This window comes from Chaetodon trifascialis, chromosome 4, assembly GCF_039877785.1.
Source record: "Chaetodon trifascialis isolate fChaTrf1 chromosome 4, fChaTrf1.hap1, whole genome shotgun sequence".
NCBI classification, from domain to species: Eukaryota; Metazoa; Chordata; class Actinopteri; order Chaetodontiformes; family Chaetodontidae; genus Chaetodon; species Chaetodon trifascialis.
Genome location: NC_092059.1, coordinates 11,045,666 through 11,163,958, shown reverse-complemented (window position 1 = coordinate 11,163,958; position 118,293 = coordinate 11,045,666). Strand labels below are relative to the sequence as shown.

The following is a 118,293-nucleotide window of genomic DNA, read 5'->3' as shown; positions in this document are numbered from 1 at the left end:
TGCGCCAGTTGTCCATTCTCTATGTGCACTGAAAAAAACAAATAGTTTTTGTCCACAACCCTGGCCCTGGAAATGGGACACAAAGTGGCTCGGACTGAGACACGCGACACTATTCCTGCCAATCAGCAACAGGTGGTGTCCATGCTCCTGCACAGGACAAGGACAAGAGGAAGGGAGACGGTAAATCTGGCACACTAACGCGCGATCCCACTGTGAGGACTGAGGGGTGCTAATATCAACCACCTCTCTCCAGAATGACTCACTCCACCTTAACAAATCTTCACATCTTGCTACAGTGCTACAACAGCAATGCACAGAGAGGACACAAGCCTTCTATGCATGTCACAATATCTCAAAATGCTGCACTCTCAATCCTTGAATGAATCTCGTGGCATAGGGCGGGCAAACATTTCAATGACTAGTCGAAAATAGCGCATGGTTAGTAAAGATGCATGACAAAACAAAGTTATTTAATACTCGCATACAGTACTTATCTGCTTTACCAGTTAAAGTCAAATTTAGTCAGCATCATAAAATACACATCTTGTATGTAGATGGATTTGAATTTGTGCATTTTTTTAACTCAGCTGAGGAATGCAACTGGTATTATATACATCGGGAAAAAAAATCTAATTGCATGGTCAGACTTGCTTCAGTTTTTTCCCCCCATTTACCCTTTAAAAATGTTATCATTCTGCACTAAAAAACAATAGTTCTCTTTTTCTTTTGCTTTAGCCACTCAGAATCTTTTCATTCAGACTGACATATTTAAAGCTCAATTCACACGGAGACACTGGAGGCAGAGCAGGAATGAGGATAGGAGCTAAAGATGAGAGGCACTTCAATTCAGAACAAAGTAAAGGAACTTTCACCTTGGGTCAAAGTTTAGCTAATCACATTTTCCACCACTGAAGCAGCCTCTACTGTGTAGATAAAGGCTGATCTGTCAATGCACGGGTCACAGTGAGAGCCACTATCTGTGAAACTTTCACTTTCACAGTCTATTCTCTCCAAACTGACACTGAAGTTGGTCTTGCATGTTCATCTCCTGTTTTTGATCTCACTGAGATGATGGTAATGGATACCTGCATCTGTTAAACTGAAGAAATCAAAGATGATCACGATGCAATTTTATCTGTGAGATAAAACAATGACTCCATTATTCAGAGCTGTTACTTTGCATGTAGTGTGTGTATTCGAGTGTGTGTGTGTGTGTGTGTGAGAGAGAGAGAGAGAGAGAGAGAAAGAAAGAGTGAAAAAGGAGGAAAATGGCTTCATCCATGTTTCTTCTGTAGTGTTCCATGCTAGGGGCTCGCCTTCCTTGCACTGACAAGGTAGCCCTTGGCCTTGATGATGCCCCTGCTCTTGACAATAATGGAGTAGCGCAGGACCCACTCCAGCCTCCAGTCAGCGGTGTTCAGGTCCTGCATTCCCTCCTGCATCGCCTCCTGGAAGGTGGCTGTTGACATCAGCTCTGTGGATGGAAACATGAGGCCAAGACAGGAAGTGTTTACAACTCAGGAATAAAAAAATCACCAGATACAAGTGGACTGAGCAGCTTACAATGCAAATACAATCCTTCAACTGACTGATGATGAACAGGCTGTTCTGGCATTTGTCCATAACTTTGTTAGTATCAATAAATTCCATGAAAAGACCAAAATCAACAGCAGGTCAGTCTGTCTCAATACTTTCCTCAGTCTCAAGCTCATCCATTTCTACTAAAGACAAATCTTAAAAACCATCACAAATACATGGTTTAATTAAAAGAAAAAGTCATTTCCAAAAACATCTGGACACTAGTTTTGAGCAAACATTACTCAAACAGGAGAAAACAGTGCATTTGCATGGAGTCGCCCAGTGTATGAGCAAACACATTGCTCACGATGAAGAAACATGTCACCCAGTGACCCGAGGTGGCTTACTGTGGAGGTCTATAACACAGAGGAAGCTGAGACAGTACTTAGTTGATCAATTTATTGTTTTGGTCTTTTTGTGGCGTTGTGTTTAATACTTGACTCAGCACTGGGAACACTTGATTTGGAACACCTGCACTCTTTAATTAATTATTTAATTCATTTCACCTTTGGGATCGTTGTGTGTGAGCAGCTGGATGTCAAACTCCTTAGCGAAGGCTGTCAGATCAGGAGGCATCACACAGCAGGAAGCCAGGTTGACCTGGTTGCTGCTGGGCTTCACCTGGTACGAGAGAGGACATGTGATCAATGACGGGCAGGAAACGGCACACAGAGAGCTGCCAGGTCTGTCAATGGTATACAGGCCAATGTCCATCCATCCATCCATTTTCTATGCCGCTTATACCTTTCGGGGTCACGGGGGGGGGGCTGGAGCCTATCCCAGCTGTCAATAAGCGAGAGGCGGGGTACACCCTGGACTGGTCGCCAGTTGATCACAGGGCAACATATATACACACAGACAGCCATTCACACTCACACTCACACCTAGGGGCAATTTAGAGTGACCAATTAACCTAATGAGCATGTTTTTGGTCTGTGGGAGGAAGCCACAGTGCCCGGAGAGATCCCACGCATGCACGGGAAGAACATTCAAACTTCACACAGAAAGGCCCAACCCAGGAATTGAACTGGCGACCTTCTTGCTGTGAGGCACACGCACTACATGATGCTCCACCGTGCAGCCAGGCCAAAGATCATGACAGAAAAACACTCCTGCTTGCAGTTATTATCAAAAGTCAACATCTCTGCTGCCTCCAAATCTGGGCAGACACTGAGAGGAGTAGAGCTGCAACGATTAGTCGTTTAATTATTAGTCGATCCAAAGAAAACTACTTTGACTAGTCGTTTCAGTTATTTTTCAAAAAGTAATGCTGCCATTCTCTCGTTTAGTCAACAATGTTAAGGATGCAGCTGTTTGTTTGAATAAACTGTAATTGAATTGTGAATGAATAAAACAGAACATGTGTAGTATGAGTCCACACAATGTACAGAAAAATGCACAGTGTCTGCCCAGTTTAAAGATGACACAAGCATACAAACATGCACAAGATTCCCCACTCACCTGAGCCCAGTTGTAGAGCTGTTCCAGGAGATCTTTGTCCAGGTCAGAAGTGCCAATGGCAGCAATCTGCTGGCTCCTGACCAGAGCCTCCAGCTCCTCCCAGGCTGGCTGGAGGTGAGCCAGTGTCTGACCATCACCCTCCAGGGGCCCAGGTGGTGCTATGATAACAGAATCAAGCTGGGACACTGCCAGCGTCTGGCAGGCTGGGCATGACAGACAAACAAGATTAGAAAAGATTCATATCTATTGTGTGTATTTCGTACTGTACATGAAAATGTTGCTGAGGAGATTTAAAGCTCACCCATCTCCACTGCATCTCTGATGGACGACTGACCCGACTCGCACAGGAACAGCTTGACTGTGAAAACAAGGCAACTATGAACACGTCGTCCCACTTACTGCACTTGTTTTGTAGCATCTGGTAGGTCTAAATCATTGCTACCACTAACTTATTTAGTAATTTACAATTCATTACTTGTCGAACTCTTTACTTTTTTTCAATTTTATGATTCAGCCAAGAATTAATTGGGGACGCAATGATCATGGGTCAGCCATCATGTCGGGGATTTTCTTTACAAATAACTTGATCATTGCCCTTAACATAGCTGACCTGACATGCTTGGACTGGAAAGTGTGTGCTGGCATGCTTGCAGAAAATGTACAAGCATGGCACCACATTGCACTGCACACAAGAGAACGGTTGCTAAGAAGCAGCTCCTGTGCTGACATGCAGCTGATCACCAGTCACATTCCACTGTGACACTAAGGTTGATAAATCTTTTTTTTTAAACGTGTATTGTGCATTAACATAAACAAACAGGGTTTTCCAACATTAAAAAAAAATGTCCCCCTCTGCGTTTATCAACTTTCTCTTCTGCTTCCGCCTGATTAAAGAAACTTTTTTGTGTGTGTTTTTACACAAACTTTAAGGAATGGGATTACTGCTTAAATCCACAAACCCAGATCAAAGTCCATGGAAAGTTAATGAACGTGCTAATCTACAAATTCAACGTTCTTCTTGCAGTACTCACCCGAGACCTTCAGCTCCTCCCTCTCTTCAGGTGTGATAGCATCTGTTTCCTGGGAAACAAAGCAGTCCAGTGTGTCTGGAAAGTCCTGCATGAGAAGAAAAATATCTTATTCGGAGACTATGGCAACTTGTATTGTAACAAAACCCCTTCTCAGAGTTCCATCCATCCATCCATTTTCTATGCCGCTTATCCTTTTTGGGGTCGCGGGGGGGCTGGAGCCTATCTCAGCTGTCAACGGGCGGGAGGCGGGGTACACCCTGAACCGGTCGCCAGCCGATCGCAGGGCAACATATATACACAAACAACCATTCACGCTCACACGCACACCTAGGGGCAATTTAGAGTCATCAATTAACCTAATGAGCATGTTTTTGGTCTGTGGGAGGAAGTCGGAGTGCCTGGAGAGAACCCACGCATGTGCGGGAAGAACATGCAAACTTCACACAGAAAGGCCCGACCCGGGAATCGAACTGGTGACCTTCTTGCTGTGAGGCACGCGCACTACCTGCTGCACCACCGTGCAGCCCCCTTCTCAGAGTTGAAATACTAAAAATTGCTGGCTTCATCTGTCTGGTAAAATGATGGCTTAGGGTCATTACAGTCATGACGGGACGGACAGCTTAGAGTTAAAGTTACAATACGAAGGGAGAAGAGAGTTTTTTGAAAATATAATGAGTAAGTGCTGGTCTGATTATTTTTGTGGTTGTATGAGGTTATTATTGTCTTTTCTTTTCCCTGCACAGAGAGGGGAAAAAATATTTATGGACTGGTCAGTCATGAGGGGAATCTCCTCAAAACTGACTCATTCACAGTGTTTGGTGGTTAATTAAACTGATTTTATTTTCTTTGTGCATAAGAATTGATAAGTGACAAATGTTCCACAGTGTGATTAATGAGGTGAAGAGCATGAACACGTTACACAGAATAAAAAAAAACTTGTTCCTCTACCAGCAAATACACACCAAGCACAACCTCAGAAGAGAACTAAAACCCATGACTCAAACATCACATTCTTGACATTTCCCTGCAGGGGATGTTTCTAACGTGCTTTGCGTTTTTCAAATATTTAAGAACCCTTAGTTCAACTCTGTCAAACCTCCCCCATCCCCATTTGAGTCCAGTGGGTGTGGTGATAAGAGCTGAAGCAGATTAGCTGAGCCCTGCAAAACAGCCAGAGCAAGGGTGTGTCAGCAGCAATGGCGGGCAACTACGTTGGATCCTGCAGCCTTTTAAAGCTCCACTTCAGTCAAACATGTTAGTTTGACCAAAACAGATTTTACAATGACTACTACTTTTTAGAAATACTGTCACAGTTAATGAATAAATCTTCCAGAGAAAACTTTCCAAGCCCGCTGCCCCCATCCTTCCCTCCATCCCAACAGACAGATGCACATTTGGAATGGCGCCTTTGGCAGCCAGCACTGCATGAACATTCATCATGACAGCTTCTTTTCAGTATGCCTGGACGCATCCTTTGATGTTTCCTTTGATTATTTCATTTTTCCAAACACTGAAATCCTACTGCCTGACACTATAGTAGCACGTTATTGTGCAACTCATTCACATACTGCAGGTCTGACCAGAACTGAGAATGAATCCATATGCTATACACTTGTTTCTCAGTGTTATCAAAACATGCAAAACTAGTATTTGAGAGCCTGAATTAGGTAAACTACTATACTCTCACATTGAGAGAACCCAAGAGCACATGAAAACAGAATACAGAAAACTGTAAATGTCTCCCCACCTTGGATGGCGGTTGTGTGGTGGAGAACCAGTCGCTCAGTGTGGCCTGAATGCACTCTCGAAGCTGAAAAATCAAATTCAAAAACATAAAGTTAAATTTACATCTGCGAAACATACATATTTTAGTAAAAAATGCTGAAGCTCAGCTGAAGCTGAACAGCTTATTTTTGTCAGCAGACTTCACATCAACATCTGGACAGCTGTGATATGCTGCTCCTCCAACTCATGGGTCACAGTGTGTTAGAAACAATGAAATCAGGACAAACTTCAAAACCGGCTCAAAGCGTGGGACACAGAGAGGAGACAAGGCAAATGTAACTTCTGATGAAAGTCTTATTTTAAAACATAACCAAAGGGATAAGCATGGGGCGTGGAGGCCAGCTTCATCAGTGGAAGACGTTAATGGATGAGTGAGAAATGTCAGTGTTGAAGGCAGCAGAAAACATCAAACAAGCCAAAACCTGGAGATGTGGAGCTGTACAGAGAGAGACAGACAAGTAGAAACCTAACAGGTTCCATCGCATGAGGCTCCACCCTGCTGCTGCCATATGGGATGGACGGTAGAGCGTAATGTTCATTACTACAGAGTCAATGTGAGGCATCCATACTTGTTTTCTTTTCAGTACTATTAAATGCAAAATCAGACAGAGAAAAACTGCATCACAGTCATAATTACAACTTAAATGTTGCTGTGAACCAATCTTATTATACTGCAGTTATGTAACTCCTATATGAAAAATATGCAGAGTGACTGCTGACTCCTGAAAGAGATTATTTTTTGTGATATGCCAGCTGTGTATATAGAATAGGATTCACTATGTGCCAACACAGACATGTGTGTGATAAGCCCAAAATCTCAGACAGTTCAGTCAAGCTGAAGTCATACATATCCTGTATCTAAATGTTATTCATAACTGTGGTGACATTTGGCTTTAATCACAACAATTACAAGATCAACAAAGGTAGGACAGGCACAACATACACCACTGCAAGTTCAAACCATGCGTAACGGGGAAACAATGATTGATGACAGTATGTAAAGCGCATAATAAAAAACAACTTTGAACAAACCTCCACACCTTTTAATAACTGTGGTGAACAAGTGGTGCATTATTAGTCAAATGACAAAGAATTAATTGTCCTCTACTCTGATCATTGATTTAGTGTCTAAGCCATTTATTAAGTAGATTGCAACATTCACTGGTTACATCTTCTTAAATGTGAGGACTTGTTGCTATCTCCTGTGTTATGTTATTTTAAACTGACTATCTTTGGGTTTAAGATTATTGATAGCGACTTGAGGGCATCAGTTTAGGCTTGTGTTTGACATTTGAACGAGCACTTCCTGATATCTCGTCAAAACAACAACTCGGTTACTCTGAGAAATATCAATCTCTTAATCTGCATATTGTCTACATTTTGAGTTCATGCTCGTTGGTGTTAAAATGAAAAACAAACAGTTTCAGTGGCGCACCTGCGGCAGATGTAGATCACCTGTTAATGTCTTGATCTGTTTGAGGATAACATTTATAGTGCATTATTTTGAGAGAGCAACGAACATTCATCAACTATTCACCTTAGGCTGGATCATAAAGTCAGTTATATTGCATGCCTCCATTGCCCAAACCAGACATAACGTTAATAGACTCAAAGTTTAAGATAGTCAACGTTAGTGCAGTTAAGCTCAAACACAGTTGTGTGGCATTTTTACATTTTTAAAAAACATATCCCTGTCTTATTTCTCTCTTTATTGACCGCCAATATAACGTTACACATGCCTTATTGTCCGTTAACTCACACTGGTATTGTTAGCTAGTTAAATATTTAGCCAGGTAACGTTAGCCGAACGTTAGGTTACAAGCTAAGCTAAGGAGCTACACTGTCACACACGCAGCACACAACCAACTATGGCGGTAAAGAAAACTGACGCCGTTTTAAATTAGGCAGGTTTTACGTTATCTCACCTCTTCACTGGGGCAGCACGGACACTTCTTCTTCATGCGACTTCGGTTGACTAAATTCCCGCTGTAGAGCCGGAGAGTTTTAGCGTGGTTCAGCAACGTCCTCGCCTCAGTGCTCATGTTGCTGTTTTGAGAATCCATGTGGTTTTCGCTAGGGGGCTAATAAGTTGCTAACCAGTGACCAATTGTGACAGCGAGCAAGTGTTCACTGCTGCTGCTGTGACTGCTGGCTAAGAGCTCGCTAGCAGACAATAGTAGCCCACGCAAATGTAAACTATGTTGTCAGGATGACTTGCACTCAGTGTTAACTGCTGGCTTGGTAGTTGCTTAGTGGCTGTTATGGAAGAAGCCGGTCGGTCACGCCCACACGGAGGTGTCTGTGATTGTCCGTAAAACGTGGTCAGGAAAATAGAGGAAACCGGATTGATCCGCAATACGCAACTGGATCCATGGAATGGATTTGGATTTGAATCGGGAACAGTTCCAGTTCTGACCGCTAGATGGTGGTGTGGTGTTTCTAATTATTTTCTCAAGCAACAATGACACTGTGGATAATTATAATCAAATACATTTTCTGAGGTACTATGCTTATGTGCAATTTTGGGGCACCTGTACTTAACTTGAATATTGACATTTTCTGCTACTTTATACTGGGAACAACATTCTACCTTTTACTGCACTACATTTATTTCAAGGCTATAGTTACAACTTTGCAGATTAAAATTGAATTGCTGCTAATGTGTTCATTCATCATTGGTTATAAATTAATTTTCTAATATACAATGATATAGCACTGAGAAGGGCCATTCTACATCATGAGTACTTTTACTTTTAAGTACATGCTGCTGCTCATTCTTTTTGTAGTTTTGTTTGTACTTGTGTTTTTGCACTGTGGTACTAATACATCCACTTAAGTAAAGGATGTGAATGCTTTGTTTTTGCCTATATGCACGTTTGTATGGGTATTGTGTAATAGTAGATTATGCAGACTGTCAGTTAACTAACTAACTTGATGATGTGCAATGTTTCTTTTCTTTTCTTTTCTTTTCTTTTCTTTTCTTTTCTTTTCTTTTCTTTTCTTTTCTTTTCTTTTCTTTTCTTTTCTTTTAGGACAGGCCCTTTCCTTTTTCAGCATGACTACTCCCCCTTGAACAAAGCCAGGTCAACACTTTTTGGATGAACTGGAACGGGGGCCTCACCGCTGGACCACACTAATGGCAGGAAATCCCCGCAGCCACGTTCCAAATTCTTGTAGAGAGTTATCCTGTAAGAGTGGAGGCTGGACATTAATGTCCACGGTCGAGGAATGAGATCTTTGATAATCATGTGTTTAATGCTGGAGCCTATAAAACATCCACATACCTTATTTACCTTACATGCTTTTTAACACTTGCTGGCTATAACAACTTAACTTCCCCTGTGTGGGAACAATAAAGTCTTATCTTATACCTTATGTGTGAAAGGCCAGTCTATATACTGTCATCATCTGAAATAACGTGTGCTACTATTTTGTTTTGTTTTTAGTCAAATTATTAGGAAAGTGAGGAGAATGCACTATTTTTGTGATTTTTTCACTTAAAAATGCTTTCACTTTCATTATATGCACCACATGCCAGTAACCCCCCCCCCCCCCCAAAACACATACACACGCACACACACGGTGGTGGACCAAGATTTCAGATCCTTTTCTGATATAATTAAGTTTCTATATTGTAACAAAATGTGTTTTAAGTATCAAAAGTAGAAGTAGTCATGTGGAGAAATGCTCCCTGTCAGCGTGTTACTTTTACATCTGATGTTTCTGCTACATTAATGTGTATGTTGCATTTCACTGCTGCAGATGTTTAAGATTGAGCTAATTTTAACTAATGAAACTCTAGTGAAAGTTCAGCCAGTGTTATCCTTTTTTGCATGCTGAGGCCTGTAGTTTATGTCTCACGCCATCCTGCATTCACTCTTCCCACGCATGCACTCTCACTATGTCATGACTTGCTGTCATTGTCTTGGGCTGTCAGTTGACATGGTGTCATGTCTCCAACGGCACCGTGACACACTTTCTTTGTGAGCTCTTGCTCTCTTTTTAAAAATGATTCTCTCTGCCTTAATATGTTCATGCTGCTGCTGTTATGCTCACTCTTCCACCTCTCCATCACTGCTCATTGATCACACATTAATCAGCTTCAGTCTCAGCAGAGTCATCCACCACCACCGCCACCACCAGTGTCTGGACTCCACGGCTGGGAATTGTCTGGCTGCTAATCAAGGCAGATGTCCTAAATTATAAAATCTCCTCGTAGAGTCAGACTTCCAAAGACTCCCTGATACGACTCTATCATCACATATCATCTGTTATATTGAACATTCATCTTTGCTTGATTCACTTGTTTCTCCTCGTGTCTGTAGCATCGCTGTCCTGTGAGAACCATGTATCTCTAATAAGTCAGCTTTTCATTAGCTCAGAAAAACAACCCGATTTTCATCTTTGTAAGAATGTATTTCAACCTAATCCAAGAGGATTTTTAAATAGTTTATGCATCTTAAGAAATAGGGGGATTTCCTCAATTCCCGTAAATGAACACTTAATCTGTCAGTTTATCAGAAACATTCAAGATCACCAAATTTGGACAGTCATGGTGTTCACTGGACACGAAGGGTATGGAAAATTGTAACTAGTCACTAAAGCCGTTAGACAAATGAAATGAAGTAAGAAGTGCAATATTTGCCACTGAGATGTATTGGAATAGAAGTAGAAAGTGTTGTTGCATAAAGTGGAAATACTCATATCCAGTACAAGTACTTCAAAAATGTACTTAGTTGCATTCCACCCCTGGAAACATGCTGTATTTGGAAGGCATGAGGAAGAGGTGTGCATCCACTAAACCTTTTAAAGAGAATATTGAGTTTCTCCTTTTCATATTACCACTCTGTCTCTACTTGGAGCTGGTCTGAAGTATCTTTTACATGAATTCCCATGACTGGGATTAAGTTTGCTCCCAGCATCCCCTTCTGCTGCCAGTTCAGCCACTATAACACAAATACACTTAGATGTTTGCACACACATTGCACAATGCACAATCAGTCGCATATGGTGTTGAATGACATTAACATTCCTCACACATATGCAGCATATGGGCCTACTGACAACCCTGCATACACTTTCTTTCTTATACCATCTCATTATCACATATTGAATGTTCATTATTCATGAAATCGATTCAGCTCCACAGTAATCAAATGCACAGGTTTGACTTTGATTGCAGTGGTGCAGGAAAATGAGTGAACTAGAATTTCCCATAGACACAGACTGTATATGGATAAGTGACAATAAAAGGCACAAGATGAACCATGAAGTTCACATCATGATAGATTCAGCGTTCTTTGGGAAAATAGTTTGAAGTAGTGCGGAGCTGTGAAATGGTTGCAGCTGCAGAGAGATAAACAATCCTGCACTGATCCTGTTCATTAGATGTAAATGATACTTAACAGACACACAGTGAACCAACCTTGAAGGGGTGTCATACATCTGGAAAGGTTTAGTGCCGCCAGATTAGATCAGGCGTTGTGTGAGGAATATGAAATGAGAAAATGTGATAGAACTGAAGAATGGAAGGTTCAAATGATGTCATTGCAGTGTTGTATTATCATTTCACTCCATGCTGTCTCAGCCAGACAAGACCATGTCCATTTCCTAACTACACTGTAAATCCTTCGCTAACAGAGATTAAGAGTTGAAGAATATTGAGTTGTTTGTAATTAGTGTCTAATGTTCTGAAAGACAACCAAAAATGTGAAATCAGCCTTCTACGGAGCAGATGAGGTGTTGATGTGTGTGTGTGTGTGTGTGTGTGTGTGTGTGTGTGTGTGTGTGTGTGTGTGTGTGTGTGTGTGTGTGTGCGTGTGCGTGCGCGTGTGTGACTTTGCTTGAGGAATTCAGTGATCAAATTTCACTTGTACGGTGCAGATGTAAAACTGAGTGTTGACATGTCGGAGGAGGAGTGGTAAAGGACAGGATTTATGTCAGGGGAGGGCAGATTTCATGTGTGTGAGAGTAGAAAGCCACCACGAGCTGCACAGGACGAAAGGCTTTTCTCCCAGGACGTCTTGTGAAATATTGAATGTGAGAAGGTACGTTTTCTCTGCATGCTTCTGGAACAATCCCCTCGTGTTGTTCTTAGTGCTTTTGTAATCCTGATTTTGCAAACATGTCATTGTGTCTTCCAAGTTGAGCTTAATGAGATATCAGAGAGGGAGTCCAGCCATTATTTACCACAAACTCAGTTGGTTTCTGGAAAGATCAACAAAAAAAACCCACTCAGAACTCAGAGATGAAACAGCTGCACTCAGCTGGAAGCCAGACAAGGATTTAAACATTTTTAATCAGGGGTCAAACATACAACCTTTTTCTTTCACAAGAGCTCAGATGGAGGCGCTTGTTATGGAAAATATTACATCAACATCCAAAATTTACAAGGCGGGGGGGGAGTCGGAGACTCTGCCTCCAGTTTTCTGTGTTGTTCTGCTCTTTGATTTAATCTGTTTGTTTCTGTGCAGCAGGCCACATAACAAGAACAACAGCCATGAAGTTCCAAGCTCTTTTCTTCCTCCTGCTCCTCACCTGCATGTACCTGAGTCTTGCACAGGGTAAGTGGAGCGGATTTGCTCGACACCAGAACTACGATATTGCAATCTGTAATCAAATTGCACACAGATTTAACTTTTTTTTTTTTTTTTTAAATAGTAGCTCAATATTGTGCAGGTATCCGTCTTTTACAGTTTTACTTCTTTGCAAGCTAAAGCCTACACACATGGACCTATAGGTGAAACAATGACTGTGGAGGATATATGGAGTCTCGTGTTGACCAAATTTGGTAGACTTGTGGCTGCAGCTGTATTTCATAATCCACATTCCTTTTATATTGTTACTAAATCTCTTTCAACGAGGGGAATTATTTTGCTGAAAAACATTCACCACAACACTTCATACCAAAGTCTAATCTGTCGAGGCTTGCTATTATAGTCCACTTTGATGTGGTAATCATATGACAGGTTCAATTAAGTTTCGCCAAATAGCTGATTGTCAGAAAAAATGTCCCTGTCAGCAAAAAACAGAACAACTGAGAAATTTCAGATTGATGACTTTGGAGTAAAACTGCCAGTTTCTGACATCAATATCCTGTTTCTGAGATGCTGATATATCAGTTGAATTTGTGAAAGAAGAAGAGTCTTAAACTGCCGTTTACAACATCCTCATATAGTAGCTGATTTCTACTTTTTGGGTCATCGCTGCCTCACCACGCCTCACTCACCTTATAGCTCACGAGCTTTTCAGTGCCAAATATTTTTGGTTCTTCAAAAAGCGGCATCATAATGTAGCAGAGGCAACTTAATGAGGTTCGACGGAGGGTCACATACAGATTTGCTGCAGGGAGTTTAGAGTTCAATGATGAGACGTTATGTTGAAGGAGAGGACACAGTACTGCACATTTGTTTGACAAAAAAAAACAGTTGGGGTATGTTTCAGAAACAGGTTCTGTTTTCCAGTATGATAAAAGGCAAATTACAAACCCTATAACCAGAAATATGTCAGGGAATAAGTAACTAATTACAGCAAGAGATTTTATGATGTATCTGTTTAGTTAATAATTAGTCTAAATGCTGTTTCAAAGGAACAAGTCTGGTGGAATAATACTGAATCCGTCGTCTATGAGCCTACAAATTATCAAATCTAAGTGAGATTTGCCTGTAAAATACCCACCATGTACTATTTTTTGAAAAAGTGTCAATAGGATGTAAACACCTCCCCATGTAGCGATAACTGCCCCCCAGATTCCCGGAAAAAAACCCACCGAGGACATGACCTGAGCTTCCTCAGTCACACAGTAGCTGGGGTCCTGATGGTAAGATAACCTTCTGACAATGGCAGGTTCTGGGCAACTTATACTGTGAAATCTGTGGCAGGATATGCTGCAATAAACACCTCTGCCAAGTTCATCTTTTACATTCAACTGCTGACAATGACAATAAATATAACCAAAGCATTCATTATGCATCAGTCAATATGAGCTCTTCATATTTATGTAAACTTATCTTGTCCACAATCATAGAAATCACCAAAATAATAACTTCTTGACAGGCAATTTAATTAATAGTGATTAATGAGACCACGGTTATTTATGCTTTCCCTGTTAATAGTCAGCACATTACAAATACTTGATGACATCAAGAGTAGATAGAGATCACTTTGGCCCATTTAGTTCATAACCTTTACAGTTAATTGACAATAAACAAAGACACACACATACAAAAAGCCCAATAAAGAGACAGCCTCTGCCAAATGTTAAAATTGAGTTATATTGTTTTCTCACGAACACAAGTGTACAAATTAAGTGATTGCTTAATTTCTCCCCAAGGGAGACGTTTTCAAGAGGAGCAGTTTCTCTCTCTGTCTCTAACCCGCAGTCAACGTTTCTCTCTCTCTCTCTCTCTCTCTCTCTCTCTCTCTCTCTCTCTTCAGGCTCGTATGGTAACTGCTGCCTTGGCTATGTGACGGAGATGAGAGAAAATATAAAGAAAAACGTTCAGAGCTACAGGATGCAGGAAACAGATGGTGATTGCAACATCAGAGCCGTTGTGTGAGTTTTGGCCCATTCTGTGGTCCTACATTGTTGAAACTTCCCGCTATAATAGATTAGCAATGACTAATGGAAAAACAAACTGCTTACTAAGGAAGTGATTGGTTCAAGCTGAGAAATGTGCACCCTGGTATCACTGATTACTACTCAAAATTGTACAGTAAGCTTGATAACGTTGATATGCATAGGTTTCTGATGAAGAAGAGGCCTTCAAGAGTAAAACAGCGGACTGTCTGCGCCAATCCAGAAGACCACTGGGTCCAGCGTCTGATTGAGACTGTGAACATGAGAATGGCAAGGAAGAATCAGGTAAAAAGTTACACAGCATACTCTCACAGCAGTGTACTTTAATGCCTTACAGAGATACTCAGTGTGCATAACTCTTCTCTTTGTAGATGACCTAAAGGAGAAAAACAAGAGAGGAATGGGAGAGAGGAAAGGTGTTTCATTGCCGTGTCATGCTTCATATATCACCTGTCACCAGATGGATTATGTTACAGAAGGGCTGGTATTTCCTGTTGCTGACAGAGAATGTAAATGTACACATTTCACTATAAAGAAACATAGCATACCCTCAATGTTATAGCCATTCTAGTACCATTCATTTATAAAAGCCATTGCTATTATAGTGTTCACTGTTCTGTGATATGTAGCACCTGCTAGGAATGAGCCACTATTTGGCAGCTTTGAAATGTACTTGCAGAGTGTGTGATGTGTATGTACAAGCCACTTTGGGGATAAGCTTTTCTATATGACAGATTTCCATATTTTTATATCAGCATTGTAATTGTGCTTTGTTTCTTCGTGTATCAAATAAAGAAGCAATGCAACCCAAACTCATGATCCCATGGTTGATTTTGAAGGAGGGAAGTTGCATCATTCCTCCCTTTCACTGAACATCCATGAAACAAACCAGGCATTCTTTAGTCCAATAATCTCCCACTCTTAAAGTCTTAAACTGGCATCTACTTGATCCAGTAATTGACAACATGAGCCATCCGTCAACACTTAAAAAATTTACTCTTGGGAAAGTTGGTCTGCAAGGGCGGTTTTCATTAGGTGGATGATAATGTTGATGGTAAACGATCTGTTGAGGATCTCAGCCATCCAGTTTAACAAGGCCAGATTAATGGATAAATTCACAACTTCACAAGTCCGTCTTACCTGTCAGGTGGCCTCATTGAGACAGGTTTTGTTTGCTGTAATCATTCATCCTGTTCAGACTGGCTGTGAAGTGTTCCCTTCACAATGCACTCATTATTTAAGCAAAAAAACCCCTCAGTGCTCATTCTGGGCAAAAATACATTCAAAACTTTCAGTGTCTGTTGTTTTCAAACATGCTTGTAAAAAATAACTAATTTGGGCAAAAATTTGCTGTTGGACCCCTGTTGGCTTCAATGTCCTATCAAGAACAGCACACACACGCTGTCAGTGGCAGCGCCAAGAAACCAGCCAGCATTCCTAAACTGGAAAACGTGCATATCAGTTAGTTTGCAGCAATACGATGACACAACTTTGTTGAGAAAAATGCATCACGTGGCAGACGTGTAAACCACAGTGATTCCAGTCCAGGTGGGGACCTTTGATGCTCATCATCCACTCATCTCTCTATTTCCTGTTTATCTCTCAAATATATATACAACCACATATTCTCAAAATATTGTTTTTGCAGTTAGTAGACAGCAAAATCAACATACTTACCATTCTGGGACATGATGCAAGACCACAACAGCTATATCACCCTGCAACTGCCATTTAAGCTTCATTAGCAGATCACAAAATGTGTTTCCAAAGACTTTTCGTATGTGTTCTGTATTTCTGGAGTTAATTCGCCATCATACGCAGTCCGTTTTAATTTCCTCCAGCTGCAAGCAGCTCCTCTGTTTCCTTTGTGCATAGCATTGTGGGACCACATCAACAACACATTTAAAAGTCAAGAGTCAATTTTTTGAGTGCACTTTATTTATTTACTTTTCCAGTGTGAACACACTCGAACGCTGCTCAGAATGAGTATGTAGGACGGATTTAGGACACAAACAACAAAACGTACTTACATCTGCCATGTAAGCTTATTACCCAAAATACACCTTCATCATTTGGACCTAAATTTAGGATTTAGAAATTGTGACCTCAGATCTGGTTACCAGTGATATAGTATTCACCTTGTAATAATGTGGGAACAATAATTGAGCACTCATGGGTTGGACATCAACATGCTGACCAGTGTCCCATTACATGATGGTTTCCATTCCAGTTTCATTTCATGCAAAGTCTCCAGACTATGCACATCTGGAGACTGAGCAGATGTGACTCATTTCCCTCCCAACATTTTAAAATTTGACGTGTACCCCACATTTTTCTAAGTTTAAGTGTTGCTGGCTGCAGGTAAGAAGTTATTTTGTCTGGCAGCATGAAATGAGTCAGTTCTGCTGCATTCCTCCCTTAAATCAGGGGGTTCGGTTACTACATGTTTTAGTGTTAAAGTAATCAACAGCAAAGCTGGGCCAAATCCAGGTCTCTCACACAGTAGACATAGTCCAGAAGAAGACGCCAGACCGTGACAGAAAACATAAAGTGCAGGTGTTGACAGAGCAGAGCTGTAGTTGCCCTTGTTTATCACACCATGAAGCATGAACAAAGCACTAATCAGTGGCCAGACTCTTGCAGCTGACCCTCTTTTTGATTCAGGTCAGTGGTGTGAAAATAACAACCGAGTTAATCTGGAAAAGATGCTAAACTACAACCGTTGACTGAGGCCCTGAAGCAGCTTCTCTCCCTCTCATCTCTGGCTCCGTTGGTGAAAGTTTCTGAGCCGACTTTGTTGAAACAAGGCATCACCTGCATTTGCTGTGCTGCATGCCTGAAAACTGATGCAGGTTTATAGTTTGCTACATGAGTCCTAATGACTGAGACGTGTTCGATCTCGCTCCAGCAACGCTCAGTTTGGAGACAATAATGCTTCGTTTCTTGCCCATCTCTGAAACATTACACAAACAGTTTTATCGTCTCTGGCTACTGACTGCAAATGATTTAGAGTAAAGCGACTGGTCATGCATCAACTGATGTACATAATAGACCAAAGTTAGAAGTTCAGTTCCTGCTGGTATCAAAATGAAGGTGAGACATTCATCTTACTCTACTAGATGGTTTTGGGTTGAAGTTAAACTATTTGCAGCATCTTTTATCTACTGGTGTTCTGATTCAAGGAGTGGGGAACATATGATACAAGCACATGTCCTTTATAACTTAAGATATTCTAAGAAACCTCTAATCCCTTTTTATATTTGCAGTTTTCTTTAAAATGGCCTCCCAGTCTTTCTGTGCTCTCATTCAGTTGAAAAGGAAATTGTCTATATAAGGGACTGGCTACTCTTTCGCAACCATCTCAACCGTGTTTTATGAGCTGAAGAGATCTGACATCCAGAGCTCAAGGCTGCTCTTTCGCTGCCAAATGCTTTTCTAAATGAATGCTGTCTTGCTTTTATGGTTGATGCCTGAGCTCCTCACGATAATCCCAGGGGATAACGAAAGGTTAAGGTAAAGAGAGAAGTTAGTTCATAGAGATATGAAAACAAAGCAGAGGAGAAACTGTTTTTCCTCTATCCTAATGTAATCTAACCTAAGAACCTAATTTTCTCATCACTTTTCAGTTTTAAACCAGAGTAAATAATTTGCTTTGAAGTGGTCAAAGGTGACTAAACATGACATGCCAATCAGATTTATCAGTCATCAACAGAAGCTTGCTGTTGGTCAAATACTTTAAGCCTGAAACCAAAACAGGATTTTAAAATCCTTAATTCAGATCAGACTTCATTGGTTTTAATGTCGCTCAGAGGTTTTTGTTTAATGGGGAAGGCTCACTTTTTAATCTGTTTCAAATTGGATGTTCGTTGTCTGTCAGCATAAATGCCACAACAGATATTGAAATCAATCTCATGAAAACAATCATTTGACATAATACTTGTCTTTTATCCAGTCAAATTAAAAGAACTTTTTTTTTCCCCCCTCGATGCATCAGCTCCCGTCTGAAAGCGGTTTTGAAACAGGAGCTGCAGCCAGACGCTGCTGGTCGTTTAATTTTCTTTTCACTGTCACAGTGAACATCGCTCACTGCATCTTTACTCAATTTAAAAGGATGATAACGTGGTTGAAATAGTCCTCAGGTGGAAATGATAACAGGGTTTTTCACACCAGTGGTATTGAGCAAGAACATGGTTCCTAAATAAACAGCAAGTCAAGTCTTGTCCTTGGCACTTTGGGACCTTAATAATCTCTCCCTGTGTCAGCTCTGCCTGCACAATGTGTACACAGGTCTGTATGAACAGGCTGCGGGCGAGGGGTTCAACACTTCATTGGAGGATATAATGCTTGTAGTGCCAATCACTGATCAGAAAAACAGTAGGGTGCCTGCAGATACTGGAAGAATTGGCGTTAAACTGCAAGCTGACGGTAATTTAGCGAAGAGTGACGTCTGGCTCCCAGAGACTGTTGTACCCTCGAGGGGAATTCACAGGGGAGAGGTGAAGTGGAACTGAGGGAACATTGAAAGGAGAAGTTTGATTTCACAGATTGATATGAAATGACGTGTCACCTCATCAAAATCATTCACAGCTTTCATATTTCTGCAGGGGTCACAAATGCTAAAACGCATCATATTTCATCATCAGGTCTTTTACTGAAAGTTCAAGTGAGGGCTCCAAAATCAGCTCCTTCAAACTGTCTCAATAGTCAAAGTTTCTGTGAACTTCAGGGCTTATAAGGAAGCATGGAATCGTTCAAAATCCCAGTGGAAATCTCTTCGTAAACAGTTAAAACCTCAGCTGGATCCTCCTGCTGGGAGGAAAAATTAGATTTGAGAGGAAATGGTTTGAAATCACTGCTTGAAAACACTTTTATTCTGATCAATCTGGCCTTACTTGTTGGTCAGTATCCATGAAGCGTTCATGAAAGCAATGCCTTAAAACATAAGCACACATTAACTTAACACTTAACAGAGATATTAACAAAATGAGATCAAACTGTGCAAAACTTAAAACACTCCTCCAGACTCTTTGTGACAATCATAAAATGTTCATAAAGTTTACAAACATTTTGAAGAAATGTCTAAATTAAATGAAGGCATTTGGGGCATCATCAGTTTTCGACTTTAAAAAGCACATTAAAAACATTTGAGACAGCCGCAGATTTGCTTTAGATTTTCTCTATTGTTCTGGCCTCATGTGGTCTTGATTATCTCCCAGGACGTTATTTTTCCCTCCATAGTCTCATGTTTCATTTCTGTTGGACTAAGCATGTTCCCAGTGTCTTCCTTATTAGGATTACCTGTGACCTGGGATTAGCTCAAAAGAATTATACCATGACTGAGAGGGATTGGACGATGCCACTGGTCATACAGTGACTGATGAATGCTATGCGTCAGTAAGCTTGTGGTTGGTGACGTAATTAGAACAGAAAGCCATAACTAATTACTTAAGATAAGTGCCCTCGTCTGGAAGAGGGAATGGACTTACACACAGTCCAACTTCCATGTGTCTTCCTTTTCAGTTCAGTATTGCACAACAAAACTTCTCAACATGTAATATAACACCTCACAGATTAAGGGAGCCTCAAGCGAGCAAAAGGGCACATATGTAAGGGATGACTAAAACCAGTCCAGGTAGTTCTTTTCACAGTACAGCACAGACAGCTGAAGGATTGTGTTTGCCCACAGATGCCACAGCCCACTTCTTTTGACTCCCATACTCATTAGGGTAAAGCGCTGAATAACCTACAGCCTCCACTGACCTCCTCTTCTGGACCCGATGGAGAAGGATCCGGTAGGTCCCCGTCAGTGGGCTTCTACAGTCTAAGCAGGGATTGTTCTGGAAATGCACCGTCTCAATGCCCAGATCTGACAGCAAGTCCTTCACCTCCTGCTGCTCCTCGCACAGAGCCAGGTCGGCCTGAGCAAAGTGGGCCGGGGACAGGGACAGCATGACGTACGGAGCGGGGTACTCAATCCCCGTCAGCCAAGCACTGTTAGTAATCTGCGTGAGAGAGGAGCGGTCAGCAGGCACAGGCCGCAGCATGCCCTTAATGACCAGCTGACACAGATCGGGCACATAAGCAGGGATGCTGTAGGCCCCCTGAAGGATGCAGCGCTTCAGCCTCCCCATGTTGTCCCCATAAAAGGGCATAGTGGCTGTCACCATGAAGTACAAGAGAATACCTAAAGCCCAGGTGTCTGAATAGCATCCAATGTAACCTTTTTCCTTAAAGAGTTCAGGAGCGGCGTACGGAGGCGAGCCACAGAAGTTAGTGAGGAGCTCACTGGGGCTGCTCTGCGTGCTGAAGCCGAAATCTCCAACCTTGATGCAGTAGCTGGTGGTGTAGAAGATGTTCTCCGCCTTTAGGTCTCTGTGGACGATGTTGTTGTCATGCTGAAATATCACAAAAAATAGGAAAGCCTCAGAAGGGGCTCAGCTTTGACATTTGATAGATTTTTGTAGGGAAAGAAACTGTTAACAGTAATGACTTTAACGCTTTCTCCATATTACATACATAGACAAATAGCATTCATTCAATCAATTACTGTTATTAGGAAATAATTAGTGGAGGAAAGTAACTCAATACTCATCTTAAGTATTTAAGTGCAAGTTTGAAATACTTCATACTTCCACTTCACTGCATTTCTTGGGAAATGTTTTACTTTTTAACTCCACTACATTTATCTGAATGTTATAAATAAGATTTTATATAAAAACATTGTGTAAGCTTATAAAATCAAATGCATTGTTAAAGGTTAAACCAGTGGTTTCCAGCCTTCTTGGCCTGTGACTCCTCACAAAAAAACAGCGTATAGTTGGGGCCCCTTGACATGTTTCAGATGGGTGGGTTGTTAGCAGTTCAACAAAAGAGTGATTTCCCCTCTAAACTTCTCACATGGTTTCACCTAAACAATTGCTTGAGGCTTAAAGAGGGAAAATCCTCCAATATTTTACAATTAATGCAAAAAGTAGAGAAAAGTCAAGAACAAAAGAACACTTTCTCCTTTCCTTCGCTACTAATCATCCCCTGCCCCCTCATATTTTCCTTGTGACTCCCTGGAGGGGTCCAGCGCTTAGCTCCAATAGTAAAATGTTGCCCATATATAATCCTAATATATCAGTCACAAGGGACATTTTCCTGCAGCAAGAGTACATTTACTTGAGATAATTCATTTACTGGCTTTTTCACTTAAGTAAAGAATCCCTGCATGTCTTATTCCTATTAATGTTATTATTAACCCAAAAGCAAATAAATCTGAGTTGGTTTTGTTTTTCGGTGTTGTAAAATGTTTGTTTGCAGCAGTAATCTTATAATCAGATGGAAAACAGGCAACATTCATTTTTTCCCCTCAGTTGTGGGTCATTCTGGGGTCTTGGGCTTTAGGACGCTGACCGTATAATCACAACATCCCCGGTTTAAGGCTGACTGAGAAACTGTTGACTGTATGTCATCTCCCCTCATTTCCTGCTGTCATATCTACTGACCGCTCTGAATAAAGGCAAAGAAATCCCCTTTAAATAAATATGGTTAAATCATTTACAGATCAAGCCTTCAAAACAATTAAACTATAGGTCAAATCCAGCTCTTATTTACTTTGAATAACTACATCCCATGAACCATGACTACCTCAAAAGGCATGGACAGGAGGCGCAGACTGATGGTGATGATTAAGACTGACACTGAAGCTCACCATGTGTTTCACAGCAGAGAGGACTTGTGCAAAGACCATCTTGGCTTCCAAGTCGTTCAGCTTCCCCCTGGTGGTGATTCGAGAGAACAGGTCTCCACCGCTGCCATACTCCATCACCAGATACAGCTTCCTGCTGGTCTCGAACACCTCGTAAAGTCGCACGATGTTGGGGTGACACAGCTTCTCCATGCAGCTGATCTCTGAGGAAGTCAACGGCTGGCTCTTCTTATCCAGGCGCAGTTTGTCCATGATTTTGACAGCTACTCTCTCTGAGACAGAAGAGGAGGGGGAGGCTTAGGTGTCAGTTTAGAGAGGGTCTAACCAGGTGAGAGGTCAGGATAAAGGCAGAGCCATACTTAAGAGATTTAAACACATTAGCGAACAGGGACACGGCTGCTGTGGCTGGAATGTATTTTTGGCATCTAACTTAATTGGAAGATTGTTGCAGCATTATTTTAAGGTATGACAAAAATGTGGCACAGAACCAAGAACCTCCAACCTGCACACTCATACACAAGTGTAATTTTCAACAGAAAATAAATGCACTGCAGGGGGTGGGGAAAATCCAGGCTGATCAGAAAGGCTTATTCAGGGGCTCAGTTTACATTATTCACAAACCTGTAATATCATTCAAGGACAATATGTCTGCTAAAGTCTAACTGTGTTCATAACAGAGACAGCTAAAGCGCAGCTGCCCAGACTGGACAGGAGGGAATGCGCTCGGATAAAATATTCATTATTCTAAGATTCAAGCATTAATTAACAAGCACCCCAAGCAAGTCCAGCAGACAAACCCAAAATAAAACGGTTCTGTTCTGATCCTGGTCTCTTCTGAAAGGTAACACTTTGGACTTTACTTCGAAAAGGACTAAGTGATATTGAGTCATATTCACAGAGGCACAGACAGGTAAAATGTCATTTTTTTCTTGCCCGTTTTTTTAATTTCTTAATTTTTTTGATTTAATTTTTTTTTTCTGTTGCATAGTTGCATAATGTATAGTTGCTGGATACTTAAGAAAACCATGAGAATTGAATGAATGAATGAATGAATGAATGAATGGGATAAAAACTATTCTATACTTTATATATGATTCCTGACCTTTCGTCAAGGCGTGGATGCCCAACTTGACCGTAGAGAAATTTCCCTGCCCGATCTCTCCACGCAGTTCATAGAAGCCAACTCTTCGACCGAGCATCAGGTCGTTGACGATCTTCTCGTTGTGGGCCATGTCGTAGACGACCCTCTCAAACGGTGATTGCCTCATTCTCTCTGCTTCGGTCAGCTGCGGGATGGCACAAATGGCAGCAGGGGCCAGGGGCTTGGCTGTCTTTTCAACCTTTGGAGGCTCGTCCTTGGATTTTTTGCTCACTTTCTGCTTTGGCCATAGGTGTGTTTTGATGGCTTAAAAAGAAATATAAGAAACTTTTAAGGGAAAGAATGAATTTGAGATGCTGGTTTCTTCGTGAGGCTTGTAAAAATAAGTCAGCACCATTGTTCGAATGGAGCATGTAGACCCTGTCATTGCATCTCTGAAGTCTAACAGAAGTCAGTGTGCAGCAGTAGTGTGACTGCTCTATGTATATAACACTGGTAATGAGATTGACCTGCATGCTAACTGACTTTGTCTTGCATGTTGTACAATGTCTGGCCTCTTTCACAACAACCCTAAGCTGCATCTTAGTTGTCTTTAGTTGAAAAGCTGTGGGGGTCTGTTATGAGATGGAGGCAAATAATAACTGATCGTGCAGGTTTAAGTTAAATATATCAAGTAACGTTGGATCCTTTTTTGCTTCAGACTTACAGTGTCAGGATGAAGTGACATTAAATATATTGTCAGGATGCACAGGGAGCTGTCCTTTTTTAATTTTATTGGACAAAACAGCTTCATGCCGTCGTTATGATTAGTATTTTATCAGCTTTAGAGGTCTAGGCAAATGCTGATTAATGTTTGGACTGTGTTGAATCATTTTCAACATGTTTTTCACTTTTAATGATGGACAAAAGCAGGATGTGTCGACCTTTCCTGTTTTCCTGTTTTCCCGTTCTCAATTCTCAGGACATTTATTTTAAAAACTGGCTATAGTGTTCATTTTTTGGCAAACAGGAAAGTGTTTTGACTTTCTTTTTATATAAAGCTTACACCCTCATTCTTTTGTTTTCACAGGAAACTGTTTATTAAGGTTTCAGCATTACACAAAGAGCAGTGAGCATTAGGTCAGATGTCAAATCATTCATCCATCAGGGTTTGAGCTCTGTGTGGGTGTTTACAGAGCACATATAAACTCTCCAAATGACAGGGCATGTGAAGAATGGGTTACTGAGTTAAATAAAGTAGCCAATGGTCAATAAAGATGACAAATAACGCTGAATCTCCTCACTGTCATTGTGGGTTAAATTTAGTCCACAGTAGGCTGAGCTCTCAAAGTGGCCAGGATTAGTCGCTCCTTTTAGACACGGTATTAGTGGGTCGAGACAGTTTCACCAGGATTATTTGCTTCTTTTATACTGTATTAGAAGGTCTAGTCAGTGTGAAATGGATAGTGTGAGACTTTTTTCTCTTTTCTCTTGGTACTGCTGCATTTTCTTGTACTGTATTGCATCCTGTATGTGTTACTTGTTTCTGTACACATTTGAATGTAAAGGACTTTGAATTTACCTACAAGGAAATATAAATGTGTAAATAAACTGCCTTGTAAATAAAACTAATTTAATAACATCATTACCTTTGGTAGAAGTGGGATTGCATTCAATTCTTACCGGATTTTAGGATTAATTAGTAGTCATTTATAACCTCTGCACGATTGTTTTTTCTACAACTTTGTTGCTGCCTTTTTTATTAGTACCTAACAGATTGTTTTCAAGCAATTAATGGGAGAAATTTGGGGTTGCCAGGTCATGAGAAAAAAATTCTGATGTTTTTCATCCTTTTCAATTGGTTGTAATGGAGTAAATATTGGTAAACCATAAATGAATTCTAATGCATGTTTTTCACTTTCTAATAAGGCATGAAGTCTGCAATTATAGATGCTAGAAAGCAGATTTACAATAATCCATCTTATAGATGAGTTAAAGAGCTGAAGAGACAAAGCGTGTGTCATGCTGGAGGACAAACACAATAACAAAAGGGTTTATTCATGACTTGAAGCGATTAATTACAGCTTATAAACTCTTTATGAAGAGTGTCTTATGAGAAAGTTTTAACAAAATGAAGAAGTACAGCACTTTCTGCAAACAGATCTGCAGAGACAGAAATATTAGAAATGTATATAAAGCAGACAGGTTTACCTGGGAGATGTGGGTCCTTCATGTCTGTCCCTCGGGCTGGAACACCTGACTGTAACTGAATTGAATGGAGCCTCAGAGGACTAAGTCACTCCTCACAATCCTATTAAGGGAGTGTATTAGTGGACCGCTCATTATGTTATCTCACACAGACCAAAACAATGGAAATGCTGCATACACACTTTTAAAGAACAAACTAACACCTCACATTACTTTTCATATTGAATAACTGGTGATAAATAATGCACATAAGCAATTGGATATTGTTTTATTGAGTATAGTAAATTAGTTGCAAGCCTGTGAAACTGTAATATTTGTCCAGTAAATTCATTATGTCAGACAGCTACACCAACCTTGACTGAAAAGAAAGTCTAAAAATTATTATTATTTTTAACAGTAAAACCCTGTTGAAAACATAGTATGAACTAACACAGTAAGCTATCACATATTGCCAGGGAATTCAAATAATGAAACATTACACAAATAAACAGGTATAAGGGGAATTCAGGGAGTTCTTTAGATTCACTTGAAAAACATTAATACGATGGAGGATATAAATGGAAAATAAGAGGTAAAGAGATCATTTCACCAAATAATCTATAAAATCATAGGATTTACAATAGTTCAGGTCTTTCCTGTTTTTTTTTTCTGCAGGTTAAGTAGTTGGAAATATAGAGAAAAATTCAACCTAAGCTGTTTTAATCATTCTTTTTTTTATTAACAATGGATCAAATTACTGCATGTATGTGAAAGGAGTCCCTCATAGTGATAAATGAATTGTCACCATATCTCCACCTCCCCCCAGCTCTATGCTGTATTTTAGTATCTTTCAACACATTGTTTTGTCTTATGCCCCGCAGCCACTATTTCCAGCAGCAAAAGGCAGCTGTTTTCACCAAAAACTCCAAACAGCCGATGGATAAAGTTAGAAAAAGCTGGTGGACACACTGAACCTATTAGCATTAGTTTTAAATTTGGCTTTCTCCTCAGGAGTTGGTGCAAAACACAACAGAACTAGTAGCTGAGCGAATATTGGACTTATATTTTTTTTTTATATGGTGAGAAACATGACTCATCATGAATGCTAGTTTTCTTACACATCTGTTAAATGTGTAAATAAGTACCTGTTTGCTGACAGTTTTATCAATCTTTATGGGGAGATAACATGGCAGCAAAGTGCATTCAGCTTGTTTCTGTTGCCCCCAAGTGGCAAAAAAGATTTAAGGAGGTGAGTACAGTTTGGTTTTATCCAGGTCATTCATCACTGTGTAACTATATTACCAGAATATTGATGTCCCTCACCATTGCTGCCGTTCAAGGAAACTTGCTTTTTTTGGCGTTTAGTGTAACCAATCCCCAGAGCTTTATACACACTCTGTCCAATCACCGGCGACGACTAATTGGCGGGAGAGGAAGAGGCGGGACGTCGGGCTGCCATGCTGACAAATCAGCGCACGCGCTTCACCGAAAGATCGGAAGCACATTGGTGGCGCGCTGTTGGTGATGTTGTTGTCATATATGACATGTAGCTAGGAAACACTTGTTATTTCTGTCTTTATATATATATAGAAATATAACGTTTGTGCAAAAAGAGAATGGCAGCAACAGTGGCCACACCTGTCTCCCCACCGGAGCACGAGCCTGACCGGTGTGGGAGTGAGGAGGAGAGCCGCGGGGCCGAGGCAGAGGAGGAGAGCAGCCAGCAGCAGACAGGCCCCGCTGCTGCCGTGACCCACAGCCGACTGTCCAAACTCCCGCTGGCCCGCATCAAGGCGCTCATGAAGACCGACCCAGACGTGTCACTTGCCAGCCAGGAGTCTGTGTTCATCATCGCTAAAGCCACGGTAAAAACACGAAGCAAGTCCTGCAGCAGGGCAGGATGCGTAGCGTTACTCCTTGTTCTTAATATGATGCGATTTCGACTTGAAAGTTTGTCAATAACGAGTTATTTATCTACGATCTCATTCAGTACGATTCTTCTCAGTAAGATATGATCAATGTGTCGAGTAAAGTTTACTTTAAAGGGCTCAAACCTCTCACACCACATGTAAGCAGGAGAGGTATCGCCCAGTTATATTATTTAATGTGTGTGTGTGTGTGTGTGTGTGTGTGTGTGTGTGTGTGTGTGTGTGTGTGTGTGTGTGTGTGTGTAACAAGTAATAAAATAATTTATGTTACGATCAAATGCAGCAAGAGTTTGTCTTAAAATGTGCCATATTTGAGCTTACCAAAACTTGAAGTCAGGTCACATTTCCTAAAAGTCCATGTTGATATTGGTGAGATATCGAGAGATACATACACATATATATATATTAAAATAAATCATTTCAGTGTAAGTTAGTTTCTGAATTTGTTTTTTTATTAATGTTTGTGCATTTCTTTGTTCCAGGAGTTGTTTGTTGAGATGATCGCCAAAGATGCCATGGTGTACGCCCAGCAAGGGAAGAGGAAAACTTTGCAAAGAAAAGACTTGGGTAAGAAACCCTGAGTGCAGTTTGCAGATACATACAGAGTCAGTGGGCTTTAAAATGACTTTACGACGTTACCATTGGTCAGCTAAAGACTCAGATCAGGCTGAGACAACCTAGATTGTGTGAAAATCGTTGATATGTTGCTGATTTTTGCAGAGGAAGTCTAATTGTTTTTGTACGTTGATGCAAGTGAACATGTGACATATTTATTAGCCATCTCTCCTCTCCCTTCTTTTGCTTCTGCAGATAATGCAATAGAGGCCATTGATGAATTTGCATTTCTTGAAGGTAAGCCTTGCCAGGAAGAAAAAAAAATATGGTAGTTTTAAGGCCTTTTTAGGCCTGTTTCTATGAATTTAGTTACACTCACCAGTACCAGGTTGAATTAATATCCCACATCTGTAAGATAATGTCAATATACAGTTTATACTAATTCATCTTTATTGTCTCTGCAGGCACACTGGATTAAACACGGCTTCGGGAGACGAGAACATTGAATATCTGCATCCATCCAAGAAACTTCGTTACAGGGACATGATTTGTTGTGAAAACCTTTGCGGTACTTTTCTAAGTCATACGCTCAAATTGGATATTTATAAATACTTTTTCTACAATGTGCCATTAAGATCTTTCATACTTACAAGATGTCAGTGGTTATGTGTAAATGTTTTGTAAATATTTGTGAAATACTACTGTACAATGAAATAAATTTAAGTTTTGAACAACCAGTTTCTGTCAGAATGAAACAGTCTGTCATTGTCTTACATGTTGTCATTCTTTGTAGAGGTTTTAGATTTTCCACATTTGCAAAAACACACAAAAAGTACTGTAACATGAGAAAGAAATGCATGGTAGTTGCAGTCACGATGTAATAATTACTTTATCAAATAAACAGGACTGGACTGGGATTATAATTCAGGCAGGGGAATCTGAAAAATCAGTCCAGGCCAATCATGAATCATGAATCCCTGGTAGATCTGAGAAACTGAAGCCACTTCCACATGAGAGAAAAGAGAGTGCAGATCTGTATTTTGAATATTATAGAGATCTACTTTCCTGTAAAGCATGGTTGATTATATTATTCGTTTTTTAAATGACTTGGACAGAAGGGGTGGTCGTGATATTATGATGGGCTGGCCTGACACTGGCTTGAATTCTCCCGGCGCTCCTTATGGCCTGGCAGCCTGTCTCTTTCCCTGTTTTTGCCTCGTGGTCAGCACCTCCCGAGCTCAGGCAGCGTGCCCTGTCCTTTTCTTTTGCCATGTCTGTTGAGTTGAATGCCTTAGCTCAGACACACCCTTCCAATAAATAATCTGGAATTTCATGGAAGTGGGAGCCAAATAAACTTTCTTTTTAAATCAGAAAACATGAAAAATGTTGAGTGAATTGAGCTTCCTCAGGAAAGGCGCCATGACAGGACTGATGATGAGTAGCTTCTACATGCGGCATCATTTAGGGTTGATGATAGCGTAGCATCGTGTGGTCGACAGTGACTGTGTCGAGGTGAGATACAAGCAACACTCACATTTGGGAAACTACATTGTTCGACAACCAATAGCTTTCTCCTGTCTTCCTGTACAGTACAGGTGGATCATTCATAACATTCTGCACCAGTGTCAAGACCTCTGTCCAAGGTACTGATCCCGGGACCTCCAAGGATGTGGGAGCTGTCCAGGGTGCTGCCCTTGTCGACACATTTAAAGGAGGGCTTCCTGCTCCAAAAGCATGGCATCTAATCTGATCTGAGTGGATTTGCTCAGTTAAACTGATTTCATTATAAGAAACATGGCAGTAAATTTAGCTTTTTGGATTTGTTTTCTTGTTTGTTTACTTTATTATTTCAGGGCCCCACTCCGGTATTCTCTCTTCATCTTGGTCGTCTCAGTACTGATATGTTGCTGTTATCCACTCATTCTGATCTGAATTTGCTGCCTGATATGCCAATTGGCCAATTGGCCAGTAGAATAGAGTTTAAAAATCAGATGACAATGCGTCGGTGGACAAACTATCCAATGGCATCGCCAATGACTGCAGCATAGTTTTGGCATTTCTGCATTGCTGTTTCTTGTTGACTATTGGCTGACATATTTGCTGATGCTGATAGGCTATATCTGTGATAAGCTAATATCAGACTGGTTAGCATCAGTTGAAGCACAGAAAACTATCAGTTGCAGATGGATAAACGGTTTCTTTTTACTAACATTTAATCTCTTGGAAAAGTGATCAAAACCTAATATAATATCATGTTTAATGCTCCATTTCGCTGCCGCAGCAGAACATTTTGACATGCATACAGTCCACTAAAAGCCAGTGGTGAAATGGCGAAGGTTATATTTCTTGCTCAACACGTTTACGGTGGTACGACACTGAGAAAATCACATCGCGCTTCGAGTTTGCATTAGGAATGTATCTGAATCTCTGTGGACCTGAGATGTGTGTTGTTCTTCCTGGCAGCATTTGTTAAACACATCCAAAGTTTTCAGTTTCACACTCTAGGCACAGTCAAGACCCCTTGAGTTTTTGCAGTGGGGATTTTCAAAATAAATGCCTGAGTGTGTTTAAGCTGATTTTCTGGGTTTAGTGTTTCGGGGAGTAATGAAACAGAGCTGTGAGAAGCACAGATGTTTGGTTCCAGAAGAGCACCAGTCAACTCCCTGCAGAGGAATGCCTGACTGGCACAGAGGAACATGGAGTGCTCTTTTCTAATAAAATGTAATCACATGTTGAAGGATTGGACATCATTTTATTTCCACAGTCAATAAAGACATTCCATTAAGGAAATCTCATGTGAAAAGAAAATGGAGAGGCCCCCTCCCCCGTCGGGACATGCCCAACGTATCTGGTGCTGGCTGGTCCTCCTTTACATTGATGGGAAAATGACATGCTGAGAGAATAAACTTTGGTCCTTTGTGAAAATTTGTCTTGATCTTCGATTTTACTGTTAAGCTATTTCAAATAATCTCATTAGAATGACATTTATAATCAGACCACAGAATAAAGTAAAATGATTTTACCCTTAGATAAAATAATGCTAGCAGATCTGTGAAACTCTGCTGAGGCACAGCAACGCTTTCGGCTACCTGCTAATATCAGCACGCTCACAGTGATAGTGGTAACGTCACGTTTAGCATGTTAGCGCTAATTAATATTAAAAACAAAGAACAGGTGAGGCTGAAAAAAGGTCAGAATGTTGACCTGATGATACCTTTCTGCATGGAAAGGTAAGAGCTCACCAAATTTAATACAGTTCATCTTGAAAGAGGAATGTTTTCTGCCAAATTTTTCTTCCCCACCACCAATCGTGCTTCCTCATAGGGGATTGCTGGGTCCCTGTACATTAAAGAGCATGGTCTATCTCTCTATGGAAAATGTCAACTTTTGTTCTGATTTATATCAATGAAAATGTACATTTAAATTGAGATTTGAATCAATCCATTAATGATTGAAACATTTCACTTTAAATTAACAAATGTGAACATCATGACGGCCCTAGGAGAAAAGTCACACAGTGTCTCTGCGCCATGGACATCTGTACTGACGTACAGACTCATATCAGTTTGGATCGAAGTGGTGACTGACTGACTGACTGACTGACTGACTGACTGACTGACAGACTGACTGACAGACTGACTGACTGACTGACTGACTGACCAGCATTGCATACGTGAACAATCTGCCAGCAGCACCTCTAAAGCTTGCTAATTGACACAGAGTTCGGTTTGTTTAATCCATGGAAAAACTGCAGGGATTTACGAGCTGGAACCATTTCTTTAACTGGGAACACAGATTTGAAGAAGAATCACATAAATGATTTCCAGATCATCTCAATGTCTTTAGTGCCGAAAAGAACGAAAAAATATGCTGTTCTGCATTCAGAAGGTCATTCCGTGCAGCTTGTCTGTTTCACACACCTCCCTCCCTACCTTGCCTCATTTCAAAGATTAGTTGAAGTATTGCCCCCTGCATTTTAACCCTCGGAAATCCCTTCCAGGTACAGTGAGATCTCTTAGGCTGCATGTTCAGCGCGCTGAAACGAGCCCTCCAACATCTCAGGAGGCCATACTGCCCCTCCATACATCTCAGGTTCTTCACCCCCTCAAAGAACACATTACCCCATCAGCCCCACTTTTCACCACTATTGCTTTTATTTTTGATTGCCCACATGTTTGTGAGTACGCACACTTGGACAGGAGATATTTTAATGGCTGCAAAGATATGCGGAAAATGTATCTGGCTCACAAGCTGGCCTGTAGTCATGTGGAAGCTATGTTTTTGCAGCTGACATTCCAACCTGATTTCTTGGGTCAATTTCTTGAACAGTTAACCCCACCCCAACACACACACACACACACACACACACACACACACACACACACACACACACACACACACACACACACACACACACACACACACACGTTAGATTTTCATCACTTTTGGGGATGTTGCAAAGACTTACATTCATTCCCTGGAGACTAACCCTAACCCATATTCAGCCTAAAATTTAATGATTTACATTATGGGGACCTGATTTTGTCCCCACAAGTAAGGAAAGTCCCCACAATGTGAGTAATACATGCAAACACGCAAACACACATGCACGTATATACACATTTTTACCCCAACCTCAGTGCACAGGCTGCATATTTTCACAATCCAGGGTTTGGACATGTATGCCCATAAAAGACATACAGTTGCCTTAATGTCTGAATATTTCTTAGTTCTTCCAATAAGTGTTTCAGGAGCCAAAGAATAATTTGTTCAATGTTAAGATGTGTTTAACCGCAGGAACTTCGGCAGGCCCATATTGATATACCGTTACAAAATGTGTCCATAACATTTCCCAGATTAGTGTCAAAAGCAATATTTCCTTGCATGAGAAGTGACTCATGGTTCCAGTGTTGCCTTGCCAATGTACTTAACATTTGTCTACTTTTGTTTTTCCAGCGTACAGTATGTCCAAAGGTATTAGGCTAATGAAGTGTGATGTATTATTTTAGTTTGTAAACTTAATTTATGTATTTTTAACATTGGGAATACTTTCACAGTGTTTTTTTCCTCATAATTCTTTAATGGAACTACCTCAGTGGTTTTAGTGAGAGTGGTTTGTAAGTCAGCTATTAGTGATGAAGCAGTGTGTTGCATTCCTGCATCATTTTCGTTTGGTGATGTATCTTGGTTCTTCTTGCAGATAACTGGCCAACATAAATAGCATGGCTCCATGTCAGATGTTTTCCAGCATATCTACAATGGAAAACGATAGCAGAAGTCTTTTCAGTTATCTAAACCATCAACTATAAATGTCAGACATTGGTGCCAATCCAACAGGAATAACTTAAGGGAAGATACAAGTTTTTCCACCATCCAACAGCAGCCTCAGTAGATCAGAATCAGATGCAGCCACGAGACATGTTACATTTTTATCCACGTTCAAGGATACAATCTTGCACAATCCCAAATGCTTTCTAATTAGTTGTCATTCTGGGAAAACTTTTTAACCAAGCAGTAAATATGGGTTTTGAACCAATCGGTAATGTGTCCCTGACATTCCACACAAGAGAAATGTTACACATGTGACCATGTAGTGTTTGTTTGATCTTTAAAGTAAATGGTCTGTTCAGCCAAATTACAAGAAAACACACTTTTGGCACTTACATCCTTCATTTTAGAATTACTCAGTAATTCATAGCTGTACCAGCTCAATTCCACAAAAGTTGTGACACTGTGTAAAATATAAATAAAACAGATTTTGATCATTTGCTTATCCCTTTTGACAATTGCTGGATTTAAAAAACAGTACATTTTATCTCATCAACTAAAGACTGAGAAAGTTGTGGAATGCTCCAAAAACACCTGTTTGGAACATTCCACAGGTAAACAGATTCATTGGTAACAGATGACAGTGTCATGATTGGGTATGAAAGGGGCATCCTGGAAAAGCTCATTCGTTCACAAGCATGGATGGAGCGAGGTTCACCACTTTTTGAGCACATGATTGTATAAAGGATATTACTACATGGGCTTGTTGGTAAACACAGTTCATTTCAAATGCATTCTGTTTTGTTTATGTTTTATACAGTGCCCCAGCTTTTTTGGAGTCAGAGTTGTAGTGAAAAAAAAAAGAGTCCTGAGAACTGCTAACACTTAGTTCTGTGGATTATCAGTACCCAGGACATGGTCTCTTGATGTTTTACTAACTTTGCCTTTGGTGCTTCACCACAAATGACCATTCACTTCCATTATATTTGGGTGACACTGCATTTTCACCAATATCTCAAAATCTCATCAACTAAAAAAAAGTTACATTTTCTGAATGGCTAGCCATACATTTGGGAGATTTGGATGATTGGAACCTTTAAAGACTTGGGGATAAGCAGCACTACAAGCAAACAATGCAGTTAAAGACAATTAAATATTTCCTGGTCACAGTAAGTGTGAATGGAGCACACTACTGTGAAAACTCTCTGGGTGGTGTTTCAGAGTAGACAGCAACATAGTCATGTATTATTAACATGAATTCCAGCTCAATTACAGTTATCAATTAGCAAAGAACATTAAACACTGTGTCAATTTAATGTGTCAATAATGTGATGTGGCAGTAAGTCTGTCATTCCTCATCAGGCCTGTGATCAGTCATTTTACACACTGCTGCTGTTGGCTGCATTGTCTGACTTTGGCATTTTCGTTCATCATTTTTCTCTACCACAACACTGGTTCAAAGGAATATCTTACTGAAACAGATGCAGGCCTACATCAGTTTCTCTGGTTTCTGTCCGTATAATCAGGTCCTGATGTTGAAACCTCTCTATGATGGATGTAGATGCTTGACTCTCAGATGGAGCCTCAAGCTTGTTCTTGTGGTGTTCAGTTATGGAAACTAACTAACAATTTTATTAGGATTTATGGGCAGACAGGGAGAGACTGCAAAGACATATTTTTCAAACATCTGAATCACTTTATTGGCCAAATATATTCCATTTATTTGGTGACTCTGGTACATTTTCATAAGCTAAGCCATAAAAAATAAATCAAAGCAAGAAAACAAAAGCTGGATTCAAATAATGGCCTCACAGGAAGCTTGTAATTGTAAAATCAAACATACAGCAGTGTGTCATCAACGTAGAAAGAAAACATTGTTTTGACAATAACCTGAACATTAGAACAGAAAACAGCAAGAGGCCGAGGATCAAACCTTGTGGAACACCACTTTCAAAATTAGCAGTTAAAGAAGCAAGCGCACTTTATTCATACAGTGTGAAAAAGTAACTCCTTTGAGGAGATAAACAAGACAGAGGCGAACATATCCAACAAAAACTAGCCAGTTTAAGTGTGCAACCTGCAAAAGACAAAGTCTAAAATCAAGAGTTAAACAAAAGGAAACACGGTCTAAGAAGCTTTTTAAAGATGCGCACCACTTTGGCTTCTCTGAGGCTTTTCCAAAGTTAATAAAAACAAACACACAAGTACAGGTAGAATTCAGTTTTATATAGTACAGGAATAATTAACATTTCATGTCACATGTCAGCAGCTGGCACTTTTAAACCTTTCACTTGTAGACGTTGTCGTTCAGGGCTAGTAAATTCAGTTTATCACAGTTTCGAGGTGTGTTTGGCATTTTGTCTGGAATCCCTCAGTGAACATAACTCTGCTACGAGACTGATCCAGATGCACAAGTCAGACACGCCTACTGTTCGGCCTAAGAGTTTCCACAGCTACCTTATATAGCTGCAAAGCAGGGTTAATTAAATATCATTTGGAAATGGATTCTTTTTGTAGTATGTATATATGGCAAATCAGGTCTGATCATGTAATGTGAAAGCTGCAGGGTGATTTTTTGTTGATTTCATCCGTTAAATCTGTTTCAGTCCTGGAGGGGAAATTGCACTGAGTACAAGAGACTGAATGAAAGAGGTATTTAAAGCCTCAAATGAGACAAATGAGGCTTGGCATCCTGAGTGAAGAGGCAGGAAAGGAGAAAAGAGTGAGAGGTGAGATGAGTGTGAAAGAGGAAGAGAATGGGGGGGGGGAGTTTAGCTGAGCGTGAGAATGACTGAAAATGGATAAACAGAGGGTGGGAGGGAAAGACGGTAAGACAGAAAAAGAGAGGTGGTGGAAGTGAGTGAGTGAGAGATGGGCAGGGAGGTATAAAGAGAGGGAGGGAGTAATATAAGAGAGGCAGCCATAGAGGGAGAGGTGACAGAGTAGATTATCCTCCTCTCCTCTCCTCCTCTCTGCCAGTCTCATCATGTTCATGCTGCAGATGTTGACTGTTATCTCTCTGACTGTTATTCTCCTGGCATCTGTGGAAGGTAGGACACAACCATACTTACTCTCTCTGTGTGTGCATGTGTGTGTGTTTGTGTGTGTGTGTTTCATGGCTTGCCTGCACCCTGCAGGTGGACAGTGTAGCAAAGGGAGCGATGGCGAAGACAGAAAAGGAGAGAAGAGGAAAAGAGGGATAGCAGCAGCAGCAGGAGCAGCAGGGAGGGAGGCATGGATGTAAACAGAGGGGCAGAACGCAGGAGGACGAGCATCTGAAATCACACAACACTCACACAGAAAGACAGCAACTGTGTCAGGGCTCAGTCTGTGTGATGTGTTGTCTCGTTTTGCTTTTTGAAATTTTGTGACAGCGCTGGAAGTGCAGTGATGTGCCTGAGGATGGATTCAAAAATGATCTGTGGCATTACAAAGCAGCACTGTCCTATTTTACAGCTCTTATTGCTCCTGCTGCTTCCATCACACTTTAATTTGTTTACACATTTGCTTTGGATGAGAAGGCATCATGGCACACCCTCCACACAAACACACACTCTTTCTCTCACTTTCTCTGTCTCTCATTTCCCTGCCATGGTAGTATGTTTTGCAGCACAATGGGATGCCATTGTAATTCCTCTGACATTCTCGTGTGTATATGGTTGTCCATATGTGAGTGTGTGCATATGTAACTACAGGGTATGTGCACATTCTGCAGAACAGATAACATTTTGCTGCCTGCAAAAGCTGCAAAAACATAGTGTTTCAGTTTTTGCTAATATCAGAATATTGACTTCACAGTGTTTAAAATCATGATCCTGTGCAGTGAATATGAATGCAAAATGTTTCTGTGTAATGTTGATATTATTTCTGATAATGTGCAATAATGCATGCTGTTTGACACTTTTGTGGTTATCATGTTGTGTTCTGTTCTCACTTGAGAAAAAGATTTTCACTTTCAGATGACCTGGTAAAGAAAGGCTAAAATAAAATCAAAGGCGTGAAATAGAAGGCAGTAAGCCAGCATAATTAATTGCATTAGACACAAAGGAAGTTCAGTTCCATTCTGTCAGTTTGATTGTGTCAGACACCATCTCTCTCATAATTTCTTGCTCCCTTTTCTTTGTGTTTGTCCCTCTTTTTCCCAGGTAAAGGCGTGCAGATGCAAAGGGATGTCCAGTGCTGCATGTTGTACTCCCAGGGCAAGGTGCGTACCAAAGATGTGTTGCGGTTTGAGGTGCAGACGGAGGGGCCCGACTGCAGTATACAAGCCATCATGCAAGTATTTCAACTATCCACTCCTGGAGCTAAAGAGCACACAGCAATCTGCAGGCATGGAAAATATGCCTCTCGTTAGAGGAGGGCAGAGCCGGGCTGAGAGGCATTGTCATCTTTCCAGGTCATGTTGTTATGGCAGGGCTTGGAGCTGTAATTGCCAGGGAAGTAAGAAAAGAAATATGTGGGAATAACAAGCCATCTGAAAATACCTTCCGAGCCAGCTGAGCCCTGCCGCAGCCAGTCAGTCAGAACAGCAGGGTTTAGTTAAGTAAACCATTCTGCATTGTGATACCTATTGTTTCCAGTAGGTCAGGGAAATCTGATGTAGCTGGGGAAGGAGGAGCTTCCTTTTTCATGTGGTCCAGTTAGCAAAAACATTGAGTTCTCATCCAGTAGATGCAATAGTTTCTTTTGGTCCTCTCTATTTTAGTGGTTCCCAACCTCTTTTCTTCAACTTTCCTCACTTTTGAGCACAGTTTGACTTCTGTCTACCAGAGAAAAAAACCTTATTTGACATCTTATATCATCTTTTCTTTGTGATCCCTTTGGGCTCAAACACTCAGAGGCTTTGCTACACCTGACAGACTATTTCTAGTCCTTGTTGCTGAATCATTGCATGTGCCAGTCCTCTGCTTCCAGCAGATTATAATGTGGGGTTTCTCTCTTTTTCCCTCTTTGTCTACCAGAAACTTGCATGGCCATCCTGGGTTGTGTAATAAATGCTATGTTCTTTTTATAGTCTTTACACAAAGAAGGCAGTGAAATGTGCAGACCCCAGAGACCGGAAGGTGAAGAGGTTGCTGAGAAAGCTCCTGCAGAGACAGAGAACCAAGGCCCACCGAACCATGTGGCTCCTTCCTCATGACTACCTGCCCGTCATGTCAGAGGTCAGATACAAGCTTTACGGCTGTTACAACCTCCAACAATGGAGTGTATGTCAAATGTGAAAAATGAAAATACGTTTAAAAGATTTTCTTCAGCCAGTGTGAACGATGGATGTTAATTTGAATCACTGAAGGAGATTTTCTTGTTATTTGCATGCTATCTGAGACATTTATAGTTTTCTCCCTCTCTCAGGACAAGAAAGATAACTGGGCTGTTCTCAACATGGAGTGATGGAGCGCCCTCAAATATGGAGGAAAACTCATAGTCATAAGTAAGTTTGTTCTAACAAAGCACCTCTCTGATAATAATGATAATGTCTCAGATATTTTTGTATTCCACTTCTCTACAGGCCAAGTAAACTTTCAGCAGCTCGTCATCTTTACACGGCGACGCTTGCTGAGTCTCCAGTCGTCTTGTGTCTCTCTCTATCTACACTATCTGTCTCCCTGGCACCAGACCTGGGCAGCAATACCTATTTAAATGGCTTTAGATATTTAAACATGAACTGTGCTTGAAATGTTCCCAAGCACGTGGCTGGAGCAGCCTCAACAGAGGAGTATTTACTTGTAAGATAAGTTGAATTGATTTTTTATTTTTTTTTTTTTTAATGGCTCATACTGTTATTTGCCAGAGTCTGCCTGGAAGTGTCTCCCTCTACAACAACATTACTACTCGTGGCTGATGTCAAATCAGTGAAAAAGGTGTAATTAAACAAACGATAAATGAGCAGTGATATTAATATTGTATATCAGCAAGATACTCTATGCTTATTTGTGACTTGTATACCTTCCGTGATGTGTAATGACACTGCACACAGTGCAGGCTTTGACCTGATATATTTGACTGTTAGACAGGTGAAATCAAAGTGGGGTCAGAGGGAAGATTTCACCTGGATATGACTTCCTGTGTCACATAAAGAGCAAATGTTCTTAATATCTTGTCCACTCTGTATATTAACTGTTTGTAAACTCAGTATGAAGTCAATCTTTTAAAAAGAGGCCCTCAGGCATCTACCAGATGTTTAAATATCTACGCATTTGCAGTTTACATTTGTCTTTTTCACCTATAGTCCGTCACGAAACTATGCCAAAGCATTCATGATTCAATTCACCACATGGCAAGGCTGTTAAAACTTAGAGGGCTCAACTGTGTGTGAAACACACAAGTATTGTATTGTAGAAGAATGCACTGTATGTTAAAACACAGTATCTCAAGTGAACAATTTTATAAATTAATCTGAAATAATAACTGGAACAGCCTCTTTTTTTGGGGTGTCTGTGTGTGTTTGCATGTCTTATTTACTATACAGTACACTTTATTCAGCTATGCTCGGTCTGTGGGGGGTTCACCACTTCAGTCCAGACTGGAATATCTCAACAAATATTGGATGCAGTGCCAGGAAAAATATTCATGCTGCCCTGAGGATGAATTGTAATGATTTTGGTGATCAATTAGCAAATGTTAACATGCTATGATGCTAAACTAAGATGATGAACATTGTACTTTTTATGTATAATATACCAAATACATTTTGTGTTAGCATTTTCACTGTGCACATTTTAGCATTAAGCTCAAAGCACCACTTTGCCCGAGTACAGCATCACAGAGCTGCTGGCATGACTCATGTTTAACGTTGTTTGGAACTGGCATGTCATAAAGCAAAGGGGTAAAAGTAAAGTAGCAGCAATGTACAATACACTGTATAAATACACTGAAAATTATTTATGCGAATGAAGAAACAAAAAGCTAATTTTGCGCATTCATCAGTGAGTGAGACCTGGATTATTTTCAAAACCACAAAGAGGTTTGCCATGTAAAACACTGCAATGGAAACAGACAGTTTTAATATTGCACATCGTTAAGTTTTCATCTGTTTAGTGATCAACTACCTACATAATTGAATTGTTCTAACATAAAACCCGTCCAGTTATCATTACAAATGGTATCACACTTTTTTCTCAAAAGTTTGACCCACGTCTGTCTCAAAGGAGAACAGCTTCTGGACAGAAGAATATCCTCCACCAGGGGTAGCCACAAACACAATAATGAGAATCACAGTTCAATTCCTGAGCCATTTATTTGTCACATTTTTCATAAGCTGTCCATCAAATGTTGAGCTTCTCACAGAAATAACATCGAGCATTGAAACTAAAGTCAAACCTCTTAATGAGCATAAAGGTGACACAAAGTCAGAAGCGCTTTCAATTAAACGGGATATAAATTTTTCACTTTCATGTTTATACATCACGTCCTCTAAAACAATCAACACCAAAAAGCATAAAGTAACTGTACATTCAGTTCATCAAGGCATTCACAAACTTTCTTCATAGTACCTTTTCACAAAACAAAAACAAATCAACCATTAGCTTGCAATATATTATTCAAGTCAAAATAGAACAAAACTAAATAACATATTTAGTTGATAACAGGACTTATAAAGCAGAAAACTACAAACAGGCAGGTGTAATGATGTACTGATGTTAAGGATCTGTGCCCAACAACAAAAAGTCCTTTAATTATCTTTAAACTTGAAACTACACATGTTTGTAAATTAGTAATGGTATGAAAATGTAAAAGAAAAAAGAAAATGAAAAGAAAAACCCCACAGAAATAACTTTTACCAAAAGAAAAAGGAAGGAGTTCAGAACGAGTATAACTGCAGGTGTTCCTGTGAAACTGCTGCGTGGCAGCACAGTCCTGTAGCCATAGTTTGAGAGCAATAGCACCAAAGAAATACAGGAAACACGCAAAAATGTTTATAATAAAGCACGGAGTGAAAAACATTCTACCAAGTCACGTCAAAACAATAAGTAGCAAAGACTCTCCTCCACACTGTCCTCCAGTGTTTAACAGTCAAGTACATTCAAAATGGTACAATTACACTGTGCAAGCAAACTTAAATAACATAAAATATATATATATGAGAAACTTAAATACAGGATCCAAAACAATTCTGAGATCGATGAATATGCATCCTACTGATATGCTCGAATATTCTCGTGTGTAGTGCTGTAGAAGATCCATATCTAAGTCCTAATAGAGGTAGTCATAATAAGATTGACAAAAAAAAAAAAAAATTAAAATCTGTGATATGTCATGCAATGCGAAATTATGCAGATTTACATATTCACATATTGGAAAATCAGCTGTCATAATGAATTAATACTGTGCAGTCTTACACTGATGCTGGTGTGGAGTTTACGATGCTCTCACTGTTTGGGTCGTAAATTGCTAATCTTTGAAGACGTGATGAAGCTGAAGACTTCTTAAAAATTACTTTCAACTGTCATTTAGCAGTCATCAAACAGCAAAATGCCCCCCAAAAACTGGCACTGACTGAATCAGATTGCAGGCATAGGATATGTCCTAAACAGTATGTTTACTTATTTTCTGTTGCTGAGCAGCCCTGGGCTGGGCTTTATACAGCCCCCAGCACTGGCTGAGTTGACCAAGAACTATTATTTTCTAAAACTGTCCCTGCACCACTGCAAGCCGACCTTCTAGCTAAAATGCTTTAGGTGGATGAAGCCCTTAAGGGTGTCGCTCTTGTCTTCACATTGTGGTCTCGCTGTTGCGGTGATTGAGTGAATCGTTTTCCTGGCAGATCAGCTGGTAGGGCTTCTCGTTCTCCTCGATTACGGAGTTGCGCACCTCGGCGTCCTGATTCTGCAGCTCTCCGCGGGAAAGGTGCTCCACAATGCCAGCCCCGAGCGAGTCACCCAGCACGTTGGTGGTGGTACGCAAGCGGTCCCTGGAGAGACAGGAAGGAAGAAGAATGGAAAAAGAGACAGTAGAGACAGTGTTTGTATATCATTTAAAGACATCCTCAGCCCAAAATTCACAAATGTGCCTCTAAACACAGGCTTTCTCATCTGTCACTCTGCATTATGCATCAGTAACCTTTGTAGTGGCGGGACCTCTGGGCTCTCTGAAGCTTTACAATGACATTTAGGCTGGCAGACCCACAGAACGGCACACAGACCAATCCCCATCAAGCTGACATTTACTGGGAACTCACAAGAACCAATCCACAGCGATGATCAGTGTTATGTCCTCTGTGGGCAGTCCCACCGATGTCAATACGATCACCATGGTAACGAGGCCAGCCTGAGGGATGCCTGCTGCTCCGATGCTGGCAGCAGTTGCCGTGATACTGAGTGGGCGGTGGGAGGGATGGAGAGGAGAGTGAAGACATTTAATAAAGGGAAACAAACAACAGCACATGTGCACTTAGTAGAGTAGGGAGTAGTAGAGTGATAAAAGCACATGAGGAATTATAAAACAACGTGAATTATGTACAAGCTGCTCACACAGCTTTATTTTCTATAAACTGCAGAAAGTTGTGCACATGCTGTCAAAGAGGACAATGTCACACAGATGATTTTAGTGACTATAAGAATGTTTATAAGATGAAATCTACACTTGGAACACAATTGGAATTTGTTGCTGAAATGCTGACCAGCTGAATCATAGTATAAATACACAATCTCCTCTGGAGTTGGGTGGTAATAAAGATGAAGCACAGACTTCATGTGGAAGAGCATTTCTGTGCACAAACTGTGCAGTAAGAGCAAACTGAGAAAAGTGTTGCTAATAATAGACTCGGTGCTTGTTAGCCTATTAGCCCGTTAGCCTGTTGTCACTGTTTCTGAGGCCTCTCTGCTGCAGTTTGGTTGATCGATACACAACTTCTAGTGCCTGTGAGTGTTTATAGCTGTTTTGTATTTTGTTTGGCGCTGTACAGCTCCATGTAGCATACAGCTTAATATTTGGGGAGAATAATAAAGGACATTACTCTATTTTTGAACTTCACACAGGCCGACATTTGGGGCCCCACGCCTCCAGCATCTGCAGTATTTAATGTATTTTATGTAAACCTCACCAAAGATAACAAAACTAAAGCAGGGTTACCTGATGGTGAGAATCTGGCCAAAGTTGAGGTCCATGTCATTGACTTGAGCAATAAAGATGGCTGCCACAGCCTCGTAGAGTGCGGTGCCATCCATGTTGATGGTGGCACCCACAGGGAGGACGAAACGTGTCACTCGTTTATCCACGCGGTTGTTCTCCTCCAGACAGCGGAAGGTGATGGGCAGAGTAGCAGAGCTGCAGTAAGCAAGGACAAAGAGACGAAGCATCATTAGTCAGAACCCGTCTGACACGCACAATAAAATAATCTGAAACACAATATCTGAGATTTACCTAGATGAGGTTCCCAGAGCAGTGATGAGCGCCTGCAGCAGGCCGCCAATGAAGATGTAGGGATTCTTCCTGGTCACCAGGAAGTAGAGCAGCGGCAGGACAAAGAGGCCGTGGATGAGGAGGCCCACAATGACCGACACGGTGTACATCCCCAGCTGGCCGCCCACCTCCGCCAGATTCTTCATCTCCACAATCTTTCCTGCAATCAGGAAGAGGATGCCCACTGGAGCATACCTGACAGGTGAGATGTGATGAGGATAGAGAGGCAGACGCACATGTTAAAAAAACTAAAATGAGTTTCAATAACTAACTCAGTAACTCACTAACTGTCTTTACAGTTTACCAATTGTGACACACCATCTTTAGCGATAAATATCCAATACTTTTTCATTTTTAGTCTTAAGCGTCCAAACAACCAGCCTGACAGTATCATCTCCAGTTTGTTCAAACTCTGAGAGTCCTCACTGACCAGATGATGATGGACACCAGCCTCATGATGGCTTCATTCAGGCAGTCAAAGAAGTCCCTGAGGGCCTGGCCCTGCTGCTTCATGTTGCCAATGACCAGACCGAAGCACATGGAGAAAACCACCAAACCCAGAGCGTTCACGCCGGCAGAGGAGCCTGACACAGGGACAGTCTCCTCCACAGTCTCCTGTCAAACAAAACATGTGTATTAAAATCTGTATAAATAATAAGACTTAAGTCTGACATCACCATGTCCTTGTCTTCTTCAGAGGAGATGTCTACGACTGTCACCCACCTGTATGGTGTGCAGCACCCTGCTGAGGTTCAGCTTAGACTCTGTGATGTTAAGGGAGTCGGTGAGGTTCAGGCTCACTGTCACGTTCCTTGTGTACACAGTTTTCTTGTAAACAGTTTTATACTGTAAGAGAGCAAGAAAATTAACCTAAAAAAATTAACCAGCAATCCTATCAGGAATTCATGCATTCTCTTTGTGGCTGGTTGAGTCTGGAGATGGATGATGGGAGTTGGGTAATAATATGAAATGTATGTGTTTTATGTTTCTAAAAAATGAAAATAAAAAATGTTAAAGGAAACTATATTAAATTTTATATCACTGACTGGAACAGACAGCCTCACCTGCTTGAAACAAGCCTCCACCAGATTGGGAGGAAACATGTTCCTGTGATAAAAAGGAGATATTATTATGTTTATATTCGTATGTGGCTATAAAACGATACTGCATGAGTCAGAGCCGGTTGTACATTTTGTAATATTAGAACACGTTAAACAATAACCACGCTATTAAGAACGAGTCATTTGTTTCATCAGATATAATGGGTGCATGACAGCGTGCATTTCCACGATCACTGTTCCATCTGTTTTTAGGTCTGAATGTCCTCATAAGTCTTTAAAGGGATAGTTTGATATTTTGGGAAACACCACGATCATTTCTGTCCATTATGAAGCTACATCCAACAGCCAGATAGCTTAGTTTAGCTTAGCTTAGCATAAAGACTGGAAATAAGGGGGAAAGGCTAGCCTGGTTCCTTCCAAAGGTAGATCAGGCTTCCAGCACTTTTAACTGTGCAAAACTCACGACTTAACCTGCCATACCTTGTGTCTTTTAATGCGTACAAAAATGGAGCTGGACTATTAGCATCATGTAGCATCATGCTAAATGTAGATATGAGTGGTATCAAACTTCTGAGTCTCAGCAATGTCAGACTCTTACTTTAAAGAGAGACTACTCTGTACTTTTGAATGGTCTTTCATGCATTTAAATTGTAAACTGGGATTAACAGGCGTATTGCTTTAGCAAAGCTATTCATAAAATTTAAGCACAGAAATAGAAGTTTGGTAATGGGCTAGCACTGTTGGAATTGGACAACAGAATTTCAGATGAATACATTGGGTTCTTAAATCACATCTTAAACCGATTCAATACAGGTGATTCCAGAGTTTCCAAGCGGTTACCTGATGAGATCCAGGAAAGCATCTGCAGCCTGAACTGGTTCTATGTTTCCACTGTTGGTCACAGGACTGTCCCTGCTGCCTTTCCCCGGCCGGATGATTATCACGATGACAATGCCAATGAACACGGCAATCAGGGTGGTCACCATGTAGTAGACCACTGCACGCACACCCATCTTACCTGACGCTTTGCTGTCCAAGGAGGAAATACCTGAGAGAGAGGAAATTAATTGTGTTAGTTTGCTGTAAATTCAGATCTTGTTATCAGTGTTTGGTTTTCCCGAGCCTGACCTGTATGATTATTTCTTGCTGTGATTGGAGCTGTCGATATTTTAAGACCGGTACTCTACTGAAACATGTTGGGAGCGTTACGTGTGTCTGTTAAAAGCCAACCTGTAACCAGACTGGAGACGATGAGAGGCAGCACCAGCATCTGTAGCATTCTCATTAGTAGCTCCCCAGGAAAGGAGAAGTACTTGATCTCCCTCAGGGACAGGTTGTGAGGGCGTAAAGTAAGGCCCAGGATTACACCTAAACACATTTGCGCACAAAATGACAAAAAGGCTAATAAAGCCAACTGACTGTATAGAAAATGTTGTTTCACCTCCTCCTCACTCACCCAGAGCCACAGCGGCGACAGTGAACAGAACGAACAGGTTCCTCTTGAGGAAACCTTTGACGGTGTCCTTACTGATGGAGCTCATCCTCTCCTTCATGCTGCTGGCTCTCCTCTCCATGGCCCTGCGTATGCGCCTCCTCAAGTCTCCTCTCTCTGGTAGGGGGGGTTTGTCCGAGTCCTCGTTTAGGAAAAGGCTAGCGCTGGTTGGGGGCTTCTCGTTCATAATCAGCTCCAGCACCTGGTCCAAGAGGCAGGTCTCATGGGAAACTGGCCCCAGGGAGAAATACTTGGTCACATATTAAGTTTTTATCATGTGTGATTTTTGGCAGGAACTGCAGGCTGGGTTACATTTTGATGACATTGACCAACAGACATGAAAGCATGAGCTACCAAAAACAGATGACAGGAAAGTGTAAACTGGAGGGAAAGTCATGTCAAATGGAGCAGAGCTGCTGTGTGTGTTTAAGATGGCTTAAGATTGCAAAACAAAACCAAGCCTGGCTGTAATGCCATGAAACGGAAGGTATGCACCATGTGACCCTGCAGGGTACTTAACCTGTGGTGGCAGATACAAGCTTTATTTATTTAATGATATCTAATTTCTTTGTAATGCCAAAAGAGCAAATGCCACCTTTTCATGCAAGCTGCTTCAATCTAGTGGTAAAACGATGAGTAGATGGACAAAAAACTAACAATAACAACTTGGATAAGTCATTATTAAGAAAAACAGCAAATTTCACAGCTTCCCATTTTTCAGTTTCGTATCAATGTATGTTAAATATGTTTGGGATTTGGGACTGCTCATTGGACAAACAAGCGATGTGAAAACATCGCACACAGCAATTCATCAATTAACTGAAAAAATAATCAACAGATTCATCTGCAGCGAAAATAAGTAGCTGAAGCTCAACCCCAGTCTGAAATCACATGAACCAGCATGTGATAGTCTGTTGTAGCACGTCATTCCTCAGTCATAACGAGCCAGAAAGGGAGGGAAAATTACTCATCGGTAAAAACATCTACTTTCTCAATTCCACCTCCTCCTGCCACAGAAATATAAAAGTAAAGTACTTGATATTAAAAGTTCTGAAGTATCACAAGTAAAAGCACCTGCTCTAGACCTCATGTTGTACAGTGCTAATGTTATTTTGAGTTCTTAAGATTCTGAATAAAACTTGCTTTTATTTTGTTAAGACAATGCAGTGTGGAAAACCCTTTTATGAGTACGTATTAAAACATAATATACATAGATATCAGGCCTCTGGTTGGTTCTCTCCAACCAGCAACACTACTGAAACAGAGAGCATGTTAACTTTAGTCCACAGAGCACGACCTTCAATATGAAGCAAGCTACAAGTGTGCTCTTCCTCCTTAACAACACGCCTAATGCTGCATTTTTGCACAGTAAGTAAATATCAGCTTGAGTTTCTGATCATTTAGTTTAAGTAAGAGCTGGAACAACAACGAAAAAGTTACAAACATGAAGCATCTGTATAGTCTTACCGTGTTTGCCTGTTGAACTACACAAAGCAGTCTGTGCAGCACGTGGCCGTTCCTTATCTATCTAGGCTACAACACTTCCTCTGAATCACCCTCAGCAAATAGACTTGAAGTCCAGCGCTTAAAGAACAATAGAGTGAACAGACAGCCTCTTCATCAGCATGTCCTTTACATCCAATACAGTCACTCCAACACCTTTATATGTTGATTCTCCCCTGAGGGATAAACACTTACCATATGACTTCATCTATTCTGTGTGCATCATTCATGTCTATTGATTTTCTTTTGTCCATTGTTCTGAGGCTCATATTTATCCTTACATCCTACACACAATCTTAGAGACCTATTGTTGAGCAGGCTATGTGGAATGACCCCTGATAATCCAAACCCATTAGTTACTGTAGCTCGGTGTCAGATGGATAGCAGCTCTCACATTGCACCGTTCGTGCTTGTTGTCTATGAGCGTGCGTGTCCATAACTGAAGCGTCTGATTAAAATATGCAACGCAGTCACAATGTTTAACAACAAGTCTGGAGGACTCAAGAGAGCTCTGATGGTCCTGTTTCACAACAGTGCTAAATGGATGAGTGGATGAAAAGGCGCATTAAATCACTTCTACTTTACCGGCTTCCTCAGTTTGGCATTTGCATTGAAATGGACCACTTATGACTACAAAATGTGATGTCTTGCTCAGTGCAAATCAGTGTCACAGAGAAGATGATGAAGGAACAATGAAGCCTCAACATCAGCTGCTAAACAAGACATCATTGTGCTTAATTATATATTATCAGACAGTCAGCTTAAAGATATAAGACTTATATCTCATTTCCTGTCATTCCTGTGCTCTGTGCTTTCTATGAGTACGACTGTATCTGATCAACTGTCGACAGTTGTGACATAAACTGTTTACTGACAACTTTCACAAAGTGTTTCTGAGCACATGTAGTAATATTCTTTGTAGAATCATGCGTTCACAAAGCGGTGAACCTCGCTCCAGCCATGCTTGTGAATGACTGAGCCTTTCCAGGATGCCCCTTTCATAGCCAATCATGACACTCTCACCTGTTACCAATGAGCCTGATTACCTGTGCAATGATCCAAACAGGTGTTTTCTGGAGCATTTCACACCTTTCCCATTCTTTTCTTGCTCCTGTCCCAATTTGTTTGAAACATGTTGCTGCATCAAATTAAGAATAAGCAGATATTTACAAAAAAAACCCCACAACATTAAATAAATTGTCTTTGTACTGTTTTCATTTCAGTAAATGTCAAAAAGGCTTAAAAATGATCACATTCTATTTTATTTATGTTTTACACAGCACCCATTTTTAGTACCAGTTTTCCTAAATCAACTCCATACAATAGGATTACGTCACCTTTGGGTAAATATGTGCTGTAAGGCAATCTTTTTTTTCTTCCATCTAACTATTGATCAGGTGTAATGAGAAAATGAACACAAACACTGCAGTGGACGCCATATTCTTATACCATCCACAGCCCAAGTGAACAGCTGCACTTTTAACTATCCTTACCTGCACTACACTGTTTTGCTGTGTTTCATTTGAGCAGCTGTGCCAGCTGTGTGTTGCCACAGCAGCGACCTGACTTTCAGTCTAAAGCCACCAGCTCTGCCTCAAACTGAACAGTCCTGGTCAGGCTGGAGGCAGCGCTCTCTTGTCTGACAACCCAAACATCCAGCAATGGATTAACCCAGACCAACTTTCAAACATCAAGCTAAAAGCAAAGAAATGAGAAATGGAAAGCGTCAGTAACTAAAATGATCAACAGGTATTTTTTCATACAGATAACAAAAATATCTGACTGTGAAACCCAAAACCGCTGCAGCACTTAACACTACCAACTATTTAAAAATTGAACTCAGTGTGATCAGTATTGTTGGTGAAGGGCATGCAGCCTGTAAAGCAGAGTATATTTCACACCTCAACTAAAGCCACTTCAGGCTGACATGTTAGGTTATACCAGCACACAGGAATCTCCTGTCAAGCTGCTGCAAACACTGTTTAAATTCTGTATTACAGTCTATCATATATTTTTTTATCTTCACTCCTGCAGCACAATAATGGTACTTTAACAACTACCTCAGATATTCTTCGTTAGTTCATTTGTTTTATGCACAGAGCCTTTTGATGCCATAGAATAAGAATTGTTCCTTCAAAATCAGAGGGGGTGCACCTTATATGCTGCTATAAATGTGTTAGAGTCTCTAAAATTTCTCAATAGATCTGTTTTCTTTCTGTCCAGGTAAATTCAAATATGCCGTATTCTCCACATAACCACACAAAATACAGAGATAGAAGAAGCTTCTTGGCTTTGCAAACGTCAGCGAGCTGTTCACTGGTTACTCACCACTCATGGTTTAGAGTCTGTGTCAAACAGTCCGATCAAAGTCAGATAACAGCTCTCAGTTTCTCAGCTGTAGACAGATGGTGAGGACGACGGTGTGAGAGTGTCTGGAGCTGAGCGGCGCAATGGCACGAAGTCTCACTGCTCAGCTCTCATAAGCAGACAGACATGAAAAGGCCTCTCATATGGCCTGACCTTCTCACAACACCTCCACACATACATGCATGCACACACATGCACACTGAACAGCCAACCCATGACAAGTCCATCAAAGTCAAATCCATCCATCCAATCTGACTCTGCACCCTCAACACAATGTCTTTACACACAAGATCTGCTTCCCTGAACACACAGCACAGAAACCTGCTCAGGTGACAGCATTTTGCAAAACATGGCAATTTAAATACTTACTATATACTTTACTACTATACTACTACTACTACTATACTACTACTATACTTTTTTTTTTTTTTTTTTACAGATTTTCTAAAATTAAAACAGTTTACTCATCATGAAGATTAATACTCAGCTGCATAATGTCTTCTGAACAGAAGCTGTTGTTATTGGCTGCTCATGTTCTCTTTTACAAGTTCCTGAAAAGCAGCAACCTCTGGGGCTGAAAAAAGAAGCCAACACTGGGGCCAAAAACTGCAGTTCCTCAAATGGCCACTTGAGGCCGGCTCCAAAAGTGAGTCAGTCCCCATAGACCTCCATATTAAAATGTCCATCGTTACAGCAGAGATGAATATGTTTACAGCCTGGTGCAAAAAATGTTTTTCCCCATTCATGACAACAGAATTTCTATAGAATTCATTTGTTTAAATCATTTTAAGGCTTAAAGTTATGCATAGTTATGGGCATGGCTGCACTGCCAAGATGAGCCACTGACGCTGAGCTTCACAGCATCTTCACAAACCTTTGGGTTAGAGACTGCGTCCATAGTACTAAGTACTATGTCCAACTTACATTATACAGCAGGACTCCTGTTAATTACGCTTATTAAGTACGAATATGTTTCCTGTGTCACTCAACTATGTTTAAGTTTTTTTTGGGGGGGTTAGAATTTTATGGTAGTGATTGGAGGTATCAGTAACACGCAAACTGTTTAACATCAGAAAACACAACAGTTAACAAATATAAAAATCCTGGAGCAGAGGATCAAAACATCGTCTTTTAGATCATGAAGTGACAGAAGAGTGACAAGTTGTTTTTTCTCAAACAAGCTGTAAAAGAGCTTCAAATCAAACATAGGAAAAGCCAATCACACCTGAGTATGTAAATTCAGCATAAATTACTCCAACCTATACAGCCTGGGAGCTTCACCATTGACTGGGGACAAGAGGGCTGCGTTGAGTCTGACCAGTCCTTAATCAATCTCCATCTCACAAGACCCCCAACTTCATGAGAGTGCATCACCAAACTAGATAGATAGATAGATAGATAGATAGATAGATAGATAGATAGATAGATAGATAGATAGATAGATAGATAGATAGATAGATAGATAGATAGATAGATAGATAGATAGATAGATACCCTGTTTCAGCCTTGTAGTTGAGTCAAGCCGTCATGAGGAGACAGGTCTTCAGATGGTTGTCCTCCCTGCAGACGCTGCAAAAAACAGGGATTAAAACTTCAACAACCTCCCACACAAGTTTCACTCAGACGGAGCCAGACTCACCCAGAAAGTGACTTACTAGCGGAGAGAAAGACACCAGGTAACTACAAATCTTCCACACCTCTGTGTGTCCAAGTCGCTCCTCACACCGTCATGTGGATGCCTCTCTCTCCACCACGCTAATGAACTAGTGATGCCCACACACTGTATCTCCCCTCATCATCATCGTCCTCACTGTTATCTCCCGTTTTACTACCAAGCGGCTGGCGCTTCATGCACGGAGCCTCCGGCGGAGAGGAGCGCCTGGGAGGTCCGCGTGGGAGGCGGAGAGGTTAAGGATCCTTCAGGAGAGAAATAAATAATAAAGATGAACCACCTGCTGCCCGTCCGCACCAATGAAGCCACTGTGAAATATTCTTAATGGATTTCATCATTAGATAACAACAGCTACCTTACGATAAGGTGATTGATTATCTACATGGTGATACCTGCACGCATGGTGCTTGTCAAACAGTGAGTTTGGGTCCTGAAGGAGGCAGCAGCATAAGCGCACAACAGCTACTACAACACGCATCCGCTCAGTGCTCTGCAGCTCTCTGGGGAGCTGGTGGATTTGTAACCCTTTGGCACGCAGCTGCCCAGCTTTCCTCTCTCACACCCACTCATCGTGTTCACGTTCACAAAAGTTGCATTGATATGCATGAAGCCTACCACACACTGAAAAAAAGACTGCACCATATTTGTGCAGTTTTATCTATTATCATATACCACAAGTGCAAAACCACTGATGGGTTTAAATAAACAGGGAGAGCAGCAGTGACAGCTTTACAGGAGTTTGACATCTTCAAACAAACTCTTTAATATGTGCATTTGGGAATAATCCTGAGTTTCTTCAAGCTTAAACATGAAATTTATCAGAGCATTGTGCATCTGCTTCCTCCAAAGCTTCGTAGCATCTGAGAGTCAACGTTCAAGCTTCAAACTGCTTCCCATCGAATCCCAAGAGCTTCCTCAGCAGATGAAGTTGCCCTGGATCTCATTTTTCTGAGCACTTTAAGGACTTCTTGTCCATACTGGCTGAAAGGATGTGTTTAATTCCATTTGCTGAGAAGAAGATCATGTCATAAGCCTGAAAGCACCAGAACTGCTGCTCAACTGCTGTGCTGAAACTTGCCGGCCATGATGGATATGAAGTCCCCAGAAAAACTGAAATCTGTAATCTACATTTCAGTGACAGCTAGAAAAGTCCATGTGCTAAAGACTGTGGGATGAAAGCCCCAAAACAGCCACTAAATGGACCTGATGTTTTTCCTATGAACTTTATTGCCAATGGTGCCTACATGAAGGGAAAACTTCAAACCCAGTATGATTTCTTTTTACAGCTGCAGCACCACATCACATGGAAATATTTCAAATGTTCTTTACACCATTTTGTTAATTTTCTTCAAAATTCTAGCATATCTGGTCTGTTTGGGTATTAAAATAAAGCTCTGTGCATTTGCCACACATTATGTGTTTGTAAAGATGGACCCACCAAGTGGTCCGGCAGAAAAAGATGTTAATGAACAACAACAGTCTCACACTTCTCTGCTGTTTATCAACAGAACGCACAGAAAACCTCTGCATGCCCATACGTTTTCTGCAAAAACAATGAGCAGACCCGCTCTCCAGCCATTCATTACACCTAGCACGCAGCAGATGAATGTGAGGCTGTGGACTTCCCTCTGGTTGCAATCTGGTGCAGGACCAAAGTGATAGCAGCAGATTGCATCGCCATGGCAACACAATTATCCTGCCATAACGTGGGAGGCGAGGATCATGTATGATCCACGGGTGGATGGCGTAATTATTCACCCGCCTGCAGGAAGGAACGTTTATCTCTTGTGTTATCTTTAGACATGAAGGAGCATATCGACTGTTCGGTTTGATGGGATGTTGTGAGCTTGTTTAAATTAATACATTAAAAAATAGATTAAAACTTGTCTGGCAACGTGGCAACAAAATTATTAAGTCATCATAATTTGTAAATGCTGATTGAATTATGGTAGACAGTAGCTCCTGTAATGAAGTTGGGTGGTCTAGTTACCAAGCAACATGCAATGTGTTAATGTTGTCGTATTGGCGAGAGCACACTCACATTGAGAGTCTGAGCGCTGCCTGAGATGTTTGTGCATCCACTTTATTGTGTCATAACATGGTATAATAGTATTATGATGCTCAGGCAAGTGGAATGGAGCATGCTTCCTTCTGTCCCTGGAACAAAATAACATGCGTACACACACACACAAACACACACACACACACACACACACACACACGGTTCACTCATCAATTATTTCTCAAAGGGGGGATATTAGCTCAGCATTGCCCTAAATCGACCCTCTCCCATGATGTGACCAGGTGTTATTTTAAGACTTAAAAGAAATTACAGCTAAGTTTGGGCCTGAGAAAAGAGTCTCAAACTGCAGCTGCCTCTTTTAAAAACAGCGATGATGAAATACATTGAGAACGAAAATGCCTGAAAGAACTGGACATTGATCTAATTTGCTACATCTTTAAGTTCTGACTGCAGTTGCTCAGTGGAAAAAATGGAGGAATGTGTGCTTCTAAACGCCCGAATCCAAATGAACCGCTGCTGCACATCAAAATCAAACTTCTCTCACGAGCTTTTTTAATAGCGAGTCACTTTCTGCCAGTAGTTTTTCTGCATCGCGGCCTGTTTGTTTCCCCAAGTCCTCAGTTCAAAGGCAAGTGATTGGTTCCAGGCTCACATATTTAAGAGATGAAAGTCGAGAAAGCTCTCTGTATCAAAAAGCCTTGGCGAACACAGAAAGGTCAGGGAATAGATTCTTTGCTTTGAAATGTCAGCTGATTACTTTATAACGGGTGACATGAAGCTATCTGAAGGGCCTGTAAGATAAAAAAGGCTTTGCAGTGTGGAGAGGACAGGGGTAAAAATAGATAGTTACTTCTGATCTTACTATATTGGTGCTTTATCAATAAATGGTAGAGAGGTATGTTTCATTTTCAGTCTTTTTATATCGGAGAAGCATCCACAGAGTAAACTGGATACAAATGCAAAACTTTTCTGCTCTGCTGAAAGTTTACAAAATGTGGAGCTGGACAGACTTAATTCAAACAGAAAAAAAAATGGAAAGGTTTCATTCCAAAATTGAATTGAAAATGTGTTAACCTGAATTGAAACAAGACTTGATTTTGTATTTTGACTCTTTCAGTCTCCATGAGACTTCTTTTAGGCAGACTGTACCTTTAACATTGATTTACTGTTATATCAGCATGATGCTGACCCCCTGTTGCATTATTATTTTATGCTTTAAGCAGAAACCTGTTTTCCTTACAGTGGATATTCCATTTTGGAATGAAAACTTACATTTTACACATTTGATTATAATGACCCCTACCCTAAAAAAAGTTGGGATGCTGTTTAAACATAAATAAAAACAAAATGCAGTCATTTGGAAACACACTGTGTTCACAGACAATGGTTTTACTAAGTGTTCCTGAGCCCATGCTCTAATATCCATCACTCCACATCTTTCCCAGTCTTGTGTTGCTCCTGTGCCAACTTATTTGAAACATGTTGCTGCATCAAATTCAGAATGAGCAGATATTTAGAAAAAAAAAAAAAACATTAAATATATTGCCTTTGTACTGTTTTATGTCAAAAGGCTTTACAAATGATCACATTACGTTTTATTTACGTTTCAATCAGCGTCCTAATTTTTTTAGAACCTGGGTTGTATATTAGATGTTAATATTATACAAATGGTTTTATTAAACACATACATGTTATCATATAATACCACTAGCATAATAAAACAGAGGCCATAAGATCACCCAAAGACAAAAGATTATTATTGGAGTAACATTTTCAGGATTACAACAATTCAAAGCCAAAATCTTGTTTGTGGTTGCACGGTTTATGGTTAGTACTAAAATCACTCCTCTACAATACTATGTAGTGTATTCTAGCAGCGGCAGGGAATCACTGCTGTGCTGCAGAAACCACAGTGGAATGGCAAAAGGAGAAACGGAAACAAATCATTAAACTTAGTGGTATTAAGTATTCATTTAAGGCTACTGTTCGCATTCCCAGATATCAAACAACATTCACTCAGTGTCAGCTTGGATTTTTGGTCAGTGACAATAAACAGTTTCAAAACATTTTACAGGCTGAGACAATCTGAACGTAGCTGATTCCAGTGTGAAACTACTGGCTTTGTTTGCATCTAAACAGCGAAATAGCAGAACCCGGTCAAGGTGATACTTGAGGGTGAATGTACTGAAAATGAAATGATGGTAGGTCTGTTTGTATGGGACATAATTAGTGTAACGGAAGAAAATGTGCATTTTGTTACATAGACTCAGAAAGAGAGATGTTACTTCCCACATACGTAATAGACATTAACAAAAAGAGAGAACAGAGAGATGCGTCAGTAAAAGGATAATTAGTGAAAGGACATTAACATGCATTATAAGACGGAGCCTACAGGTCAATGCTTTGTGGTACATTAAAAAAAGAAAGATTACAAACACTGCTTTACATATTTTGATTACTTTTCAGTGCCTCAGCTTTTACTTTGGCATTTGATGCTGTGATCTTGACAAGAACGACAGCAGAACGTTGTTTTTTTATTATTGAAATGAGATGAAATGCTGATCATTGATGGTGCAACCGCAATGGACATTCTTGATGTATCAAAACCATCAAGACCAACTTTGGTCAGCTGCATGAAGACGGACTACGATTACTCCCAAAGAACTCTTATTAACCATGGATATTTGGCAAATACTGTATCTCCTCAGTGGGAATGACTCAAATGATGAAGGGCGAGCACTATGAAAGCTCTTCCAAAAACTAATTTCAGCCTGCTGTTGTTCAAAAATCAAAACCACCACAATCATTCTGAAAATCTGCATAAATTGCGTGCCTTTTATGATCCATAACAACATTTTCAAACAGGCAAAACTGCTGATTGTACTCAAAATGAGACAAAAGGGATGGTGTGAGTTTTGGAACACTTCTCTTTATGTGAAAAGGTCGACAGCAACTGGCAAAAAGCGGACTCCAAAGACTCATTACTGAAATGTTTAGCATATTCTCAGAGTGAATTCGTCCCTCAGTTCGAGAGCTGATTCAGATTAAATGTAAATGTAAATTAAATGCTGTAGATCTGAAAGAGCACCGTCTCGCTGTCTAAGGACTGATCAGAATGACTAAGAACTGACCTGAGCAGGCTCAGGCATCAGGTTATGTCACCTACATATTAAACAATCTGATGTGGTTTGCGTGATATTTTTACATTGACATAGTTATAAAGGCCACCATCATCTGAATTCGTGGGATTCTCAGTGTATGAGAGTGTTCAGTCCTTAGTTATTGTATTTCCTTTGTGGTTATAAGTAGCGCCACCATGGTCCTGTCTGGAGCAACCGCCCATAGAGTGTTTGACAGCGTCTTCCAACGACTTTCTGGTTACCAGTAGCCGCACCACGCACTCGTTCTTCTTTGTAAGTCTTTTACGAGCCTTGTCGTGGGTCACCATGGTCATGTCCCAGCCATTCACCTGGAAGGAAGAGCAGAACTTAAGTCTCAAATTTAAGTTAGCACTAAATTGATTGACGGGAGGACTAAGGTGAGCACTGCTCCTGATGCACAGCGCCTGTCTGACTCTTGAGTGTACACATGGTGCCATCTTGTGGATCTAGACCAAAGCTCTGTTTCACTACACACCTGCATTATTTTGTCGCCCGTCCTCAAGCCTGCCTCGTCTGCCGGTCCTCCTGGTGTTGTCCTGGTCACGTAGATGCCCTTTGGACGACACAAACACATTATTAAACAATACAGCTTATCTAAACACTGAAAACAAGTTAACATACAGAAAATGGCACCTGAAACAAACAACACAAATACTGTAATATAATACAGTCTCTCTGGTTTGACTGTAATCATTAAAGCATGTTTAGATTCATAGCATTAATGAGGGAAAACTCAGCCCTTGAGTACGATAGGTCTAATACTGATTAACATTCATGATTACAGTAAAACAAGTACATTAGTACAGTACAGCACATTAACCAAGATAGAACTAAGACTGCAACAAACCATTATTTTGATTAACTGTCTGATCATTTTGTCCAAAAAATGTGAAAAATGCCCATCACACATTGCTTGTTTTGTTCAATCAACAATCCAAAAGTCAAGTCAGTTAACAGAGAACAGCAGAAAATCCTCACATTTGAGAAGCTGAACACATTTTGGACATATCTGCTTGATGAATGATCAACTGATTTTAAAAATAGTTTTCTGTTGATTGAGTTGATTGCTTGGTCTCAGCACCACGCCCAACAGATACCTCAAACGAGACAAAGGCCTGTTGTTCTTTTCAGAATAAAGGTTCACTAGTATCGATGAGATAAGAACACCTGAACATCTCTGTGGGAAAGCTCCAGTAATGCTCATAAATGTGTCAAGAATATCTAAAGGAAAGCCTGAAAGGTCAAATCCTGAAGGAAAGTACAGTGCATATACACTTTCAGCACATAAGACTCGACTTTGTGTAAACCCACAGTTTTCCTTCCTATGACATCAGTGAGCTGAGTGTGGTTTGTTCCCACCTGAGGCTGCAGGTGATGTGTTCAGGCCTGCCCCTCATTCATAGCTCACCAATGTACTGCTCTGGTATCAGTGTGCTGCAGCAGGACAGGAGTGTGATCAGGAACAGAGGAAGAGTCAGGTGGTATGTTATACCACATTATATTTCAACTGATAGCTTTGTGTTCCAAAGAGACCCTGAAATCCAGGGAAGGACGGAAAGGTCTCATCATAGAATGAACTTCACTGCTGTCTCTGCCTGACGGACATTTTCTGTACTTTATGTTGTGTGCAGGACGTCTCGCTATTACCATTCATTATCTACTCTACTGCTTTTATGGATTGTCTCTGTTGTTTTATCGTGTTGTTTTTGGATTGTCCTGGTGTAGTTTTGAACCCCCAACTACGGATAATCAACTCAAATTCAATGAGAATTACAGGATTTTAGTTTTGCTTAAATAGTTTTAATGTATTTGACTTAAAGAGATAATTTGACTTAAGTTGAACTTAAGTCAAATTATTCATTTGATTTTGAATAATTGAGCACAAATTCTCAGATAGCGATACTGTCTTAATAAATACAGACATAGTAACTATGTCTCGATGACTTACCCGTGGCTGTAACATGTTTTAATTACAAAGAGCTGATGGAAAAGCACACACACACACACACACACACACACACACACACACACACACACACACACACACACACACACACACACACACACACACACACACACACACACACACACACACACACACAGACTTACTTTGTCAGTCTTGTCCTCAGAGAAGGGGTTCTGTCCGGGGTCCTGATCTATCCCTCCTCCAATGCTGAAGCCCAGGATCAGATTATCTCCCTGCCGTAGTTTGTTGATCTCAATCCTTTGCTGTTGGACAAAAAAAAAAAAAACAACCCAACAACCTAGGATTACCACCTTGCAGCTGTATGCTTCCGCCAGCCGTGACATGTATGAGTCCAGTGAATCATTTCCAGTGAGACACGTGCTGTCTTCACTTAGAGACTATTCTTACAGAGGAAGATTGATAGAGAGCTTCATCACATGGTGCACCGACAATCACTCAACAGCAACACCAATGAGCTTGCGGTGAATTACAATGCTTCAGATGTGGATGTTGCTGCAAATTCTAAAACATGGATGCTTCACACACCTTCAACCCAGCACCACAGAAGATCTGTACAATCAGCACAGTTTCAAGGTGGACACCCAAGATTAGTGTCTCCAATTCAGTATCTGAACGACTGAAATATGGTCACAATCTGCCCTTTATGGTACTGAATAATGGGCAGAAAAGTGTTTTTGCAGAATGTTATGATGTCACAGTGAAGCTGACCTTTGACCTTCTGGATATAAAATATAATCACTTAATCATTTTATCCTATGAGACAATTGTGTGAAATTTTGCCATGAATCTATTTATAAGCTACGATCAAAAATAGGTTTTGTCAGGTCACAGTGACCTTTGACCACCAAAATCCAATGAGCTCATCCTGGAGTTCAAATTTTTGTGCCAAACTTGAAGAAATTCCCTCAAGACATTCCAGAGGTATCGACTTCACGAGAATGGGATAGACAGAAGTGTGGACAGATGGATGAATGGACAACCCGAAAACATAATGCCTTCAGCCATGGCTGTCACTGGCGTGGAGGCATGAAACCAAAATCAGATTAATCTTCACAGGGCATTACAGTGCCAATATAAAAACCATGACACGCTTTGTTTATAACTACTGTTACATACTGACAATTCTCTGATCAGGAAAGGAGTGGACATCAGATAGTAGCAGTGTTTTTATGTGTCAGAGGTCTGAACCACTGGTCTCTCAGTGCTGGGACAATACTGTCTCTACAGCAGTGTCAGTGACACAAGTCCCTGTCCATTACTGTTCTTGTTGATTAAAGAGACTCCAGTTCTTACTGTTTGAGAGGAACAACTGTTTTTTTAGATGCAACAGTCCAACTAAAAATCATCACTACCAAAACACTCCTCAGCAGTTCCTGAAATCGTTTATCTGGCTCAAATTTTTTTAAATGAGACAGGGCACTCTGGATGTTTTTTTTGTGGTAACTGTCATCATCCATAACTGCAACATGAACAGTACTGAAAACACAGCAAACGAAAAGGTTTGAAATCAACTCTCAGTGACATTCAGCTTGTCATCAATTCAAAGGCAGGTAAATGACAGCATATACAGCCCTGATTTATCAGCTGCAGACAAATTTCACAGCATGACACATGGTGCATTTCAAAGGCTGTTGCCTGGTAATTGAAGTCCATCGTGGCACAGAGACTTTTTATGAGCGCGGCCCTGCCCTTGACACTGACAAGCAGCTGCAGGCTCACTGACCAGATGGATGGATGACTCTGACAGTAGGACTCCTCACAACACAAAGACTGCCTGTGTGTGTGGTGATGAATAACCAGACATTCACTGAGTGTTTACAATGAAGTCTAAGGATGTCTGGAACTTTGATAATACTGATTAAGTGTCTGTCAGTCAGTCAGGAATTGCAGGCATGATAACACATTTTTTCTCTCCCAGTAAAAAGGAGATTTACAAGCCTGACGGGTTAAAAAAAAAAAGAACTACTTAATCTATAGATGGGACACTACTTGTATATAAAACAGGCGCATTTTTAAATGTGGAGTGAGAAATAACAGAAAACTGCAGTACAGACAAAATAAATTTGACGTCATTTGGAGAGTATTTCACAACCAGGCAGCTCTGAGGAGTTTATGTTTCAACTGTTAATTAGATGTCTTTGTCAGAACTCCTTTTTAACTAAACTGAAGTGATCCTTATTGAAAAACTTTGTGAGAAAGAAAGAAAGAAAGAAAGAAAGAAAGAAAGAAAGAAAGAAAGAAAGAAAGAGTTAAGCTATACTATATTTCACTTGTGACAGTAAAGCATCTCCAGCTGGAAGTGTTTCTGATTATTTTTTACTTAAAAAGTTAACCTCCATACTTCCTTAAAACATACCTGCTCCAGACCCCCTACCCCCACCCCCACCCCCACCCCCCATGTGACATTTTGGCAACTCTTACTGGGCTAAATCCAAACCATCTCACTCATATCTATCGCTTTCTTTGGCTAAATCATAATGATCTATTTGCAACTGCGAGAATTCCTGCAGCATGTGAATGCAGCGCAAGAAATACTACAGTCCAACTGTACTCTATATTCTATGACTTTGTGTAAAGTCCACCAGGAAGACTGAATCACACCGACGGTGGTGACGCCCATCTGTACGAATAAATAAATGTCAAGATATTCTCCTCTTATAATTAAGAATCAACAACAACATGCATTTTCTATCACATTTCGACGCCCAAGTCGCTATTGCTGTGGTTTGACGAGTTACTCGCTTGAATTAACCGTCTAGGTCGTTTTTTTTTTTTTTCAACATGGAATATGCTAGTAAATGGCTCCTGACGGGGCAGGTTGCTTTCACGGTCTTCACTTCAGCTAAACAAATAAAGTAATGTCTCAGTTCAGACGGCTAGCTAACGTTAGTGAGAGCACCATGGCTAACTCACAATAGTTCCCTCACTTAAGTGCTAATACAGTTTTACGTTAACATCGAACCAGAAACTGAACAATAGAGTCCCGTTGAATGGAAACAGCCCTGCTCCCAAACTTACCACAACAGCAGTCACCGGCTGGCCTGGGACGAAAGACATGGTGTCGCTAGAAAGTTTGGGCTCGAAAATGTGTAAACTTGCGACGACTGTTGTTGTAAAAGTAAAAAAAAAAAAAAAACAGGTCTCGACAACGGAACAACTTCCGAGATGACTACATAAATACCAACAGGATGATTCGTGGATGGAACCCAAAGGCTTCCCAGATGACGTCACTTCGCCTGCTCGATTATCAGATCTGCGTGTTTTTGTGCACGGGGTAGCCAGGGAGGGCGGCGTTTAACAGCTAGTCGTCGCCCCACCGACTCTGTGATGGCAAGCGTTACAAATCAAACTCTCCGAGGGATTGTTGGTCCTCTGTGTGTTCCGGCACACGGCTGGGTGTTTTCCTTAAAAGGAGCTGGCAGAGAGTGACCTCCATCGTGATCCCGCAGACAGTCCATCCCACCTACTTGACCGAATAATCTGAGGGACCGCCTCACGTGTAAAGCCTTCAGACCCCTCTTTTTGTTATGAGGAGAAAACAGTCGACCAGGCGCAGTAAGAAGGTACGTAACTGTCCTACTTTTTCACAAAACGTAGTTTTGATTATCTTTCTATGCGTGTGCTGTCTTTAATTGTTTTTTTTTTATTTATTTCTATAATCATGGAAAGTGTAAGTGTATTTCTTTTTTTTCTGTCAACAATGGGGCTCTATAATCAGCCTATTTGCATTTCCATTTAAGTAAAATGTCAGAGGCAATTCTGAATGAGTTCCCGTGGTGGAAATTAACTAAGGGAATTTACTGTATTTAAATACAATTTCAGGTGATTGTAGCCTACTTGAGCTTATTTACTTGAGTCATTGTAGGCTACTGTGTATTTATACTTTACTACATTTCAGTGGCAAATGTTGAAGTTTTCACTGCACTTTAATGTTTAACATCTACAGCTTCAAAGTATTTTGTATATTAAAACAAATACATGTTCCTGGTCAAATTAAAATCCAAGTTCTTTACACCGCCACAGCATTCACCCCAATACCGGGTGAAGAGGATGTCACAAAAGCAACGTGAGAAACGAAAGAAATGAGGAGGAAAGAGGAGGAGAGGGGATGGGAGGAGCTGCACAGAGCAGAAACAGAAACTCTGTAAATGTACAGTATGGGTGAATAAACTAGGGCGTCCCTGACTCGTCATAGTCAAAATCACAGATGCTAGAGTAATATTTATTAGAACACCTGTAACTGGAAACAATACAGACTAAACAAGAAATGTGATTAATCAGCTCAGCCATGTAACAAGATTTAATGCTTTAAATTAATGATCTTTTCATGTACATAAATGTGAAATATTGAGCGCACATGCTTTCTAATCCTTATCTCTAGTTGTTATGACTACATGAGCCATTTACAGTAAAAATGAAATGATGTGTTTGGGAAAACACTTCCACGTCCACAAGCTGTGAAAAGGTGAATTTTACTCACTATGTTTTGACCTTTGAAACAGGTTTGACCAATACCTGTGTCTGCTTCTTCCAGCTTCCCTCATCATCTGGCTGATAACAGATCAGCATGTGATGCTACAGGACAGTATGTCATGTATTCAAAGCAGCTGACATTAGCTGTTTCATTTCTGATTTACATATGTTGCATAATACTTCCTGATGCTGCCTTTTCATGCTTTGTCACGTTACCAAAGAGTCATATAAAACATTTAACCTTTAAAAGCCTAGCCAGGGGAGGATTAGCTTCAGTGAGATGCCTGTGTGGATTACTTCTTCTTGAGTAGCAATGTTGATTTGTGTTGTCTTTGTTGAATAAACTAACAGATAAATAGAAATAAATAAATAAAGCATCCACCAGGCACTGGCACTAGTTCCACCCACATGCAGAGAGCAGTTCACTCTATTTTGCGCTCTTAACACCTGCAGAGCAACAGCTTTAAATTATAGGAAGTTGAGTCTTAAACAAAGCATTTGCAGCTTTGATTCACTTATGTAAAGGAGTATATTGCAAGCTCCCAAAATTATTAAGGAATAGTTTAACATTTGGGAAATACACTGATTTGCTGAGCAGCAGCCTGTTAGCATAGCTTAGCACAAAGACTGGAAACAAGGGGAAACAGCTAGCTTGGGATAGGGTTATGGTTAGAGTTAGGGTTACTTCACTGCTCCCTGCCATGGTATGGTACCGCACACTTACTCTCATAAAACTGTAAAGTGTTTCTATGCTTTGGGTTTTGGATGGATTAAGCAATCGAGTAATCATGTGGTAATTACTAAGCAGTACAAGTTCTGGTAGACAGATTTTGTTTCTTGTTTTTCCAGTCTTGTGTTAGGATAAGCTAATTGGCTGCTGGACGTAGCCTTATATTTAGCAAAAAGAAAGCAAATAAAGGTCCAACAATGTGAGTGGTAGCTTTTTGTCAGGCAAACATTCACATGAACACATATCTTAAAGGTTGAAATGCTACATTATGAAACTTTTTTCAGGTTTCAATAGTCAGTGTGCGGACTGTCCCTCCTTTTCCATTGTATGCTGCTTTTGTGCTGCACCTGCACCCACTTGTGGTCAGACTCTCCACCTCTTTGTCTCAGTTCAGTCGCGTTCCAGTCATTCCACAATCCACTGATCAATCTACCTGTACATTATTTTTGAAGGGAACAGTTGTGTATCAGTAACCTGGGGCAAAGGGTGGAGGTGGGAGGTACTCCTGAGGTAATCCTCCATCAGTCGACCTCGCATCAGTGCTGCTGTAGGAAAATGGTGGACCAGTTTGCTCCCCTGTGATCTCCTGGTACTCATTGTCAGTATTTTCACTCCTGACGGTCGCCTCCATGTTAATCTCTGTGTACATAAGCTCCTGCGATGTGCTTCTCTTCTTGTGGAATTTCTTCTTGAGGTTCTTGAGGTTGGTGACGACTGACAGCTTGGCTTCCTGGTTCTTTACAGACTGGATGGTGACCCCAGGTGAGTGTTCAGTGGCTGTGGGTGTGGAGGGACTCTCAGGCGCAGAGACTGTTCTGATGCAGGCCTGGTTCAGCTTCAGTGGAGGAACGGAGGTCCGGGCAGGGACTTCAGGAGGCCGGTTAGATGGAGGGTTGTCAGCTGTGTATTTGTTTCTGGTCTTTGGCACAGGCTGGAGATCATGAACGTGAAACATACAGCATGGACATTTGTTAGAAATGAAAAATAATCCTTACATTTCAATGTTAAAACCACTGAAACTGCACTATACAAATCTTGGATATATCACAACATCATTAAGTAATCATGACTAAATAAGCAATGCTCAAAATTAGAGTTTGGGGGCAAATGTTTAGATATTTTTTAGACTGTGAAACAACCAAACCTGTTAAGAGTTTGGGAGAAACTAACTTTGGTAACTAACAAGAAGCTGGTTCCATTAGAAACATTTGAGAATCTCTTTGGTCAGACAACATTTAGATGTATTTTATTTTAAGGATTTAAAGAATTAAAACATTAGTTAACAGTTTTAGCACTAGACAGAAAACAACTAAGATCACCATTGCCGTGGCTGGAAGAGGGGAGGTGACATGCAGGTGTTCTTCCTCCAGACTAGGGTAGAGCCTGATCGGGGACAGGATTGCAGAGTTCCTCAAGTTATTTGGTCGATATGGAAGGGCAGGTGGGATATCTTCTTGTGACACTGGTTGGCTTTCACAGCGAAGCAGCAGGTTGTTTGGCCGCAAACTTGTGTTATTGTGCGGATACCTTTGTGGGAACAGTAGTTCCGCATAGTCGGTCTTGTCATTCGAGGTCTTATGTAGGATCAGACAAAGAGAGAGAAAAATTGAACAATTTGGGATTTGATCTCGTTTTGCATGATGCACAGGTGGCAAGCAAACAAGCAAATACTGTGGTTTTGAATGAATGATGATGACACACTTTTAACTCCAAAGCATGCATTGTAATGCCTGAAAGCAAAAAAATGTAGCCCTGCTGAGTTCATTTCACATCATACACCTAACAGCAGAAAGAAAAGTGAGCACAATAAATACAATAAGCTACAAACCACAGACGTTAATGACGTATGGAATTACTGTAGGATAATAGAACATTTCCTCACCTGACCACAAGCGACAGTCAGCACCTCATTGAAAGGCATGATGGGAGATCTCCGATGAAAGTCCACCAGGTCCTGCAGAAACCGGTGACGCCTGTTCTCCCCTACTATGATGTATTGGCCATCCTCCAGTGCATCAATCATGAAATGTCTGCAACGGTCCTCAGCACTGAGGATCAAAGAGGATGCATGAAGAAGAATGAACAGGGCTGGACTTTGAGCTGTCGGACTGAGAGTAAACTGAAAAATAAAGCACCTTTCAACCCTGCAAACACTCACCGGTATGAGAGAGTGTAACCAATCCTGCTCTCGCTGACTCTGATGAGGAAGTAGCCAGGAGGTTTGGACATCAGCAGTTCCTCTGCCGTTCTGCATGAGTAATTAACAGGCAGTATAATTAACAAAACCACGTTTCACACATGCGCTTCAATCTGTAAATGATGCTGCACATCTACGGAGCAGCGCTGCCTGTGAACTGCAGTGAAGTCACTGTGGGAATTTGTCATAAGATGTTATGAGTTATATATGTTATATGTTATAAGACAAAATGTTCTTGTCGTGCAGGAGCTCAGTTAAATAGAGTGGTCTGATGAATGCTGTGCATTATGGTGTTAATGGTAAATTGAATTAAGCACATCATTCCTGGTAATTACCCACATTCATCATCCATTATACAAGGTATTGAATGTGTACACTGGGTGTGGAGGAAGCGAAATTCATTGTAAGTAGGAACTCTGTTGAAAGTTTTACAAGGGCACAGTCCACCACTGAAGAGACCACTTCACTGACACACTGTGATTAATGCGTACATCTGTGTTTAATGAGATAAACCTGTAAATGATGCATTGGTCTAGTTTTGCTTGTTTGTTTTGTGTGTTGTGTGAAAATGGAGGAAAAATGGGCTTTCTCTGTTGTGATTTTATTGTTTAATGTTTTACCATCACTTAAAGGGGTGAACCTCCTGAAAGGTTTGTATCACTGCCTGAATATTTGACATTTTGGAGATTCAAAATTTGCCCCTCTTTAGCCGTTGTTTAGGCTCTTGTATGTTTTTCCATCATTATTCTTGTATTATGGCTTCATTTTATGTCTGTCTTTTGTTGTTGTGAAGCACTTTGTACTGTCTGCTCTAGCAAGAAGCTGCTTTTACATTTTCACTTTACCTTTTTAGCCTGACATTAATGTTATACATACAGAAGAATAAAAAAAACATGATGCACCCTAAACAAAAATGAGCAATTCACTCAAACTCTAAAACAATCACTGCATGCTGGGACGCAACATTTATAAAACATGGCTCTCCACATTCCTCCCTGTCTCACTGCTTCAGATGGCGGACAGTGATAGACTTTGTGAACTTACTTCCTGGAAATGATCCCATGAAACCATTCTGGGACTACACCGTTCCTGATCACAGAGCGGAGCTGGGACTCTGTGAACCAAACGAAAGCATCATGCTGTCCTTGTAATGGCTGACTCCACTCCATCATCCTGGGAAACAGCTCATTTAATCCTCTGTTGTGTCTGATGGGAAATTCACTGAGCAGAGAGACCTGTAATATATCATTTACAGCTGACTGAGTCCATGCATAAGGAAGTACATACAGTACAAACCACATACAGACACATGAGCCGTCAGCAAGCAAATTCCTGCATTTAGGCTGATGTGTCCTGGATAACTAGCAGGCTATACACTCAAATGGTTAATATCTCACAACAGTACTGCACCAATCTGCTTCTTCATCATCTTTCCAAGTTTATTGTTTATTTATTTGTTTATTGTTCATCCTCAGTTTTACATAAACAGAAACTACATAATACATTAAATAAAGGCATTTTACAGTACAAATATTCACCTAGACAGGACAGTTTACCACTGTAACATTCAAATAATTAAAATAATTCCGGTTTTGTCAGTGAAACTCACTCATAGAGCCTCAGAGATTTCTAAATGTAACATAGCTCACAGCTAAGTGTACTCACCTTGTCCGGCAGCTCGGTGATAAAATGACACAGTAGAGCAAGCTCACCTGACGACACCTGCGTGGGGGCGGAGGCAAAGCTCACATCCTTGTGAGCAGCTGTTTATCAGTCACGCGCACTTAGAAAGAACATTATCTAAGATACTCAAATGAGACAATCTTTTTCACATATACTGCATGTAACAAATGACAGTAGATCTGGATTCTACAGGAACGCAGCTTAGATGAATACATTATAAAGCCACAGGTGTACCACACATGTGTTACCATGATGGAATAAAAATATGGCCAAAGGCGAAGTTTGGATCTGTCACTCAGGTAAAATGAGAGGCTTCAGCCCTGCCCTCTTCAGCTGTTGTATAACATTACATTTGTTCAGTTGTCAGTTCATATTACCGAGGCGTGAGGTCACATATGATAAGAGGTTAGAATTCAAAGGCATCAGTTAATTCTATCAATGTTTACCAGCTGTGCAGGTTCATTCCAGGTCTGCATGATACTTCTATAAAGAGAAATGAGGTTACCTCAACCTCTGTGCTGCAAATACACTTTTAATTGTCAAAAGATATATACTATGGACACCTGTACAACTGCCTTGTAACAAGTATCTGCTGCTGTGGTGAGAGAGGAACCTCACAGACAGGAACAGTCTTGATAATAAACTTCACAGTCTTTGGCGTTTGTATTGTTGGTGACATATTAACCATTTAATGAAGTGACTGCTTGAGAGCCTCTAAAGGGAAAGTAAAGAACCAATGTGGGAAGTTTCCCTCCCACACACTTATCTGAATGAAAAAACACCTAAAGAAAGGTCAAAGTCTCACTGCTTCAATGTAATGCAGAAGTGATGATGTCCAGTGCAAATGTTCCCAATCACGAGTACATTTTCAACTGGTGCAGTTTCACAAGTGAGCTTTTGCTCAGTTCCATCTCTTCCCTTTTTCTCTTCCTTCAAGCACATCATGTAGGCTTTCACTTCATTTGTTAATCATTATGAGTGGGACAGAAAGCCCAAAGGCACTAGAAACAATAGACATACTGTTTGACAAGACATTTTTACAGAAGGTGGCCTCAACTTTTTATTCTCATACGTTAAGAAGTGTAATATCTCACACACTGATTAATGTAAAATATTTTTCTACATCACAGTATCAGCTGCTGGTGGGAGCTACACCTGAGCATCCCCGCTGTCGGAGCTCTGGGTCGTACTGGCAGTGCAGATCTAGAGGGCAGATACATCCAACTGCAGGCACAGGAAATCCTGGAAAAACCGCCGTATTGACACTGTGCTGAAGCTGGTTGTTTGGCTGTTGTCAGGTGATTGGAACAGTAAGCAGCTCAGACTGTGAACACACCTTTACTCCAAGGCCGGAGAGGCAGCGTGAGGAGAATTTGCAAAGGTAGACAATCAGCTTATCAGCCAGTCCACCGCTCCAGAATCACCCACTTCTTTCAAATGCAGACATGTGGCAGCCTGTCCAGCATTCCTGGCAGTGCTCAACCACCTTTTGCTCCGCTTTTCAGCCAAACGCTGCACATTTACATGTCACAGACCAGAAATAAGAGTGTCTCACCGCACAGAATAGCAGATCCTTTTGCAACACAAAGCTGCTGCCAGTGGAGCTCATTGGGCCTCTCAGTTTAAAGTGACCCTTAAGTGTTCTTATTGGACAGATTTTTAATGACTTCTCTACTCTGTGTTATAGTATACAGTCATCACTAAAGGAACAACAGCACATCTTGTGTTGTGGCACAGATGCATGCTAATTAACAAAGCATAGTGCTATCCTTGGGTAAAATGAGTGAAAAGATTGTAATAAATGAATCCAAAGTATTTATAGAAATGTACTTTGTTTTGGTTAAAAAAAAAAAAAAATATATATATATATATATTTTAAATCCACTTCCCAAATGTGGTTTTTAAAATGTTTTATGAACTCAATTGCTTTTTTTGGAAATATGGGTTTGGTCCTGCTTAGATTATGGTTTGGTTAAGAAAAAATATACAATCCTTAAAAAAAAGGTAAATACCCTGATATTGTTTAATATATTTAATAGTTCACATGAATCTCCAAAAATAAAAAGGTACAAATATAATAAGCTGACATCTTTTTAAGAATTTCATTTTTAATAAATCATCAAAAGTACACATATCTACAAAAGGTGTAGATCAATAAGATTTATGAAGTACAATCATTGTAGATCTTATTTACAGTTGCTGAATTATCTATTTACCATGAAATCAGTTACAAATTCCAAATTTAGTTCGGGAACGCTGAAGATATGTTAACAGAGACCTGGCAATTTTACAACTGGAGAGAATTACAAATAACTTCAATCAAAAGCAAAACCAAATTTAAGTCAAAGTCAATTCCAAAAATCCTTTTATCAAGCCAGGAATTGGTTTAATCTGTGAGAGCCAGTTAAATCAAAACTGTCCAACCACGTTAACGAGGATGATTTAAATCCACAGGTTAACATCTAAATTCCTTCAGCATCGCGAGAAACGATGCGCTCTCTCTGTAAAACATCGGAGATAAATTTCATCAGCTTTCATTTAATTTCCTATTCTTAAGTCTGAACAGCTCAGCTGAGCTGAACAGAATTTGGAGTGACAGCAGAGAATAAAACAGCAAGGATCCTTTACACATTTCTAATCTCAAATAAAGCTTGTCAAGTCAAATGTGCAAAGCTTTTTGAGGTTTGCTACGCACCCAGAATGCATAGTTCAGATGGCCATGATATGGGGCCAAAACAAGGCGTGGGGATGTCTGGAGAGGAGGGAGAGGGGAGGAGTAAGAGACGAGGGGGGTGTGGGGATGGGTGCATCTGGGGTTCCCAAAAGCATCAATGGGGATGCAAATGTATAAAAAGCTAGAAAAGGTGAAAATTAATGGGAATGCTGGGAACAAGACTGACAGACATCTCTAAATCACAGGCATCCTGTATATTTTCATTACATGCCTAAAAAGACGAGGTTTCAGTGCTCAGATGTCTTTAGGAAGCCCAGACCGGGTACATGGAAAACTTGTGCATGAATATTCTTTGCTTTCAGTTAAGACTTGCAACAAATACAGTCAACAAATGCTAAGATTTTTTTTTGTTTTTCCAGAAAGAACAAAAGAAAAGTGCATTATCGATAAGAACATTAAAGGGCACTTTGTCATTTTGGTGCTATGTTTTTGTTTCACTCCATAAATACTGCTACAGCACAGCCCCTATCCAAGGCCCAGAAAAACAGTTGTGTGCATGTTCCCCCATTGGAACCGACAACCGGAAGAAGGATGAACGAATAAAACAATGACTTCATCTGTGATTCCTTCTGTGCCGCTGATGTGTAACTGCATTGCCACCGGGTGTCAGAGTTAGGTATTGCTAGTCCACCAGTTGAAGTGCATCAAATAACTGTCTACCTCACACAAATCAGATCTCATCCACAGAAACGGCAACACCTACAATGATGAGGTAACCAACTACAAAAGGAATCGGTGTGCCCTTAGAACATGCATACTTTGTCAAGAACCCAGTCTTATTGCAACCATGTGAATACTTCTGATAGACAAAACCTGGGCCCCGCATACACATTTCATTTAACTGTCCACAGGAGGAATGGAATGTTTCAGCCTAAGAAATCAACAGAAAGACACTCACAGAAAAGGTGAAAAGAGGAGCTGTAAACCCGAATGTTCATATAATGAGTAAAAAGCGCTGGCTCTACTGTTTCATATGTGGAATCGTATCAATGATAGATATTTACATGTTGCGTTGGATGTATAAAAGTCTATATATAAGTCTAGGCCACCCAGTCAGTACACAAATGTAGCATAATCATTTCAAACAGTAATCTGCTGGGACTGTACTCTCATCACGTTGACAACAAAGGTCGCATTATTCGGCAGATGGGAGTACATTTGAAATTAGGAAGTCCATTGGACCAGTAAACCTATTTGGAAATATAATTTGCTTTTAGTGGTAAGGACCGAGTAAATAAGACACTGACAGCAGGTAAAAGGAACTGGCTAGACATCAACAGTCGTAAAGTTTTGATCGTTTCCAGAGGCAGTCTTTAAAAGTCTATAAAAACTAAGGAATCAGGGTGAAACAGTCAATCTAATGAGCGACTGCGCAAAAGAAAAGCAGATTGATCGTGTAACAGAGGCCACAGCAGTTAGTTTCACAGGTGTCAAAGGAAGACGAGTAAACCAAAGGAGCTATAAACTTCTGTTTTTCCTACTTGATACGCACAGGACAATCAGAGAGAGACGGAAGCAGACGAGTGAATGAAGATAAAAGAGAGATCAGAGTGTGCTCTGTCCAGTTCTGTCCAGTGGGGGACACAGTTAAGGCGACGGTGGATGCCGACGCTCCCGTCTCTTTACAGGAGCGTGCAGCGGAAGAAACTGCTCTTCTTGGGCTGTTCTGTAATTTTTACTCCTTGACTGCTACCCTGTGGGTTGTTGCCCTCCTAAAACACACAAAGATGAGGATGAGAACAGCAAAACCAGCAGCACATGTCAGAGCAATTAAGTTTCCACTCTTATATGCTCTTACCAGCTTCTTGTCCATTTTTGCTTTGATGTCTCTGGCGAGGGTTAAGAAGGCCTGCAGACAAAAACAGGGAGCCAACACATTAACGGTACTGTGGCTGGGACTAATAGTTTTGGCCGAGGATGATTGTGTGGTTGGTTAACATCAGCAACCCCAGAAAAAAAGGACTAATAATTGTGGTTTAAAACCATAAAACTAAAGGTGATATAGTCTCACCGTATGCCGTGCAAATACAAATAGTGATGAGAACATTAAATCACTGAATGTTTAATTTAGTTATGTTTTATAAGTAGGACCCCTGAGGAAGACTAAGGGGCAAAATTGAGGATCCTCCCCTTTCATAAACAACTACAATTACTGTCTTGTGGTTGTTTGGCTCTGCCCACCAGTTGCAGTTAACATCCATGTCTGTCCAGACTCACATAATATATGTCATGAAGACTTTGAAGGAATTCAATGAAAGGTATTACATGCATTTTTTGCTGAAATGGACATTATCCCTATATTGCCATGTATGATTCCAGTGAATAATTTCCAGTGAGACACATGCTGTCTTCACTTGCAGACTATATTTCCAGAGGAGTACAGAGCTTCATCACATGGTGCAACAACAATCGCCTGAAGCTCAATATCAGCAGAACTAATGAGCTTGTGGTGACTACAATGATTCAAATATGAATGTTGCTGCAAAGAAGCTGCAATTTCCAAAACATGGATGCTTCACACACATCTTCAACCCAGCAGCACAGAACATCTATATAATCACCACAGCTTTAAAGAAACTTAATTTCTCCAGCCGTTACTGTCACTGGCACAAAAATTCCAACAACAACAAAAAAATTCCCACTATTTCAGTAAACAAGGAACAGTCACACACATAACCCCCCCAGGGAAAATAGAAGCTTGTCTTTTACACTTTGATCATTGTATGGACTAAACAAATGAGAAATAAAGCGTTAATTAACAAGATTTAGAGGTGCTGGTAGGTGAACTTTGTTACTTTTGGACAAAGGCGGATGTTCACTTTGCTCCCAGTCGCTACGCTAAGCTAAGCAAGGTGGATGACGGCTACCAGCGTCAAATGTAACACTGGATATGAAAGTGGTACAATGCAATAATACGTCCACTACGAACAAATAATATTGGAAAAAGTGGGAACTTACATTCTCCACGTTGATATTTGCCTTTGCACTGGTCTCCATGAATTTGATACCATACTCCAGTGCCAGCTGACAGCAGGAAGAGAAGAGACAGAATCAGTGTCAGTGCTCAGTAATGATGAACTCAGGTAATAAATATTTTCCCCTATATTCTAATCAAGGTCTCACGACGTTCATCGTCACATTTATCACCTTCTCTCCTCTGTCTTTGGACACCTGCCGCTTGTCATTGACATCACATTTGTTCCCAAGGACCATCCTTTCCACATCTGCTGAAGCATGCTACGGAAGAAAGGACAGCAAAATGAACACAGAGGAAATTAATCAGCAATAATGTGTGCTTAGAGTTACTCTGTAAACAACCCTGTATCCAAGAAATTATGTTTATATACAACTAATTTGTGTTCCTAATTATGTTGTGCTGACAAACTTAATCGCTGCCTGGATTATGTTCAGAGTCAATTTTGTATGACTGAGTGAAACACCACATTTTATGGTGTGGCTGGGGGTGGATGGCAGTCATACAAAGTGTAGGTCTGTGCCGCAAGAATTCAGGGTTTGCATCCAGACTGTGGTTAGGTTTAGGCAACAAAAGCACCTTGGTTAAGCTTTGGGAAAGATTGTATTGCAGCTGACTTTTTCTGTATCAAAATAGACCATGATCTTTCCCTGACATTAACCAAGTGCTGTCAGTGCCAAAAGAAAACCATAAAAAAGTTGAACAATCCTGTAGTCACTATGTGTGGATAGTGCACAAATGAAACACACTGTCAGTGAACATATGTTCAATATCCACATTTTGCAACTTCCAACGTACATTAATTTAAAAAATGTCCCCATTATGTTGATACAAAACATAATTTGGTTGACATTACATTTCCTTCAAAATGCTGTTGCTAATTAGTTGTAAATAAACATTATCTCTATGAGACAGGGCTGGTGGATATCAGGAGTTGTACAGGCAGTGCTAAGAAAACACACAAACAGACACACTGACTAATGCCAAACATAGTTTACCTCTTCTATATTCCGTATCCAGTTTTTGATGTTGTCGAAGGACTTCTCATTGGTAATGTCATACACTAACATGATGCCCTGCAGAGTTCACAGAGGAAAAGACAGGAAAATGGAGCAGCCAGTCAAAAATGAAGCCATTCCTTAGAAATTCTCATTAGTCCATGGAGACAGACTTGAAAATTAAGTGTCTAATGTGATTTTCTGGCATCCAAGACAATCTTTCTTAGTGATGAACCATGTGATTTTGCAGCCTCAAGTGAAAGCATGACATCTGACTACCCAAGACAACAAGGATCAATTAGGTTCCTGAAATAAAATATGCAAACACAGGCATCCAGTAAAACCTGAACTAAAGGAGGGGCTAACAAAGATACCACAATTATGCACACATCTCATTTCCCAGGCGTGAACAAACTTAAGGAGGACAATGCTAGGTGTGGTTCTGTTAAAGGTTTATGCTACAGCATGCACACCTGAGATGACCATCACTTGTCCCATTCAAGTCCCAACAATAATCTATACTGCTGCTGAGCTGTGAAGCTGATGATGAGACTTACCATGGCTCCTCTGTAGTAGGCTGTTGTGATGGTCCTGAACCTCTCCTGTCCTGCTGTATCCCTACATAGAAAACACATTTTGTTTTTTCATTTTGCCGAGCAGAATGCAGTCGAAGTGACTGACACCATTCTCCCCAAAGTACCATTTTTTTTCAAGATTTCATGGAAAATATTTTGGGAAATGTAGTGAAACATATTAAAATGTCTTACAAAAAGCTAATTTTAAGAGGATCAATATCAATTTCATCCCTGTGGATTAAGCAAAGTGTATGGATGTGAGGGGAAACAAAAACTGTCAAAAGTGACAAAATGTATATACAATCAATTGCCAAGTAGTCAGCTGGGATTAACTGAAAACCAACTTTCAGTAGGACAAGGACAGAACTTGTGAGATGCTCCATGCAGCCACAGGCCACAACTGTTCCTGGTCACTAACAGCTAAGCTAACCACTCTTTAAATCACATCGTCTCATTTTTTTCCCTTTTACAAGTGTTAAAGACACATAGAGAGTGTAGATACATAAAGACATAAAGACAGACATAAAGCAGATGTTGATCTTCTCAATTAATGCTTTGGTAAGACAACTAAGGACATTCCCAAAAATATTCCTTCACTATATCAGTTTTTACTGATTGCATAATAGTACAAAAGTTGTCACATCAGTGCTCAGCCGATATAATGATCTAGATTTCTGCGTTGTCCAAGGGGTGGTATTTATTCTATATGAAATACAAGGAAAACCGTGGAGTAGGCACTGTTGTCAAGGGAGGACACAAAAAAATAGAGATTATAATATCAATGATCATTAGAGCTGCAAGGATTAATCGATTGATTAGTAGTCAACCATGAAATTAACCACTAAATATTTTAGGAATCTTTTAATCAGTTTGAATAATAAAGAAAAAAAGCACAAATTCTCAGATTTCAGCCTCTTAAATGTGGATATTTTCTTGCTTTTTTTTTTGTTTGTTTGTTTTTGTTTTACTCCTCTTTGGCGGTAAGCTGAATATCTTTGGGTTGCAGATAAGACAAGACGTTTAAGGACATCATCTTGGGCTTATGATCAACATTTTTCACATTTTTCTGACATTTTATAGACCAAACAACTAATCAGGTAATTAATTATGAAAAACATTGCGAGTTGCAGCTTTACTGATTATAAATTTTGACCAAATATAATCCTGCTTTGTAATTATTTATTTTAAATACCTTATATTTACTACATGTAATCATACAATAATATAAACGCAGCTGTCTGTTCATTGTTAATATAAAGAGTCTCAAATAACCCCTCATTAGCTGGAGGGCTATTGTCTTGCATTACTTTTTAATCTGATTTAAGAAAAACTAATTAACTAGAAACGGGGGTGTCCTTGTCATCCATCTCTATCCTTCATCTGCCACATTAGTCAAGCTGTAATGTGAAACCATTTGTGTTTTTTGTCTATCTTACCATATCTGTAGCTTGATCTTCTTTCCATCTAATTCTATTGTTCTGATCTTGAAGTCAATACCTGAAGAAAAACAAAAGTCATAGTTCAGCCAATTTAAGCACATCTATCATATGCCATCGAAACTGACTCAGCATCTTATTAGTAATAACATTAATGTCTGATTTTAAAAGCACAGAGTGGTTTCCGAGTTCATTATTACTAGCTGTAACGTCGGCTACCAGAGTGCGAAGTACAAGCAGCTGATCATTTGAAAAATGATAATGCCAACTAGCTGACAGCTTTGTTGCTTCTTAGCTCAGCTTGCCATAGTTGACATATGTCTGCTTTAACAGCTCAAGTGTGGTGCCCACACTCAGTGCACTTACACAGGTGCTTTCTATAAAAAAAAAAAAAAGGAAAGAAAGGAGAAAAAAAATATGGATAAATATCATTGTCGCTTCTGTAAAAGTCCCTCTAACAAGCCGGCTGGGCTGCTTCCTGACTAGCCACTACAAGATGAATGCTAGCCAAAAAAAGTTAGCAACAAATTAGCATGACGGGATGGGCTGCTCCTTTACCACTTTTCGGCAAAGACAATAGTGATAGCACGACTTTAACCCACCTATAGTAGAGATAAACGTTGAGTTGAAGGCGTCCTCTGAAAATCTGAATAGCACGCAGGTCTTTCCGACGCCTGAATCGCCGATTAAAAGTAGTTTAAACAAGTAATCGTAAGTCTTCGCCATGTTATTAGTTAGCTTACTACTGCGGATATCCCGCCCGGTGTACAGACAGAGACGTCACTGCTCGTGCGCTGCCTTTTGGTCAAATTAACTGTCACTCTTCTCTGTCGTCGTGGCTCCGGAAGTCCGTTGTTATCCGGCTGGGTTTGCTCGTTTTGATGTACACGGTCACCCGTACTAAGGCTGTTGTTGGTAGTTTGATATTGAAAATATTTCCGTCATAATTACGGCGTGTGGAAATGGATGTTCACTGTGTTGTGTTGCAAAGTCTATCAAAATGAGACAAAATATGTAACTTATATGTACTTATACTATATATGTAAGTTATAACTTAGGCTCTGTCATTGATTAGCAGACTGAAGTTAGGGGGAACTTATTGATTAACGGTATTGCTTCACTAAATGTATGAAAATCATTTCAGACCATATAGTCAAGTTGAAACACTGCTGTGCAATAGTTTGGTGTTGTTTCGGTGTTGTTCTTATTCTTGTTTTGTCCAGTTTATAACAGTAAAGTAACATTATTATGTATCCAAGATGAACCACTTCAATCAGTAAAGCTATCTGTTGCGCCTCCCCTTCAGAGCACGACCCCGCCTGCTCCGTCTCTACTCAGTTGCAGACGTTCATAGAAACCACTGCTGTGTCTGTTGAGAGAGGTGCGCTTGACTTTTACATCACTTTACATCTTTTTTGGATAGGACGAGAAACCTGAGCGATTTGAGCAAAAATGTCTGTAAGTAAAAATATTTTTTATTGCGATATATATTTTTTCTGGTTAGAAACATTTAGAACAGCTCTTGTTGTTTGGAATTTCCCCTCGTGGGACTAATAAAGGAATATTGAATTGTTGACAGAAAGCTTGTTCAATATCCTGCCATCAATTGATAAACTTAACATTACACGGAAAGAGAATGAGAAAGGTTTATTTATCAGTTAATCCATGCACCGTGAATATGTGTAAATATGTTGGTAAATCATCTGTAGTCAGTGTAGAGGTGTAATAGCTTCAGCGGTTAGGAGTGATGCTTGGGCTTGTCTGGACATGTCTGTTTATTTTGCTCAAAGTGCAGTTCAGTCATCAGACTGTAGGGGGCAGTAGAGTACAACAAAAACATGAAACGGCCATCGCCTTGTTATTCAATGAATAAGTGAAATAAAAAATAATGATTAAAAACACAAACTGTGAATTTAGATCTTTGAAATGACAAATGCTCTGATCTCTATTGCAACAGGCTAAGGATCTGATGTACCCCAGTTTTACAAGGGAGAGGATGAGACACAAGAAGAAGAGGCTGGTGCAGAGTCCCAACTCCTACTTCATGGATGTTAAATGCGCGGGTAGGGGCTGCACACTTATTTTCCTCACTGATGTTTAATATAGATTTTGGGTTAATTATGTACCCCAATTATCTTAAATTCTCCCCCAGGCTGCTACAGGATCACCACAATCTTCAGCCATGCTCAGACAGTGGTACCCTGTGCAGGCTGCTCTGTGGTCCTCTGCCAACCACGAGGGGGCAAATGCAGACTAACTGAAGGTAAGAAGACTTTCACCTGTATCCTTCTTGCTGTTTTGCCTGTGATAACATATTAAAATGTTGAATTTTCTTGTCCATCTAGGTTGTGCCTTCAGAAAAAAATATTCCTGAACAGCCTGTAACAGGCAGCAGAATGGACCATGGAAACATGTCTGAGCCTCACACTCCGTGATTTTAAATGTGGCAAGTCCCTCATGGAGATATCTCCACTATCTGTCCAGAATCTTGATATTGTGGAGTGAAATTTCATCCCCCCTGTGGGGTTTCATAGGACAGAGCAGGAGAGGTGCAATGCCAGCTCAAGATGAATGGAAATCATGTACATGCAGACAATTCCACATTAAGATAGAATTTGATGTGTATCACACTCGTATGATGAAGCACTTAATATTGATGATAAGCTTTGACTACTCTTTTGAGTAAGTAAAACATGTTTCGTAATTATCAAAATGCACAAAAAGTCCAATGAGTCACAACTTCTGTAAAACATTTATTAGGTTGACATAGAGGGGGGTGGTGGTGAATGAAATATTTCAAAATGGTCTCGACCACGTGTGAGCTGCTTTCTGTGGCCCCGGCATGAGATGAAACCATGATGACCGTCACAAACAAAAATAAAACAATTGAAGAATTTCTTGTCTGTTATGTGTGTTCTTTGGTCTTGAGAGTTCCCCTGGCGAAAAGAAGTGGTGTAAATGAAACAAAACGGAAAAAAATCAAAGCAATACAATTTCTCACATACCTAACATTATTCTACTATATACAATAAGTATCCATGGTTGATAAAACTTGACTGAGCTTCCAGTGGTTTGGGGTTTAGCTCGCTCATGTAATACAATATATTGTAAATCTAGTTAATATTGGCTACATTATGGCATATTGTTGGCAATGATGCAGAATACGTTGATGGTCAGGTCAAGCTTAGGGGAAGGTGGTACAGCTTAGACATGCATGCAAGTGCCAGATACTGTACATGCACAGCTCCCAGCTTCTGCCCAGATTCCCACACCAAAGGGAGTAGAAAAAGTCTGATGCACATAAATATTCTGTGCATCTTAAACATTTAGGCCTTAAGGTAGTTGGGGATTGGCAGAAGAGGTGTTACTTTTAAATGAGGTGTAAAGAAGCCTTCAGTGACTGAGCAGCATCTGCTTTGACCTGTTTATTTATCAGTGAAAGTTTTCCATAAGGTCACCTGTCCATTTGACCATCACACTGTTTAAACACAAGCTGATTAAGGAGGGTACTGCAAAGACAGGCACACATACAGAAAGTCGAATGTCTGCTGAAGGGTAGCCTCTTAAGGTGGTACAGCATGAACTGAAAAACAAAACTAACTTCATATCACCACTGGGTGGCACTTCAGAGCCACTCTTAACATAGACTGAGCAAACCTGACCATCTGTAGCATATGCATTAAAATAAATGAGACAGAGACTTAATGTATGTGCACATAAAATGTAAAATTGAGCCAGTTTAAGTGGTTCAGTTACCAAATCTGAGGTTATCTGGGTGTAGTAATTGCCAGTTCTTTCTAAATAAGTGGTCAAAAATCATTTCTGGGGAGAATTTCTGCAATCACAGCTGGAGATTAAAAAACCAAAACGGTGTGGTCCAAATGACTTCGCATCTTAAAAAAAATAAAAGAAACCAATTTGTGCCTTAGCAAAAAAAAAACAAAAAAACATCAAGGGACAAGCATTAAGTTAATCCCCCTTCACAGAGGGAATAAAGATTTAACAGCTCGAAATGTGGAATGGAGTCGAACATTGAAGGAATGTTACATGACGATGTCATCCTCTCCAGTTTCCTCTCTGCGTGTTTATAAGCTGTTCAGTTCCAGCAGGGTCTGGTCCAGGACTTGATGCATGCCCAGATTCTCCTCTTTGGCATGTGATAATTTCTCTGGAGACAAGAAGAAAAGTGACATGGTGAAGCTTCAATCAGCAAATAATACTGCTCGTGTCATGCTGACATATTCTCCTTTATAGGTTTGTCAAACAGCACCCCTTGCAAAACAGCACAGCACTGTTTCGCTGAACAGATGTTTTGCATATAACTATTTTGGTTAAGTGTGCATCATGCAAAAAAATCAACCGCACTGTGCCTTTCAAGCAGAAACTGCTGACTGTTATCCTCTGTTTGAAGACTATTAGTAGATTCCAGCAGGGACTTTTTAGAGGACTAGCGTGCAACAGTGTAGGGTCACTCAATGTATTAGATGCTACCTTGTGTAAACAGCATTCATATGTGTACACACTTTAATGACACACATGAATATCTAATATCAGACACCATCAAAAATGAGTTAGAAAAACAACAAAAAGAGTGTTTTAAAGCGTCAAAGGGGAACTACATTAATTCACATCAAAACCGGAGTAAATCTCTCACCTTGTCTCACATGAGCTTGCTGATAATTAAACATATAATGTACATTATCAACACATTTTACAAAAGCAAACTGCTGGCTACCAAAATCAGAGAGTACAGGGCAATGTACACCACACAGCTGATGTTATGCATCAAATTCTATATAGTTTTACGACTATATATAACTTGTATGAATAATCAGAGACAAAAAGCTGTGAAGTAGGAAAGAAAATATTTTTAATTACTTTCTGCATAGTGATATGGGCGTAAGGCACTTATGATCCAGAGATAGAAGATGGAGGTTCAGAAAATTCAAAACACAAGAGAGAAAAGGGGAAGTGAGAGGCAGAGAAAGAGAGACAGGGCGTCTACAGAGAGGTCATGTCATTGAGGGCATGGTCCAGCTCCTCACTAATGGCCTTGTACTTCAGCTTCTGAGCATACAATTCATCTGGAGGTCAGAGGTCAACAGGAAGCGCAGGCAGGTGCCAAGGACAGCGGCGACACAAACAAGCCAAAAGCAGGATAAGAATGAGAGACAGATGGAGGCGAAGAGCAGAAAGAGGAAGGAGAAGACAAAAAAAAAAATAGGTCAGGCTTTTTAAAGATGCAGAAATGCTTGGAAGAAAGAATGATGCATGGCTAATTATGCTTCCAGCTCTTTAGCTGGGTGAGCTTTGAGCATTTAAGGCTGCTCTGAATGCCTCATAAAACTGCACCAATAACTCTATAAACTCAGCTGCCTGCGGTTTGACAGCTAAATAATGCTGACCTAAAAACATCTGAGCACATTCTGTCCTCACTGCAGCGAGGCTGACATGGAGAAGCTGTCCTTCAGAAACAAGGCTCTTTCATTAGCTTGTCATAGGTAAGGAGTTTCCATGCGTTTGGCAGGGGAACTCTTCCTTTTCCACAGAAAATACTGCCAGTGTTGCCGAAATAGGACGCTCCTTCTGGGATCTCTGTCAAACTGAATGTATTTGTGCATGTGTGCATTAAGATGGATTAGGATTAGAACTAGGTCCCGACCTACAGGAAACTCCGCTCATCTATCTGAATGTGGTTCATCACCAAGCATCTTTCCTGCATCCTCAGATCCAAATGACTGGTTCTTCATTTAAAGACAGTGATAGTAGCTGGTGATTTAACTGCCTTTGCCTGTATGTTGTGTTTTGAAGGAAGTTTATTTTGGTGCAAACATGTGAGTGGTGCTGATCTCATACCTTCCAGGTCATCAATGGACTTTTCCAGTTTGGCCACAGTCCTCTCTGCAAACTCTGCACGGGTTTCAGCCTTTAGACGGACACAGTGAGAAACGAGGTAAGAACAAAGCTATGATGCATTGAGTTTAACATAAAAGACAAGAATGCTATATGTTGTTATATATAGTTATCATAAAAAAGACATGTTTTGCATTTAAGTTTTCAGTGCATGTAAGTTTTAAGATGACAGCCAGCTAAAATCCTCAATTCAGTAGCCAATCAAGTGCATGATGAAAATCCAGGGAGAGACCTATGAGGGGTGACACCCAACAAAGGTCTCAGCCTGATTCAACCCAGAGATGCTGCCTTTACATTTTGTGTGTTGTAGTCTATGACCCAATTATCAATTTGGCCATCCCAGTGTTATTTCAGTATCACTAAGGTGACTCGTTTCACTGTAAAAAACAACTCTGCTGTCACTAGAATCAGGATCTCACCTCCTTCAGTTTGTCAGTCAGAACTTTGATCTCCTCCTCGTACTTGTCTTCTTTTTCTGAGTACTGTTGACAGAGACACAGAGAAATAACATCACCATACAGCCTCACCTTCAGACACACAACGTGAACACACACACTCTCTATCATCCAAGGATTATTGCTGCACCACCCCTTCTGAAAAGTGATGCGTAAATGGGGAGGTAGTGGCACAAAAGAGGCGATGCGTTGGCCTGGGAACAGGTTTCGCTGCGATGCCAACCATTGCAGGCCTGACTGAACAAAGCAAAGGCATGTGTTGCTGAAGTCGAGGGGTCATGTGGTAATGGCTGGCTCGCTGTCATCCTGCCTGTCTGTGCCTGGGGAGGAATGTAATGTAACAAACAGGAAGAATGTACTGCAGGTCTCTACTGGCTGCTGTTCACATGTACTGAGACACCGTTGATCCTGCGTATGCGAAAAACTGCTTCAGTGGCTAATTTGTCATGTGGTGGACGTGTTATTGTGCAAACACACATCTAAACAGATAAATAACAAAGGAGCTCAGGTCTTGTGCTGTTGATACGATCAGGTTTTCATCTAAACAACCCGAGGGGTAAAATAAATGGTTGTGTTGTAAGTAAGGTCTGGTGATACACAATTATAATGGAGGTAGTATGAAACAATACTTTGGTGGTGTGGTATCCCTCCCTACTCACTCAAATTACTGGCCACTGAGCCATGAGAGCAGCCCAAATGATAGGATACAGGGAAGTGGAGATGAGTATGTGCTGTGTGCCAGACCTGGTGCTCAGTGTATACTGTTGTATATATTTAGACTGTGTATTTGTGAAAGAGAACGGAAGCAACTTCATAAACCGTCAGTCAGCTTTGCTATAATATATGGCAATATGGTTACAGAATTATGTTTTACCACTTATGTATTCTGAATAGATATGTTCGCCTTCAGCAGGCCAAAACATTGTCTGAGTCACTGAATGCATCCCAGTTTGGCGAACAAGTTGTGTTTACTCACACTTTGTGGCTAGTCTTACACATAATGCTTATTTTGAACGTTTCTGGAGGTTTGCTACAGTCTGCTGCATTTTTTCCTGTGTGGAAAAACTCCACTGATCGACACCTCGGGAGGCCAAAAAAAGAAGCATTATTCATATAAATGTGTAACTGTACTTCTGCTGCAGGGTCGAGTCATTGCCACGCACATCCCTCAAACGCCACATGACGGTCTCACCTTCTCAGACTGGGCTTCTAAGGACTTCAGGTTGTTGGTCACATTTTTCAGCTCCTCCTCCAGGTCACTGGCTTTACTGTGGAGAGAGACCCACATGTGCTTGGTGTTAATGACAGAGCGACGGGTGAGGGCGTGTGTGTATTTGTGCATTCATTGGTTTTACCATTCTGAGAGCTCGGCCCTCTCCTCAGCTCTCTCCAGCTCTCCTTCCAGAATCACCAGCTTACGGGCCACCTGGGATGGAAAAAGTTAAAATTTTAGGGGGAAAATGTTTGAACTTGAAGCAAAATAAGATCCAAAAGACTCGAGTAGGTTAAATTAAAGGCTGAAAATGACTGAACAGTGGATAGCAGTGGAGTCTTGCGCCAGAATAGCTCCAGCCATCAAAGTCTCACCTCCTCGTATTTACGGTCGGCCTCCTCTGCGATGTGTTTGGCCTCCTTCAGCTGCATCTCCTGAATCTCCATCTTCTCCTCGTCCTTCATCGCTCGGTTCTCGATCACCTTCATCCCTCTGATTGGACATGACACAGTGCGTGAGGAGGACAGCGATCAATGGCTCAAAACACACTCACACACAATTTTTCACCTAATTTCACCTAAAATTTCACCTAAAGAATATCAAGGCTGATTCTGGTTTCATATGATTTAATCTGACCTCTCGCTCTCATCTGCGGCCTTCTCAGCCTCCTCCAGTTTCTGCAGTGCCGTGGCCAGCCTCTCCTGGGCTCGGTCCAACTCCTCCTCCACCAGCTGGATCCTACGGTTCAGAGCTGCTACATCACCCTCCGCCTGAGAGGCAAAAAACAGGGGGAAGAGCGATATTTAGTCATTCATTCATTCAACTTTAAATCATCCAAGCTGGCCTCCCTTCCCCCCTCTTCTCACGAGGCACAAAGAGGGCACTGAGAGGACAGAAAAGTCCACAGCTCAACTGCTTTTCAGATTGAATTTGTTATTGTTTTATAGCTGTAGAGCTCTTTGTAAGACCACGTTGAAAATGGAAAAAGAGAAAAATAAGACAAGGATCAAAGTTTAGCATGTAGGAATCAGGTACGTCGTCCTGTCTTTTCTCCCATCTCAGTGACCACTGCCAGAGGAGGAGGTTTAAAATCAGGCCTTTTATTCATGAGCGTCTCATAGGAGGAGAACAGAGCAGGTTCCTCATCTCATCAAAACAGCATGAACGGAGTATCTCAGCACACATTTTTGGTATTTTCTCAGTGTCTTCTACACTGAGGTATCTGGCATCTTTGTAAAGCTAATACATATTGTATTGTTTGTAAAGAAGCTGAGTCTTCTTTTAAAAGCTGTTACCAGTAAATAAAGGCAGCTACGCTGATCCAGAGGCTGCTACATAGACATCAGCTGCAATGCCTCGATGAGACTCTTATTCTGAAAATGCCTCTGATAAATAAGTGCCATCAACTGAATACAACCATGGGACCATGACCACAGGGAAATCTTCTGCCTTATCGCTCACTGCTGTGTCTGTGCTCTGTACTCTCATTTAGCTCAAAAACCTCCTGAATCCACACGAAGAAGTGCGACTGCAAGTGATGACATGTGTACTATGAGTAAATGACACCCTGTAATCTGGTCTTCACGCTCTTTGGGACTGCTTGTCTTTCACCAATCAATAGCTGACTCAAACTGATGAATAATAAGTGAAATGGAGACAGCTGGAGGTCCTTGGAGTATCTTGTGTAGGAGGCATACCTGCAATGAACAGTCATCTACTAACTGCTGAGTCTGGATGGAAAGCGTAATCCTTTGTAATACCCGAAGATCACGGGACTTTAGTTTTAAGTGAAACCTTTACAAAAACTCAATTTCCGGTGACTGTGAATGCAAATCTGGGCCACATAGGGTGGACAAATGGGCTGCTTCTCATCTGCCCTTGGTAAACAAAGGCAGAGAGAGGGAAAAGAGAGCAAACAGACAACCATGCAGGCATTTCCTCTCCGTTGGCCAGGGAGTTTATCCAACCGCCACCTCCTGGGGAGACGCTTTCAAACTGAAGACCAGCCAGTTTTCATACAAACGCTGCCACAAAGAGAGTGCCCACTGTTAAAATGTAAGTTTACAACCAGGCAGGCCAAACAGCATTTGCACAACTGCCCGTTTGAACTGCTTCGACGCTGCGCTGTTCATTCAAACCCAGAGTACTCACACAAGTTTACTCCCTGGTCCTAAAACGAAGCAGCTGCGGATTTCTTAGACAAACAGACGTTACTCTGTGCTCGGGCGCAGGGCAGCAGTTAGTAGGTCAGTGACTCATTAGCTCGTCATTCAGTCCAGAAGTCAGTCTGCCAGCCAGATCAACAGTCAAAGTGTCTGCACTTCAGTTTACAGGTGAGGTGACTCACTGCGCTGTGAATTTGGTTAGACAGTCATTAAGAGAGACAAAGAGAGAGGATTGGCGATGAGGAGGAACGGTTACACTGCAGAGAAGAAGAAGAGCAAGCTCAGAGCGCTCAGTGGAAAAGAGTTATTAAGTCTGTTTGTGCAGAGAATAAATAGACCTCCATCCAGTGTTTTCTTCCATTCTGTCATAGACTCAATATTTCAGGAAATGAAAGCATGGTTTCCTGCTTGCTGGCGGCTGGCACGAGCCTCTTTTCTAATTCTTAAGATTTTCTCCCTCTCGTCTCCATGTCATCTTAGACTGCTGACTAGCCAGTCAGTCTTTCCACCTCTCTCTCTCTGTGTCTCTCTCTCTCTTGTCCTCTCCCAGGTCCTGCCCTACTGCACCCAGAGCTGCCAGGGGAGGCCGCTGATACGAGACAGGAAATGTCTGCAGAACTAGCGTTGACATGTCTTAGAACAGCCAATACGTGATAGAGGAAAACCTAACCCAACGCGGAATGAATGAAAAGTCATAAATCGGTCGGAGCACCTTGAAATCTCATCAGTAACGTCCTTTACGCAGGTCTGCGTCTGTCGACACCAGTGAGAAACGTTTAACAGAATTAAACTGGAGCCTGAAATAACAGATATTGCGACTTCCTCCATCCTGAGTGAAGCAATGTGCTGTGAAGAATACCATCTGCACCCAAACAAACATGCTATTCATGAGCTTTAGGTCAGCTACACTGGCACATCAGATGCTGTAATGCACTCCCAGACATACACACACACGCGCTGTGCAAACACACAGTCATTCTCATTCTACCAATCTCTGCCACAAACAAACCAGCTAGCAACCGGCTAGTTTCCTGTGCGTTTAAATGTTTGTTGTCAAGCAACACACAAACACAAAAACCAGACTCTTAGCTATGCTACACACTGTACGGGGGGAGTATCTACACTCACGATCGAATGCATGCAACCTGGTGTCTTATCGTATCATCAGATTTTCACAATCGCGGAGGCGGGGAATCCCCTTATAGACAGAGACAGCTTTGTGTCATGTAAAACGTGTTATGTGTGTACAGCACATCCTCTCATGCCTCCAATTCACTCAGCCATGACCAGAGCAGAGCCGAGTTTTACTGTAAATCCTGAAGGTACTGCTGAAGAAGATCATTTAACCAATGCCTTAAGGACAGCAACACAAGCTCTTTGCACAAAATAACCATACGTGACTGCAATGTCCTGATAAAGGTTACAAGAGCTGAGATGTAGAACCACAAACCTTTACTATGAGAATAGATACTAACGTCACTTTACAGATGAGGATCTTCACAAAAGTGACAGGAAGTCTGCTGCCCACCATCCTGTCATTTCCTCCCTTTGATTGTTCTTTCTTTCAGGGCTGGTGCTCTCTCTGTCTCTGGCCATGCCCCTTCCTTTAGCACCCACTTTGCATTCTTTGGCTGCCAGGGACGCACACCGCCTTATATGGTAAAACAAACTATGGAGAATGTTTGTGGTGGAGTATGAGGAAGATTGTGGCAGCGAGCACACACGCACACACACATGTTAAAGATACTGGATGACAAGTAACTGCTCAGTCATCGACATAGCTCAACATGTGACACCAGTGCTTTCTAAGAGTATTTCAGTAACTGCAGACTACTTAACAGCTTCCCTGGACCAGTTAGCACCTTGCTGAAGGACATTCAGCCTCAGTTACACACTTTGCTCATCAGCCGATTAGCTTAGAATAAAAACGAGGGGAAACAGCGAGCCTGGCTCTGTCTAAAGTTAGTCCACCTACCAGCACCTCTAAAGCTCACTAATGGACCCGTTATATCAGTTTTTTTAATCCATATAAAAACCAGGCTGGAAAAACGACACATTGTGGTTTTAAAGGGGTTTACGTGCTGGACTACTTCTTGGCCGGGTGCACTCACCTCCTAGAGTCAACTGCAAAGTGACGACAACAGCCCATAAAACCACACTGTGTCGTTTTTAGATTACATTTTTGTTTAAACAAAGGAGATATAACATGTTAATTAGTGAGCTTTAGAGATGCTAGTAGCCAGATTTGGTTACTTTTGGACAGAGCCAGGCTAGCTGTTTCCCCCTGTTTTCAGTCTTTACCGTATGCTAAGCTAACAAGCTGCTGGCCATAGGTTCATATTTAGTGTAAAGACGTGAGAGTGGTATCAATTGTCTCATCTAAAGCTCAGCGAGTATGTGTACTAATGTCAAACTGTTCATGTAGCTGTCAGTGTTGCCCGGCTGCTCTCAGCAGCATCAGTGACACAAACCACAGTCTGCAGAACGACGGGACTCTTAGGTGCTTTTCCACTCACCTCTCTGTCACCGGTTGACTGTATATTATCCATTGGCCTCTACTTGGTAAACAGTCTTCAGCCTGAGATGAAGATAAAGCACAGTTCTACTGGGAGTGACTTAAGAAATACCTAAGTGTATTATGTATTAGAGCCAGGATCAAGGACAAGTGAAAGAGGAATCTAATTATTGGCTGATTCCAGGGCAGTGGGCTAATGAGCTGCACAATGCTGCTGGGTTTCAGGGGAAGTTATTCCTGACTCTACCGCTCGCTTCTCTCCATGTGACTGTGAGCCTGTGAGTGTGTAATCTTCTCCCATAAAGATCTGGCATGCAAAGACAGCTGCATACAGAATAACCCGGCCTGTCCGGTATGATATGTAAAAGGCGGTCATTAAACGTCCAGACAAGCATCACAACGAGCTCTCTGCAGCATTTTTCTGCAGTATGTGTTCACACAGACCTTGAGCTGGTTTGAGTCGTTCAGGCTCTGCCGCATAATACTGATGCCCGATCCAAACAAGAGGTTAATTGCAAGCCATTTGCAAAAAAGGCCCCTCAGGAATCCATGAAGTATACTGAGAAGCAAACTATTTAGGGGACTTTACAGGATTCAGACAGTTTTTCTCGGTTTTGTTGGAATTGACATAAATCTAAGTGACACTTTTGGAAAACAGAATAGCTCTTTTAATTGCGCGGTCTCTGAACAGAGGGCAGGTAATTTAACTACTAGCAGCAGTTTGCTCGAGCAATAAAGCTGTTTATATGAATACCCTGTCCACTGTGCACTACCAATAGCTCTGACACAGGAATAGATGCAGAGATCCTGCTTTGACAAAACCTTCCAAACCTCACCTCACATCCATAAATGAAAAGACTGCCTCAATGTGGATTTGAACTGATTCAAACAGTACTTTATGCTATAAATGCCTCATGATAAACTATCATTTCCTCTCTCTAAATGCTACTTAATGACATTATAGCAAATTTAGCTTTGCTAGCTCAGACTGTACAAATATATTCTACTCCATGCTTGGACTAGGACCCGCAACCTTGGCCTACATAATCAGCTAAGCCGCAAACCACTAACATGGGAGTTTTCCCCAGAATGCCAACACTGCCAAAAGCTATCAACATGTGGCAGTTATATTTGGAAAGTTGAGCTATTCCCAGGGAGAAAGTCCAAAGAAAACAGTAAAATCAGGAAGTAATTCTTTCCACAGAATCTACTGGAGACGACAAGGGGCTGGGCAGAAACCTTCAAACCCACTGACCACGCCAAGCAGCAAACAGATGATACCTCTGGTTCATTGTGACAAACTGATAAGCTGAGGGAAGTTAACAAGCATTACTTCTTAAGGACTTCCTGAAATTAGCTGAGATGTGAGTGGGGTAAAATGAGCATGGATGTCATGTATGTTCGAAATAACTTTAATGTGTCTGCCAAATCCAATGTTAATATCATTACGGAAGAGCAGACACAGGCAATTCTACGCTGAGACAAAGTTAGTTTGAAATCAACAGCTGACCCCGATCGCCAAAGGAAACTAACTTTACGTGAACTGACAAGGCCTGACATGTAAGATGTTTTTAAGCATTAAACTTTCACTGAAGTTGTATCCCAGTAACTGGAATCCACATTAACTCCTGTAGAGCCAGTCCACCACACACACTAATCTTCCTGTTGATCAGGGCTGGAGCTCAGGGACAGGAAGTGTTGGGAGTAGAAGCACAGGAAGTGCTGCACCAGAGTCGGCAGACGACATCCTGGGAGGGGCAGCTGAGGGGGGTGTGGGTGGGAGGACGATCTGCTTCCCAAGACGGTAACTCAGTGGAGGTTTGAGTCCCACTTTGGCGATGATGTGATTTTTTCTGGGGTCTTAACAAACATGCACGCTCCCTTACATCTAGAGAATATGATTTGCAGGCCAGGGCACCTCTGTAACACCACAATGCTTCTGTTTCAAAAGGGGAACATACTTTAAAGCTTTTAATCTGATGCTTTGATGTCTTTTTGTCATTTCTGCTAATCTGATTGATACTGATACAAACACTGAAAAGAATGAAATATTCCCCTCCAGAGGGGAAAAAAACTTGGATCATCTGTATTGCTCACACAGCTCTCAGGTCATGAATAAAGTACAAATGAGGACTTTTGGCCTGACTCTCAACTCTGAACCTTCAACCAGCAAGTGTGACTGCTATGAAAACTCTGAAACATCAGCAGCTCATTGAGAATAACAGCCGTACATTAAACACATCTGAGGAAGTCAAATGAGTGCTTGAAGACTATGTCATGTCTCTGTAATCTAACGGAACCTTAAAGCATTATTGAGCGGTTGAGTAACGTCTCCAGAGGCATCAAAACCACACTAGAAATAACACAAAGCAATTACTTTCATTTTTTTTGTGAGAGACGTAGCCAAGCATCTTTTCTGATGCCTCCACATTTTCAAACGGTGATTCATTACCCTAACACACTCAGCAAGGTTCCTGTTTTGATCTCCCCGTGCTTCGATGAAAGGGTTTTTGTGCCGAGGAATAACTCCAGGTTGCCCTAATTATTCACATATGGGACCACACCAACTCCCAACGCCACACAAATGCGCTGCTCTGTCTGATCAAGGCCGACAGGGATGAAACGGAAGAATCTGTCCAGAAAGGTAACACATCCACTCTGCAGATTAAGGACAACTTCAGGCCCTGCTTAGCATTTAAAGGCTACATGTTTACACATATTATAATGTAGTTATAAGTAGATATAGGGTCTTTTTAAGTGTTTATTGTTCATTTGAGGCATATAGTGAATGACAGCACAGTTCTAAATATGCATTCATTTTTGAAGTACTGCCCAAAACTTAAAATGTTCTTATATCTGCTTAATGTGTTATATATATTTGTTACTGTTTATATACAGCTCATAAATGGATAATGGGGGATTGAAGGACAGTGTGGCCATTTCAATAAGTGAACCAAGTTCAGATCATGCATGTTATCCTTCAAAAAGTTAATGTTTGACTACAAACTCTGTGTCACAACTTGTGGCTCTGAGGCAGTTACTGTACTCATGCCCTTCCCCTTACATGTGACAGGAAACACTCGGTAGCCTAGTTCCGAAATGAATACAAGGTGTGTAATAGAAAATGAAAAAGCACCACCAGAAATACTACATAAGTCATCCATCCACTTTTTATATCCACTTCAATGTTCTGGATGTAGTGTATGCCTGCAGGTTGGACATTAAGAGTCCACTGAATAGAACAAACATTTATGGGCCATTACATGAGCGAAGACGAGCAGAAGGCATCCACAAAAACAATCACAACACTGCAATACTTACTGGTGACGTCAAGATATTTTGTATGTCTCAGTCATGTAGCAACAAGATGAATTAGTTTAAAATCATAGTTACTAACGTCACTGATGTCAACATGCATTACAATATGTAGAATAGGTCCATATCAGAATCATTATCCACAAGCTGAGCAAACACGCAATTGTCAAATTAAAAAGGTGCCCTGTTACCTAATAGGCAGTCTGTAACAAAGGGGTAAGTCCTACAGCAGGCCAGCTCCTTTCATCATCTCAGCTCCCATATCTTTACAGCCACACCTTCCCCTCCCACTCTCCTTCAGTCTTTCTACTTGTCCTGTCATTAACCAGCTCCTATGCAAAAGATATGGCACCGTGTGCCATAAAGCAGCACGTGAAACAAGTCAAGACTGTTACCTAACTGCGCTGTGAAGCTTTTTTTTTTTTTTTTTTCACCAATCCCTACCTGCTCTGCGTGAAGCTACAACACTGCGCAGGCAGAGTCAAGACACAGGCAGGTGACAGAGCTGAGTGAACACTCAGATGAGCGGCTTTCAACACATCCAGGCATCTAGTTTGAGAAATCCCGCATTTGTGTAACTTCAACGATGACTTGTGCTAATTACAGCCCAAGTTGTGCAACTGCTGCTGGCACTATTCGTTGAAATGCAAACACATGAAAGTGTTGAAAACTGGGCTACAACTAATGATTTTTCTCGTTATTGATGAAACCAAAACCGATTAACGGTTTGGTCTATAGAATGTCAGCAACCTTTAAAAAATGGCGAAGTTCCCTGAGCCCAAAGAGACATCTTGGGAGCTCTTATTTTGTCAGATCAACAGTCCAAAACCCAAAGATATTCAGTTTATTATCATGGAAGGTGAAGAAAACCAGAATACTCAGATTTGGAACGCCAGAACCAGTGAATCTAAAGATTAATGAATTGTCAAAATGGTTGCTGATTCATTTAATGCTGATTGACTAATCAATTAAGCGACTAAGGGCTTCAACTCCAGCTGAAAATGGCACATCTTTCCGACAATTCCTTTGAATCCCTTAATAACAGAGTAGGCATACTTTGAAGGGAATGCCCTTTATTTTCCTCTCATCAGTGGAGGCAGGGTGGAATGGTGGTTAGGCACTCATCCAGACAGCTGCTGCTGGCACACATCCACCCTGCTGAAGTGTCACTGAGCAAATCATTATGAGTGTGAAACGTGAATTTCCCTGGAGAGTCACAAAAACAACCCCATCATCTAAATGCTGGCAGCTCTGAAAGCTGCTACCGCCTAATTAACACACAGTGACAATAATAATCAAAGTTATTATTTAAAGTATTTGTATTCATAAGAAGTAATCTGGTCTGTCTAATAGATTCATTCACTTTTGCACAAAAGTTTCACAGCTGTCTACGTGGTCCACATTATTCCCAGTAGTTTCACAGCGGCCTGTAAGTCAGAGCGCACTGCGCATGCGCACAAACCTGCAGGAATCCGAACTTTTTTCACTGAGGACCAACGCCTTGCATTGTGGCACCATCACGCCCGCGAATGAATCAATGACATGAACTAATTGTAAAGCCTGGGGCTGAACAGAGTTAACGCCATTCCATCAGTCCGACGGTGTGAAAGCAGAAGCGCAGCGCTGAAAGAGAGAGTTTAAAACAGAGAGAAGGGAGAGAAAAGAGAGGGTTTGATTGTCTCACTTTCTCTCGGAGCTCCCGTTCACTGTCCAGCTCTCTCTGCAGGATCTGAGCCCGATCCTCCGCGTCGTCGGCCTGCTGCTGCAAACACTGAATCTTCCTCTTCACAGCATCCAGAGAGTTAATACCTGCCATTGCTGAGTGTTTAGTTACTTAATTTAAGACTAGAAAAAAAGAAACAGTTAAGACTATTTCTGGGTTGTGCAAAAAAAACTAAAAAAAAGTAGGCTAGTGCCTCCTGCTTGTTTGGTCTATTCAGAATATTATTACAATAAGAAAAACGACTTTGATCGTTGATTCAAAGGGAAATTAATCAACGTCCGTCCGGGGCCAAAGTCTTTGGAATGTAAAGGAGTCGTTCAAGTGCAGCAAAAGTTATATAACCAGGAAGTCACAGAGTCCAGGTGATCCCCGAGTGTTTCTTCTGGTCTGGAGGAATGAGAAGTTCCTGGGCTGTGTAGAAAGTTGTCCTCAGGAATGCAGCAGTGTTGGTCCGGACGCTTCGGGTTTGCGGAGGAGGATTAGAAAAGCTGCGCGGTGAGGAGAGCGGAGAGCGGCAGACTGTGCCGGAGGAGGAGAGAGATGATGGGGACGATGAGGTCAGAGCGGGCGGGGCGTGTGCGTGCCTGTGCGTGCGTGCGTGCGTGCGTGCGATCCCGTGTGACCGATGTGATCACTGCTACGAGACTTTTCAGAAGAAAGAGGAAGAGGCAGGATGGATCACTTTCAGTTGTTGTAAAGACGCAGTAGTTTAAGAAGTCTTACACACACACACACACACACACACACACACACACACACACACACACACACACACACACACACACACACACACACTTCAAACTCTATTTTGATGGATGAATATTATTATATGATGTGTGCTTATATGTTGAAATAACTTTCAGTGAAGCACTATCAGTGATGCCAGTACAACAGATCAATAACAGGCCTGTTAATGACCTTGTGAAGCAGGTAGTGTTTCCTCTTATAGTTCATTCATTCACGGTGGACCTCAGAGCTTACATAAAAATGATCCAAGTGAGTTTGAGGCTGTGAAGTATAACACTGATATTGGATGAGTAGGATATCAGCAAATACCCTGAATTATTATCAGAATGAGTATTTGGAGAGAAGTTGGATCCATACCTGAGGCGTATACTAGACCACAGAGTCAAAAAGCCATTACAGTGAAACAGATGGGAGCATCACTTCATCGTCAAACTGCTGACAGATAAACACAACCTGTGACAAGGGGTCACAAGTTAGCATCACTCTGAGCATAAAGAATAAGTGACAAGGTAATTACCAATCAGGACTGATACATTAAATTGTAATAGATATACTGTATCGCTAACAGCATACATGTTGGTGAATAACTAGCTGATATTTAGAAATCCTTGTAGTTTAATAACTAAGTTTAAAGAATCCTTATAGAAATTGCTTGTTATGTGCTTTTATAAAAAGCCACAATCTGCTCATATATTAGGATTGATTTTTAAATTTCAAACATCAATAATGGTATCGATGGCACAAATCCAGCATCATTATATGATCACTGATATGATGTCCTGTGCATCACATTATGGCTCACAGTAAAGTTCAGTATTAGGCATTGTTGAGAACTTTGTGATCTTGACTATATCTCCAATAAAGTTCTAAAGTTTTTCTGAATAACAGAATGAATTACAGTGTCTTATCTCCAACATTAGTAGAAGAAACACAGATAATTACATATAAATTCATATATGAGAAATAGGACTTCCAGGGCTTGAAGTATTGATCCTGGCCTTCAAACTTTACATTCTTTTGTTGATCTACTGTTTGTGGACCTCTTAGCGCTCAGGAAATCTGTTTTGTGAACTTCTAACAAGAGCATCAAATATGCGTCATAAATCTTTCCATTTTGTGGCACTGTGTGACCATTTGTCTTCGAGGAGTAAGCAAACAAACATCAGCCACCACCTGCCTGCTCATATGATGTTCATTGTGTGGCTGTGAGTCAGATTTATGCTGCATCTTTCATGTCTCTCTGCCAGCCCTGCCTGTGTTTACCCTCCCAGTTTCCCATTCACACGCTCGGCCTGTGAGCAAACGGCCGGTCAAGCGAGTCGACCAGCGGATCGCAGCTCAGTTCAAGTTCGGCTCGAGCTCACTGCGAAGAAGAAAAAACCTCTCACAATCAATCTCATCTGTTCATTGAGCCTCCCTGTCTGATTTGCCCCTTGCACCGGAAAAGCTGGAAGCATTGATTTCATTAGACACAGGAGTGTGGGGCTTTCTGTTTGCCTTAGCTGCATTCCTGACATACCACAGCCCCCCTGCCTGCTCTCTGCTTTCTCTGCCCGGCCGCCCCCACAGTCAAGCTTTCCCCTAAAACAGTAACTTTTGCTGCTGTGCACAGTGTTATCAATACCTGCATTAAGACCCCATGGTGCCACCCTGTTTGACTCTCACCACCTTCAGATCTCTGCATCAGACTCTCTGTCTGGCTGCTTGAGCTAACAGTGAACTGTAATGACCTAAATATCAGCACTTCCAGTCGCTGGTGCAGGGGATATTTTTTATGAATCACAACTGCTCGCCTGTCGGGGTCTTAGGCTCACTGTTCAGCTTTTCCCAGCCCCCTCCATGTTCCCAATCTGGTCCCGCTCTGTGTGTGAATTCATAGGTGTAATGACTTGACTGCTGCCTCTAATAAGTGGCATGTGGGGGGGAATTTGTGGAGCTTTTCTGGCTGGAAACTTTGGTGTCAGTTCATATGATTAAACTGTAAATATGTTAGTTATTTTTAAGAAAACTTGCATTGCTTGAATTCTCCTTCCACATACACCCAGGAATGGAAGCCTTATGCTCTAACCACAACTTCAGCCACTACTTTTTCCAGGGGCCCACTTGACCCACTTTACATGTGAGGCTTCTCAGAACTGTTCAGAGTTTATTTAATCACTGCGTGAGGATAATCCAGCGTGTCTCAGACTTGGTCTCTGTGTCTGTTTGTCAGTCACTTCCCTTCTCTTTGTCTGTAGTATAACACTGTATTTCCTTGGGATATCCTCCACAAGGCTCAAACAATACCACATCTTGGTGGAAGCTGGGAGAGCTTTTGTTTTCATGACGCTTCTCGCTGCACGGTTTGCTCAGTAATGGTATTGGAATGACTTAGTGGCTTTCTGGCTGTTGTAATTAAACTGGTATGATCAGTATTTTAGCTTTATCGTGAACATAATTGACTCCCTAATATGGATTTTGTTTAGATTTGAGTTCCTCTCTCTTTCTCTCTCTCATGCACACACGCACACACACGCACACACACACACAGACACACACAGACACACACAGACACACACACACACACACACACACACACACACAAGTAAAGACACACAGCTGTGCACGCATGCACTAAAATGCTTGGAGAAACCACCACTGACAGATATACAGCGCTGTGGTTTGCGGTGTTGCCAACAACCTTGAATATGATCTTTTTACCCCAGATTGCAGCTGATTAGCCACAGAACAACTGACTTTTCCAATGTTCTGCTACATTTACTTAAATCAATTATTTGTGTATACAAAAATATTCCCACAAACTTGAGTTAATTTGGGTCTGGTGTAGAGGACACAGTCATCCTGTTATAAGATGAGAATGCTCAGTGATGGAGGAAGTATTCAGATCTTTCATTGAAGTAAAACTAGCATACTACAGTGTATAAGTACTCCATTACAAGTAAAAGTCCTGCATTAAAAAGTGTACTTAAAGGGGAGCTCCACTGATTTTGCACATTGAATGTTTATCGGTCTTGGGAAGGTCTATCCACTACTTTTTAAGCTTTTTGTGTCTCCAGAGGGAGTGGCGCAAAATCTGATAAATTGCCTTGTTGTGCTAAATCGGTGTACTCTTTTAAGTCAAAGTAAAACTGAATTATAACATAAATATACTGAAAGGTAAATGTAATAGTGAGGCATAAGTATTGCACATGTGATTGTTAAATCATTATGTTTTATGTTATTGGTGGATTAATTCGTAAGAGGCATTTGCTGTTGTAGCTAATGGAGTTGTAGCTAATTTAGCTACATTATGTACCATTAATCTATAACAATGCATCATATTTTACAAGATGATCACGTTTTGTACATAAGAAAAACTTTATGAGATAACTAACGAACTAATTAGGGCTTTCCGATTCATGGAGTGGAGTAAAAAGGCTCTTTCTGAAACACATTGGAGAACAACTGTGAGAACACTCAAGTACACACAAGTACTTCAAAACTGTTTGTAAAACTACAGTATTTGAGTTGGAAAGTGTGTGTTGTGCGTGGGTATGTGTGTGTGTGTGGGGGGGGGGGGGGTTTACAGTTTATCTGTGTGTTCATCTTTCAGGAGTGGCTGCACAGGAATGTAACAGTCTCTGAAGTGCTCCAAACCATTCACTGTGGATCAAAGTAAACCCACAGCTGGTGCTGGCTTAGAAACAGTCCAGCTGTGGAATAATGGGCTTGAGTTTTCAGCAGTGCCATGGTAACGTGAGTGTGTGTCAGAGGCGGAAGAAAAGGCAAGTAATTAACAGCAAGAACAGGAGCCTCTTGTCAATAGTCTAACTAAGGAAAAAGTGGAAACAGTGCTGCATTATTATTACTGTATAACAATGACAGTTTCAGGGCACATTTTCAGACGGGTGAAGTGAACTAAGTTGACCCCGACCCTGACCCCCCGCCCCCCGTGTGTGTGTCTGCATATGACTCTTCACTCACGTCTGCAGCTTTCTTCTCAGACAGTTCCAGTTTCTCCTGAGCATCTTTCAGGCCCTCAGAGAATTTGTCCAGTTCATCCTCCGTCTGTTTCATCTTCTTCTGGAGGTCCACCAGCTCCTCCTCCAGCTGCAACAGGAGAGACTGTTAGTTCAGCTCACCACACTGCCTCTGCTCAGTGTCTTCTCATCCAAGCTCAGTGCTACCATTGACACTACTGTTTTGTTCTGATTACTTTTAGCCTCAAAACTTTCTGCGACTTTAAAAACCCTGTAGGTACGAGCAAAGTGACAGACGACATCTGTTGTTTTTAGTGTGTATGGATTGCACTTTAACAAAGGTTCAGCCTGATGGGACATCGTTAAACCAATGTGTTCAAATTCAGATGAGTGATAAAGCAGCAGTGGCTGATTTGGGAGTCTAATTGTGTTCATGATGTTTGGGTCTCTCATGATATGAGCCCTGGTATTCAAAGCCTAATCCTCTCTCTCTCTCTCTCTCTCTCTCTCTCTCTCTCTCTCTCTCTCTCTCACTCACACACACACACACACACACACACACACACACACACACACACACACACACACACACATATGTTAAATGTTCCCCCTAATCAGCGTTCCCTTCTGAGCCCATGAAGCACTCCTGATAATCCTTCTGAATTCCACACAGTCATTCTCTCCTGGCGTCTATAAATACAGCTGTTATCAGTGACAACACGCAGACGCCTGGGACCATGGACCCAATGTGTGCGTGTGTGTGTGTGTGTGTGTCTCTGTGTGTTTAATCTCCCATTTGTGCATCTATATTTATCTATTTGCATGCTTATTATGTGTGTGCGCGTGCATGCATGCATGCATGCGTGCATGTGTGTGTGCGCGTGCGTGCGTGCATGCGTGTGTGTGTGTGTGTGTGTGTGTGTGTGTGTGTGTGTGTGTTGGCTACACCTGTCAAATAGTCTTATAAGAGTTAAATTCCCATTAACCCTTTTCAAACTGGTCCTGGAGGGAGGGACGTCAGCACTTTTTCCTCACTAAAAGACAAATCTTGATCCTGGGTGGTCTCATCACCTGAAGTGGCTAAAACCACTTGGGGGGGGGGTTGATGAGTTCTCTGTCTTTGAGCCTCACTGTAAACAGCATTAACACTGACTTATTCTTACTACATTCAGCTCCTACTGTTTCCCTCAGTGTGTGTCCTCTGTGGTGTTTATAGGTGGGGGATGCAATCAGTCATGACGTTTATGTTTCGAGATGCCTGGATTTGTTCTTCCTTTTAGCTGGTGAATTTTAGCTGGAATTGAAAGTAACTGCACAATTACTTAACACAAAACTGAGACTATAGTTTCAAGGGCTAATCCTGAGAGTGCTGCCTGGCCTTTTAAGGAGCGGTGGGTGTTTGTGCTTCATGTTCTGTTACAAACATTTGTTGAATTTTTGTCTCTGAGCGATGGCAATAAAAAAAAAAAAAAAGAGAGAAAACCTCTCAGAATATTTTATAGCTGTGATATGGCAAAGTGAACCAGTAAATTATCTGTGAGGGATGTTGTATAAATAAGTGTGAAAGTGTTTACAGACTGATTCCTTAAAAGTATGTCTGGTATGTATCAATGTTGTGATTAGCTTAAGAGCTGGATAAAGAGAAAAGCCTTAAAGGAAAATCTTAAGTGTGCCTTATACTGGGTCTGGATTTCTTCCTGCAGCACTAATTTAAACTTATGCAATTTGTTTACCAAATATAAAATTTCCTCCAGGTGCCAAATTGTTATATGTATATATATATGTTCAATGATACTTGCCCTTTTCATATCTGATCAAAAACAGCATCATCATCACCATCTCCTTCTGCCTCTTTCATTCAAACCTGTTTGCATTTGTCCTCCGCTGCCTTCTTGTCCGTCTCTGCCTGCTCTGCCCGGTCGATGGCGTTCTCCTTGTCCAGTTTCAGCATCTGCATCTTCTTCTTAATGGCCTCCATGGTGGCTGTATTGTTCGATTTCCGCTCTCTGAGATGTGAAAATGCAGCTTCAAAAGTTTCCCGTTGTGTTGAGATGTAGGAGATTTGGTCTTGCACTGCTGCAGAGAGCTGGAGTCCAACAAAGCTGCAGAGAAATGGAGAAAGAGAGGGGGAGAGAGAGAAGGAGAGAAAGGAGGAAGGAGACAGAAAGAGTTGTGAACAGGGATGGAGAGTTGAGCCCTATATGGGTAGTTATTTAAACAGCAACAGAACCTGCCTCCAGTCTCTGATCACCCCCTCCTCGTCCTCCCATGTTCTCACCCCTCCCTCCCTATTTTCATCCTGTCACTCCATCCTCTCCATCCATTGCTCCTTCACTCACCACTCTGCGTCCACTCCATCTTGACTCCCAGACTATCACTCTCTCAGACACATACTCCACCCTATCAAACCACCCATCCAAGGTCTGGCTTCTCCACTCCGTTCACTCACTCTTCAAACGTGGCTGATCTCCTTATTTGGGTTGTTGTGTTTTCAGAGATATCAGACAGGAGAGAGAGAAGCGCAGGTCCTGTTTCCACATTTAACCTCCCGTCAATGGACAAAGAGTCCCACTGGCTTACAACATCTCACACTCAGGGCCTTAGAGACTTTGTATATGAGAGGATGAGAGTGAAATGCAAAGTAACAGGGAGGGAGCATTTGAGAGATAAAGAAGGATAGAGAAATAGACAGAAAGCCCCCATGTTGTAATCACACTGTCATAATATTTGGGCATTAAAACAGAAGGCACTGGCCTGCCCAAGTCCAGTGTTATATCAAGGAAACGTATAGCCAAACAGGGGCTATGATGTGCTCTGAGAGATAAACACAAAACTGACAAGGACAACGGATGCAAACAGAGATAATTACCCACTACCTGAACAGCGTGATATTTTTTCAGGTTTGTATGACATAGTTGTAATACTCTGCACGATAGTGTGAAGGTGCGACCTTCACATTCTGTACATATGTGCCTCTGTCATGGTATCACTGCTGCTTTGGTTTTATGGCTATGTGATGTAATTCGGACAGCTCCTGTATGGTTATCAGAGGGAGCATGAAAGTGTGTCATAAGTTGTGAGAAGTAACGAAACACTGTCTGAAACTTGAGCTCTGAGTTCTGTGCAGCTGATATTTGAGTTTGGTGAATGAGGGATGAAACCAGACTGAGAATCCGAGTTTGTGTGAACAATGGAGACCAGTGTCCACAGCTCATAGAGAGAGGGATATGTAGAGAGATGGAAGGCCCCTAAAGGAGGGGATCCATGGATATGAATGTGTGCACACAAGGACAAACACACACAGATATGCCCACACACATGTACTTCTAGCTTGGAGCCAGCTTTTAGAGTTATCACTAAATTAGTGTGTAAAGTCCATACTAAGCTGAGTAGTTTCATCAACATAAAGTCACTGTAGCGTCACAAGCTATAGCATACCTTACAAATATAGCAATTTTGGGGCGCTAAAATTATTTCATTAAAAGTAAAAATCCTTTCTAAATATTGGCACATGACTTTCATTAATATATGCAAGCATGGGGAACACATGTATTTTGGAGTTAGTAATATTCATTGACAAAGAGTGGGAAACATCTGTTGGGCTAACATAACTAATGCGATATTTGGTCATTCAATGTTAGCTAGGAATCTTTCTTACCAGACCAATTATTTAAAATCACTGTTTATTTCATAATTACACATTAAGAATCAGGCCAAATGTGTTTGCTATATTCCAATGCTTCTTTTACTTTTCATTAAACAGGCCATCATGTTAGCAAGCTCATGTTAGCTAAGCTAGCTTTGTCAACTATGCTAAGTAACAGTTACACCTGTGGTTAATGGGTGTAAACATTTAGCAAGTAACAACTAGTCTCAGTTTAATAACTAGTTTGTGTGCTACAACTATTTTTAATTCAGTCGTAAACAAATCTTTACTTTGTTAAGACTTCCATTGAACAACATAATTGGCTAATTGGCTAAGTTTGAACTTACAAATAGGAGTTGCTCCCAAACATATCATCTTTAGCCGCTGTGCATCAGCTTTTACTATCTGAGGTGGCAGCTGCATTTTTATATTATATGTATATTATAGAGAACAACCAAAAGTCTGTGTGTTGAATTTTACATTAACGACACACAAATGCTTCTGATGTATGTAACAGGTATTTTCATCCAGGGGACACTTTGTAACATCAGCTCTAATTACACCTGACCAGTCAGTCTATTTGTTGCTCTGCTCAAACAAAGCAAACAATTATTCAGTTTTCTCTTTATTTCTTTTGCTTTTGCTTTCATAATTATGAATGCAGGCCATAACATTCAGTGCTCCAAATTCAGCTGCAGCTTATACCTGTTACATAAACACTGGACTAACTGCAGTCAGGAATGCGCTATGGGGTATCCAAACGACAGTATATCATATTATCAGACACCTACAATAAATCCATATTGTTCGCATTCTATCACAAAGAAGATTACAGGTTACTGCTTCATATCTAAAGGCCATATTACATAACATAGCATTATTTACAAAGATCAGTTATGAGTGGTGGAATGCAGACGTTTTGACCACTCCACCTCCCTGGTTTGATCCATCATAAAACTTTGATTCAAAGCATCTGCTCTCTTTGCCTTCAAAGCACTCAGAAACAAAACCCAGAATGAAGTTAACAGCCAATATCATGAAGAAATCTCTCAATCGGGTTTTATTGGGAGAAAATGTGTTGACAGTGCAAAGAAAGGCTGTGCTGAAACTCTGCACTTCTGCTGTTTTCAGCCTCTGATGTGAGCAACAGCTGTCTGTGGTGTTGATGTGGACGAATTGCAAAACTGATCCACAACCAAACTGTCCCTCCTTCTGTGGAGCAGGAGTGACGGCCAAGGGGGAAAAAATGGGTGAGGAGAAAAACATCACATCCAGCTACACTTTTCTGGTAAGAAATGTGATCTGTGAGGAAGAGCTTGGTCCATAATCAAGCTGTTGCTTGCTGTCTGGCAGCATTTCAAGGTGACTGCAGCTTGAACAACAATGTGAAGTGAGAAGGAAGGGCTTTGTATTGTTGTTGCTTGACTGTTGGAGGCCGTGGTGGCTTCATTGTGTTTTGTGATGCAAACAGGATCAACGGCTTCAAGGTGATATGATCCACAATCATGGTAAAGAGTATAATGCATTGATGTAGATTAAACTACCCAATACCAAAGAGTAAAATACTTAAAATTAGGTCAATCTCAAATATCTACAGGAGACTTATTAATCCAAAAACATCAAAGATAATAATAAAACACAACCAGGGAGTATTGAATACTTTTGATACCTTATTTTGCTGTTAACACTGTACTGTTTTTCTTAAGTAAGGTTTTGAATGCAGGACAGACTTTTTCACAGAGCTGTATGTGTACTTTTACTTCCACCACTGGTAATACAGTAGTAATTGTTGCTCTTCTTAACATTGAGTTAGGTTGCAGGACAAATAATAAGTCAGATTTATGGGCTTGGGTCAAACCAGCTGAAGCAGCTTGTTGTCAGACTCTTTGCTGCCTGTTTAATATCTTTTGTGATGCGGTTTAAACTGTTAGTTTAGATGAAAGACTGTCAATTGGCAGCCACGCTAGAGGCTTTTTGAGGTGGTTGTTAAGCACAGCAGTGATTTAAGCTAAATGCTAGTGTTAGCATGCTAACGTGCTTATAGTGACAATGCTAACATGCTGATTTTTAACAGGTAGCACTTACCAGCTTCACCATCTTAGTTTAACATATCAGCATAGAAATATTTGCTAAAGCACTGAACACAAAGGACAGCTGAGGCTGATGGGAAAGACAGTGTCTTCCTGATGATGTCGCTCCGTCGAAAGAATTTATCCTCTAGGGACTTATGAATGTCTGTAGCCAATATCGTGGCAATCTCCCCAATATTTGTCATGATTATTCATTCTTAACCAAGGATGTCAGCCTCATGGTTGGACTTGAGGGGATCACCGAAATCATTAGAATGACTCCTCAGGGGACCATGAATGTTTGACAAAATTTCAGTCCATCCAATAGTTGTTGAGAGACTTCAGTCTGGACCAAAGTGGTGGACATGCAGACCTACATGTCTGTCATCCTGAGAGCCATGCTAGCTAAAGATTTAGTTGGGTTTAACATTGGGCAACTTTTTAAATTCTTCATCTTAAAGGGACAATGGCATTATAACATGAACAAAAGTGATGGATCGATGTTAAATAGTGGGTTTCTTAGTAGTACAAAGGGATCCTGTTTCTATGTTTTCCATTTGGGATCTATTAAATGTTTTGAATCTGCTGACACTAAAATTACCCCCTCTGTCTCCTCTGCACAGCAATAGCCACGGTCTTCTGGTCTTATTTGTGAGGCTGTATGAATGTCGCCATGTTCCACCCAGCCTCAGTGAGTAATTCAAGAGTGTAATTTAGTGTTTTCAATTTTCTCTCCCAATGTCCCAAGTATGCTTTCTCTTACTGCTGCTCAGCCACAGAAATGCTGCACACAAGCCCAGACTAAACATGAAGATATTTTGCAAATGCAAGCTGAGTAGCCAGTGAGAGTGTATGTTTTGGATTTATGATGGAGAACAGTCCTAGAATGCAAAGCTAAACAGAGTGGACTCTCTTGTGTGCGTGTAAGTGTGAACTCTTCTGGCCTTGGGGTGGAAACATACCTCATGACTCACCCAGATAGGACACCACCTGGACTCTGGTGACACACACACACACACACACACACACACACACACACACACACACACACACACACACACACACACACACACACACACACACACACACACACACACACAGTGACAGTGAGATCTATCCTCTCTATAACATTCTGTCTGTACAGGCAGAAGCACATGTTTCCTGTATGAGCTTCTGTGCTGCCTGCAATGACGTCATGACCACCTGCTTACTCACCTAATCACACGTGCACACAACCACTCCTTGCATTTCCCAGATGCTTGGATCATAGCTAACCAATCAGAAGTGTAGTTGCATGTCTGAACTTCCCTTTGCTTTGGGGCAAGTGCAGCACGTCATTGTTAATAGATGCTGGCAAACTGGTGAAGGCGAAATTACAAACATGCACACACAGTTGCATAATGTGATTTTACTGATGCACATTTGACTATTCTCAATATCATGCCATCAGAAAATGTACATATGTGCATGTGCAATGAACCAAATGACCTGATGAATGTATTGTTGTGCATAGTTTGAATGTAATGAACAATGATCCCAGTTATTTGCGCCATCTCTACACAATACGTTTACAGCTCAATAAGTTGACAATCAATGCACAATAAGTCAGTGTGTTGGTGAAGAATTGTTGCTTACCACCTGGAGACAAAAACCTGCAGCTCAGGTTTCTGCAAGAACAGGAATCTGATTGCTCACATGTGAAGTGATTAAATCAGGGAGTGTCATGGATTTTGTGTCACGCCATACATCTAACTTACTTTCTCAGACTCTGACAAATGCACTATCATCTCAATCAGGTTGGAACAACATCGAATCATTGTTTTAATAAACCTGAAACTTTACTTCAGGACATTGGGGTTTGTGAAATATATGATCCAGTCTAGTCTTGTAACAGTTTCCCAATCATTTTGATTAATGATAGTGTTTTTACACAACAGACTATGACCCTACTATCTGTGAATTTCTGATTATGCAATGACTTCCTCTATCTCGAACAAGTGTCAACATTCCAGATGCATTCAAGAATGACACATTAAATACCTCCTCAGCACAGACACAGACACAGACAGACAGAGATGACACAGAAAGGAACGAAATAAGTTTGTAATTTGGATTCGTAATTTGTTGCTCATAATATACATTGATCATCAAATTACTTTCTGCCGGAAAAATACTGGAAACCATATGCTTCATTGTCTGTATTCTCCCATTATAGCAGTGGTATAATCATCTGAGAGTCAAAATTGGTTTCCAGGAAGCCCAGCAAGGTTTCTACAGTTACTGTATTAAACAATAAAACAATCAAAATGAATAGTAGCAGTCCGCAGAGTCAGTCAGTCAGGTTTACTGGCATCAGGATTTCAGTTTCATTTTCAAACCTTATTGATGAATTTATTCCCTTGAAGAGCCTGACAGTTCACTCTTGATCTTAGAAACAGCAGTGGACAAAAACACTCAGCTGAAGGTCCACTTACTCCCTTCTTGTGGAGCTTTTGACTGTATGCAGCAGATTGATTAAATTCAGCAGGACTAAATGTGTTGATAAACATGGTGTGGTGTGGTTGAAAACTTGCTCTGTCCATTACTGTTCCCCATAACTGTTAAGCTCATACTCGGGAGCTTTTGACCATATCGCTCACTCTCTGCTGGTGAAGACCATATGATATGGTCAAAAGCTCCAGAACAAGCTGGGAAGCAGATTTCATATGATTTATAATTTCAGTTCAATTACATTTTCTTTAAATTCTACCTCACTATATTATATTCTAACTTCCTAACTGTTCTTTAATACATGTGTAACCACCTCTTCAAATCATCTAAACTTTCAAATTCCCAGAAAAATTACTGAGCACAGGACTTTAGTGTCTGCAGTGGTACAGCCCTAAAATTAACTGAGACTGACTGACAGAAATAAATACATAATGATAGCACAACATCAACACCTATGACCTTAAGGAAGCTGAGTTCATAGTCACAAAGAAAAGGAAAGAGATAGAGAAAGTCAGACTGGGTACACTATGTGATAGATATGACATCATGCTGACATGGTGGTGACACACCAGCTGCTGAAGCCTACAGTTCACCAGTGCAGCCTGGTCTTCAGCACTGACCTTATAAGGACAACATCCCTCTTATTCATTTATTATCTGACTGAGTGACAAGCTAACTGACAAGCCCAGAGTTGAGAGAGAGGATGGAGGGGGGGGGGGGGGGGGGGGCTGGGGCGTTCAGTGATCTGCAGTCTCATAAAGTCGCGTTCATTATCACCGCTCCACACTTCTTCCCTGTTCATAACGCCTCTCTCATTGTCTTCCTGACTCCTCCAGTGATTTAATTCCTGACACCCTTTCCCTGTCCTTGCTTTTTCTTCCTCTCATTACCTTGTTTTCCTGTGTGACCGTGTGTTCACCTCCTGTTGAGTAAGGAGGTCAGTGTGGATCGCACACAAAGACACACGTAAACACACACCCATGCACTCACATCTGGCTGTAGCTGGATTTTACCACTTTATGTGTGTGTGTGTGTGTGTGTGTGTGTGTGTGTGTGTGTGTGTGTGTGTGTGTGTGTGTGTGTAAGTGGGAGGGACTGCAGCAGTCAGGGTGAGAGAGGATGAGGATGGGCCCGGCCTCCAGCTCCAGAGTCAGAGAGAGGAAAGCCCTCCCACAGGAAACCAGCGCTCCACTCCACATGGCCTTTTAAGGTAAAAAACTCCCCAAAACTCTTCTCACTAGGGAATACAGCTAAGATATAGTCACATTTAAAGCTACAGAGAGAGCAGGAAAAAGCAGGGTGGAAGCCTGTGAGTGTGGAAAGACTTTATGAAAAGTTAAACAGAAGAAAACTTTTAATCAGACACAGAACTTGGAAGGAGGAAAGTCTCCCTGAGCATTTGCCTCTCTTTGTAAATGAATTATGTATTAAGAGTAGAGCCACTCTCATGTGCTGTTGCCATTTATAACTCACATTTTCATAACATTTAACTATCACAGCAATTACGGCTGAAGGCACACATTAGCTCTGATCATGACTGTATCTTTATGGCAAAGTCGCGACCTGCTCCACAGAGATGAAAAACATTCGCGTCTGAGTCATATTGAGTGGAAGGGAGTGTGGGAAGTAGACCCCATGCATTTCTTCCACATGGGAAAATGATGTGCAATTTAAAGCCACTGTAAACAAAACATGCATCCACAAATTAAGCCATTATGGGAAATTGTTGTATATCAAAAGAATTGCACAAGTTTCTAACTATAGGTTATTATCTCTTTTGGTTCATTACAACCAAAGATTTTCACTTGACATCAGCAGTATTTGGTTTGTGTCTGTGCATATGAGTTTGTGTTGTACTGTTGATTTCTTTGCCCCTGCTGTCAGAAACGTGCCACAAAGAGATGTAAATATGTGCAAACACTCACATGTGATGCCAGGATGGTTTAATATCTCTCATGATCCATGATGCATTGCTCGAGTGATTGTCTTCTGTGGTCCAGAATGAAATATCTCAACATTTGTTTGATGGATTGCCATGAAATTTGATAAAGAGATTCATGATTCCCAGAGAATGAATCCTACACAGATGATTCCCTGGGGTTTCCTCTGGCGCCACCATGAGTTTGATCTATTGGATGGATTGCATTGACATTCGGTGCAGACATTCAGGTTCCCCTCAGGATGAATCATGAACTTGTTGGTGATCCCTAAACTGAAGTGGTGAACATGCTAAACATTATCTGCTGATTGGGATATTAGTATTGCCATTGTGAGCATGCTAGCATGCTTAGCATTTAGCTCAACCATAGTCTTTAAGTAGAGTCTCACAAAGATGCTAGCACAGCAGTAGATTCTGAGGCCACACTCAGGCCCAAAGTAGTCCTGCATGAAGTTTGAATGTTGGTGTGCCAAAGCAGGGGCTCAACCAGGCTCAACTTTTGCTGCAACCCGATGTGCTGTTGGCACTGTCTTAGCCTCGTGATTGTCGGGACAAAAGAGAAAATAAATGTCACTGTGATACTTTTCCAGAGTTGTAAAAATCATGTGTCAGAGTATCATGAACATCTGTGCAGTGTTTTGGCATTTTAGAAGCCTTCAAATTTATGGATCTGTTCATCAAACTGGACTTCCTGGATCGAATTTTATGTCTCATCTGATGGCGCCTGAAGCAATACATCCCCACCAGCTTGTTGCATTGTTTAAACACAGGGCTGGTTTTGGACTGAATGTATGTTTTGGACTGAAGCCTTCACTGATAAACTGATGACTGCCAGTCCCAGAGTTAGGATATCAATGTACATTAGTGTTACTGATGTTTGAAAGCCTTTCAAAAACTGTTTGCTAGCAGATTATGATTGGCAGGTTGACATTAAGAAGTGCAAGTACTGATAAACATTTGTAACCTCTGTAAATATTTGAATCTCATATACTTGTAACTGGTGGATTAAAATTGTGTGTGTGTGTGTACGTGTGTGTGTCTCCTTTGGCGCTCCCTCCTCTTGCCCTCTGTTATCTGGCCTAACATTTGCCTCTTTGACATTGCTCACAGAAGTTGTGTAAATAAAGATCCCTGTGGTTGAATGGCTGTAATGAGAGCCTGTCCTGCGCCAGTTATTCAGTGTTTATCAGCTCATCACACTCATTCATGAAAGAGGGGCTGACAGGGAGAGAGGAAGGGAAGGAGGGAAAGCTTTTCTGGTGGTGGGGAGGAGAGAAATTGTGAAAAAGAAAAAAAAAAGGTAGGTCTCATTATAACTCAGCACATAGATATTTGCAGATGTGTACACTTCTCTGCAGCATCACCTCTGCTCACTTTTGCTGCAGTCAGTAATTGGTGTTTTGGTAACATTTTTACTGAGGCTTTACCATTACCAGTGCTCATCGCATGAATTAATGCACATACTGTATCATTGTTCTGCTACATACTTGTTTTAATCCAAGGTGTAATACTGAAGAACACTGTACTCTCGTATAGAATGTATATATACAGAGTTTTGATTATTATTATTTTTTTTTTAAATTTTGTATTTTATTCCTTTCTGTCTTTTTAAACTTCTGATACTACTGCTGCTGCCTGTAACACCCAAATTTACCCCATGAGGGATTAACAAAGTGTTATCTTATCTTCATTTGATCAACAGAAAAAACCTGCTCTGTGTTGCTGCTAAAAATCATCCATAATTGACATAATGTGGCCTTGTGACATTGACATGGCAAATATTTTTTGCAAACTAGTGCCTGTTTACACATCCAGCAGATGCAGACCAATATCAGCTTTCATTTAGAGTTTGTTTTTTATGATCTGATGAAAGTAAGTCCCAATATTCACCCTCCTTTTAGCTGTGGTTTGGACTCCACCAACTCCTGATGGAAATATGTTCCTGTACTCGGCTTTCTTCACCAGCTTGTTCACCTCCTGTTTGATGTAGCATTTTGTGCTGAAACAGCTCATGGCAGCGCAGAGAGTGAACCAAACAGTAAGGTTGCGGGCCGTAAAATCAAAACAATTACGTAAAACAGGCTATAAAACTCAGAGTTGGGTAATAATTCTCTGTGGCAGTGTCACTGCAAATGACTCCTTTCATGCCACACATATAGTCACTGGACTCACTGTCACTGCATATAAAACTCTTTAAGTGCAGCTTTAAAAGTAAATTACACATGCTGCAAACTGCATAAAACTGTGCATGTCAAAATATGCTTTTGAGAATGTACTTGCCTTCTTTGAATGTACACATGTATGTACACAGTGTTAAAGTAGACCTTGTGTCTTTCTAAAGGTTGAGTATCCAAGGACAAAGCTGTTGGGTTTTTAACAAAGCTGTATTGCAGAGGTTATCTAGGTACCACACTTAAGAGCCCATGCAGGAAGAATGTGTGATGTTATCCCTCAGCCATTCTGCTGATAGCTGCCAACAAAGCCCAGCTACGTGAACCATTACTGGAGGTGCTGCCGCTGCCAACATAGTCATTAGAGGTCAAAGGTCGCTGCATGAGTTATCAACACCCTTCCTGGATTAGAAATGAAACAAAAAGGAGACGAAGTGGAGAGCAGACCACACGAAGGCCGTGAGAATCATTTCTGCTGAATGGTTCTGCCGAATCTCGCATGAAATGGATCAAATCAAACAGCTGCTTCACATTTGCATTTTGAGTCAAGCTCCTTATTCAGATTGTAGGCTCACTGTGACTCCCTCTTGGCTGAACTTCACTCTCTCCAACCGCTGCACCTTATCCAGAAACGGTGCTGCCTGCCTCGGCTTTAACCTCCCCAAAACTCTCTCTTCTCACCCCCCTCCCGTGCTCCCTCCACTGGCTGCTCACATTAAAGTCTAAAATTCTGATACAGAAGGAACTCCTGCAAACACGCAACAGAGCCGAACTGCGTGGGTTTGATTTGTGACTGCTGATTCTTCCAGTGCCACCAGCTTGGCCTGAAATGTTCTCCCTCCTGGTTCCCAACGTGGGCCTGAACTTCCCTCCCACATCTGGACACAACAGTCACTCTCTAACTTCTTTTGTAACCATTCCCACCTCTTTTTCCTCAGCTGATTACCAAACTTACGTGGTCATTTTTCACTCATGTAGCACTTTTGTGCCACATATCAAAGTTCTAGAAATAACTGGTTGCTGTGATCTGTCGAGCTGGGAGCAGTTAAACTACACATGAGCATTATCTAAATACCAATGTTTTAAATAAACAAATATAACCCATGAAATGACATCATGCCAGCCTATGAATAATATGTTGGGTGGTGCTGCTGACCAGTGTGTGTGTGTGTGTGTGTGTGTGTGTGTGTGTGTGTGTGTATGTGTGTGTGTTTGCCGACTAGGAACAGGTCTGTGTCTTCGCGTCTCGCCCACATGCTGTTAAACATATGGCTTCATTTACAGACTAATGGAAAGGGGTCATTTGTCATCAGCAGTATAAACAAATGAGGGCGTGCGTACACACACACACACACACACACACACACACACACACACACACACACACACACACACATACACAGCTCTGTTACAATATATTCTCCTTTTTCACATTAAACTGTTTCCAAATCAGTTTTAGCCTTTCATTCTGTGTCAGTGTACCTTTGTACATTTGCTGAGTTGCACCCTTTAACCCTCTGTCCCTGAAAGAGGATATTGTTGGTTTCCACTTGGGGGGGGGGGCCTCTCCCCCCCTCCTTTCCTCACTGCTTGCTCACAAAATGTGGTCACTTTTCAAAAAGTGTGTGAGCAGCTCCCTCTTCTGGGCTTGCAGACAATCACGACTGTTTAGAGATGGCGCACCAAACAGGCTCTGACTGTTCTTTCTTAACCTCTTCCTCTTGCACTCAAAATGAGTCGAGTAAGAAACTGTGCCAGGGTCCCCACAAAGTCTGATTTATCTGAAGCATGTCTGTCATTTAACGGTCTGATATCAAAAACACTCATTTAAAGTTTAGCAGTTTTCAGCTCACGTATTAGGGTTAAAAACTAATAACATCTTTAATAAAAGCAGAGGAAGACACAAATTAGATGTGCCACTTACCATGCTTATACTAATTAGAGAGCATGATTCAGACCTCACATTTTCATGAAAGACATTTTCACATTCCTGCTCTCAGTTTCAGGGTCCTGGTATTGTGCCTTTTAGCTCACTGTCATGACTTATTGAATAGCCTGTGCTTTTCCTACAGTGACAATTCAAAAAGTCTGCTGTGAAAAAGGCTGATCATATAGATCAGTGGACACGCCTGAAGATAATGTTCCTTTCTTACTATATCATTGGGAAATTTAGCCAATTGGACTGAAATGTTGCTGTAGAACAAACAAATGTTAAAGCTGTGCTCATGTTCATGGGGTCTATTAACATCTATCTTTTTAATCAAATCCAGTTTTGTTTCATCCTTCTTTCTACATATAGAAAATTTTACTACACCAGTTTCAGCACTTATTACTGTAGATATTTTGTCTGTTTCAGCTCTCAGTCACTCTCAGTTAAACTATAATTGACACTGAGTAACCTTTTCTGAGCCATGCCAAATACGGTTTATCCTGTTTCTAGTAAAAAGGGCACAGGCTGTTCCTGTCTCTGCTGATAGTCCCTGCAGTTGTTCTGTAATCTTGTGTCCGAAAGACCTCGTCTGTTGTTGTGGGTAGCTGTTTGCGTCATGACCTTGAGCCCAAGATGGCAAAGAGCAAGATTTATACAAGATGGGGGTGAGAGCCAGGCCATCTAAATTCTCTGTGAGTCTTCTCAATCTAGTGCGATAGTGGGAGATTTGAGGCAGTGCTGCATGCAGCATTTGAAGGGTGTTATAATATAAATAAACATTACTACAGGCAAATATTTGCACTCAGTGTTACAAGTGTACCAGTTCAGTTCAGTTCAGCTCATCACCGAACGTCAGTGTGTCCCAATTCGTTCTGACTTCGATCACTTGCGCACACAAACAGCAGTGAAAAAAGGAAATAAAGCTGCATATTGATAAATGATCCATGCAGCTCTGTGGGCTTTATTTCATTTTTTAAAGATTTCTCTAGGGGGAAGCATTGCATTGCAAGTGGAGTGACTTCTGCAGTGAAACCTCACCTCAGCTGGCCTCCTGTCTTCCCCTGAACTGAGAATGTGCACCTGTGTGAGGTTTACTGTAACAAACCTGATGAACCTGCCTTCAAAGGACTTCCAGATCTCTGCAACAAGCCATCAGTGTGCTTCATGTAAAGCACAAATCTGTCTCTCAAGAGTCACATATAATAAGTGACATATTAAGCCATGAATTGCATAGATGTACGACACATGTTTGGATTTGAAAATATTTTCCACACACATTTTGGTTAAAAAACATTTATTTTACTTTTGGACCTACCATGTGGTACCACGTTGAAATATCCTGACAGCAAAGGCATCAGATGCATCAATAAACAGACAGAGATGGATGGCTGCTGCCTATCGGCTCATCTAAGATTTATGTCAACGTCTTGAATACAATGCACTCATTATGGAGTGTGACACAGACTGGATATTGTGTGGTGCCTGGGCATGAAGAAAGGGAAGGCCGCGGCCTTTGTGAAGTGGGTCAAGCCTGTGAAGGGTTTAACAGTTGGCTATGTCAGCAGAATGATGTGATTTGATAATTCCCATAGCCTACGAACCCTCAGAGAACCAAAGAATTGCTAAGGGTCTGCAGTTGTTCCAATTATCCCATGATCCTTTGTCTGGCACTGAATACCAGACATTTGTAGGGTCATATTGGATGTCACGTGTAGTGTTGGTTTGAATTAGCCTCAAAAGCAACCAGAAAGACCCCTGAAAACATTTCTGTCAAGCAGTGAGCAAACCTCATGAGAACTTCACACCCTGCAAAACCCAAAAGGAGACGTGAACATGAATCCTTGGATGCAGAGTAAAGCTGAGAGGATCAGTTACAGCAGAGACCTGAAAATAATTTCATTTTCATTTTCTTTGCGAGCATACATACAACTGAGAGCCAAGCATTTGGGAAACAGTCATAAATTTTAATTCCACGTTTCCCCGGTCTGGTGGTGGAGCTCTTTAAAATGTGTGCAAGTGAAGCAGAGCAACCTACAGCCTGAAATGAAATGCTGAGATCAAATGACATTTCACGAGGAAAAATTTGCTTTATAGTCACCTTGCCGTCTAAAGTTACCATCCTGGAGTTACCTCTCTGAAGTTCACAATAAAGGTTATTACAGGAGAAGTAAAGGTTACACAAGGAGGAGTGCAGCTATTCAAAGTACAATTGCATTTGACATCTACATTTCATATATACGTAGTTTTTTGACAGGTTCACTTGCAAAACCTCTTAAAATAGTATAACCTCTTTCAATATGCTTAAAACTTTGCACACTTGGGCTCACTTGGGCAACCTGAGGGACGCATGAAAGTGTCCAGTTGCAGTTCCTTTTACTGAGCGTGCAGTTGCAAGTCGACAACCCTCCATATGTGTGTATGTGAGTATGTGTTTGTGTGCACATTTGTGTCAGCCAATAGTTGTGGGTGTGTAAATTCTGTGATGTCATTGCACGGATACGGGTGATCCCCTGCTGTCCAATCAGTGTGAGGCAGGAGTTTTCTGGGGGAGGCAGTTACTGGATGATTAAAGGATGGGGGAGGTTAAGCTCTAAACCAGGCTGTAAAACATTGACCTGTGGGAGTAGGTTTGTGGTGTATTATGTTGTCTGTAGTAGTGTCTCAGGCCAGAAACCTGTCTGCAGCTGCCCAAGTGTGACATCTATTAGGTTGATATAGCTGGATGTGACCCAGCTAAGACATGAGAAGACCTGAACTAGATAAGGATGTTATGTCATCGTCTTAACAACAGTCAGGTCATATGCATCAAGATCAGGGTCCGGATCTCCTCAAACCTGCTTAAAAGATCAGAGCATACAAACATACGTCAGAGGGAAGATCAAGAGACTTCTTAAGAAATCAAAAAGAAGTTTTCAGGTCTTCAAATTCAGTCACATTCATAGTTATTCATTATAAAATACCATCTTAGACTATAGGTTTTGTTTTACTCTGTATATATGCATTCAGTATGGCTTGCTGCTGTCTAATTTCATGTTTTACTTGCAGCACATTGTCCATCAGCCTCCACTGGCATCGATATAGCACGGAGGCTTTAATGATTTAAAGACATTTGGTGCTGGTTTGGTGCTTGTTAATGTCCCGATCTTTACTCTGTAAAGATCTCTGTAAAGCCTTTTATCTTGGCAGGGACAGCAGGATAAAAGTTTATAAGGCCATTCATCTGAGACAACTGCATGAGTTACTTATGATTTTGATAATTTTACGAGAGAAGCTGCAGCAATTTTGTGCGAGTAATTGGGCTCTAGGGGAGTAACAATTTGTTCTGGTCATACTGATGGCAGAGCTTCAGCTTTCTCTCTGCTGTATCTTGACTGTAGCGACCTGAAAAACATGCATTAAGGCCATTGAACTGCTGCAACACATTACCCTATGTTCCTGTGCGGGAAATATATACATTTCTTAGCTGTTGTCCATTTTTTATGCAGCAGAGATTATTAAACAGTGAAATGGAAACGCTTATAAATGCTTATGCTTATAGATCAAGAGGAATTCTGTGAATAATTTCACATTAAGCAAACTGTTACACACTTGTTGCTATTTTTCCATGCAGAAGTACATATACCAAAGAGGTGGCTTTTATTTTAAGCAGCAAAACCTTTGCTTTAATTTACCTCATTTTCAGGTCAAATGGTGTTTCATTTCCTCTTCAGACATTATTGTTCCTCAAAATTACCCAAAACAGTCACAAACTGTCTCTGACACAGTGTGCGTCATGTAGATGATTGGTTCCTTCTCATATTTGCAGCCATTTTAGCACTTTCTCTATTATACAAGGGCCTATAATAAGACCTGTGGGAGGAACATTCCTTTGTCAGGAAATTAATCAAAGTTCAAAATTTGGCATTTATTATCAGTGGCTAAGGAAAGCTCATTTTAGCCTCTTGAGTGGTAAAACTCCCACTGTCTCTGGTGATGCCATGACTTTTCTTGTAGCACCACTACAAGGTAAATATTTGCGGGTGTGAGTTTCAAAATGTATTTGATCAATGCCATAAAAGTTGTTATCAGTTATCAGTATTAATTGTAATAGCCCTGATTATGCCCTGACCCTTCGTCTAGCACCACCATCAGAGAAAAACATTGATTCATGACCTGCAAAAACAATGAAATTCCCATCAGCCCTTGCATTTTCTGTTTAGTGCTAATTAGCAAAAGTTATTCTGCTGACATGCTAAGCTACGATGGTGCATAGGGCGAACATTGTACCTGTTAACTATAAGCATGTTAGCATTGTCGAGCATGCTGGCATTAGCATTCTGCTCAAGACCCAGCTGTGCACAGCTTACAGGGTTCCTAGCATGACTGTAGAAATCTTCACAAATCCTTTATCCATAGACAACAGGTTTTTCAGAAATGTCCTGTTTGCTTTGCGCCTGACACAAATGTATTGAGCTGTTGTTACTGAGCAACGTTTTACTCAATGTTGCACTCAGCTTTGAGTTACAGCTACTATCGCAAATGTTCAAATCACTTTTCTTCTTTACCACACCACTCTTACTATTTCAGTAAGTGATCTTCCTACAGCTCTATTTCAAATCCCTCCTTTAATTGAGCAGATAACTCATAACATGCTTGCAAACAAGTCTGAATATGCCTCTCAGTGTTCGTTGTATCTACATGCTGAGATCCGGCTTGAACTTCCCAAGTCACATTCCGGTGTAGGAAGACCACAGGTACGAGGCTGGTGAAGAGAGAGGTAAAGTTAGAAAGGATGAAAAAGGGAGACGGGTGTGAGCGAAGGGGGAGAAAGAAAAAACTGTGAAAGGAAAGGAAAACAAAAACACAAATAAGAAGACCATGAGGGCTCAACACTACTGGCTGCTGCTGCTGTTGTTCAACTGCTGTCAACAGCTTACAGGTAATGTGGTGGTTGGAATGTGCAGATTAGTGTGTGTGTGTGTGTGTGTGTGTGTGTGTGTGTGTGTGTGTGTGTGTGTGTGTGTGTGTGTGTGTGTGTGTGTGTGTGTATTTGAATGAGAGGCATTTATTCAGAGTGCACCTTGATTGAGTGCACCTTGTTCATGGCTGTATAGCTCTGTGTGTGTGTGTGTGTGTGTGTGTGTGTGTGCGTGTGTGAACAGCCCGTCTTTGGCTGTGGTGGACTGGCCTCTTCTGGGTTCAGACATGTCTCAACCTGTCCTGTCAGGAATGCTGCAAACAGGAGTCCTCATGTAAAACCTGCCAGTGGTGCAGAAAGTTTCTCCATTGTGTATAATGGGGTACAGACGTACATTAAGGGTTTATCTAAGTGTGACTCGCCCAGGAGAGGCAACAGTAGGTCAGTAACCTTTTACAGGCTCTCCCCTGGCTTCCTCTAGTTGGCCAGTACTTTCACAGTCAACACTGTGATTAGTCGTTCAGTATAATGGTAGTGTAA

The 118,293-nt window shown here is 41.1% G+C and overlaps 11 protein-coding genes across 20 annotated transcripts in view; 4 read left to right on the top strand and 7 right to left on the bottom strand.

Annotated features, from left to right (window-relative positions):
• gclm (glutamate-cysteine ligase, modifier subunit) overlaps positions 1-8,144 on the bottom strand; it is an 8,346-nt gene extending 202 nt beyond the window's left edge. Inside the window, exons 1-7 of the mRNA XM_070961393.1 lie at positions 7,781-8,144; positions 5,818-5,880; positions 4,071-4,155; positions 3,341-3,397; positions 3,040-3,242; positions 2,085-2,199; positions 1-1,474 (exon numbers count right to left, since the gene is read on the bottom strand). The exon at positions 1-1,474 is cut by the window's left edge and continues 202 nt beyond it. Of these exons, the coding sequence (XP_070817494.1) occupies positions 1,305-1,474; positions 2,085-2,199; positions 3,040-3,242; positions 3,341-3,397; positions 4,071-4,155; positions 5,818-5,880; positions 7,781-7,918 (831 nt within the window). The 5' untranslated portion in view covers positions 7,919-8,144 and the 3' untranslated portion in view covers positions 1-1,304. The remainder of the gene's footprint in view (positions 1,475-2,084; positions 2,200-3,039; positions 3,243-3,340; positions 3,398-4,070; positions 4,156-5,817; positions 5,881-7,780) is intronic.
• Positions 8,145-11,791: 3,647 nt separating this feature from the next.
• Positions 11,792-15,245, top strand: ccl25b (chemokine (C-C motif) ligand 25b). Of its 3 annotated transcripts, none has more exons than XM_070960896.1 (5): positions 11,792-11,902; positions 12,329-12,418; positions 14,292-14,409; positions 14,598-14,718; positions 14,805-15,245. In XM_070960896.1, exons 2-5 carry the CDS (start codon positions 12,355-12,357, stop codon positions 14,811-14,813), a joined length of 312 nt encoding a protein of 103 aa, XP_070816997.1. In that variant the 5' UTR covers positions 11,792-11,902; positions 12,329-12,354; the 3' UTR covers positions 14,814-15,245. The 3 variants fall into 3 exon arrangements, with proteins under 3 accessions (XP_070816997.1, XP_070816998.1, XP_070816999.1); XM_070960897.1 differs by having other exon boundaries at positions 11,817-11,902; positions 12,332-12,418; XM_070960898.1 differs by having other exon boundaries at positions 11,845-11,894; positions 12,332-12,418.
• A 4,684-nt stretch (positions 15,246-19,929) lies between these two features.
• Positions 19,930-25,495, bottom strand: LOC139330207 (serine/threonine-protein kinase NIM1). Its single transcript, XM_070960980.1, has 4 exons — positions 25,413-25,495; positions 23,226-23,528; positions 22,127-22,395; positions 19,930-20,828 (listed from the first exon to the last, which is right to left on the bottom strand). Exons 1-4 carry the CDS (start codon positions 25,432-25,434, stop codon positions 20,076-20,078), a joined length of 1,347 nt encoding a protein of 448 aa, XP_070817081.1. The 5' UTR covers positions 25,435-25,495; the 3' UTR covers positions 19,930-20,075.
• Positions 25,496-26,853: 1,358 nt separating this feature from the next.
• pole4 (polymerase (DNA-directed), epsilon 4, accessory subunit) lies at positions 26,854-28,609 on the top strand. The gene is made up of 4 exons (XM_070961325.1): positions 26,854-27,253; positions 27,799-27,883; positions 28,127-28,168; positions 28,336-28,609. Exons 1-4 carry the CDS (start codon positions 27,005-27,007, stop codon positions 28,347-28,349), a joined length of 390 nt encoding a protein of 129 aa, XP_070817426.1. The 5' UTR covers positions 26,854-27,004; the 3' UTR covers positions 28,350-28,609.
• A 7,228-nt stretch (positions 28,610-35,837) lies between these two features.
• ccl44 (chemokine (C-C motif) ligand 44) lies at positions 35,838-39,547 on the top strand. The gene is made up of 5 exons (XM_070960969.1): positions 35,838-36,189; positions 37,285-37,414; positions 38,154-38,301; positions 38,492-38,570; positions 38,649-39,547. Exons 1-4 carry the CDS (start codon positions 36,126-36,128, stop codon positions 38,528-38,530), a joined length of 381 nt encoding a protein of 126 aa, XP_070817070.1. The 5' UTR covers positions 35,838-36,125; the 3' UTR covers positions 38,531-38,570; positions 38,649-39,547.
• An 805-nt stretch (positions 39,548-40,352) lies between these two features.
• Positions 40,353-51,880, bottom strand: slc1a6 (solute carrier family 1 member 6). Of its 5 annotated transcripts, none has more exons than XM_070961297.1 (12): positions 51,619-51,880; positions 51,458-51,532; positions 46,058-46,324; positions 45,832-45,969; positions 45,442-45,649; positions 44,605-44,647; positions 44,264-44,386; positions 43,971-44,155; positions 43,502-43,735; positions 43,211-43,405; positions 42,318-42,452; positions 40,353-42,050 (listed from the first exon to the last, which is right to left on the bottom strand). In XM_070961297.1, the coding sequence occupies exons 3-12, from the start codon at positions 46,278-46,280 to the stop codon at positions 41,852-41,854; spliced, it is 1,683 nt and encodes a 560-aa protein (XP_070817398.1). In that variant the 5' UTR covers positions 46,281-46,324; positions 51,458-51,532; positions 51,619-51,880; the 3' UTR covers positions 40,353-41,851. The 5 variants fall into 5 exon arrangements, with proteins under 5 accessions (XP_070817398.1, XP_070817400.1, XP_070817402.1 ...); XM_070961299.1 differs by having other exon boundaries at positions 51,603-51,793; XM_070961301.1 differs by having other exon boundaries at positions 51,661-51,775.
• Positions 51,881-54,558: 2,678 nt separating this feature from the next.
• On the bottom strand, positions 54,559-62,039 carry tax1bp3 (Tax1 (human T-cell leukemia virus type I) binding protein 3). The gene is made up of 4 exons (XM_070961699.1): positions 61,825-62,039; positions 58,929-59,048; positions 57,295-57,372; positions 54,559-57,127 (listed from the first exon to the last, which is right to left on the bottom strand). Exons 1-4 carry the CDS (start codon positions 61,861-61,863, stop codon positions 56,927-56,929), a joined length of 438 nt encoding a protein of 145 aa, XP_070817800.1. The 5' UTR covers positions 61,864-62,039; the 3' UTR covers positions 54,559-56,926.
• Positions 62,040-64,435: 2,396 nt separating this feature from the next.
• On the bottom strand, positions 64,436-67,882 carry hsh2d (hematopoietic SH2 domain containing). The gene is made up of 6 exons (XM_070961340.1): positions 67,872-67,882; positions 67,251-67,379; positions 66,168-66,257; positions 65,892-66,057; positions 65,329-65,583; positions 64,436-64,940 (listed from the first exon to the last, which is right to left on the bottom strand). The coding sequence occupies exons 2-6, from the start codon at positions 67,376-67,378 to the stop codon at positions 64,476-64,478; spliced, it is 1,104 nt and encodes a 367-aa protein (XP_070817441.1). The 5' UTR covers position 67,379; positions 67,872-67,882; the 3' UTR covers positions 64,436-64,475.
• A 2,032-nt stretch (positions 67,883-69,914) lies between these two features.
• Positions 69,915-77,373, bottom strand: LOC139330451 (ras-related protein Rab-8A). The gene is made up of 8 exons (XM_070961371.1): positions 77,209-77,373; positions 76,607-76,667; positions 75,153-75,213; positions 74,596-74,673; positions 73,771-73,860; positions 73,582-73,647; positions 72,422-72,472; positions 69,915-72,335 (listed from the first exon to the last, which is right to left on the bottom strand). The coding sequence occupies exons 1-8, from the start codon at positions 77,330-77,332 to the stop codon at positions 72,246-72,248; spliced, it is 621 nt and encodes a 206-aa protein (XP_070817472.1). The 5' UTR covers positions 77,333-77,373; the 3' UTR covers positions 69,915-72,245.
• Positions 77,374-77,942: 569 nt separating this feature from the next.
• On the top strand, positions 77,943-79,509 carry LOC139329787 (small ribosomal subunit protein eS27-like). Its single transcript, XM_070960254.1, has 4 exons — positions 77,943-78,064; positions 78,564-78,669; positions 78,759-78,869; positions 78,952-79,509. The coding sequence occupies exons 1-4, from the start codon at positions 78,059-78,061 to the stop codon at positions 78,978-78,980; spliced, it is 252 nt and encodes an 83-aa protein (XP_070816355.1). The 5' UTR covers positions 77,943-78,058; the 3' UTR covers positions 78,981-79,509.
• A 509-nt stretch (positions 79,510-80,018) lies between these two features.
• tpm4a (tropomyosin 4a) lies at positions 80,019-100,764 on the bottom strand. 4 transcript variants are annotated; one of them, XM_070960253.1, is made up of 9 exons: positions 100,476-100,764; positions 98,616-98,741; positions 84,824-84,957; positions 84,562-84,679; positions 84,330-84,400; positions 84,167-84,242; positions 82,939-83,001; positions 82,463-82,532; positions 80,019-80,774 (listed from the first exon to the last, which is right to left on the bottom strand). In XM_070960253.1, exons 1-9 carry the CDS (start codon positions 100,587-100,589, stop codon positions 80,692-80,694), a joined length of 855 nt encoding a protein of 284 aa, XP_070816354.1. In that variant the 5' UTR covers positions 100,590-100,764; the 3' UTR covers positions 80,019-80,691. The 4 variants fall into 4 exon arrangements, with proteins under 4 accessions (XP_070816354.1, XP_070816353.1, XP_070816352.1 ...); XM_070960250.1 differs by lacking the exon at positions 80,019-80,774 and adding an exon at positions 81,486-81,690 and having other exon boundaries at positions 100,476-100,704; XM_070960252.1 differs by lacking the exons at positions 98,616-98,741; positions 100,476-100,764 and adding an exon at positions 93,867-94,428 and having other exon boundaries at positions 80,019-81,690.
• Positions 100,765-118,293: the final 17,529 nt, after the last annotated feature.

Excerpts from the sequence above, each read along its gene's own strand:
- tax1bp3 (XM_070961699.1), bottom strand. The coding sequence starts at position 61,863 with ATGTCTTTCGTCCCAGGCCAGCCGGTGACTGCTGTTGTG. Across the intron at positions 59,049-61,824 it reads AGCCGGTGACTGCTGTTGTG|CAAAGGATTGAGATCAACAA; the intron begins GTAAGTTTGGGA and ends TTTGTCCAACAG. Across the intron at positions 57,128-57,294 it reads CGGGCGACAAAATAATGCAG|GTGAATGGCTGGGACATGAC; the intron begins GTGTGTAGTGAA and ends TCTTCCTTCCAG.
- LOC139330207 (XM_070960980.1), bottom strand. The coding sequence starts at position 25,434 with ATGAAGGACCCACATCTCCCAG. Across the intron at positions 22,396-23,225 it reads CATCCACGCCTTGACGAAAG|AGAGAGTAGCTGTCAAAATC; the intron begins GTCAGGAATCAT and ends CTTCTGTCTCAG. Across the intron at positions 20,829-22,126 it reads TCTCTGCTGTGAAACACATG|CATGACAACAACATCGTCCA; the intron begins GTGAGCTTCAGT and ends GTGATATTTCAG.
- ccl44 (XM_070960969.1), top strand. The coding sequence starts at position 36,126 with ATGTTCATGCTGCAGATGTTGACTGTTATCTCTCTGACTGTTATTCTC. Across the intron at positions 36,190-37,284 it reads TCTCCTGGCATCTGTGGAAG|GTAAAGGCGTGCAGATGCAA; the intron begins GTAGGACACAAC and ends TCTTTTTCCCAG. Across the intron at positions 38,302-38,491 it reads ACCTGCCCGTCATGTCAGAG|GACAAGAAAGATAACTGGGC; the intron begins GTCAGATACAAG and ends TCCCTCTCTCAG.
- slc1a6 (XM_070961296.1), bottom strand. Across the intron at positions 44,156-44,263 it reads GGGTGCTGCACACCATACAG|GAGACTGTGGAGGAGACTGT; the intron begins GTGGGTGACAGT and ends TTTGTTTGACAG. Across the intron at positions 42,051-42,317 it reads ATCGCTGTGGATTGGTTCTT|GGACCGCTTGCGTACCACCA; the intron begins GTGAGTTCCCAG and ends CTGTCTCTCCAG.
- ccl25b (XM_070960896.1), top strand. The coding sequence starts at position 12,355 with ATGAAGTTCCAAGCTCTTTTCTTCCTCCTGCTCCTCACCTGCATGTAC. Across the intron at positions 12,419-14,291 it reads GTACCTGAGTCTTGCACAGG|GCTCGTATGGTAACTGCTGC; the intron begins GTAAGTGGAGCG and ends CTCTCTCTTCAG. Across the intron at positions 14,410-14,597 it reads TGCAACATCAGAGCCGTTGT|GTTTCTGATGAAGAAGAGGC; the intron begins GTGAGTTTTGGC and ends TGATATGCATAG.
- hsh2d (XM_070961340.1), bottom strand. The coding sequence starts at position 67,378 with ATGATGGAGTGGAGTCAGCCATTACAAGGACAGCATGATGCTTTCGTT. Across the intron at positions 66,258-67,250 it reads CATGGGATCATTTCCAGGAA|AACGGCAGAGGAACTGCTGA; the intron begins GTAAGTTCACAA and ends TTACTCATGCAG. Across the intron at positions 65,584-65,891 it reads TGACTGTCGCTTGTGGTCAG|ACCTCGAATGACAAGACCGA; the intron begins GTGAGGAAATGT and ends ATCCTACATAAG.
- tpm4a (XM_070960253.1), bottom strand. The coding sequence starts at position 100,589 with ATGGAGGCCATTAAGAAGAAGATGCAGATGCTGAAACTGGACAAGGAG. Across the intron at positions 98,742-100,475 it reads CGGAGGACAAATGCAAACAG|CTGGAGGAGGAGCTGGTGGA; the intron begins GTTTGAATGAAA and ends CTCCTGTTGCAG. Across the intron at positions 84,958-98,615 it reads CTGAGAAGAAAGCTGCAGAC|GCGGAGGGTGATGTAGCAGC; the intron begins GTGAGTGAAGAG and ends TTTGCCTCTCAG.
- pole4 (XM_070961325.1), top strand. The coding sequence starts at position 27,005 with ATGGCAGCAACAGTGGCCACACCTGTCTCCCCACCGGAGCACGAGCCT. Across the intron at positions 27,254-27,798 it reads TCATCATCGCTAAAGCCACG|GAGTTGTTTGTTGAGATGAT; the intron begins GTAAAAACACGA and ends TCTTTGTTCCAG. Across the intron at positions 27,884-28,126 it reads TTTGCAAAGAAAAGACTTGG|ATAATGCAATAGAGGCCATT; the intron begins GTAAGAAACCCT and ends TTGCTTCTGCAG.
- LOC139329787 (XM_070960254.1), top strand. Across the intron at positions 78,670-78,758 it reads CATGGATGTTAAATGCGCGG|GCTGCTACAGGATCACCACA; the intron begins GTAGGGGCTGCA and ends ATTCTCCCCCAG. Across the intron at positions 78,870-78,951 it reads CAAATGCAGACTAACTGAAG|GTTGTGCCTTCAGAAAAAAA; the intron begins GTAAGAAGACTT and ends TTGTCCATCTAG.
- LOC139330451 (XM_070961371.1), bottom strand. The coding sequence starts at position 77,332 with ATGGCGAAGACTTACGATTACTTGTTTAAACTACTTTTAATCGGCGAT. Across the intron at positions 73,861-74,595 it reads GGATACGGAATATAGAAGAG|CATGCTTCAGCAGATGTGGA; the intron begins GTAAACTATGTT and ends TTTCTTCCGTAG. Across the intron at positions 72,336-72,421 it reads CAAAAATGGACAAGAAGCTG|GAGGGCAACAACCCACAGGG; the intron begins GTAAGAGCATAT and ends TGTGTGTTTTAG.